The sequence below is a fragment of the Hemitrygon akajei genome, chromosome 12, assembly GCF_048418815.1.
Source record: "Hemitrygon akajei chromosome 12, sHemAka1.3, whole genome shotgun sequence".
Classification (NCBI taxonomy): domain Eukaryota; kingdom Metazoa; phylum Chordata; class Chondrichthyes; order Myliobatiformes; family Dasyatidae; genus Hemitrygon; species Hemitrygon akajei.
The window spans coordinates 43,308,297-43,430,192 of NC_133135.1; the positions used below are offsets into that span (position 1 = coordinate 43,308,297).

Here is a 121,896-nt window from a genome sequence, read left to right on the forward strand (position 1 = left end):
TTAGTGTATTAACTGATCACTGTAAATTGTCCGGAGCGTGTAAGTGAATGGAAGAATCTGAGGGCAGTTCCTGGAAATGTGGAGAGGATAGAATGGCATTAATGTTCTGTAGATGGGTGTTGTTATATTTTAACTCCAAATCAAAAAAATCTAATTGAAAGAAAAAATGTGGGAGCCCAAGAGATACGTGTACACTTTGTTTTTATTTTTAACGAGGTGCTCACTTATGACATGGTGGCATGATGACGTGTATCATTCACCTACATTTACATATAACCCGCAATGAATTATTTAAACAAAGAAAGAATGCTTAGCCAAACCATATATTTACAATATTACTCAAATATTACTGAAATACTAAATACATGACGCTTCTTCCTACTTAGCTATAAACTCCAGCTCAACATAAAATGCATCTCAACTACAGTCTATTTAATACAACTGCTATACAGGCATCCACAGCATTGTAAATTTAAATTGTCCCATTCAGGCCTAAAGATTTAACCACTGTGGAGGATTTCCTACTCTTGTGGGATAAAGTCTTTCATGACGGACGGAGAGTGGGGGCGGTTACCCAGCTTGGCGGTAAGACTTGTGGCTGTGAAAGCATTCTCAGGCTCTGTGTGCTTGTGAAACAATCTCAGATTCTGAGGCCTCCTCCACAGTGGTTGTAGGAGTTGACTCTGGGACTGCAGAAAGTGGTTCTGACAGCTTTGGTTATCTTTCTTCTGGACATGTTGACATTCCAAACAATCCATGACAAACAATTCGATATGCTGATCTATCCCAGGTCACCAGGCAAAGCTTCGAGCCGACGCTTTCATCTAACTATGTACAATGACTGGGAAGTATCTCCTCCAAAGCTTCAGCTCGGGTGGTACAACAACTCTCAATCCCCATATAAGGCAACATCCATTAGACCATAAGACAGAGGAGCAGAATTAGGCTATTCAGCCCATCAAGTCCACTCCACCATTTCATCATGGCGGATCCTGGATCCCATTCAACCCTATACACCTGCCCTCTCACCATATCCCTTGATGCCCTGACCAATCAGGAATCTATCAACTTCTGCTTCTGCTTTGGTCTCTGCCACAGTCTGTGGCAGAACATTCAACAGATTTGCCACGCTTTGGCTAAAAAAATTCCTCCTTACTTCTGTTCTAAAAAGTCGTCCCTCAAATTTGAGGCTTTGCCCTCTGGTTCTGAATACCCCCACCAGAGGAATCATCCTCTCCACATCTACCCTATCTAGTCCTTCCAACATTCGGTAGGTTTCAATGAGATCCCTATGCATTCTTCTACATTCCAGTGAGTACAGGCCCAAAGCTATCAAACACTCCTCATATGTTAACCCCTTCATTCCCAGAATCATCCTCGTGAACCTCCTCTGGACTCTCCCCAATGACAATTCATCCTTTTTGAGATAAGGAGCTCAAAACTGTTGACAGTACTCCAAGTGCACCCTGACTAGTGTCTTATTAAGCTTCACCATTATCTCCTTGTTTTTATATTCTAGTCCCCTTGAAATAAATGCCAACATTGCATTTGCCTTCTTTACCAAAGAATTAGCCTGTAAATTAATCTTCTGGGAGTCTTGCACGAGGACACCTAAGTCCCTTTGCACCTCTGATGTTTGAATATTCTCCCTATTTAGATAATAGACTGCACCACTGTTGCCTTTACCAAAATGCATTATCCTACATTTCCCGACACTGTATTCCATCTGCCACTTTTTTGCCCATTCCTCCAATTTGTGTAAGTCCTGCTGCAATCACACTACCTACCCTTCCACCTATCTTCATATCATCTGCATACTTTGCCACCAAGCCATCAATTCCATTATCCAAATCATTGATAAACAATGTGAAAAGTAGCAGTCCCAATACTGACACCCAAGGAACGCCACTAGTCAGCAGTAGCCAACCAGAAAAGACTCCCTTTATTCCCTCTCACTGCCTCCTGCCTGCCAGTCATTCCTCTATTCATACCACAGTTTTATCTTGTTAAGCAGCCTCATGTGAGGAACCTTATCAACTGCCTTCTGAAATTCTAAGTTAATAACATCCACTACTTTTCCTTTGTCCAGCCTGCTTGTTACTTCCTCAAAGATCTCTAACAGATCTGTCAGGCAAGGTTTTCCTTTACAGAAACCATACCGACTTTGATTTATTTTATCAGTAGTCTCTAATTGGAAACCTCATTCTTGATAATAGACTCCAACACTTCCCCTGCCCCTGAGGTTAGGCTAACTGGCCTATAATTTCATAAACAAGAGAAAATATGCAGATTCTGGCCTATAATTTCCTTTCTTTTTCCTTCCTCCCTTCTTAAAGAGTGGAGTGACATTTGCAATCTTCCAGTCCTCTGGGACCATGCCAGAGTCAAGTGTTTCATGAAAGATCATAACCAATGCATCCATTATCTCTTCAGCAACCCCTCTCAGGACTCCGGGATGTAGTCCATCTGGCCCAGGTGACTTATCCACCTTAAGACCTTTCAGTTTGCCTAGCACTTTTTCCTTTGTAATGGCAATGGTACTCACTACTACTCCCAGACACTCTGGGACCTCTGGCATACAGCTAGTGTCTTCTATCAAGGGCAAGTTCATCCCAGCACTAGTAAAAATGGGGAACTGGAATTTCTGCTGTGCATTCCAGACATTTTGAGTTGCCATGTAGACCTAAAACAGTGTGGGTTCTTTTCTTCTATCTTTTGAACACTGTCCTAAGATTTTGGAGATGTTCCTTGCCATCTTTACTGATAACAATGATATCATACAGGTAATACTGAATACCTGGGCAGCCTAGCAGCACTTGGCCAATAGCTTTTTGCCAGAGTGCAGGTGCAGATGCAACTCCAATGATAAGCCTATTATAGTGATAAAGCCATTTGTGAGCGTTTATGGTGAGAAACACTTTGAACTCTTCTTCCATTTCCATCAGCCAAGTCCACTTTGTTAAAGTGTTTTCCTCCAGAAAGGTTTGCAAAGATATACTCTATCCTGGGCAGAGAGTAGTGATCTGGGATGAAGGTGATCTTAAATTCACCAGAGACCCTGACAGACCCAACCTTCTTGGCTACTGGGACCACTGGGCATTACCCATGGGCTCAACTCAACCTTGGAAAGAATTCCCTCAGCCTCCATATGATCTAGCTGACTGGCTACTTTACTATGGATAGTACCAGGAACCTGAAGACTCTGTAAAACTTGCATGAGGCATTTTTAGTCAACACTATCTTACCCTTGATACGTTTGAGTTTTCCAGTGCCATCCCTGAACACTGCCGTGGCATCATCCAGTACCTTTCATAATTCACCCTCAGTTTACTCTATTGTAAGGGATGTATCATGCCAATGGTGGATAGATCTTCAATCAAGTTGAAGTTGTTTCATCCACTCATGACCCCACAATGCTGGCCTTCCTGTTTTTACCATGTACAAGCCCAATGTGACTTGGTGGTTGTTGCATTTCACTGTAAAAAAAAATGTCATTCCTACAGAAGTTATCTTTTCTCAGGTCTAACTGAGGCTAGATATCTGTAGGCTTCTGTTCAGTATCTTTGAAATGCCATTCAAACTCATTTAGTGGAATGACTGAAACAGCCAAGCCAGTGTCCAATTCCATTTTAAATAATTTGCTGTTCACTTCTGGTGTAAGCCATATAGCACGTCTCATGTCAGTTTTCACATTGTAAATCTCAAGGCTACCCAGCGACACTCTCATCACTATCAGATTCTTCTTCAACAGCATGCACCTTAGTGCTCTTTTTGAAACTGCAACTTGTATTTTTATCTTTTTTCTCTTCCCTGCACACTCCATTTATTTTCTCTGCCCAATATGCTTTTTGTATGTGTCTTACTTAACTACATTTTTGGTAAGATTCATCTTGAAATCTGCGTTGCTCTGGTGTATGTGAGCCCCTGCCACACTGGTAACACAATTTGTCTGCCAAGCTGGTTCCTATTAAGACAATGCACTTTGTTCACGCTCACTTTCACTCCTGACTGCAACTCAATTGTGTTTCTGTCTGCAGTTTCCACTGATTTCAACCACTCTTTTAAATGTGAGCGACACACACAAAATGCTGGAGGAATTCAGCAGGCCAGGCAGCATCTATGGAAAAGAGTACAGTCGATGTTTCAGGCCGAAAACCTTCAACAGGACTGCTGAAGGGTCTCAGCTGGAAACGTCGACTGTACTATTTTCCATTGATGCTGCCTGGCTGCTGAGTTCCTTCAGCATTTTTGTATGTGTTGTTTGGATTTCCAGCATCTGCAGATTTTCTTTAGTTTGTTCTTTTAAATGTGAGTTGTGCTTCATTTAGGAGCCATTTTAGAATGCTGCCGTGTAAGATTGCACAAACTAAACAGTCTATCAGAGCATCAATATTCCATCACTGAACTGGTAATGTTCAGACAATCTCTTCAATTCAGCCACATATGATGAAATGGACTCCTCTTCCTTTTGACCCCACTTGTAAAAACCAACGTGTTCAGCCATCAACAATGGTTTCAATTCGAAATGTTCCTGCATTGCTTTCATGATATCAGAAAAGCTCATTTCGGCTGGTTTGGTTGAACCATTTAAACTTCTAAGCATAGTGTATGCTCTTACACCAAGTACAATGAGCAAAACTGGCATTTGCTTTGCATTAGCTATTTCATTTGCTTCAATATACAGCTCAATTCACTCAGTAGATATATTCCAGATATTTCCTGTGCAATGAAACTTGTCTATCTTTCTAATGTAGCCAACCATTATTGTTTTAATTATTCATAACGATTATAACCCGGTTCTCACTGTTTATGGATCTGAGAATTTGTCCATTTTTGTCTCTTTTTTAACTCAATTATGTCTGCCCCTTTCCAAAGAAGCTCATGCTGTGCTTTTTTTATGAACAATGTCTCGCTGAATGTTTTTAAAAACTTGGATGTCTCACTGTGCTGCAACATGTAGGCAGACTTCTCAGTTTTATTTTAAATGTCCTCATTGCCATAGTTATGTTTTGTAACTAATTGAAAGAAAAACGAGGGAGCCCGAGAGATGTGTACAATTTGTTTTTATTTTTAGCGAGGCACATACTTACGAGATGGTAGCATGATGACATGTGCCAATCCCCTACTTCTACATTAAGCCGTTAATTAATTATTTAAACAATCAAAGAATGCTTAATCAAAGAATACATTTCAGCCCGAAATACCGACTGTACTCCTTTCCATAGATGCTGCTTGGCCTGCTGAGTTCCTCCAGCATTTTGTGTGTGCTACTTGGACTTGCAGCATCTGCAGATTTTCTCTTGTTTGTGAATACATTTTCAATATCACTCAAATACCACTGAAAGATTAAATACTCAACAATTGCATGATGATCAGCCTTGTCTCGGTGGGCCAAAGGGAGTGTTATGTGCTTTATAAGTCTACAATTGTATTTCTTGTTCCTGAACCAATTTTGGATTCATTTTGCTCTTTCGGGAGAGATTTCTTCACTTTTCTAAATAGTATGGGATTGTCGATCCTGTCTTAAACTGATGTCTTAACCTCCGTATTCTTTTACAGTTTATTGGTCGCAGTAAGAATGAGAACTCTGGTGTATATTCTATTTTTACTTACTTTTACAATTCTAATCTAGGAAAAGGTGCAGAAGTATTTACTGTCTATTTGGCTGAGCTTTCGAATGAAGATTTTGGATGAGTCTTGGGGAAATTTTATCAATCCCCTTTCTGGAGCATCAGGTTTTAACTCTTTACTCCAGCTTTACCTTTTACGTCAAAGTAAATGCTTCCCATTTTCAGAGTTATTGCTGGTTCTTCAGGGCAGTGCCCCGGGCAATCCATCTTCAGCTGCTCTGTTTTTGACCTTCTCTATATCACAAGGTTGCTATTGATTGTCCAGTTTTCAGTTCCATTTTCAATTCTTTAGTTAACGAAGCAGTTTGTGATCACTGTAGAAAGTCCTGAGCAACACTCAGACATGAGTGGCACACTGCATATGTGCCAAGCAGTAATCTAAAAATGAGATTCTCTTTGGGAATCAGTGTCATTCCCAATCCTGAATTCCCCACAATAGGCACCTGGGAAAAGGGAGCTGGTGGGAGCAGTGGAGGTTCATTAGGCAATTGCTTTTTATCAGAAACTTAACTGGTCAGGCATATAAACACTGACCGTCTGTACCCTGGCAATTCATTGCTAAGTAATGAATTGCTTTCATTGCTTTCTGACTCCCCAAACCTTCCAAATCCACAAAGCACAAGAGTGCTCGTCATATGTCTGGATGTGTCAGGAACGTGGCTGCATGGACCCAAACGCAGGACGCAGACACTGAAGTACTAGGAGGAGGACAGGATGGGGATGCCATGGCACTTAAGGGTAGAGCTGGGGTTCAGGTAGATAGAGGTTCAGGCAGGCAGAGCGGAGCGGGCTCCCGGGGTTCGGGCAGGCAGAGCGGAGCGGGCTCCCGGGGTTCGGGCAGGCAGAGCGGAGCGGGCTCCCGGGGTTCGGGCAGGCAGAGCGGAGCGGGCTCCCAGAGTTCGAGTTCAGGTAGACAGGCTCCTGGGGTTCAGGCAGGCAGGCAGGTCCCCGGGGTTCAGGTAGACAGGTCCCCGGGGTTCAGGCAGGCAGGCAGGCAGGTCTAGGTGGCTAGATAGGCCGGCGGAGAGCCCTCCATGGGCGGGCCGCATATATCCTGGGAAGGGCCGCCTCCCAGGCAGAAACACCAGAGGCCTGGGCACGACACGAACCCCTAGGTGGGTGCGGGGCACGATCCCAGAGTTCGGGCGGAAGAGGAGGACAGGGCAGAACCCCCACCGGGCAGCAGCAGACCGGCCGGGCCTGCCCGACGGAGGCAAGGGGTAGGAACGGGCAGAACCACCGCCGGGCAGCGGCAGGTCGGCCAGACCTGCCCAACGGAGGCAAGGAGTAGGAATGGGCAGAATCCCCGCTGGGCAGCGGCAGGTCAGCCCAACGGAGGCAAGGGGTAGGAACGGGCATAGGTCCAGGGTGACCAACACAACAGTCATGATAACAGGAAAATCGGGAAAGGCTGGCAGACAGCGTGACCGCGCGAACAAAACAAACGAGCGGAGAAGCGAGTCCAGCGCATGGGAAGAAAGGTGGGGGAGCGGACCAACCTGGCAGTACTGGTAAGGGGCAGAGAAGCATGATGAGGAGTCGATCTGAGCCCGGGCAGGATAACAGAATGCAGAGAAGAGTTTGGAGCCAGCAGAGAACAGGTAACAGAACAAAACGACCACCCGCCTGGTCCCAGTCCCAAAGCCCCTTATAAACACCTGCAGCTCAATGAGTCACAGGTGTGCCTCCTTGAGCCAGGAGGGTCCTAACTAGATCATGGGTGACGGGAGGGACAACTGCAGGACCCAGAGTCCGGAGCCCTCGGACCGGATCAAAACCCGGAACGCAGATTCAGGACCAGACCCTGACAGGATGAAAGCAACTCCAACAAGAATTTCAACATGGGCTGAGTCAAAACAATGTAGTTGACACACAATCCCACATTTTCTCAAGCCAATTAGGAATATGCATTAAAAGCAGGTGTTCCCACCAACACCCTCCACCCAAAAATAGAAACAACTACTTTTCTCCTCAAAAATTTTCCGACTTCAGTGAATCACATAGTACAGCAGGAGTCCATTCAGCATAAGGCATTTGTGTAACTTTTGGGAAGCATAATACAATCGCAACATAGCTCAAGAAATTTCATACTGGTGTGTCCGAGTTAACTCTTCTATTCTTTGAAAATAACTCATAATTTTGAATTCCTCTATTATCCATTCCTGCTCCAAGGAAAAGTTCTGGAGACACACTTGTGTTCAACTCATATGTTCACATTTTTCTCTCTCATTTCCTAATATTACATCTTCCACTTAAGTCAGAGCATTGTGTTAAAATTAATTAACATTCAGAAAGTTCCTGTTTTAATATCATGTGGATATCTGCTTCAAAAAAATTCCTTTTTTGGGATATATTTGTCCTTAATTTAATTTCTGCTGTTTATCACTCCCTCAGAGATCGACATGAATTGCTTTCATTCCATTTCTGAAGAATGGAAGGTCTCTCTGTGTGCTTTATTTTAATATAGGCTGACCTTTGAAGTAACACATAGCAAAGTCGAAGTCCAATGCCAAGGAGGTCTAAAGCTGACAAGTGGACTACATTAACGAAGTTTATACACAAACAGTTGTTTAGAACTTGTTCTTATATTTTATGCAGTTTAGCCACTGCCCTTCATGTCAGTGAATCCACATGAAGCTCAATCTTTAGTTGTCTCTATAATGGGTTTGCACTGTACCTTCTGTAATGTGCACAGCACCATTGTTATAGAGATGATTACCACCAAAACCAGTCACGGATATTGCCAACAATGAAAGAATATTCTCTGGTAAATGTCTGCTGTGTCCCAACATTGATCATTTGCAACTTACTATTCATCCATATTAATCAATGTTGCAAATTATAATGCAACTCTCTTTGGTTATTTTGCAGTTCTGTTCAATTGATTCCTATTTCAGACTTCTTTAACTACTTTTACAAAGTGAATTACAACTAGAGTACATCGTCATGAGTATTAAATGAGAGACAAGACAGCACAGAGATTTTGTCACCAGAGCAGCAACCCACAGGCCTAGCCAAGTGAGTCAATATCAAAATCCAACTACTATTGTTAATTTAAAAGTCTGACAAATTGCTAAATATCAGAAATAACAAAAATACAAACTAGAAGATTGTGATACAAATCTGAATCCTCAATATCATCAATATAACTCCATTCATACAACAATGAAGCCAGCTATAAACTGACCATGTTTCAGCCTTCTAAACTCAATGTCAAGTATTCTGACTGCTGGTAACATGCTTCCACTCTCTGTCAAAACTGAGATTTTCCAATGCAAGTCATCTGCTGTGATATAAGGTTACTTATCTCTCATGCCGACATAACCTGATCTTTTTAGCATATCCTCTAACCCTGCATGTTTCACCCTTTTCCACTTTGTTGCCTATATTTCCACTTTCTATATGTCCTCATCTCATAGCTTTTGTTCCATTTTTTTTCTCTCTAATTCCCCCCCCCCCCCATTAATCTATCACACTGATGATTTCTACAATAATTTCTCTTGTGGCGAGTATGGCTTCACCCAATCAGAAATATTCCCTTTGTCCGATCCATTCCTGCCCCACCTTCTCTGCAACATAAATGACATGTCTTTCTTTCTGTCTCCCAATTCTGAAAAAGGTTCTCCAACATTGAATCATTAACTTGGTTTCTCTTTCCCCAAATGGTGCTCAATCAGCTTAGTGTGTCAAGAATTTTCTGTTTTCATGGCCAGATAGTTTTTAAATAAATTGATTAAATAAATCTGATTTATTTTATTCAATGCAATTGCTTTAACAATCATCATCCCAAATATTGTACAAAAATGATAAATCACAAGAGTATGAGTCCCTTTATTTGATCAGGAAATGGCAGATTGAAATACCCGGGTATTTCCATCAGAAATCCACCTGATGGCATACCATCACCAGTGCTTCCTGCTGGACATAGAGGTAATTACAAAAAGGGAAATGAAAATGAAAACCTGGCTGGAAATGAAAACCAATACGGAACATGCTGGAAACAATCAACAGGTGAATTAGTCTGTGGGAAAATAGTTGGATTAGCACTTCAATTGCAGTTTTCATCATCTATTTTCATACCCAATAAATGAAAAGGGAGTATATTCAAGTCTGAGGTTCATAGCTTTTTTTTAATCTTAGAGGAAACAAGGGATATGTGGTTAGTGCAGGAAAGAGGTGCTGAGGTAAAAGATAATGATGATCTTATTGAATAGTGGAGCAGGTACAATGAGATCAAAGGTTCTTATGCAGAACTGATAAAAACATCAGGAATTTGAAGGCAGAAAATGCAGGAGTTTCAATATAGGCCAGGCCACATCTTTAGGAAGAGAAACAAAATGTTTCAGGTTGAGAACCTTCACCAGAACTGGGAAGGGGAAGACAAAAGAAGCTTGTTAAACTACAGGAAAGGTGATGTCCAGATTAAGGTAAAACCAGGGTAGCCATGGAGATAATCTGTCAATAAGATTGACATGTTCAACAAATGATAATAATTAGATGAATAGATAGATAGGTAAATGAAATGGCACTTTTTATTAGTTAGCTTACAAACCTTTGGTGACAGTTTTGACCATCGTCTCTAAAATTCCCTACCATTTTTTATTCATTAAATAATAAAAATAATTCACAAAGTCAAAATTACCTTCACTATTTTTAAAAGTACTGATTTTCTGTGCTGTAATTTAATGAAGCATAAACTATAATTAAGGAGTATCTGATTGAAATCTATCAGTGCCAACAAAATGCACACTTTTAATCTATTAACCAGCGCAACAAAACCTGCTTTTCCTTCTACTCAATCTGCTCATTCTGAGTCTTGTCACAATGATATATTTCATTTTGGCCTAACCTCTAACGCATAAATCTTTTGTCTCCTGGTTCTTGCTAAACTGCTAAACAGGTTCAGCTCACTGGATAGATGAAAGGAAAAAGTTCTATCAAATATTCCTTCTTCCTTTGAATCTATCCAGTTCATGAATACTGTGCAAGGGAGGAAAGTTGCCATTCTTATCCAATGTGGTTGCTTCTTAAATGCCCAGGAAACAGCCTGGCAAGCCACTCATTTTAAGGGCAATTTGAGAGAGACAATAAATGCTGTCCTTGTCACTGATGCTCTTATTACAAAAGTGGATAGTGCTTCACTCAACACTGCCTCACAGAGCACCAAGTTGTTACAGTGCTTGTGACCTCCAGTTCAAACACTCACAGTCACCCTGCTCCCAGTAATTGAAAAATGACAGCCATGTGGAATGCCTGCTCTTTGCCATTGATCTGCAGTGAATCCTTACCTGTCACCGGTACTCCTGTAGAAGGACTATCTCTACAGACAGAACTGTCTATGAGGGCTGAAGTTGAGTGAGTTGAAGAAAATGTTCCAAGTACTCCGTACAGAGGTGTAGCGCTTAGGACTACACCCTAGCTGAGTGGCGGCTTTGCCTGTACAAGCTCAAAGACTGATAACCACAGAGAGATCTTTGAGAATGTTGAGAGCTGAACCGTCAAAGAAAGATAGCAGCAGCGATCACATCCAACAGGTGGTGTTGAGGGGCAATGTTCTTACCACACCACTCTGAGCTCCACATCTCGGCACAAAGCAGGTGCACTGATCACCCTGACCTGCCTAGCACCAGCCTACACTCATCAAACCACGGGTTCTTCTTTACTGGGTTCACCTCAGGTTCCTGGTTCAGCAGTGATGTCAGTAATTGGCATAGCACTGAGTATACAGGTGGGACTGTATGGTGCAGATTTCTCTTCCACTATTAGACTCCATGAGGAATCTGGCATACAAGTGCAGTCTCCAGTGGAGCCGGACTAACAAGTTTGGATATTTGTCCAAGAGTCCCTGACATTACAAATATTCTGAGAGCAAATGCTTTTCTCAGCAAGTGCTGACAACTTATCTCTTATGCTGTCAAATTTGAGACGATGAGGGGCATAGGTAGGGTAAATGTACGTAGGCCTTTTCCACTGAGGTTGGGTGGGACTAGAACTAGAGGTCATGGGCTAAGGTGAAAAGTAAAAATTTAGAGAGGACCAAGGGGGAGCTCCTTCATTCAGCGGGTAGCGCAAGTGTGAAATGAGCTGTCCACAGACGTGTTAGATGCAGGGACAACTGCAACATTTAAGATAAGTTTAGATAAGTGTATGATGGGAGAGGTTTGGAGGGCTATGGTCCAGGTGTAGGTTGATGGGACTTGGCAGGATAACAGTCCAGTACATACACTATGTACTATGTGTACTATGGTACACAGAAATATGTACCTTGAACTTGATGTCTCCAAAGTAAATACAGGGAGAGAAATGTGGCCTTCTCCAATCAGTTTGTTGACCTAACTAAGTAATTCGACTAGTCAGGAGCTATGTCACCAGAAAATCCTACTAAGTTAAAGTGACCTGAAAAAAATTACTGAAATTGTCAATTAATTGTCCAGTGCTATGATGGTGAGAGTGATAGCTTCAGTGAAAATTGGGACATCTGCATTTCCTTCTCCCACAACAGTATGGATGTTCACATACCAATTTATTCCAGTCTGGAAGCTGCCCATTATGAGATTACACTTCACTAATACTCAGGCAAAATGCAGCAGATACTGATTCTCTAAAATGAAGACAGAAGTACTCATCAATTCAAAAAGTTATCTTTCAGGACTGGAAGAAATTAGCACAAGTAAGCAACTTTAAATATGAACAGAGAATAGGGAAGTTCCACCTAACTATTAATAATAACACTCAATGGATAGAGTGTGGGAAACTTAGTCATTTAACATTCTGCCCACAGAGGTCCCAGTTGATACAAAGGAAACTGGGCTTATCATCAAAGACAAATCTGTTCTCCTCGAATTTTGTGAACCTGGGAGGCATTAGACAGCAGAAAAAGATCAAATGACTGCTTGTTCTGATAAACATCTCAATCTTAGATAATATATTCATGGCAGAATTACCTGAGCTGCCTGCAATGATAATAGTGATCTAAGAGCAACACAAGATCACTGACATGAAATTCTAAAAGAGGCTTCCAAGTTTTGATGCACCCAATCATGAAGTGTTGGCTTTACTGGTTGTATCAGGGTCTGGTACGGCACTTCAAACGTGCAGAGTGTCAGAAGCTGCAGGGATAGTGGACTCTACCTAATACATTCCAAGCACATCCCTCCACACCTTATCAACAGGAGAAGTTGCTTCAAGAAGACAACACCTATCATTAAAGATTCCCACCATCCAAGCTATGCCATCTTTTCACAGCTACCATCGGGAAGGAGGTACAGAAGCCTGAAGTCCCACACCATCAAGTTCCCTTCAACTATTTAGTTCTTGAACCCGAATCACGACAGTTCAGCAACACTATGACTGATTTGACCACCTTGCACTAAAATAGACATTTTTTGTTCTATGTTCTTTCTTGTAAAATTTGTGTATTATTTATGTTTTTCTTATATGATACTGTGCGCCCGTGACACAGGTAGGTTTCTCATTGCACCTGTATATACAGTACATGCTCAACGTTCAACATTCAGACTTCTGCATTTAATAATAAACTCAGCTCTTACTTTGATCATGATGCAAATATCAGACGGACAGATCTCAAAGAAGGTACTCTATGGCCCATTGATAACAGCTAATTGATAGAGTCAGAGTCATGGAGCACTACAACATAGAAACACACATCATGCACATTACATAAACCAAAATATTATACTATAAGTTAATAAAATATAACTCAAAATGCATATAGTAAAGCACAATAAACAGTTTGCTATCCTGGTGACGAGACCCCAGTGATGCTGGAGTATTCGTTAATCTCACAGCCTGACGGAAGAAGCTGTTACCCAGTCTAGCAGTCCTAGTCCTGCTGCTTCTGTACCTCCTTCCTGGAAACTGTTGTCCCTCCTCTGGTAGATTGAATATTTTTAATATTTTGTCAAGCGAAGCAAAAATAATCATTCAAGAATCTTTCTAGCAAAAAAGAGATTCTCTAGTGAATTGAATTGAATTGCCCTTATTTCTTACATTCTTCACAACATGATGAGTAAAAGTCTTTATGCAACATCTCCATCTGCATGTGCAATGTGCAACTTCTAGTAATTTGTAATAAATAGCATGTACAGTAAGATATACAACAGAACAGTCAATATAGCTTCAAAATACAATTGTGTCAGGGTGAATTAATCAGTCTGATAGCCTGGTGGAAGAAGCTGTCCCGGAGCCTGTTGGTCCTGGCTTTTATGATGCGGTACCGCTTCCCGGCTGGTGGCAGCTGGAACAGTTTGTGGTTGGGGTGACTCAGGTGCTCAATGATCTTTCTGGCCCTTTTTACACACCTGTCTTTGTAAATGTCCTGAATAGTGGGAAGTTCACGTCTACAGATGCGCTGGGCTGTCCACACCACTCTTTGCAGAGTCCTGCGATTGAGGGAAGTACAGTCCCCATACCAGGCAGTGATACAGCCAGTCAGGATGCTCTCAGTTGTGCCCCTGTAGAAAGTTCTTGGGATTTGGGGAATCGTGCCAAACTTTTTCAACCATCTGAGGTGAAAGAGGGACTGGTGTGCTTTTTTCACCATACAGCCAGTATGTACAGACCAAGTGAGGTCCTTGGTTATGTGTATACAATGGGACTTAAAGCTGCTCACCCTCTCAACCCCAGATCCGTTGATGCTAATAGGGGTTAGCCTGTCTCCATTCCTCCTGTAGTCCACAACCAGCTCCTTTTTGTGACACTGAGGGAGAAGTTGTTTTCTTGACACCACTGTGTCAGAGTGATAACTTCTTCTCTGCAGCTGCCTCATTATTATTTGAGTTAAGGCCAATCAACATAGTATCATCTGCAGATTTAATTAGCACAAAATGCCTTTTTGCCTTGCTCATAAAGAAGGACAATTGAAAGATTCCTGAACTTCACAGGACCTTTCCAATTTATGTACTACATAATTGGTAAAACATGTCCATTAGGTAGAAACCACCAACTGCAATCAGCTGGAATAATTTCAGAGCCAGATGTCTTTCCTATTAATCATCTTTTGAAAGATTGCTTAAATTTGGAAAGAAAAACTATATAGCTGTAATGATCATAAATTAGTAATAATATATCAGCATTCAAGTTAAATATTAAAGTACAACAGCAAATGTTCTATCTCCAAAAACATATTATTGTCACATTGTTATTGACATTATTACTTTAAAAGCAATTTTAATGAATATGTTTTGTTAGTCAATTACTTAAAACTTTATACTAGTTGATGGAATTTAAATTGAGTTGACAAAGCATTTTCATGAAGTTCTGGAGTCAGTAATCTAATAGAATTATAGCATTAAATAGCTCTGAAGAGTCATTATAATGCCAAAACCAGGATAGACCTTTTGAAAATGGAGCATTCCAGCATGTTCAATATGTTATTAATAAACTTTATAATCAAGTATTGGCTTTCTAACAAATGTGACATGCACACTGTGGAGTGATGAGATTCAAATCTAAATCCCTGACTATTTGTTAGATGATTCCTGATTTCAGTTATATCTCTATGATATCTGCAAAGTTAAAGCCAGACACATACTAGTTTAGGTTTTCACAAATAAATCAAAATGAGGCATTTTATGTTTAATGAAACCCATAACACATTTTATTGAACTCCAAAACCTTTGCACAAAAGCATACTAAAAACTCTTCACATAAAAACACCATCACATCAGACCAGCCTCTTAAAGGGAAACCCCAACTCAATCTCAGTGGCTGTGAATCATATGCGTTTCCCCCAATTATGTTACTCCACCATAATTCACTGAAACCGGCATTGTGAGCCTGTCTGAAGCTCCGACAAGCCGCCCGGCTTAGGTCCAGTATTCCATGGGTGGAGGAACAGCAGGTGCCTCTGGCTCGTCCAGAGGTGTGTTGACACACTCACAGTCATGTTGTGATGCTAGGGGCATGGTAGCAGAATCCTCCAAATTTTGGTGGGCTGGGTTGAGGTGATCTACTGAAATACGTTCAGGTTTACCCCTCTTACCTATGACAGAAGTCCTCTCTCCCCGTTCCAAAATGCGGAACGGACCATTGTAAGGGGGGCTAAGGCGATGTTGGTGTGCTTCATGGAGGACGAAAACAAACAAGGCAGAATGTAGGTCAACAGGAACCCTAGAGTGGTATATCCCATGTTGAGAGGTAGAAACAGGGGAAAAGGAATTGAATTTACTGAGGAGGGTGGAACGCTGTAGAGAGGCCGACCAGGCAGGTGTAGTGTCAGGAATGAAATCACCTGGCACTCATAACGGCTGCCCGTATACCAACTCTGCCGCAGACGACTGCAGGTCCTCTTTTGGAGCTGCTCTGAGCCACAGCAGGGCCCACAGGAGACGATCATGCCAGTAGTCATCTAGCCCTCAGAGCAGCCTTTAGGGAGCGGTGAAACCACTCATATAGGCCATTGGACTACGGGTGATTCATCACGGTGTGATGTAGCCTAATGCCGAGGTCCTGGGCCATCACAGCCCAGAGGTTTATGGTCAATGAATGCTGGGAACTAATGGCTCTCCAGACAAAAACGGAAATGGCAAGCAGCCAGATAGAGACTGAGAAGCTCAGGCTGCTGTACTTCCTTTTAGGAGGTCAGAGCTGCCGGCTGAAGAAGGCCACACGCCTCTGATGAGCTGCTCGTGCACAGACCCACGGCACAGTCTGAAGCATCAGTAGTAATGGCTATGAGACTGCTGGGCAGTGGGTGCACCAGTAGGGTCACGTTAGCAAGAGCTCATTTGGTATCATCAAATGCTCCGGGCAGGCCCAGTGACCAGTCAAGCACTTGTTTAGGGGTATTGCCTTTAAGCGAGCTATACAGGGGGAGCTTAAGTTCAGCAGCTTGCAGAATGAGGAGGTGATAGAAATACACCATACCTAAAAACTCCTGTAGTGTGGAGCGGTGGGAAATCCATAATAGCAGCTACTTTTGATGGGAGGGGCTTTGCACCTTCTGCAGAGATGCAATGGCTGAGAAAGTCAATGATTGACGACCCAAACTGGCACTTAGCCAAATTAATAATCTACCCATTTTGTCTTAAGTGCTCAAAAAGTGTGCAGAGATGAGATACTTGTTTGGATTTGGATGCACTGGTGACAAATATGTCATCCGGGTAAACAAAAAGAAGATCTGAGTCTTTTAATACAGAGTCTATCAGCCGTTGGAAAGTCTGTGTTGCATTTTTCAGTCCAAATTGCATGTGCAGGAACTCAAAAAGGCCAAACAGGGTTATAACAGTTGTTTTGGGAATGTCCTCCGAGCACACAGGCTCCTCACGGTAGCCCCTAAGACTTTGGAAAAAAATAACTTTCTGGCTAAATGTGCCAAAAAGTCTTGTAAGTGTGGGACCGGGTAATGATCGGGGGTGGTGGCCTCATTGAGGCATCGATGATCGCCACATGGGCGGCAACCACCGTCAGACTTGGGGGCCATATGGAGGGGTGAAACCCAGGGGCTATTCAACCAGTGTACAATTCCGAGTCTTTCCACGTTGGCAAACTCAGCCTTCACAGTTGCCAGCTCGGTCCAGTCTACACACACGGGCGTGGACCGGTGAGCCACTTGTGGAAATGTGGTGCTCAACCCCATGTTTTGTGACTGTAGTGGAGAATGTAGGCTTGGTGAGCTCTGGGAATTCGCCCAGCAGTCAAGTAAACTCACATGCTGTGGCGCATGCGTTTGACAGAGTCGTTGTGGGGAGCTTACTAGGGGAGCAGGGTAACAATCCAAAATCCTTGACATCCACGAGCCGGCAGTTCTTAAGATTGACTAACAGTCCTTGGGCACACAGGAAATCTGTTCAAGCAGAGGTCTATCTACTTTAGCCAGATGAAGCCCCATGTGTAACATCACCCACTGAAGCAGGGTGTCACCCGTTGTATCTCATGTCTCTATCCTGCCACCGTTAGTGGTCTCCAGCGAAGTTTTCCCATTCTTTGCCTTCTCATCAATAGGCGATGCCTGCAAAACACTCACTTGTGCACCCATATCATACAGGAAGCGTCTCCCTGAAAGGGTGTCTGTAATGAACAGTAGATGACCCTGGCAGCTGAAACCTACAGTGTTCACAGACCTCTGATGTCCCGATGCGCTGGCACTGTTGAAGCTGCAAGGCAGTCAGCACTTCCTAGTGCTCATACTAAAGCATGCATGGTAAAATCAGGCACCCAGCATCATCTATTTCACAGCCGCAGGTATCCTTATGTTGGAGGCCTTGCTGATCAGGCTTGTTAAGGTAGAGAAAGGAGGGGGAATGATGCACCACTGCCCAGCTGAGTGTAGACCATCAGCCATTTTAGCAAGCTCCCTATAGTCCTTCATGGGTGCATTAGTGAGGGCTATGTGAACTTGATCAGGCTTGAAAAGTTCTGTAAAATCAAACAGTGATGGTGATTTCCCAGGAGAGATAACATGTGATCCATTAGCTCCAAAGGCCTAGCATCGGCAAGACCGGGTAGGGAGAGCAACCATTTGCACACTTAGACTCCAATAGTCTAAAAGTCTGTAGCAGGTGAATTTCAGTGATGGGTATTCATTGTATTCAGTTGGGTGACTCACTACCCTCCCTGCCATGAAGCTGCAGAGCGACACTACCACATGGTAGAATTTGGTGTCATCAGCAGATATTTCTTGCAGCGTAAACTGGGCCTCAGCTTGTAGGAACCAAGCAATGGCATTTTGCTGCCAAAAGCTCTGGCAGTTTCAAAGCAACTGCATTAGCTGACATGTTTAATGACTATGGAATCATTGTAGAGCACCAGCATCACCAAAGTAAACACCAAAACTATACACAAAAGCGTGCTAAAAACTCTGCGTAAAAATGTCATCACATTACAGCAAAACCCCAACTCAATGGAGGTGGTGTGAATTATGTACATTTCTCCCAATTACGTTACCCTACACAAGTACTAGATGAACCAAAATGTCTGCATTTTTATTTAATTTTTTTTCTGTGTATATGCAGTGACTTGTATCTCCATTGTACCACTTCAGACTTAAACAACTGCAGTCTCTTGTGTCTTTGACATTTTCTGTTTTTACTTTCAGCATCTGCAGTTTTTTTTTCCAATTTAAAATAGGAATTTGCCTATTTGAAGTTAGAGTCTTTAACTACCTGCTCAGTTTAACATACTAAAATAAGAGGGTCAGCTTCTGATGACTTTCTGGTATATAACTAAGCTTTAAAACTAGGCAGGTTTAACCTTGAGCTTAGAAGCGTTATTTAAACACCTTATTTAAAGCCTTTTTTAGTGTTACTTAAAGGCTCTATACATGCCTAGCCCACTTCTAGTTACAGATTATCCCACCATTTTTCCTTGTAATATCCTAAAGGCCACCGCAATTGCCTTTTCAAAATTTCCTCTGCCCCACTCTAACCCACATGCTAGGGGAATATTAGGGAGATGATATGAATCCTCAAAACACTTCCAATCATCTCCACAACATTCCTCTAGTATTTCCTGAACTGAACATCTGTTCATCTCAACTGCTTGTAATTATAGCTTCAATGCTGGAGATGTTGCCTGGAAGAGGACTCACTTACCCTTCTAATGAATTTGGAAGATTTTGAAGAGAGGATTGGTAGTATCTTTTAGTGCCTTGACCAAATCTCAAAAGCATATAGACAGGCAGTGACAAATGTATCCAGTAGACCAAGTATCCAAGGGGGAGATCTCAAAGTTCAAAGATCAAAGTACATTCATTTTTAAAGTATGTATATATTATGTAACCCTGAGATTCGTCTCCTTACCGGTAACCACAAAACAGTAAAGCAAAAGAACTCATTAAAAAAAAGATCGTCAAAACACCCAATGTGCAAAGAGAAAATAAAACAAATCGTGCAAACAATAAAAGCAAGCAAATGGCATTCAGAACTGAGTCCAAGGATAAAAGTCCGGCCACAAACCCTCGGTTTAGTGCGGATGCCGGTAAATCTGTTCACTATCAGCAACCCCTCATGCCAGCAATATCTTACAGAATGTCCTTCAATCTGCTTCAGTTCTTTGCAGCATGAATGCAGTTTACGCAGAATTTCTACTGCATATCCAGCAAAGAATAAAAGGCAGATGAAGGGTAGCTCCAAATTCCTGGCAAATGTTTACTAGCATCTTTTTCTTCATTTAATGATGGGAATAAACATCAAATATGCAATGTCTCATTGACTGCTGAGAATTTAAATTTAGATGGTCTTCGGTCAGAGATTGTTTTGTCAAGCATTTATACCTTTCAGACTGGAGCAATGTTGGACACTAATTAGGCTGCTTTGCATTAAATTCAGCTCAATTCAGGAGAAGTAGACTGCTGAAGACCTAGAAACAGTACAGAGAACATAACAAGCCTAATTCTTCAGACTGAATCGCCCACAAAGATTAGTAAAATTTGACATGTGCAAACAAGAAGGAAAATAAAAATGTCAATTAAAAGCAAAATAGTTCATTTCAAATTGAAAACTTAACTTAGTGCTACTTCTCACCAGCAGAAGACATTATTGTCTGCATAAACCTGAATTTCTATAGATGGAAATTTGCACTGTAATTCCCCTACAGCAGCTTAATATTTTAATTTTATCTGTGTTGTGACTTGCTTTTTAATTAGTGTTCAGAATGTGTGACAAACACTCATGGAGATCCTGGGGCTTTAATGTGCAAATATCAAAAATCTAATTATTCACTGAGAATAACTGAAGATGTAAGTTTACCCTGCAGGCTGTAAGTTTTCAGACAGATATAAAGTCAGATTTCCTCAAAGGAAAAAGTTCCAGCAACTTCAATGATGTTGGCTTTGGGAGAATCACTCTGAACTTTCCTTCCTAGGATTTCTCAGTTTTGCCTTTATTTTTAATTCACCAGCAAGGTTTGAACTTGCTTTGGGACCTCAATAGCAAGGGCAGAGTCAGCTTTGATTTTGTTAATATCTGTATTTACTTATTAATGAGTGATTACAATACAGAAAAATAGAAATATTAATTTCTAAATTCCATAACCTTTTAAAAAATAATGGTATGAAAATATATGGATGGAATGTTGTTATAACAATCAGCTGAAGATTGGAATCTATCCCAATGCATCAAGATTCACATGCATGAGGCTTGAGCTCTTTCTGAGTCATGTGAGGAGGTGACAAAGGAAGTGAAAATCTAAAGAAAACCTCAAAGCTGGAAATCTAAAATAATTTTTAAAAATTGCTGGAAGTACTCAGCAGGTCTGACCACATTTGTTAACATCTCACGTTTAAAACCCTTGAGAAGGAGAGGCTGAGTGAGGAGGGATGTCTCTGATGATTTAAAACCAGAGTGACCACATTCTAAACAGGTCATCTAGTCAGTGAGTGAATGGGAACAGTGAGGGAGTGAGACCATAGACAAAAGCATGTGGGAGTTATGAAAGGGAGAACAAGAAAACCAGAACCAGCAGGTCTTACTGGGCATGTCCTCCATTTCCTCCACTCTCAGAAGAATAACAAGAAAAAAGAGCCAATGAAAATAAACAAACTCAGCCAATATCAACTGATACGAACAGAAAACAAAGTACTTGGAGTTGTAAAATTCAACCAAGTTTAGAAAACTGCAATGTGTCCAGATGGAAAATAAGGTTCAAATCCATATTATGTTTCATTGTAAAAGTATCAAATGCCATGGACTGAAATCATAGTGAGAAGTTTAATCCTGTGCAGTGGCCCCTGCATGTCAGACAGTGATGCAACCAGTCAGAATGCTCTCCGCAGTACACCTGCAGAAATTTGCTAGTGTCTTTGGTGACATACCAAATTTCCTCAAACTCCGAATGAAACATAGCTGCCGTCGTGCCTTTCTTTCTAATTGCATCACTATGTTGGACCCAGGATAGGTCTTCAGAGAGCACGATTCCCAGGAACTTGAAACTGCTCATTCTTTCCACTGCTGACCTTTTGATGAGGACTGGTGTGTGTGTGTGTTCTCCTAACTTCCCCTTCATAATTAACTCCTTGGTCTTACAGACTTTGAGTCCAAGGTTGTTGTTGTGTCACCACTCAACGAGCCAATCTATCTCACATCTGAGATTCTGCCAACAACATTTGAGTCATCTGTGAATTTATAGGTGGTGTTTGAGCTGTGCCTAGAGAGAGTAGAACAGCGGGCCGAGCACATGTTTTTGAGGTGTTGATTGTCAGCAAGGAGAAGATGTTTTTTCCTGATCTGCATTCACTGTAGTCCCCAAAGTTTAACTTAAAGATCCAGGTGCAGAGGGAGGTACAGAAGCCCAGGATTTGAAACTTGTTTATTAGTATTGGGGGGTAATGATTTTATACACTGAGCTGTAATCAATAAACATCAGCCTGACATAGGTATTGTTATTGTCCATGTGGTCCAAGGTGGAGTGGATAGTCAGGGAGATTGCATCCATTGTTAACCTATTGTGGTGGTAGGCAAATTGCAGCAGGTCTAGATTCTTGCTTAGGCAAGAGTTAATTCAAGCCCTGATCAACCTCTCAAAGCATTTCATTATAAAGATGTAAATGTTACCGGGTGATTGTATTTGAGGCAGATAGTATTTGATAGTATCTGTTCTTCTTGGGCGTCGGTTTTGAAGCAGATGGGAACCTCTGCCTGCATCAGTGAGAGATTGAAGATCTCTGAGACCAGGAGAAGCCCTCTCCTTTACACAACAATAACAGATAAAGACCTCTCAGAGACTATCCAATGAATCTAATTTAGCGTTAGCTAACAGGCAAGTTCATCCAACTGTGTTTGAGGAAAGTAAGAATCGTGCATTATTATAGCCACAGAGACCTGTGAGAACTTATAAAGAGAATTCTCGTGCTCACTGACGATCACCTCACATAATGTAATTCAAAACTGATTCCCAAGCTGGTTCCCATTATTTCACTGATGATCAGAGACTTGAGGATTCAGATTAACCACATGAAGTGCACTATAAGACTGCATTCCAGTCAGCCTCATAGGCTTGATCATTTAGGAATGAAGCCCTATGCCTCAGATGTAATACTAACAAGCAAAGCTGTGTCTATTTTTGGGCATATGCTGTCCAAAGGAGCTCTGCTACAATGTTTCTTGGAGCAGCATCGTGCTCCGCATTGTGTGCAGATATCTGAAACCACGTCATGCCCGTGCGGCCATGCATTTTGTCTCCTGTCATTGCATCCACGCAGACACAGACTGATAGAGGATGTTGAGTACAAGGCTCATCCTCTAAAATGCTTTGGTGGATAAGTTAACGACATCTTGGATCTCAGCTTCTGAGCAACATCTGCAGAGGTTCAAGATGCCATTCTGTTATAGAGAAGTACAGCACAGAAGCAGACCCTTCGGCCCATACTGAAAACCATTTAAACTGCCTACTCCCAACAACCTACAATGGGACTATAGCCCTCCATGCCCCTGCCATCCATTTACCTATCCAAACCTCTCAAACATTGAAATTGAGCTTGCTAGCAGCTCATTCCACACTCTCACGACCCTCTGAGTGAAGAAGTTTCCCCTCATGTTCCCCTTAAATTTCTCACCTTTCACCCTTAACCCATGACCTCTTGTTTTAGTCCCACCCAACCTCAGTAGAAAAAGCCTGCTTGCATTAACCCTATTTATACTCCTCACAATTCTGCACACCTCTATCAAATCTCCTCTCAATCTTCTACGTTTGAAGGAATAAAGTCCTAACCTATTCAATCTTTCCTTATAACTCAGGTCCTCCAGACCCAGCAACATCTTTGTAAATTTTCTCTGCACCCTTTCAACTTTGTTTACATCTTTCTTGTAGGTAGGTGACCAAAACTGTACACAATACTCCATATTAGGCCTCACCAATATCTTATACAGCTTCCACATAATATCCCATTTCCTGCACTCAATACATTGATTTATTAAGATCAAATATGCCAGACGCTTTATTTACAACTCTATCTACCTGTGACATTGCTTTCAATGAATTATGAATTATCAGTTAATCTCCTGGCTTAGATAAAAAAGAATGAAATAACTTGTTCGTGAGTGGAGTGTTTTATTGGCCTGTGTGATGCTGCAGTGATCAGCAAATAGGGAGGAAGAGTTGTTGCCTGGAACAATCCAATGGCCAGAAAATAGAAAACCGGTTTCTCTTTGAGCTCCATTGTCCAGGAACTTCAGCAATGGCTTCGGGCAAGTGCAAGAGACTGATTTACTCTCACAAATCTTCACGTGTCCACAATGAAAGACTTTGAAAACCTTACCCTGCAAATATATTGAACACTCTCTAACTTCTGCACAGTATTCTGCATTGTGATATTGTTTTCCTTTGTACTACCTCCATGATGAATGATCTGTGTGGATGGTGTGATGTACTCTAGTATGTAACAATAATAAACCAATTTACCATATTGCTCTTTTGACAGCTCCTGATAGAAATTGCATCTCTTAAAGGCTTTCTGGGAATTTGCTCTTTGCAGATGAGCATGTTTTTGCCTCTTACTCTAGAGTTCTCATGGCTTGTTATGCCTATCTCAAGGTTTCCAGAAATAGACTGCTTCTGACGGTCCACCAGCCATCCACTGAAAAGTACCTTAGCAGGTTAGATAGCAAAAACATCCCTGTTACTTTTTACATTGTTATGGAATACAGACCTATGGATTTTGTGCAAGCAAATGAAATTAGTTTAGGTTGGCATCATGATCAGCACAGACATGAAGGGCTGAAGGGCTTTTCTTGGGCTATACTCTTCTATGTTCTATGAATCAATACCATTGGGATCACTGAATCTCTTCTGCCTAGAGAAAACATAATTTATGTTCAGAGTTCAGATGCTGGAAAGAATAAGTACAAGGGACATTAATTGGACAATTTTGAAAATGAAATCTGAACCACTTCTACTAAAAATATTGAGAAATAAGGGGAAGGTCTCAGGAATGACAACAGATTCCAATTTTACATCAACATAATTCTCTTAGAAATGCATAGTTTCAGTGCAATTGAAGGTGAAAGAGCACTTGAGAACAGCGATCAGCAATTTAAATTTGCTTTCCAAACTTAACAATCAAATTTTTCCAGAAGTCATTTTGACAGTTTTAGTTTTCACCTTTTTGACCAGATTACAAAAAGCAATTTGCATTTTGAGAAAGGGCTCTTGTGAAAGCTGTTTCTTTTGCGTCAAATCTCATTCCCACAGTTGAAGGTTTACCAATTATTCTATTCATCTTATATTGACAATGGCTGGATTTTGTGGTGCAGGGAATTGATACAGAAATTAAGTATAGCAGCAAAGTCAACGAAACAAAAATTTGCATTTATTCAGATATTATGCAAATGCAATAAAATATTTTATGTGATCACCTACTGACACAGGTTGATGGACATTTGCTCCATGAGATGCTGAAGACTTTCTACAAAAAAACCCATGTCTCATTTCTTCACTTGAGGTCCTACCAATCCACATATATTTGTATCAGCTGCAAAGGGCCGAAAGTACTAAATCCTGCATCAAAAACATGAAAGCAAAGCAAAATAAGTGAGATGTACCTGAACTTAATATAAATACATTTTCCTATCTAATCTTTAGGACTAAACACCCATTCAGATGAATGAAATCACTGTTCCTCTGCCTGGTACGTATTGAGTCAATCTGGAGTACAGGATGGAGCATAGCAACTGTTGGCACAATTCCTGGACTTACAACTTGATGTCCATGCAACATCAAGAGCTTGGGTGCCATGACCAGCTAGGATGATGAATATTTTTATCCTGAAAAGTGTCAGCATTGTCATGTTCCTCAAAGCCATTGTCAGCCCCTGTGGCAAAGCATAACTGGCCCTAGTAATCTGACAGAGGAGACTTTTAAACTGCTATGACACTTGGTGAATCTCCTTTAACACTGATATCTATAACTCTAATAGTAGCATTATGAGCCTGAAAAGGTAAAAAAATAAATTTGTAGTACAGAAGTCAGAACTTTATCTATTGCAGTACTCAGATGTTGAGTGTCTTATGCTTATTGTCCTACAATAGAACCTGACATCAAGCATCAGGCATATAATCAGAATTCTGTTTCACAAAGCTATCCACCTTTTCTATAATGGAAAGGGTAGGGTCCATAGTCGCAGCAAAACTCTTCTGCCTTACTAATTTTGGAGTCTTCTGTGCACTTTGACAGGGCACACAATCTTATGGCAGGCTCTCCAGTTCACTGTCTGATTATTCATACCCATCTGTCTTCTTCTGTAGCCTGCCTGTCAGTCTACTTCTGAGTTTTCTCCATCAGAACTTATATCCGACATCACTCTCCGGAATGGTGGACCTTTACTATCCTTTTGCTTTGCCCCTGCTGCAAACTATTACTATGTACCAGTCCTGTCTCTAAGCATCTGAGCCGAAGTACCCACGATGTCTCAGAAAGGCAGCGTCCATTATTAAGGACCTCCAGCACCCAGGGCATGCCCTTTTCTCACTGTTACCATAAGGTAGGAGGTACTGAAGCCTGAAGGCACACACTCAGCGATTCAGGAACAGCTTCTTCCCCCTCTGCCATCAGATTCCTAAATGGACATTGAAGCTTTGGACACTACCTCGCTTTTTTAAAAAATATAATATTTCTGTTTTTGCACATTTTAAATAATCTATTCAATATACATAATTAATTTACTTGTTTATTTGTTATGTTTTATTTTATTTATTATATTCTCTCTCTCTCTCTCTCCTCTCTCTCTCTCTCTCTCTCCTCTCTCTCTCTCTCTCTCTCTCTCTCTCTCGTCTTCTCTCTCTCTCTCTCTCTCTCTCTCTCTCTCTCTCTCTCTCTCTCTCTCTCTCTCTCTCTCTCTCTCTCTCTCTCTCTCTCTCTCTCTCTCTCTCTCTCTCTCTCTCTCTCTCTCTCTCTCTCTCTCTCTCTCTCTCTCTCTCTGTGCACATTATACAACATTGAGATTTGTCTCCTAACAGGCAGGAAACAAAGAATCCTTTAAAAAAGACCATTGAATACCCAATGTGCAGAGAGAAAAAACACATCATGCAAACAGTAATCACAAGGTAATAGCGTTCGGAACTGAAGCTTGCAAAGGAAGTCCCATATTGAGCATTCATTGTTCAGCGCAGAGCCAAGTCGTGAAGCAGCATGCTGAACTGGCTCATCCCTCACCTCGGCCCCAACATGCTGACCTTTTCAAACTGGCCTGGCACCATCATATTGATCATCATGTCGATGTCATCTCCCTCAGCGCTTTTTGACCAGACACATGAGCTATGGCCATTCTAATGATGATCATAACTGCCATTCAAGCCTAGCTGAGTCCTGTTGCCTATTTCCTTGTTCTACAAGAGAAAGGGTGTCAAAGAATCGTGCAATATGTTTTCAAGATATTTCATGCACGATTGTAATAACTGATCCTGTGTAAAGGTGGTAAATCAGGCTGTGCGAGTTCCAATAATGAGGTGTCTGTGAGGGTTTATTACTCAAATAAAGTTTCAACATAAAATTTATTATCAATGTACATAAACCATATACAACCTTGAGATTCATCTTCTTGCAGGCAACCACAAAACAAAGAAACACATAAAACCTGGACCAAAGACTGACAAACATCCAATAAGAGAAAAGAAACAAACTGTGCAAACAATAAAGTAAACAAATAAAGCACAGAACGTGAACCTCAGTTGTAAAATAATAGAAAACCAAATTATAAAAAGCAAAGAGATTTGCCTGTAAATACATAAATTATTCATCGATGATAGATACAAATGATTTCCCTTAAAAATGTCAAATTGGAAAACAGAACTAAGGAAGAAATCCTTTATTTTTGTAAGAGCCAGGGTCAGCGTCTACCTGCAATAATCTATGTTTTCCTCTATGTCAATTCAACTGCATTGAAAGGTCACAGTGATAAAAGATAGTATTATAAAGGGAAATTGATTAAACCTTTGCCAACGGTAATGCAGTTAATGAATGCAAAAGGTTCAATGAGTATTCTTCATTCTGAGTACAGTATTCTTCAGTCTGAGGAGAAGTGGGACACTACTCAGATAGTCAAGTGTCAATATGGGCCCACAATAAGCATTCAATAAGGCTGCACAAAGGGGTTTTCATCCAAAATAGATTTGCAGGTAACTTTTGAATTTGAGTTGCAAGTTAACTGGGAGGAAAATGACCAAGAATACAGATTGATAGAATGTGTGATGTTCTACCCACTAAGGATTTGTTATGCAATCTAATGTCCTTACAGGGTTCATATGGAGGGTCTCAAAGCCCTTTGTAAGTCAAGTATAACTCAGCACCTCTTCAACCATTGCTTCCATAGTTGTGATTGGAAAGAATTTATTTTCTATATTATACAATTCTTTTGCAGAGCAAAATTACCTCTATTACAATTTATATTTGTCCCTATTGTATATCTAGACTTTATCTGGAAATGCCTTTAATTAAACTGCTAGCAAGATTTTCCAATTGTTCTATTGGTATGTTTTCTGCAGAGGTAGCAATGGATAATTATTCAAATTGGGGACTGTGGTGAACTACATATACCTGTCTGGACTGCTCCTGTGGCTCCTCCCACAGACCCCTGTATAAAGGCGTTTGAGGCCTGGGTCCGGCCTCATTTCTCCAGGATGTAGTGTTGTTCATTCTTCCAGTCAATAAAAGCCGATATCTCGCTTCTTACGTCTCAGAGTGAGTTATTGATGGTGCATCAGGGACAATCACTGCTATACCATTGACTATCTGCTTCAACATGCAGTATAAATAACTTAATTGTATTGGCAGTGGAAAACACGACTAATCAGTAACCTTACCTGTTACTTGCCAATACCTGGATTTTGTTACTTGCTGTGAAAAAATTGGACACTCTCCTCCCCTGTATTTCTTTTCAAGGACAAATAAACCCATTGCACATTTCATACATCCATCACAGAGTGAGGCACAAAGAGGGAATGACAGGTCGTGAGAAGCTGAGAAACATGGATGACAGGATGTGAGAAGGTGAGAAACACGGTTTTTGATACTGAGTCAGGCATACAAGATGAGGCACTTGGTAAAATACGTTAAGACTGAACATGGGGACTGCAGGGAGAAGAACACAATCATGCAGTGAGTCAAAATGGGGACATTTTACAAATAAGAAAGGTGCAATCATTGCTATGGGCCTTCCAATAGCCAGCAAGAGACAGATGAACAGATATTTAGGCAGGTTATGGAAGGATATATAAGCAACTGGATAGTTGTGGTTAAATTTCTTCAATATTTACTGGGACTCCCTTAGAGCCAAAAGCTTAGATGGGGCAGATTGTAGTGAATCCAAGGTTTCTTGAAACAATATGCTGGTAATCTTACTCGACAAGGGGCTGTTGTATTGGGAAATGAGCCTGGCCAGGTTGAATAGAGATTCAGTGAGAGTATTTTGGAAAGAGTGATCACTTTCATGTGCTCAGACATGTATAACTTTCACAATACTGTGCAATGAAATCCAGAAGAGATTGGATTCGAGGGACAGTTCAGTTCTAAGAGTTGAAGTCATTATGTCACTAACAAAGAATACACAGGACAAACAGATATGAATCCTGCAAGCTTAAATTACAATTTCTAGTCCTATTTCTCTTAATTTATTTAAAAGACAGAAAAGATTTGGAAATGTTAAATAACATTTATTTTCAAACTCCAAACAAACTCTAAAATGAACCGCTTGCTTCAAAAATACAAAAATGGGCCTATGTAGTCATTATCTCCACCATGGACGGCCCCAAGCCCAGCTGTGAAAGGAAGAGAATTGGGCACGGGGCGAGCCACCCCATCTCATAAAAACCCAGAGCTACAGAAATGCCAACAGAAGCTCCAAACACCTCATCCTGCAAGAGGAAGCATCTTTGACATTGGGCTACATCTGTGGACAACTTGAAAGACTGGTCCAGGACAGAGGAATCGGGTGAATTGCTGTTGACAGCCCGTGTCCCAATAGGGGTGATAGGCTTAACAATGACAATAACTTATGTAGTCTTAAAGTATACATTTCTTTATTTTTTTCCTCTAATCTTGAAATAAACACGTTAACTGAATTAAATAGGAGTTGTGCAATTAGGGATCCCTGTATTTGTTTCCAAATAGAAATTCCTGAGGTTGGGGATTTACACCAGTTCATCAAAACATATTACAGTACATCTCTACAGAAACTGTTTGCAATATAAACTTGCCTTGAATTTTCATTAGCTGAGGTTCAGCCTACGTCAATGATTATAAACCAATACGTGGACATCTAACTTCAGATATGTTCAGTGTGCAGTAATTCAGACTGTTACCTTGCATTTTTATACTTATACCTTCATTGCCTAATATGGTGCTTGATGTCATCAAAACAATGGCACATATACTTTTTATTAAATCTTACCTTCATCTTACCAAGAAATCATATTTTGTAATGAAACTAGAAAATAATATTCCTTTTAAATTGCTTATATTATAGACGTATAAGTCAGGAAATCACCACTTCTCTATCCACAATTTGCCTGCCCTTATCCAATTTATGAACCAATGTCAGGAGTAATGTAGATATTGAATGTAACGTATGCACACTTCTGTTATACCCAAGTGAAAGCAGTCTCTGATTTCAGGAATCCTGCCAGACAATTGAATTGGGCAGCATGGAGTGTTACAGATCCTTCTCAATATTGCTTCAGTCAACTGCTTGAGACATCTTGGTTTACAAATTAATATTGCAACGCATCTCTGCTGAAGGGTCTCGGCCTGAAACGTCAACTGTACTCTTTTTCATAGATGCTGCCTGGCCTGCTGAGTTCCTCCAGCATTTTGTGTGTGTTGCTTGCATCTCCATGTTGGTCTGAAATGAAGCAGAAGTATAACTACAAAACAAAATCTATTGTTGGCCCAGAACTATACAGCATTTCCCTATTGGTAAAGGTGCCAGTATTGCATATATTGCTGATGATGATTTTGGCTGATCTACCTGAAATATTTATCTTTATTTTATTTTTTCATTCAAATATAATGTGTCAAAACTATAGCTGCCTTTACTGTTCACTCTAATGAGAGTTCTTCCCAAAACACAGGATCTAGAGGGATGAATGCTAATCTTCTTAATTAGAAACCATAAAGAAATGTGTTCTGTAAGTGTGGACAGTTGTATTCTGAGGAAAGGACCAGCAGCTTTAAAGCAGAAACATATTCTCATCACTACAAAATCAATATTGATGGTAATATTCCCATAGGTAAGAGTTTAATCCTATATTTTGGAAGAAAGGCTATCAAGAAGATGATTATCAAACCTTATCAAAAAATTCCACTGTAGGCTGATCAGAATATTTAAAAATATTTGTTCCTTGCCATTGGTAGGCACTATTGAATTTCATCAACACACCAACACCATAAGGATTGACCCACCAATAACACTAAAATTGATTGGACCAACCACCAACCAGAAATCTCAAGGACCATGCCAGAAAAATAATCAGTTTACTTTTTCCGCTCAGCCTAATTGCAAAAAATAATGAAACAGAGGGGAAGATTTATTATTCAGCTGGGTATAATAGTAACAGGAACAGAAATTGAATCAGCATCTTCTCTGTTTTACTTATCCATTTACCTTGCAGCAAAATACTCTATATCCTGATTTTTAAAGGGAAAATGATAAGTCTAGCATTCATCTCTTCTTCAGTACACACTCAAACAGTATAATCTCACATTAGGCCCTTTTCACCAAGGTGTATATTAGGATGTACTCATTCTTACAGCAAAGTGCCAAGTTCAAAGTGTGATTAATAGAGCAGTTAGTAGTCTTGTTTGCTGCCAGCAAGGCATCACTGTGTTTCACCGGTGCCATCTTCAACCAGAAGCTACTCAGCTAGATGAATCCTTAGACATATTACAATTAGCAGGCATAATTTCTCCTCCATATACTGTATCCAAGTGGATACAGCCTTGTCGCAACAACAACGTCTCACATCAATGTCAGCAAAAGACCTGATTATTGACTACAGGAGGAAGAAACCAACGATCCATGAGCCAGTCTTCATTACAGGTTCGGAAGTGAGGAGGGTCAGAAAGTTTAAATCCCGTGGTGTTATCATATTGGAGGATCTGTCCTGGGACCAGTACATAAGTGCTCTTACAAAAAAGGCACAGCATTACCTTTGCTTTCTTAGAAGTTCCCGCATTCTTGGTATGTAGCCTTGACAAGCTTCTATAGATGCACGATGGAGAATATCCTGACTGGTTCCGTCACTGGCTTGAATGTAATGTTGGGGTCCAGTCCAGACACCGTCTTCCGGGTCTTGCTCCGGTCCGCAGACTCCAGACTCCGGGCCTTGCAGCCAGCCCTCATGTCACCCGGAGCCATTGGATCATCTTGGCTTAAGGAGGTACACCTGTTGCCTATTAGGGGGCCGGTGTTTATAAGGGGCTCGGGGACTGAGCCTGGTTGTGGGATTGTCCTGTACTGAAGCTGGTTTAACCTGCTCTGAATCTGCTTCTGCCCTGGTTGCTGGCCTGTTCTGTATATGTTCTATTTGGTTGGTCTTGTTCCCCTGCTTCTCTCCTGTGTGCTGGTCCTGCTGTTCTGCCTTATTTTCCTTGCCTGTGCTGTTGGTTGCCTTTACCAATGTACCTGGTGTATCATGGTAGTCCTGCTGCTCACCCTGGACCCAGCTTCCTTCTGATCCCTTGCCTCTGTTGGGCAGGTCTGGCCAGACTGCTGCTGCCTGGTGGGGGTTCTGCCCTTTCCACCCATTGCTCCCTAAGGGTTGTGCCCTGCACCTACCCTGGTGTCTGTGCCTTGCCCAGGCCTCTGTTTCTACCTGGGTGGTGGCCCTGCCCAGGATCCTCCTGCCTGCCTCACCTGCCTTACCCCTTGCATGCCATGGCATCCCCTTCCTGTCCTGCCCTAGTACTTCAGTGTCTGTATCCTGCATTTGGGTCCAATCCTGCCCCTGTTCCTGACATGTAAACACCAATGTGCAAGAATGGAACAGCCTACAAGAAGTAATGGATACTGCCCAATCCATCAGAGGACAGCCCTCTCGACCACCGAGTGCAATGCCAAGAAGTGCTGCCACAAGAAAGCAGTGTCCATCAAGGATCCCCACCATCTGGGCCGTGATCCATCAGGAAGGAGGGACAGGAACCTTAAGTCCCACACCACCAGGGTCAGGAATAGTTATTACCCTTCAACCATTAGGCTCCTGAATTGGCATGGATAACTTCACTCACCTCAACGATCTGATTCCACAATCTACAGGCTCACCTTCAAGGACTCTACAACTCCTGTTCTTGGTATTATTTGTTTATGTATTTGTTAGTTTATTCACTCATTTGTTTATTTTGTACTTGCACAGTTTGTCTTTTGCACATTGTTTGTCAGTCTGTCTTTGTGTAGTTTTTCATTGCTTTTATTGCATTTCTTTGTTCTACTGTGAATACCTGCAAGAAAATGAATCTTGTACATGCATATGACAATATTGAGATGCATGTACCTCTTGACAAAAAATTTACTTCATTTTTGAACACATCCTTAATAGTGGACTCTATCACTTCTTGGGACTACTTGTGTCAGGAAATCTGGTCTACCCATCCTTGAATTCTCTCTGCTTTCTTGAATAGTGGGGTTTTACTTCCTTCTAATCTATTGGTTTTTATCAAAAATCTAGTAAATTTGGTAAAATTGGTATCAATGCAACCATCAGCTCTTCATCCACTTGTTTTAGAAATCAAAGACATACTGTAGACAATCAACTCAACAATATTCATTATTTTCTAGTTCTAACACAATTTCCTTACTGATATTAATTTCGTCTGTTCTCTGAAGATTAGATTGTTAACTGCCCACATTTTAATAGAAATTTACTTCAACTCTGAAGAAATATATAAAATATTTGTTTAATAACTTGGCCTTTGCATTATCCCAGTTCCATTTTTCCAATCACTGCCTTTAGAGAGCCAATGTTTAACACTTGCTGCTGTCTCCTTTTCAACGTTTTCTTACAAACTGTTTATTTCATGCTAGCTTACTGTTAAGTATTATTTCCCTGTCCTATCGAGCTTTGGTTTACTTTTGCTGGTTTTGGAAACTCTAAGTCAATCCCAGAAGTCACGTTTAATCGGCAAAATTAATGGCTTTTGGAATTAATTCCTGTTATTACCTATTTAGTGATAAGTAAAGGATGAAGCTATTGATGGATTCGCATTTTGCAATGTGTTTTATATTTATTGAATGTTCAATTATTTTTCTTTTGACGTCAATGATTGTTAATCTACTGTCTACAGTCATGCCATTTAATTTCCCGACCTTTCTTGGCCAATTCACACTCATTTATTGGAGTTTACGTCTGGTGGCTGGAGACAGGAATAACTAACAGAGAAAATGTGGATCTTCCAGAAAAATAACTGACCAGAGCGCTCGATGCAACACATCAATGCAAGTGGCAATAAAAAGATTTATTTTACAATGGAGAGGTGCATGATCCGAAATAACTGTGTCCAGCTGGTTGAAATTACTCTCCTTCTCTGAACGTGACACGGATACAGCTTTTCTAATCTTATTTCACAATTCCAGCAGCTGCACTTTTCCCCCTCAGCGCATTATTCCTCACTTTTCCCACCCTTTATCACTCTTTCCCAAGCATTCCTCCCCATTAGCCTCCGCTGCTCGGTCGCCTTGAACACGATGACTAGCCCGAGTCTGCCATCTACCGGCGGCTTGAAATAATTCATCTTGTGCGCAGCAGTCTAGTGTCCGGTTTGCAACGAACCGACTCTTCAAGAACGTGAAAGAAAGTGTTTCTTTCCCCGGAGTTAAACGGAGAGGGATAGAAAACACAAAATTAGATCATTTTTATCAGTTTCACCCACGATGGGAGATTTAATAGATTGTTAAAGCAAATGCTCGCTGCCTAGAACTAGGAAGGGGGGGGGGGGTCGGTTGACTCCGGACAGTAGTTGCTGGGGGACCGGGAAAAGTGCTTCCGCTTTGTTAACGGTGGTGGCATGGACCGCGGTGTTACGTCCGAGTCGGAATCTGAGTCTCTGTCAGACTTGGAGGGGTCGGATTTGTCCGACTTGGAGGTTAGATGGCTTTTGAAACGGGACTTTCATACATTGTAGTAACGGGGTTGGGCTGGGTGCGTTTGTTTCGTTGGGAACGGTGGACACGTGCCTGGTTGGAGGAGCTCTGAATAGGCTCGCGGTACAGGCTGTAAATGTTCGCTGTTTGAAGCTGCTCTACTTCTCTGAAACATGGTAGAATGTATTAATTACCAGTAACTGAAGTGGTCAAATATATCATTTCTAGATAATTAACAAGGAAAGCAGCGTTTTCAAACGGTAACACACACAACACATTGAAGGAATCCAGCAAAGCAGGCAGCGTCTACGGTGGACGTTTGGGGCTGAGAAGAGGTCGGGCTGACTTCAGTTCTGATGAAGGGTCTTGGCCCGAATAAACGTCGATTATTTATTCTCCTCCATTGATTCTACCTGACTTGCAGAATTCTTCCAGCATTGTGTGTGTGTGTTGCTCAACGTTACAGCGTCTGCAGAATCTCTCGTGTTTGGGGTTAGCGGACGCTATGCTGATAAGAATTGTGTGATTTTTCGTCCAATTTGATCGGTTACTTGTTCCATTTCGGAACAGCTGACTTTCCAGGCATCGTTACAACCGTCCAAAAGAAACCGACGTATTGTTTTCAGGTTCACAGTCGGCAAAGTGCCTGATGTTGGACTGTGTTAAATGTCTGGACACCCTCAGGGAACTTGGGGCTGATGCATTCTCACTCTCTATTGGGGTATCTTGAAAACTGAGGCTTTTCTGTTTGGAGGAGGTAAAATAAGAGGCGATTTGATAGAGGTGTATAAATATGGGTGGCAGATATAGTGGACAGCTAATGCCTTTTTTCCCCAGGCAGGGCAGCAATGGCTAATACCAGAGGTCATCCATTTAAAGTATAGAGGACATGTTAAGAGTTAGGTTTTTTGTACCAGGGTTGGTGGTAATGACTGATACAATTGGGATATTTAAGAGACTCTTAGATAGACATATGGATGTAAGAAAAAGGGAGTGTTATGGGCTGTGTAGGGGGGAAGGATTAGGTGTTTATAGAACGACGCAAGATTATGGGCCAAAGAGCCTGTGCTGTGCTCTATGTTCTATCCACTGCATGCCAGTCAATCTTAAACATCCAATTTCCAGGCATGATGTAATATACCTGTGGAATGGCACAATACGAAGCCCTGTCGTTTCCAGGTCCCAAGTGCATTAGTAGCCTGGAAATACTTTGTGCTTAAGGTTAGCATTCATGCCAGAGACCATCAGAACTATTTTCTACAGTTAATAAAAGTGCATTGCAAATTTTCGGGCTTAAATTCCAGTGGGACTTTCACACCTCATTGATACAATTTGGAATGAACTCTTTTCAGCTTCTTCTTGAAAAACATTTTAAGAATCTGGAATACTTGTTAATGCTCTACCATCAAGCAATCGGACAAGTTTTCTGACTATTGAAATCTATACTTTTCTTGGCACAAACCTGCCAATGTCACATTGCCCTAAGTAAGAAGAGCAACCAAATAGAGTATTACTGTATTTTCAAATAGTTCAAATACTTTCATCAAAAACCTGTTTAAGTTCTTGTGCACAAAAAAGGATATAATATTAAATAATGTGGGTCACAATTAAAAAATATAAATATTTCCTTTTCAACTCAAATTGTTTTAAAATTTGCCTGAAATCCATTGGGTGAATTGCTATGTCAGGAAGGAATGTCAGGAAGTTACGCTAAACCTGTCACAATGAATGTTTACTTTTCCACAGCTTCAAGAAGCTTTTTCCAAGGGTTTACTCAAGCCTGGTTTGAATGTAGTAGAGGAGACAGAGAAGCAATGTGTCAACAATGTGGTGAGTTTTTAACTTCTAATACTAAGCTCCGATTTTCTCAGTGTGCGATGTAAAATTGATGATCTGTCTTTGCTCTAAGGTGACTGAAGCTGGTGCCATGATCTTCTGACATGATGTATGTTGAGCACATTAATGGTCCAAAATGGATTATCTTTTAAAAATTTCTTAATTCAGAATATGCTTGTTGTCAAGGTCGGTATGTATTGTCCATACATACCTGTTCTTAAGAGAATGAAATGTGATGTTGGTAATAGAATTCAAACATTCAGACCGTTCCTACAGTGATGCAGGAAGAGCAATTTATTCTTCATTCAAGGTATCCAGTGGAGTGAAAGGCAGTTGCACATGATTCCCTGCAATTAAAACCCTTGTCTCACTTGGAGGTTGATGTTGCTGATTTGGGAGGTGCTGTCAAAGTAGCTTGAATGGGTAACTGGTAGAAGGTATACAATACAGCCATAGTGCACCACTCACTGGTGGATGAGGTAATAATGAAGCAGGTTGCTTTATCCTGGTTGATATTGAGTTCCTTTGATGCTGTTGAAACTGTAATGAGGTCAGTGACAAGTGTTCCATCCCACACCTGACTGTGCATTGTAGATGGTGGAAAACTTCTGAATGTATCAAAGGGGTGAGAAACCTGCAGCATACCCATCCCTGACCTTTTTATGTACGTAGAACATGGAAAAGTACAACACAGGAACAGGCTCTTCAACCCACAATGTTGAGCCAAACCAATTAAATTAGTAATTTAAATGGCCAACTAAACTAACGTTTTCTGCCTAACAATGCCCATATCCTTCCATTTTCCTCACATTCATGTGCCTATTGAAATGTTTCTTTATAGTCCCTCATGTATCTGCCACCACCGCCACCCCAGGCATCAGATTCCAACCACCCACTACTCTTACCTCCTTTGAATTTACTCCCTCACCTAAAATGCATGCCTTCTGGTATTAGACGTTTCAACCCTGGGAAAAAGATACTATCTGTTTACTCTATCTCTGCCTCCCATAATCTTACAAACCTCTATCAAATCTCCTCTCAGCCTTTGCCCCTCCAGAGAAGACAACCCAAGTTTGTCCAACCTCTTGTAAAAGCACATCCCTTTAATCCAGGTAGCATGCTGGTAAACCTCTTCTACACCATCATAAACGTCTTCAAGGCCATTCAAATGCTATTGACAGTAGTAGGCATTTAAACACTGCGGGCGGCCGGTCCCGACCTGCGCTGGCTCCCGAGGTCCGCTGGGTCCTAAGGACCACAGCACTGATTCCCCAGGTGCTAAACTGCACCGCACTGAGACAGGTTAAATGGGACAAGTGGGGGCTGTGTTTGGGTAATTGATCCTCCACAACATTCCACGTGGGAATTTAAACTGGAGGTGGCAGTGTTCTTTTTACGAGGTTGAGTTGCGAGTTCGATATCAGTTCTGCATGGATGGTACGGGAGTCACTGGATCAATAGTCAACCCGGCACGGGACTGGTCTGTCACTAAATCGAACTCGGGAACCTCCGTTCTCTAGCCCGGTGCTGATCTGACTGCGCCACCAGCTGACTGGAATGGGGGTGGGGGGTCAGGGTGAATCTTACTAAGAAAAATTTAAGCCAAACACTCAACACAGTGACAACGGCAACGACTTAAAATGGTGGACGGCTTTCTCCTTCCTTGGTTCATAAGTACGAGTTGTCTGTAAGTCAGACGTTCGTAACTCCGGGACTGCCTGTATATGGCTTGGGGCAAGTGGTCCTATGGGAAAACCCATCTGAGTGTCACTGATCGGGTTATTGGTAACTAAGTGCTGCTTCAGAGTACATATGTCACCATATACAGCCTTGAGATTCTTTTTCTTGTGGGCATACTCAATAAATCTGTAGAACAATAACCATAACAGAATCAATGAAAGACTGCCCAATTTGGGTGGTCAGCCAGAAAACAGAAGACAACAAACTGCAAATACAAAAAGAAGGAAATAATAAGTAAGCAATGATTATCAAGAGCATGAGATGAAGAGTCCTTGATGGCGCTGTCAACACTTTTTTCCATTATTCTGCTGATGATTGAAAGTAGTCAGTGCCCAATAATTACCCAGGTTGTATTTGTTCTGCTTTTTGTGATGGGGATGTACCTGGGCAATGTTTCTTTGTTAACCAGGTGTCATGCTTGTAACTGTACTGGAACAACTTGGCCAAAGGCACAGCTAATTCTGGAGCAAATGTCTGTAGTACTACAGTTTTCCTTAAATGTCTGATAGCTGAAGTCAGTGTTCTCAGCTGTTTCTTAATGCCACATAGTGTGCATCAAATTGGCTGAAGATGATGGAACTCTCAGGAAGAAGCTAGAATGGATCATCCATTTAGTACTTCAGGCTGAAAGTGGCAGAGTGCTTTACACGGTCTCCAGCATTGTGGGTCCTTCCATAGCTGAGAAAAGGGATATTCATGGAGCTGTGAGAAGTATAGACAGAGTTCATGGAAGGAGAGGCTTGCAAGACAAGTTTTCCATGCCACCGTGATACATGTGACAGTAATACACCGATTTACCAAACAGATTGCCTTCGTACAACTGAGCGTATTTGCTGGTGGCTTAATGGTTTAGAGTCGCACGCAAGTGCGAGCGATCAGGTAGATTTTCTCAGGAAGGTTTTCATGGCAATCCAATCATTTCCTTTTCTCATTATTACTAAACACTTTCTTTAAAAGTTCCTTATGAAATGGATTTCATACATCATTTGTAAGAGGAATGGATTTCATACATCATTTGCTTAACCAGACTGACTCTTGAAGCAGGTTGTGCTATATTTCCCTTCGCATTACTGCTGTTGGATTTCGAAAGATTTATTGTAGTGGTCACATCAGTTTCTGCTAATAGTTCTGTACACTTCCCAAACTGCTTACAACATTCTCCAATAGAATGAAGAAAAAGCACTTTGGCACACTTGAATTTTGTACAAAATTTAAATAATCCCACTACAAAATCCCCTGTAATATATTGAGCCAATTCAGACAGTCCAAGTGGGGTTTTGAAGTTTTAATTGGTGGTTAGCAAACTCTTCTACTTAAATTCTATATAGCCCAACATTTCTACATCTATATGCAGATCCCATATGGAAATATGAGTTAAAAATGATAAAGGGATTTTTAAGCTTGGACGTAATTAAAGTGTATAGTATGTTGTGATCTTTATTTAACATGTTATCCTTTATTAATTGAACTAATGCTAAAATATTTTGTTGGGAGAGTTCTTTAATGTGACTGAATGCTTAGCCACTTTGATCATTACAGCTTAATGCCAGGTATTGGATTCCTTTGAGTCAGAGCCTGGTGGCTGCAGGCATTAAAGATTGGCATGTTCTTCTCAGAGCCCTTTTATTTCAAAGCCAAGTACACTGACAAGTGTGTTTTGTCAGTCAGCAGAGAATGGAATACACAACCTTTTGGGTTGAGATCCTGAATGAGGATTGAGTACAGTGGGAGGATAGTGTGTAGGGGAGAGGCAGGGGCCAATAGGTGTTAAATAAAGTGAGAGATAATGGGCAGGTGGATCCAGGTAGGGAGGACGGAGGGAGGGAGGGATGGAGTTGGGAGACAGGAGGTGTGGGGGGGGGGGGAGGCACTGGGGGCTGGTAAAAAGAGCAGTATGATGGTAAAGACAGAGGCTGGACGGTGATAAATGGATACACAAGAGTTACAAGGGCTAAAATCCAGATCAGGGAGGTGAAAAAAGATAAGGCTGAAGCATAGTTTGAACCAGATGGGGGGGTAGGATAAGCACCAGTTTGTAAAAGTCTAGGGGTGATAGGTGGATGGAACCCTATTGGGGAGGGGAAGAAGTGGGTGATGGTTGGGCTGGAGGTGGTCATCAGGATATTGGTTTATTATTGTTTGAAGTACCAAGATAAAGGGAAAAGCTTTGGTTTACATGCATCCAGTCAGATAATGCCATACATAACTACTTCAGGTTAGTAAAAAGATTGCAGAATATAGTGTTGTAGCCACAGAGTGTAGTTCAGATAAGCAAACCAAGTGCAAGGACCATGAAAAGGTAGATTTGTTGATTGAGTCTTTGGAATATGTGAGGTCCATTCAAGAGCTTGATAACAGTGGGATAAAAGCCATCCGTGAATCTGCTTAACGTGTTTTCAGTCTTCTGCCCGACGGGAGAGGGGAAAGTGAGAGAGTCATTGCGGCAGGAGAAGTTCTTGATTATGTTGGCTGCTTTGCCAAGGCTCCAGCAATTGTAGGCAGAAGGGAGGGTGGATTTCCTTGATAACTGTATTCACTTCAGGTCCTGCCATAGGAGGCCTCATCTTGAAAGCAGATGTGGCAGAGACAGAAGCTAAGAGAAAGTTATGGCATCCTTACAGGGTGCAGGATGGGAGGGGGTGTAATCAGGGTAACTGGGTGTCAGTGTATTTATCGTAAATGTTAGTAAACACTTAGTCTCCTGAGATTTGGACAGAGGTGGAAAAAAGAGATGCATGTCCCTACAAATACTGCCTGATCCACTGAGTTCCTCTTCCATCAGATTTTTTTTCTCCACTCCCAGCAGTTTCTTATGTCTCCAGAGCTTTTTTTTCCCCCAAAAGAAACAGAAACATAGAAAGCCTACAGCACAATACAGGCCCTTCAGCCCACAATGCTGTGCCAAACATGTCCTTGCTTTAGAAATTACCTAGGGTTACCCATAGCCCTCTATTTTCCTAAGCTTCATGTACCTGTCCAGGAGTCTCGTAAAAGACCGTCATTTCTGCCTCCCATCACCAATGCCAGCAACCCATTCCACACACTCAGCATTCACTGTATTAAAAGAAATTGCCCCTGATATCTCCTCTGTACCTACTTCCAAGCACCTTAAAACTGTGCCCTCTCGTGCTAGCCATTTCAGCCCTAGGAAAAAGCCTGTGACGATCCACACAATCAATGCCTCTCGTCATCTTGTACACCTCCATCAGGTCACCTCTCGTCCTCCATCACACCAAGGAGAAAAGGCCCAGTTCACTCAACCTGTTTTCATAAGGCATGCTCCCCAAACCAGGCAACGTCCTTGTAAATCTCCTCTGCACTATTTCTATGGTTTCCACATCCTTCCTATTGTGAGGCGACCAGAACTAAGCACAGTACTCCAAGTGAGGTCTGACCAGGGTTCTATATAGCTGCAACATTACCTCTTGGCTCTTAAACTCAATCCCATGATTGATGAAGGCCAATGCCTTCCTAACCACAGAGTCAACCTGCATAGCTGCTCTGAGTGTCCTATGGACTCGGACCCCAAGATCCCTCTGATCCTCCACACTGCTAAGAGTCTTGCCATTAATACTATATTCTGCCATCATATTTGACCTACCAAAGTGAAGCACCTCACATTTATCTGGGTTGAACTCCATCTGCCACTTCTCAGCCCAGTTTGCATCCTATCGATGTTCCGCTATAACCTCTGACAGACCTCTACAATATCCACAACACCCCAGCCTTTGTATCATCAGCAAATTTACCAACCAATCCCTCCACTTCCTCATCCAGGTCGTTTATAACAATCACGAAAAGTAGGAGTCCCAGAGCAGATCCCTGAGGCACACCACTGGTCACCGACCTCCATGCAGAATATGACCCATCTACAACCACTCTTTGTCTTCTGTAAGCAAGCCAGTTCTGGATCCACAAAGCAAGTTCTCCTTGGGTCCCATGTCTCCTTACTTTCTCAACAAGCCTTGCATGGGGTACCTTACCAAATGTCTTGCTGAAATCCATATACACTACATCTACTGCTCTACCTTCATCAATGTGTTTAGTCACATACTCAAAAAATTCAATCAGGCTCGTAAGGCACAACCTGCCTTTGACAAAGCCATGCTGTGTATTCCTAATCGTATTATGCCTCTCCAAATGTTCATAAATCCTGCCCCTCAGGATCTTTTTTCATCAACTTACCAAAGGCTAGCAGAAAGGGTCTTACTCTGCTATTGCCAAATTCTGGGACATTTGTTTCCACTGATGTGATGTTAAATCCACAGAAAGAGGTAATTTGCTCTGTCCAGAAGCTGATCTCTTTGGAATTTAACACAGTCACGGTAAATTAGATATATTTTTAATAAAGCTGAATGAGCTGAAATGCACATCAGCTTTGACTGATGCAGACCAAAGGATGTTTACTTTGCTTGTGCAAGTGCATATTATGATCCCATAGTTGTTATTGTGCTGGTCATTGCACATATACAAATGTACATATTTGTGAATCTTCAGGTGGGCTTGAAACAATGCTTAGAAGACTTCAAGAAAGACCTGAAGTGGGTGGAGAGACTGGACATGACAAATGGCCCAGCTGCTGACATCATAGCAGAGGCTGAAGGGAAAGCTGTGGGGCAGGAAAACTCAAATATTGACCCAGAAGATGACTTTCAGCGTGAAGTGTTCTTGTAAGTATAATATTTCACACTTAACCTCTATCTTGTGGATGTTTAATCACTTTTAAGAGTGGCTACAGTTACTCAATTCTTCTGTGAAACATGTTGATCATACTTTGCTATACTAAATATTGCTTGAAGTTCTGTTGAGTATTTATAATGTGTATGCATTGCTCCCAATAGTGGCTGCAGTAATGTCAGAGGAGCCATTGCATTATGTTATCACTTACTAAAGCATCTGGAGTGGTAACATATTGTATTGTTTCCTTGATGTTCCTACAGTCTTCATTAAGAGCAATGCAGTTATGAATATTTGAGTTTTTTTTACATGGACTTATATCTTTTATTTAAGTTCCAAGTAAATTTTTTATTATTAAGGTACATATATGTCACCTTATACAACGCTGATATTTATTTTCTCATTGGCATACTCAATAAATCCAATAACCATAATAGAATCAATGAATGACCACGCCCAGCAGGACAGACAGCCAGTGTGAAAAAGACAACAAACTGCAAATACAAAAGAAAAGAAAAATAATAGTGATTAGTAAGTAATGAATATCAAAAACATGAAATGAAGAGTCATTGAAAGTGAGACCATAGGTTGTGGGAACAGTTCTGTGATGGGGCAAGTGAAGTTATCCCCTCTGGTTCAAGAGACTGATGGTTGAGGGGTAATAATTATTCCTGAACCTGGTGGCGTGAGTCCAAAAGCTCCTGTACCACCTTCCTGTTAGCAGCGAGAAGAGATCATGGCCTGGCTGATGGGGTCCTTGATAATGGATGCTGTCCTGCGACAGCGTTCAGTGTAGATGTGCTTAATGGTGGAGAGAGTTTTACCTGTGATTGACTGGGCCACATTCACTACTCTTTGTAGGATTTTCAGTTCAAGGGTATTGGTGTTTCCACACCAGGCTGTGATGCATTTTTAAATGTCATGCCAAATCTTCGCAAACTCCTACAAAAGTAGAGGCGCTGCCATGCTTTCCTCGTAATTACACTTGCATGCTGGGCCCTGGACAAGTCCTTTGAAATGATAATACCAACAAATTTAAAGTTGCTGATCCTCTCCACTTCTGATCCCCCGGGTCATAGACCTCTGGTTTCTCTTCCTGAAGTCAAAAATCAGCTCCTTGGTCTTGCGGTCATTGAGGAAGAGGTTGTCGCAGCACCACTCAGTTTGGCATCATCTAGGTAGTTCTCTGAAATTTATAAGTTTAGGTGACATACTTTATTCAGAATTTTGTTATGATTGCCCCTGAATCCTGATTTGTTTTTAATTATTACTGCATTGCAATATACTATAGACAACCAAAATAGATAGATTGTTGAATGGAAATATTTCTTAAATTTTAAGGATGTTGCTTATTAAAACCTGATGGAAGTTGTGAGATGACATTAAGTTAAAGTTGACATTGTTAAAATATCCCATTAGAAGGAAAAGGACTTCAACTTCAAATTAAATGTGTGATTGCTCTCAAACTGGTATGAATGGAAATTTTTTTGATCTCATGCTTTTTCCTTCCAAATTAATTTTGATAAAATATAATTTATCATGCTGTTGATTTATTTCTTATAGTTTATAACTTCAGACTTGATTCATTTGAACCAATCTTGATAAAACCATCAGCATCTTTGAAGATAGAAAATTTTTGCTTTACAAAACAAACATGCCTTTTCAGTACAATTACCGCACAGCAAAGTGGCAAAGTCCTTTATAATTTTTTGTAATTTCACCTGTTCAGTTATCGACAGGCACAAGCAACTACATTGAGTGCATTGCCTCGATTACAGCGACTGAAAATTGCAACAAAAAGACCAAGTGACTATTTTGCTGAGATGGCCAAGTCAGACCAACAAATGCAGAAGGCAAGTGCTAATGATCTTGGGCTAATAGATCTTTGCTTATTGGAAAGATTTTGTATTAACAGATAATTGAAAGTTAAATGGGTTTTGTATAGGACACTATTTTACAATTTCAGAATAAGCACAGTGTTAACAATAAGTAATGAAGCAATATTTCCTACAATTTGATCTGTTATCTGTGGTTCCAGGCTTTTAAGAAAAAAACATTGATAACGGTGGCAAACTTGCTTAGGGTGTGCTTTTTGTAGTCCTTAAACAATTGAAGCTTGCATTAACCCTGATTGGTTGTGATGAGGATGCTGAGACCTCGAGACAATATAGACCAGTTGAATGAGTGGATAAATACCAAATCCCGGGTAAATGTAAATTTTGTACTTTGGTAGCAAAAAGAAAGTCAGGTAATTAATTGTGAAATGTTGATACATAGGTATTTGTCAATCGATCACAAATCCCATACAAGCATGTATATACTGTAAGTGGGTGATAAGGTGAATGATATGTTGCCCTTCACTGAAAGAGATTTGGGGTGAATAAGCAAGGACAACTTGTTATAATATGCCTTTTGTGCAGCTTTGGCCTCCTTATCCAAAAAAGGTATGCCATACATTTGTATAATGTACCTTAAAACTTTCAGACTGATTCCTTAGGTTAGCAAGAGTGCTGCGGTAGGAGATATTGGATGACTTGTAGCCTCAGAATTACACCAATTAAATATATCCAAGTATTTATTTTATGTCTGATTGTTTCACTGCTTGTAGCAAACAAACATGTTTCAGGAGTCATTCCATTTCCTAAGTACATAGTTTAGTACTGCATTAACAGTTAGTTCATTACCAGAGATGCTTTTTTTCAGCAATTGTAGCTGAAATTTGGTGGTTTTGTGTTTTTTCAAGGAGAATGAGGAGATCTCCTATTTTTGTTTTACTCTTCCATAAAACAATACCAAAAAAAAGCTTATTCAGCTGGTTGCTTGCGGAATGTTCGGCTGCATGTCATTAGGTCAAATTTCAGCTAGTCTACTGTGAGCCCATTGGTCTAAATCTTAAAATGTTACTCTTTTTTTAGATTCGAGAAAAAATGTTATCAAAGCAGACGGCAATAGAGAAGTCTGAAAAGGCTAAGCAGCTCAGAGCATTACGAAAATATGGAAAAAAGGTATTTATTTTTTGTGCGTGAACATCCAAATAATGCAAATACTGTATGGTTAGGGCCTTTTTCTTGAAGTAAATAGACAGGTTCTGTCCAATGATAAAATTCAGCAATCCTTATAACATATTTTCAGAAGTTATGATATAATTTTAAAGTAGTAGGTTTTTAAGCCAGTGAAATTGTAGGGCAAGAAAAGTCATTGTTGATTTCTTTATTTAAGCTTAATTATGGGGGCTATGTGGGGATACCTGTTAGGAGTTTGAAAGGCACTGAAAGAACTTTTCTACTGTTGTGAAAGTGTAAGATTGAAGGAAATAACCCTAAAATCATTGTCAGGCCAATCAATAGAATTAGGTGGGAGGTCTTCAAATAAAGTGCAGAGCTCTCGCCTACATGTTTAAGTAAATGTTAGCTCATCTTTTTTTTGAATCCCAGTATGTTATATTTTGTTAGCATAAGTGAACATATTTTGTTCACATATATATATATATAAAAGGTCATATTTTGTTAGCATAAGCTGTGTGACTGGAGACTAAAGGCACAGATCAACTACGAATGCAAAAGTGGTACCACTTGCATTTAAGTTTCAGCCGAATAATGAGCTCAGGTTGTTACACTTTCTTGTTTAACCTGCAGGGAAAAAATAAATTGTTTCTGTGTCAGAGAAGTGTCAGATTAGAAGGCCACCTCAACGAAATGACTCCTATGAATCTATAATTACTTTGGGAAGAGCCAAGTGAATTTCATTTAGCTATCCATTTCTTAAATTTTGTCAGATGTACCGCTGTGCCGATGGTATAGCGTTTAGTTATTGGTGTGTTCAATGCAGTTAGTCATTTTCCTAGAGATTGGTATCGAGATCTAGAGAGCATAGGTTTAAGGTGAGTGGGGAAAGATTTCAGAGGAACTTGGAAGAGCAACTTTTTTTACACAAAGGATGGCATCTAAATGGAATGAACTGCCAGAGAAAGCAGCTGAAGCAAATTTTAAACAAAAGTTGAATAGGTACTTTAAATAGAAAAGTTTAGGTTATGGGCTCTCTTGGTTGGGCCAGAGGTTCTGTTTCCATGCTGTACGACTGTGTGAACAGGCAAAATGGCTGTTCCAGGCCTGCATAATATCTTGTCATATGACATTCTCCAAACTAAAACTGGCTATCAGTAATTTCTTGAATCAGAGCATTTATCATAGTTCTCCATTTGAAGCACTGGTCTTTGCTTCACCATTGTCGTCCAAATCCATGAAATGCATTTGGTTATATTTCTGTGTTCTAAAGTGGTTAGGCTGACTTTCTCATGTAATGCCACTCGAAAATGAATAAAGCGTAGTGATTTTTTTTCACTTCTAACTTAAATTGCTTCTTTACTGATTCTTTCAGGGAATATTGCAAAAGTAAATCATCAAGGAATTCAGTTAACTTCATTAAGGATTTATTTTGGGTCTCTCTTGATAAAGGCCCACCCACCAAGGAAACAAAATCTGGCCAAATCCTTTTTAAACTTTTTTTTAAGTGTACAAATTGCCCTTTTCTCTAGGCATGGGTAGTTCTGGTGCTTGAAGCTAATGTTTAAGAAGAAATAGTGAAATATCTGGATAGAAGTGGCTCCATCAGGCAGACACAGCATGGATTCAGGAAGGGCAGATCCTGTTTGAACAACCTATTGGAGAATAAAATGAGCTCATTGGATAGAGGGGAGAAGTTGGATGTTGTAAGCTTTGCAGGAGAGGTTCCATAATGTATTAAAAAAACCTATCTATAGGAAAAGGATGCATGGATTGTTGTGTAATGTATTAGCATGAATACAGCATTGGTTAACCAATGCAAGGCAGAGTTGGAATAGACACAAGAGTTACTGCAGATGCTGGAAATCCAGAGCAATGTACGCAATCTGCTGGAGCAGGTCAGTAGGTTGTGTAGCATGGCAATGAACAGTCCATGTTTCGGACCATCATCAGAGACTTGGAATAAATAGGTCTTTCTCTACTTGGCAATCGGTGTTGAGCAGAGTGCGGCAGAGCTCCGTTGCTCTGCCCGTAACTGTTCATGATATACATTAATGATTTAGAAGAGAGAATCGGGTATAGTATATCTTAAGTTTTCTGCTGACATTAAATTGAGTGCAAAAGTAAACTTCAGAGGATGCAGTGAGTCTTAAGAGAGATGGATAGGCTAAGTAAGTGGGCAAGGGTCTGGCAGATGAAGTACAAAGTTGGTAAATGCTGGCTCACCCACTTTGGAAAAATTGAAGGTCAGATTGTTATTTAAATAGTGGAAGATTGTAGCATGTGGTTTTTCAGAGAGACTTGGGAATACTTGTGCATGAATCGCAAAAGGTTGATTTTCAGGTGCAACAGGTTATCAAGTAAGCAAATAGAATGATGGCCTTCATTGCTAGAGGGGTTGAATTCTAGATCAGGGAGGTTATAGTACAAAAAAAAATAAAAACACAGAAAGCTGACAGAACTCAGCAGGCCAGACAGCATCAATGGGAGGAGGTAGTGACGACGTTTCAGGCCGAAACCCTTCATCAGGAGTGAAGTAACATGGGATAGTCGAGGGGGGATAAGAAGTGGGGGGAGGGATGAAGTAGAGAGCTGGGAAGTGATAGGCTGTAGGTAAATGGGCTAGGGGGAAGATGGAAAATTATGGGAAATAAAAGAGAAAGAAAGGTAGGGCTGGGGGGAGATTATAGTGAGGGTTATAGTACAACTTTATCAGGTCATGGTGAGGCCGTGCTTGGAGTACAACCTGCGGTTCTGTCTCCTTACTTGAGAAAGATACACTGGCTTTGGTGGTGGTGCAGAGGAGGGTCATCAGGTTGATTCTGGAGATGAAGGGTCACCTGGGACTATCTTGCTGTGAATTCAGAAGAATAAGGAGGGACCTTAGAGAAATACAGTGGATTCTGGTTAATTGCAGCAGGCACTTGTATAGGCAACTCTAAAAAAAAAAAACAACAACAACAAAATTTACTGGTCCTGATGTGTCCCACTCAACCAGAATCCACTGGTTTTGAAAGGAATGGAGGCGAGAAAGTTGTTTCCACTGGTAGGTGAGACTAGAACTAAAGGACATAGCCTCCAGATTTATGGGAGTAGATTTAGGACGGAGATGAGGAACTGTTTTTCGCAGAGTAGTAAATCTGAGGAATTCTCTGCACAGGGAAACAGTAACGGCTACTTTATTAAATATTTAAGACATAATTAGATTTTTTGGCAATGTAAGGGAATTATGGTGATAGGGAAAAGGCAGGTTGGTAGAACTGAGTCTACAGGCAGATATCCCAGATCTTAGTGAATGACGGAGCAGGCTCCACAAGCCAATGGCCGACTCCTTCTGTTCTTGCTCCATTTCTCATGCTCCTTTTCAACACCGTTAAGGCAGCAGCCTTAGATATTTTTTGGTTCAAGTAACAATTCTTGATAGATGACCAGAAGCAGTATTTTGTGCACACTTGCAGAAAATAGGATGTATCCTGAACTTGACCTTCCCAACATTCATTTAAGTATACTTCATATTTACAGATGAGGGGCCACAAAGGCAATTTGCAACTTGTCAGTGAATTCTGTTCTTTTATCAATAGGTTCAAGTAGAAGTTATACAGAAGCGCCAAAAGGAAAAGAAAGCCATGATGACTGCAGTGAAAAAGTACCAGAAAGGTTGGGGTTGTTTTGTTGCATTTACATGACAGGATAACCAAAGATTTTTTTCCAATTTCAATACTTTTACTCTTTTCAATTGCTTGGATATTAGTGAAAACAAACTAGATATACATTGAGGTGGTTTTTATTTTCTAATTTATTCGCAAATGCATAAGTGCAAGTAAAAAAAAATTTCTCTCTCTGATTTTCTTTGATCTTTAGGACTTTCTGATAAACTAGATTTCCTTGAGGGTGATAAGGCTTCTTCAACATCAAAGAAAGAAGGTGGTGGAGGATCTGCACAGCAGAAAAGGAAGTAAGATTAAATCAATGAGAAAAGTACATTTGTGATCCTAGTTGTATTTCTCAATTACCAATGACATAATCAAAAACGGTAGTTGGTAACCATTAATGTTCAACCGTTTTTTTTTAAAAAGCAGTTTTCTAACAGTTGGAAGTCAAAGTTGGTAATGCAAAAACTAGAAGGCAAAGCTGAAGGTACAAGAACAGGACCTGGGAGAAAACGTTAATAATGTCCAAAACTGTAAAAAGTTGATAGTTCAAATACAAGGCAAAGGAAGTGAAGTGAGGTGGGAGTTGGAACAGAAATGGTGCAAATCCAGAAATATTAATTAGGAACAAAAATGTATGCTAAAATTGTAGAGGACAGCTCACTAAGCCAGCAGCAAAAAGGAAATTAAGTACGTGGAAATGATAATTGAACAGCTGCTGTGTGAAGAAATAAAAGCAGAAGTTATTATCTAACATTGTTCAGCCCAGTGTCAAGACTGCAAGGTTGTATTAATGAGGCTGTTTCCTGAGATCCCATCAGATTTTATTCGAACAAAATAGAAGGCTATAAACATCAACTGTTGAGGGTGTGAGCCAGATGATTAAAATAACAGATAACTGGAAGCTCGAATTCATTCCTGTGGATCATACAGAGCTGCTTGCAAAGCAGTTTAATGCAATGTATAAAACTGAAAGTATGCGGAAAATGCTGTTTCACTGCAAGTTAAACAGGCAGAAGAAAAGTGTCACTGTCAGAGACCAGTCATAAAAGTCTACTTGATTTGAGTTGTTTTCCTTTGTGTATTGTGCTTGGTATGAGGTGTGGTGCAACAATTGGTATCCAATTGAAACAAGCAGTTTCAGCGACAGGTTACTATCGATGCAATGCTCCTCAGACAGGATGAAGAGGTCAATACTCCCCAATGCCATTAGGCTTTACAATTCTACCGCCAGGACTTAAGAACTTTTTAAAAGCTATTATTAATGCTTTTTGAGTTAGTGATTTAGATGCATATCATATTTTTTACTGAGTTAAGTATTGTATGTAATTAGTTTTGCTACAACAAGTGTATGGGACATTGGAAAAAAAGTTGAATTTCCCCATGGGGATGAATAAAGTATCTATCTATCTATCAGTTTGAGATTGTTTTGGCTTCATGGTGCTAGGACCATTTTGTTTCAACTTTTAGAGACATAGAGATTGATTCTTACCAAAGGAAAGCTAAATCTGGTGACTTGTTACCTGAGCATTATGATAATACTTCATACATCTCTGTAAATTTGTTCTGAATTTATCAGAGTAAGATAATGTAAGAAGATTTTTATTGAATAAGATTTTAGGACTTAGAAAAACAGTTGTTAAGGACCATTTGTGCTTTTTTTTTCAATCCAGAATGAATGCAAAAAGGAAATATAAAAATGAAAAGTTTGGTTTTGGAGGAAGGAAAAAGGGTTTAAAGAGGAACACCAAAGAAAGCTACGATGATGTCTCCAGCTTCAAAGCAAAAATTGCACATTCAAAAAATGACCGCTTCGGAAAAGGAGGAAAGAAACATGCTAATGTGAGTTTTTCTTTAGTTATGCAATTCTTTCAGAATGAGTTGACAATTTATGAAACAGCACCATTTTAGTCGCAAAATGCACAGAAACTCATGAATATTCTCCTTGAAAGTCTACTTGCCTCTGCCATTGTGCTTAAATTAATTTTGCTTCAGGCTAATCGGAAGAATATAGAAAAGAAAACTTAGATAGGATTTGCGGATGTGAGAAAGGAATTTAGTGACAATGGTGGAATATGAGGATGGTTAAATGGGTCGTAAGAGGATACTGCTTGAAATCAGACCATAGAAAATCTATTCTTGTAAGGATGGGCTGTAGCAAAGGTACTAAATAATTTATATTTGTCTTTCCAAGGAAGACAATGTTGCAAGAGTATCTGCAAAGGGATATGTTGAAATAACAATTTTTTTTTAAATCGATGAACTTATTAGAAGGCTTGCTATGCTTATTGACTAAGTGAGTCCTAATGGGATCCACCTGGAGTTGCTGAGTGAATTAAGAATGAAAATTGCAGAAGCATTGCCATAAACATCCAAAGGTGTGTCAATGTAAGTGGAGCTCCCTGCAGATTGAAAATGCAATTTTTGTTTTGTGAATAAGGCTCAATAGAATAAACCCAGCTTCAGCAGTTTAACCTCTGCTGAATTATTGCTTTTGAATGGGAAAACATTCAGAAGTAATAATTGAGTTCAGAATTAGCAGTCTCCTGGACAAGTTCTGATGGATGAAAGGTTGTTTAATTAATTTGTTGAAAGTTTTAAAATAATGAGGTTGGGTAGGAATGCAGTTGATATTGTGGGCTTTCAGAAGGTGAAAGAGTGACACATCATACATAGGCTTGTCACTGAGACTGAACCCTGTGGAATTTGTAGAGCAGTATGGATGAAAAGTTGGTTAAGTAGTGAGAACAACCATTTTCATAGAGTCATACAGCACAGAACCAGGCCCTGTGGGACTTTTGACTCCATAGTTATATTAATCCCAGTCTTATTGTCCACGTACTGATCAACACCTTCCCCGTTTTCTCACCCCTACACGCACACGTACATACATGCTTGGACGCACACAAAACATTTGGCAAGTTACAGTGGCCAGTAAACCTACCAACTTTTTAAAAATAAACTGGAAACACCTAAAGGAGACCTCAGCAGTCAGTCAGAGAACGGTCAAACTCTGCAGAGGCTGCATCAGGGTGTTGGAGCTGTAAGGCAGAGCTCTACTGCCTCTGCCATTTTGCCATTCACAATGTAGACTGGGTGCGCAGTATACAGTTTCCAAATTTGCAGATAGCATAAAACTTGGCAGCATGCTGTACTTTTGAGAAGGATTGTGCTCAACCCTTTAGGGAAAGATATAGGCAAGCTCTTGGAATTAGCACACAGAGATATTAAATATCTGCAAAAAGAAAGAATTCACAGAATATAAATTGTAGGGCCTGATTCTTAAAAAAAAAAATAGAGATCTGGGAGTACACGTATATAAGTCATTAAAGTTGTAGAGCAGGTTGACAAAGAATACGAGATCCTGGATTTTATAGGCATAAAGGCATTGGAGTTTGAAATACAATCCCGACATCTTCCAAGGAGTTTGTACTTCCTCCCCGTGGAAAGCGTGCGTTCTTTCTGGGTGCTCCGGTTTTCTCCCACAGTCCAAAGACTTGTCGATTAGTAGGCTAATTGGTCATTGTAAATTGTCCTGTGGTTAGACTAGGGTTAAGATCTGGGGTTGGTTGCAGCACAGCCCAAATGGGCTGGAAGGGCCTATTCTGTGCTTGAAAGTAACAATGAATTGTTAATAAACACAAATTCTGCAGATGCTGGATATCCAAATTGACATACACAAAATGCTGGAGAACTCAGCAGGTCAGGCAGCAACCTTGGGAATAAACAGTTGACACTATGTACCAAAACCCTTTTCAGGACTATTAGTGATTGTTAATACTGATTCAATCACAACTAGGGTATTGTCCAGTTCTAGGCATCACACTAAGAAAGACATGAAGGGCTGAGAGAGCATACAGAAGGGATTTACCAGAATGGTTTCAGGATTATAGGACCGTGCTGATATGGACAAGGTGGAGAAGCTAGGGTTATTTAAAGGCAACACAAGTGAATCTGCAGATGCTGGAAATAAATAAAAGCACAAAATGCTGCCAGAACTCAGCAGGCCAGACAGCATCTATGGGAGGAGGTAGTGACAACGTTTCGGGCCGAAACCCTTCATCAGGAGTGAAGGAACATGGGATGGTGGAGAGAGGATAAGAAGTGGAAGGAGGGATGAAGTAGAGAGCTGGGAAACGATAGGCTGAAGGGAAATGGGCTGGGGAAGGTGGAGAATTATGGGAAATAAAAGAGAAAGAAAGGTAGGGCTGGGGGGAGATTATAGTGAGGGAGGGAAAAAGAGAGAGAAAGAGAACCAGACTAAAATTATAGATGGGGGGGGGGGGTGCAGGGGTATCAACGGAGGACTGTGAGTTGAATGTTCATGCCGGCAGGTAGGATGATACCTAGGCGGGAGATAAGGTGTTGCTCCATCAACCTGCATGTGGCCTCATCTTGATGGTAGAGGAGGCCATGGACAGACATATCGGAGTGGGAGTGGTCTGTGGAATTGAAGTGTGTGGCCACAAGGAGATCCCACCACTGCTGGAGGACTGAGCGCCAGTGTTTGGCGAAATGGTCTCCCAGTCTGCGGCGGGTCTCCCCAATGTATAAATGGCCACATCGGGAGCACCGGATACAGTACTAGGGTTATTTAATTTGGATCAGCGAATTATGAAAGTGGGTGGGAGGGAGATGATAGTTTGGTAAATGTGACAAGAGAAATGAAGTAGACAAAAGGTAAATGGCAGAGGAAATTTTTTTATGCAGCGATGAATGGAATCTGTAATACACTACTAAAGGCAGGTAGGTTGATTCTGCAATGAAAGCAATTTAACAACTGTTGCAATGCTGCAGAGATTTTTTAAGTATTAATATTTTTTCCTGATGAATTTTAAAGAGAAATGTTTGGGGAAGACCACCTGTTGCACTACCATGGACTCCTTTCTTGTTTTTTGAACTATTTTTCTTCACTGACTTATACAATTTATGTGTAATTGTGTTGCTGCCAGAATCTACATGCCTGTGATTCTGCTGCTGTAGGTAGGTTTTTCATTGTACTTGTATCTCACTGCACTTGTGCATATGACAACAAGCTCTGACCTGGATGGTGGAGGAGGAAGAGGCTGTATTTTATGCCTGATTGTTAGCACCATGGAGACAATCGGAAGCCCAAATGATTGCCCTCCAGTGGAGGAACAGAAAAATAATCTACAAAGATGTATTTGTAGGATCTTCATCATCTTCAATGCTTTTGTATAATTTATGTCCTTGTATTTTTTCTCTTTTGGCAGAAAGAGAAGAATGTTCAAAACTTAATGATTTAAAATGCTAATTTCTGCTATTTTTTCACAGAAGCGGCCTGGCAAAAGGAATCGACAGAAGATGAAAAACAGGTCACGAAATTAAACTGAAAATGGATATGTTTTCATGTCTAGTTTTCCCGCAGTGTGGGATTTAATGAACTTGGCTTTCCTCATTTGTATATGTACATTGATGCTTACCTAAGGACATTGATACCAATAGAAATGAATTCTACTTTTGAATAAAAAAACTTTGGATTTGGTTAGAATCAAGGTCCAGAAAATGATTATTAACTGCAAACCAAAATAAATTTATAATAACTATAAATTGTGATTTATAGTTTTTGGCTTTTGGCTTAAAGGTAAATTGCACCATTTAGTTATTGCTAGATATTTGATTAATTTCCAAAATTTAATAAATGAAAGATTAATGATTTACTAATATTTGATCCTGTATATATCTATAACCATGGAGCATTTGAACAATGGAAAATTAAATCAATTCAGTTTATCTTGCATAACAACACATTTCAACTTTATTAGATGTATTTAATGACTGCTTTATGCTTGCATTGTGAAGCACTGTTACTATGACAATTTATATTTGGCAAATTTAAATCTCACTGTCAACACTTGTATAAAATCAAAAACTATTCTGGTTGACTGTAAGGTAACTAGAAAAAATTGCAATAGTATTTTTACTCTATTGCAATTGATGCCATAATTCCACAATTTATGCATCTATTAGATTGAACAAGAACAGTATCCATGATGGTGGTGTCATCTTGAGGTGACTATTCAGGTCATAGGATATTAGTGGTTTTAATTTCTATTCTCAAGACAAAAAGAGGGAACTTTTTTCCTAACTAAGTTCTTGACAGAAAGCTAAGTCTTTATGCTAATTATTAAAAGTTCTGGAAGTGCTATTAGAAAGGTAAGAAATTGCAGTGCAGGAAAAAATAATATTGAAACAATTCTTATGGCACAGAAGGTAATACTCCTAAACAGGAGTGAATGTAAATTATGCTTTGCTGTTCTATTAATTTTTAGAGGGGTTTTTGTGATGCTGTGGCAAAATCAGCTTGCTGGTTTTTAACTTCATTAAAACTCTCCCAACTGTTAACACATGACATTTTCCCCATGTGATTAAGTCAGTTAATCTAAATGGAAAGGAAATTTGGTTTAGCCAATGACTTACTGGTAATTTTAGAGGATCATGTCTTTGTGTCAAGTGTGGTGAATTTGAGAGTTGTGAAAGTACCAAAGTTTATGTTTGAATCTGGATCTCTAAGCAAAGATGTTTTCCCAAAAATAATTTTTCTGAATTTGCAGATATATACAGTATAGCCCCATACTCTAGATGACATTCCACTTATGCTCTTTACATCAGCCTGATACCAATTTTTTTTACATGTGCTCTTATGCTTATTCAGACCCCTGTGTGCAGTGGTGAGGGGTCTTAAACTGGTCTTTCCCCTTAGAGCACTTGTGTTACCTACACAGACTGTGTGTGTAAATTAGCATGAAGCTCTGGACTTTGAAATGTGTCAATCTGTAACAGTGATCAACTCTTTGGTACTGGAAGATCAGAGTGGGTCTGATGGAGCAAATCCCATTGTTCCACAGTTTGAGATGAACCTTGACAAAAACCACTGCATTTCCTACCAGATCCTGGAAAGTGAACATTCCAGTTTGGATGCAAGTCTCAAGCAAAGTTGACCTGAGTGTACCATGTGGTGAAAATACTCTCACAATGCATGAATAATCTGACAAGCAGAGTCCTACTACCACCAATCAAACAAGGTTCTGCTGTTTATTTGCAGTCAGTTTTGACCATCATCTTGCAGGATCATGAAAACATTCAGTATATTTTTAAAAAACTATCGTGGCCTTTCAATAAGGGGAAGGAAGTGTAATATGGTCCAACTGACTGGAAAGTTCCAGCCCCATCCTTAAGAACAGTAATAGTACTAAAGCATCTAGTGATAATTGGACTTGGATTACCCATGATCTTTACATAGTTTGACACAGCCACACGCAAAGGTAGAAGACCATGTTGAGTGGATTTCTCAGTCATTTGCAGGAATTTTATTCATTGCCTCTGTATAAGCACAATCTATCTTCTTTCTCCAAAGAAAAAAAAACTGATTACTGCTGCAGCATGGCAGCCAGAAATGAAGTACAGCTACACAGGATTTAGAAACAGTGCGAGCATCTTATATCCCAACATTCAAGATTGTTTATTGTCATCCTACCCTACCTGATTGTAAAAGAGAATGAAATGATTGTTATTGTGGATGCATGCAGCAATAGAAAACACAATAAGCATAAAGAACACAATAAAAACATGACCAACTGGGAGGGAGTACCGTTCCCACAGTACCATTTTCTGCTTTATCCTGGCCAAACACTCCAACCTTGTATATGCCATAGTCATGTTCCTTGGCACTTTAAATAATTGGACAGAACAGCAGAAAGAGGTGAAACAGAAATTAGACCAGATGGCATAGAACATGGCCTTGCTCTTGCTGCCATTATCTCTGGAACCAGTGACCAGTTTGCAATGGCCATAGTTCCTCAGCAGTTGCAGACCAATTGTGAATCTGACAGAAAGATGACAACAGGGGTTAACTGCCTGGGTTCATCACCCCTTTTATATTCAATATCCTACCTGAGAGTCTAGACAACCAATAGGACATGTGATTTGTTCAGATTTGATTGGGAAGCTTTGTTTCCCATTTAAGTAGAACTGTGCTCCTGATGTCTGTGTAGAGCTGTCATATTCAATTATGAATTTCTTACTAAGCCCATTTTGGAAAGCATATCCATTAGTTTCTTGGACAATATTCTGTCAAAGATCCTCTGATCAAGCTGACCAAGTGTCTACTCCATTGTCCCACATGGAAGCAGATATTTGATCCCAGTGAATCACCAGGGCAGTCTTTGCTTGAGTGGACAGAATCCTGTGATTTATATTAAGTGAGGTGTGTTTCCAGTGGGTAGGGTTTCCTCCCACTCTGTTTACTACATGTAGAGAAAGGTGATGTTGCCCATTAAAAGCAAAGTAGTGTATAGTTTAAGCAACACCCAAAAAGCTGGTGGAACACAGCAGGCCAGGCAGCATCTATGAGAAGAAGCAATGTTGTTTCCACCAACCTAGACAACCTACTGAGTTGCGAGGCAGATTATTCCATTTTTGTTCAACTAAAACCTTGACTCCGAGTAAAGTAAATTCTGAAAGGCTATGTTACAAAATTACCTTGCACTGTCTGAAGGATTTCTGTGAAAACCTTTTGGAAGAAGAAAGATTATGCCTCAATCTGTAGTGGGCACATTTCCTTCTGGATTTCATTTCTAAACGCATTTGTGAGTGAAGAATTGTGATGTTCATCCTAATGCATCTCAGTAATAGATTGGGAAATTAAAGCACTCATCAAATTCCCCAGTTTTACTTGTTTCATGTTCAACTTCCATTTTCTCCTGATGGCCTTTTAATCTTCCTGCAGATAACTTGAGCCATCAATGATCAGAGAACACTGGTGTGATATCAGTGGATTGATCCTGAGTGATTGGATCTGAAAAGGGTAGTTAGTTTATCCTGGAATGAACCTGACCAGGTAATTTTCTGTGGCTTCTGGGTTTGCAGTACATCCAAGGAGAACAGACTTAGATTCTCCAGTAGCCTTCTAAGGAAATGCTTCAACCAAGGCAATATCCTGGTAAATCTCTTCTGTACCCTTGTCAGTGCCATACCTAGTGACCAGAACTGCAGGCAGCTTTCCTGCTGAGGTCCAACCAAGGTTTTATACTATCAGCATTATTTCCTTTATATTGTAGATTATTTTCTGACTAAAGGAGGCCAATATCCCACATGTCGTGGATCTGGGCTACGTTGCACAAGGACACAAGAAAACTGAAGCAGGAGGAAGCCACGGCCCCTCAAGCCAGTCCTTCAGTTTGATATGATCATGACTTACTTGTGCTGGCCTCAGTTCTTCTCTGCTCGATGCTAATTCCCCATAAAGCTCAATTCCTTGATCCTTCAAATATTGTTCTATCTTCACCCTCAACATTTCTAATGATCTCACCAACACCACCTTGGAGGGAGAGATTCACTACCCTCTGTGCACTGAAGATCCATGATATACACATTGCAAGAGTGTTTTCCTCCGTGCAAATCTTCATTAGAGGAGAGATTAGTCCTGTCTATTTGGGGTATCCGGGCACCTGCTACTGCCTTGACACCTTAAATTCAGTTTGCACACACAAAATGTTGGAGGAACTCAGTAGTCCAGGCAGCATCTATGAAAAAGAGTACAGTCAACATTTCATGCTGAGACCCTTCAGTAGGGTCCTACTGAAGGGTCTCAGCCCAAAGCATCAACTGTAATCTTCCACAGGTGCTGCCTGGCCTGCTGAGATCCTCCAGCATTTTGTTGCTTGGATTTCCAACATCTCCAAAATTTCTTTTGTTTGTGATTGAACTCAGATTCCTTTGAATCTGTGAGGTTTTCTCTTTCTTCCGTGTCAACCACCTTGTCCTAGGCACTGTTTTGCTGTACATATTCTAGTGATGCCCGTGGGTAATGTACATTCCTCTGTGCTGTCAGTGTCTCACACTCTCCTGTTCATTGAGATACCTCTCAGCAGGGTAGTGGCAGAGGCTTGAGTTCTGTTTTGGAGTAGCTATGATTGCTGCTCTTCTTTTGTGTTTCCTTTTATCTTGCTGTCTAGGGAGGGTAGCAAATGTGTTTTTGGGAGGCTTTGTAGAAGTAATCCACATACCTATTCAAGTTGCAGCATTTGACTTTCTGGTAATTCGGTGACAGATGGTACTCCATCCTGCGTCTTAGAAGATTACAAAGTTTTGTTTGTGCCTAGATTTTCATAGGTTCAATGCATTTATATTGTCTCTAGTTTACCAAGCCGCATGAAAATTATGAGGTAGATGATATTTCCATCTTCGTGTGCCCTCAGTTTCATCTTGATAATTATTTTATTGTCCCAGATATCATACATGTCTTCAATGCCTGTGATCTTTTCTGTCCTGTATTTGTATCTTCTCAGGAATGTGAGCATAATGACAACTGGGACAAGTAGGCTAAATTATATTAATTTAATAGATTAATTTATCTGCATTTGCTCCTTGGCCCATTGGAATGGGAAGACATATCCTAGAGTGAGGACCAACGTAGACATTCTTTTCCTCTCACTTTGGACCTGGTTCATCAGCTTCAGATATCCTTCAAATTCCCTAAAAGTAGGTACAACACACACAAAATGCTGCCTGGCTTGCTAAGTTCCTCTAGCATTTTGTGTGTGTTGCTCGGATTTCCAGCACTTGCAGATTTTCTCTTGCTTGTGCCCTAAAAGTAGATATCCACTCTGAGGAAAATCTTCAGGTTTGGAACACTTTGTCCAAAACCTCCCTCACTAAAAATTCTTCACTCACATACCACATTCTCTTTGGAGTACTTCATATGTAGCTACATGGTGTACCTTAAGGTGAAGTTCTCTGTGTCTTCGTTAAGGACCCTGCAACTTTGCCAGTATGAGTCATTGCTATTTCACAAGTCAGTTCTTGTCATCTTTCTGGGTAAGCCTGCCAAAGTATGTTGCACTTGTGCTGTGGACTTGTAGTTACTTGGAGAGATAAAAGAGCAAGTTTGCTTATTTTTGTAGAAGTGATGTGTTGTAAAAGAACAACTGTTCTTTTCTAACCCTAGTAGGTCCTGGTTAGTTAAGTTTGGTCTGAGTAATGTTTAACTTTGTACCCCAGGCTATTGTAATTATATAAGATTGGCAGTTGAAATCATTTGGAAGTTTTCAGTGACTTTTAGTTTGAATTAAATATCGGGTGGTATGATGGTGTAGTGGTTAGCATAATGCTGTCAGAACACCAACAATCACCAATCCGGGATCAGTTCCTGACATTGGGGGTTCTCCCCATGACCAGATGGGTTTCCTTCAAGTGCTCTTGATTTCCTCTCAAATTCCAAAGACCTGCGGTCAGGATTAGAGGATTGTGGGCATGCTATGTTGGCACCAGAAGCATATTGATACATGCAGGCTACCCAGCACAATCTTTGCTGATTTGATCTGATGCCAACACACAATTCACTGTATGCTAAGGATGTTCCAATGTACATGGGACAAGCTTTTTCTTGTGAGAGCTAAGTAATATTGAGGAAATACATCAATGCATCACTGTTACCTCATGAATAAAAATGAGGTAATTCATTGTTAATTATAGAGAAATTTTTATATGAATACAAGTGGTTGGCTCAAATTGGGTGATTAATAAATAATAATTTGAAGAATAAGCTGACTGAGCAATAGTTCAATTGCAGAGCAAAATGGGACTTGGAAACCCACACACACATTGAGATGAGGCTCCACACACAGGAAATCTCTGCTTCCACCTTCCTCTCTTCTGTAGGTTTATTAGTAAATGCTCTTGGCATTTGCTAACTTTTCTTTTATCTTGCCATCTACTTTTGTCTGATTATTCTTTTGTGTGGAATCTTTGTATGTTTTCTTTTTAAAGGAGCAATACAAGTGCAATTGGTGCTGTTGAACGATGTGGAATGGAAGAGCAATTCATTGTTAATTAGAAAACCAGTGAGAAAATGGAAAGTTTCAGCATGAAACAAGCTGGTTACAGAAGCATATTGCTAAACATGTATCGCATAGAGAAACCATATTTATACAAGCTATCGAATACTCTCAAAGATGAACTTGAATTGTTGGTTAAATATAATTATAGTATATTTCTATGAGTTATGGAACAGATTTTCTGTTTTCTTCCCATGTTTCCCAAGTAGAAGCATTTGTTTATGTAGCCAGCTGCACAAAGAAAACAGCCCTTTCAGTTCAAAATACATTATAAACAATCTTGCACTTAACTTCAGTAAGACCAAGGAATTGATTGTGTACTTCAGGAAGGGGAAGTGAAAGGAATGTGCACCAGTCCTCATCGAGGGATCAGAACTGGAAAGGGTGAGCAATTTCAAGTTCCTGGGTGTCAACATCTCTGAAAATCGATCCTGGGCCCAACATAGTGATGCAGTTACAAAGAAGGCATAACGGTGGCAATGTTTCACGTGGAGTTTAAGGTAACTTGGTATGTCACCAAGGACTCTCGCAAATATCTACTGTGCAGAGCATTCCAACTGGTTGCATCACTGTCTGCTATGAAAGGGCCACTGCATAGGATCGGAAGAAGCTGCAGAGAGTTGTAAACTCAGCCAGATCCACCACGAGCAAAGACTTCCCAGCATCACGGACACCTTAAAAAGGCAATGCCTGAAAAAGGTGGCATCCATCATTAAGGACCCCCATCAGCCAGGACATGCCCTCTTCTCATTGCTACCATCAAGGGGAGGTACAGAAGCCTTAAAACACATGCTCAACACATCAGGAGCAGCTTCTTCCTCTCCACCATCAGATTTCTGAATGGACATAAACACTACCTCACTATTTTTCCTCTTTTTTGCAGTACTCAGATATTGACACCCAGGAACTTGAAATTGCTCATTCTCACCACTTCTGATCCCTCTATGAGGATTGGTTTGTGCATCCTCATCTTGCCCTTCCTGAAGTTCACAATCAGCTATTTGGACTTGTTGACGTTGAGTGCAAGGTTGTTGCTGCAACACCACAAAACTAACTGGTATATCTCAATCATGTGCACCCTTTCACCACCATCTGAACTTCTGCCAACAATGGCTGTATCATCAGCAAATTTATGGATGGCATTTGAGCTGTGCCTAGTCACACAACCATGGACGCAACTTATTGATGCAGTTATAAAGAAAGGGATTTGAGGAGATTTAGTTTGTCAACTAAAACACTCAAAATCTTCTGCAAGTGTACTGTGGAGAGCATTTTGACTGGCTGCATCACTGTCTGGTATTGGGAGGGGGTGCTGCACAAGATCAAAATAAGTTGCAGAAACTTGTACAATTACTCAGCTCCATCATGGTACTAGCCTCCATAGGTTCCAAGACGTCTTCAAAGAGCGGTATCTAAGGAAGGCAGTATCCATCATTAATCATTCCCACCACCCAAAACACACCCTCTTCACATTGTTACCATCGGGAAAGAAGTACTGAAGCCTGAAGGCACATACTCAGTGATTCGGGAACAGATTCTTGCCCTCAGCCATTCAATTTCTAAATGGACATTGGACACATGAACACTACATCACTACTTGTTTTTATTTCCTTTTTTTTTTGCATTACTTATTTTAACTTCCCTATTTAATAGTCATTTTTTCTGTATATTTATTTATCATGTATTTCATTCTACTGCTGCTGTAAAGTTAATAAATTTCACATGTGCCGGTGATAATAAATCTGATTCTGATTCAGACTTATTTAATGCTTTTAGTATATATACTAATTGTAATTTATATTTTTATTATTATGTACAGCAATGTACTGCTACCACAAAAAAAATCATAACATATGCCAGTGATATTCAAGCTGATTCTGATTCTGAATAGGCCAAGTCACTTATTCAATTGCAGCCTATGTTTTCACAATAAAAACATCGGGGGGGGGGGGGGACGTCACGTGATGATGTAGGATCAAGACGTGGAAATCCAGCTGTCCCGTAAAAAACCAGTGAAATAATGTTTAAGTGAAGAAAAATTAGTAAATACTTTTTAAAAATTACTTATAAACTACTCAGGATTGTCTTAAGATATGTCTCCTAAACAGAAGCAGAAGAAAACTACTACTTTGAAGACAACACAAGTTGGAAAAGAATCAAGGCCGGCCGCCACAAAAGAGCCTCGGGCTCAAGTGCATTTTACCTCCGGCGATACAGAACAGGAAACTGCGGCAACATCAACCGTTTCCAAAAAAAAGAGCAACAGGAATTGCGCATGCGTGAAGGAAGGGGCATGCACAAACACGAGCAACCCAAACTACAAATCTCAGCTATGATCGGAACTGAAAGTGAAAGTGAATATGAGGTGGAATCAGATTCTCTGGATAAATCAGACGAAGATGAAGAGAAATTGAAATTGAAAGGGCTCACAGAGCCTTAAGGTCAAGACTTCAAGTTGATCAAAACCCATGATCAATCTTGATAAAATGCTTAAGATATCAAGATAAAGAAAAGACCCTGAAGACGGCTGCCCAACGTGCCAGAAAGAGAAATGGGCCATTGATGATAGAAGGGAAAACAGTTCTTTTCTATCCTGATATAAGTTATGACCTTTTGAAGAGAAAGAAGGAATTTAACCCAGCGAAAAAAGTTTTATGGGAAAAGGGTTATAAATTTATATTGCGCCACCCGGCAACCCTGATAAGTTTTTTGGATGACGGAAAAAGATCTTTTACTGATTATCAGGATGCGAAAGAATTTGCACAAGAACTCCCAAATATTTGCTAACCACAGCCAAAGATTTAAAAGTGAAACGGATTAAAGATGAAGACGGACAGTGAATGGAGTTGATGGATGTTTAAGGACAGAAGAATATTTAAATATATTCTTAATTATATGATACAGGGGGAGAAAGGTAAAAATTTGAGAAATATTAATCGAGAGTAGTGATACTATTTTTTCTTCTCTTAAAAAAGTATATATATGTTACGGGGGAGCTGGGGGAACTTCGGATCGATTGCTACGGGATTCACGTGTGTAATCATGGCGATTGCCATGTCCCGTACAACGGAGGGGGGTAATGTGTTTTTTTTATTCACAACATTAGTAGGGGGGTATTTTGTTTTTTTTTCTTTATAATCTGTTTTTTTTTAATCTTTCTTTGCCTGGACAATCAAGGGGAGGGAGACACATAGCAACACGGAGAATTTTAAAAAGATTCCCCAAGGTACTATAAAAGTTGAAAAGTTAGGTATTACTATAGACTGGAGTAACCCTGTTAAAAATAATGATTAATTTACTGAATTTTTTAAGTTTTAATGTTAATGGGCTTAATGGACCGGTGAAAAGAAAAAGAATTTTAACATACATTAAGAAAATGAAAATAACTATAGCTTTTAGCTGCATTCCACTTGAAAAAGTTACTTATAATTTAAGAGATAAATATGAAATATTTCTGAAAATTTGACGCCCTTATTTACAAAAGATAGGATTAAATATATAGGTGCTCTGAAGATAAAATTATTGGTTATTTGGGGAAAGAAATAGATATATATACTAAAGCTATTATGAACTCCATGGATCATGTGGGGATCTTCCGATATCCAGGCATTCTTTCTCTCTTTTTTTTCTCTTTCTACAGGGTTATGTTAGGGGGGAGGGGTTGATAATTTTTTTCCTTCTGTAACTATTTGAAAATTCAATTAAAATTTTTTTTAAATAAAACATCGGAGAAAAGTGGGCACCACAGTAGTGTAGTGGTTAGCACAACACTATTGCATTTGGAGTTTGGAGTTCACTTCAGGCGTAATCTGTAAGGAGTTTTTACGTCCTTCCCATGCAAAGCATGGCCTTTCTCTGGCTCTTCCAGTTTTCTCCCACTGACCAGTAACTACCACTTGGTAGGTTAATTGGTCGTTGTAAATTGTCCCATGATTAGGCTAGGATTAAATCGGGGTTGTTGGGCGGTGCAGCTTGAAGGGCCTGTCCCACGTTGTATGTCTAAAAAAATAATAAACTGACTGATCTAACACTCTTTTTGTGAGGACGCACCAAGCCTGTATGTGTGTATACCATTAAGGAAGTAGCTGACATAAGAATAATTTGCAAAGCAGAGTTTTTGGATAGGTGAAGACTGAAGAATGTTGCTAATTTAATGCTGAATTCTAGAACGAATGGTGTTAAACTTTTGGATAAACCCATGGACAATGTCATAGCTTGCAGCAAGGCATACGTGGCTATGTTGGATGGATGAAATTAGGTTACAGATCAGCCACGACTTTATTGAATAACTGAACTGGGTGTATTGGATGAATGGTTTCTTTTACAGTTTTCAATGGAAATAGTCATTAGTGCCTTCATATTGTTGTCAGATTTATTAATAGTTACAAAGTTAGCATGTATTTTATTTAAACTGCTAACTCTATCATAAATTGATTGGAAAGCTGAGCCTACTGGGCCTGAACACCTCCCTCTGCAACTGGATCCTAGACTTCCTGACTGGGAGACCTCAGTCAGTCTGGATCGGGAGCAACATCTCCAACACCATCACACTGAGCACGGGGGCTCCCCAGGGTTGCGTGCTCAGTCCACTGCTGTTCATTCTGCTGACCCACGACTGTGCTGCGACACACAGCTCGAACCATATCATCAAGTTCGCCGATGACACGACCGTGGTGGGTCTCATCAGCAAGAATGACGAGTCAGCTTACAGAGAGGAGGTGCAGCGGCTAACAGACTGGTGCAGAGCCAACAACCTGTCTCTTAATGTGAACAAAACAAAAGAGATGGTTGTTGACTTCAGGAGGGCACGGAGCAACCACTCCCCGCTGAACATCGACGGCTCCTCGGTAGAGATCGTAAAGAGCACCAAATTTCTTGGTGTTCACCTGGCAGAGAATCTCACCTGGTCCCTCAACACCAGCTCCATAGCAAAGAAAGCCCAGCAGCGTCTCTACTTTTTGCAAAGCCTGAGGAAAGTCCATCTCCCACCCCCCATCCTCATCACATTCTACAGGGGTTGTATTGAGAGCATCCTGAGCAGCTGCATCACTGCCTGGTTCAGAAATTGCACCATCTCGGATTGCAAGACCCTGCAGTGGATAGTGAGGTCAGCTGAGAAGATCATCTCTCTTCCTGCCATCACGGACATTTACACTACACGCTGCATCCGCAAAGGAAACAGCATTATGAAGGACCCCACGCATCCCTCATACAATCTCTTCTCCCTCCTGCCGTCTGGGAAAAGGCTGCGAAGCATTCGGGCTCTCACAACCAGACTATGTAACAGTTTCTTCCCCCAAGCTATCAGACTACTCAATGCCCGAAGCCTGGACTGACACCTTGCTCTACTGTCCTGTTTATTATATATTGTAATGCCTGCACTGTTTTTGTGCACTTTATGCAGTCCAGTATAGGTCTGTAGTCTAGTGTAGCTTTCTCTGTGTTGTTTTTTATTACGTAGTTCAGTCTAGTGTTTTGTACTGTGTCATGTAACACCATGGTCCTGAAAAACGTCGTCTCATTTTTACTATGTACTGTACCAGCAGTTATGGTCGAAATGACAATAAAAGTTGACTTGACTTGACTTGATAAATATCTCAGAATGACTTTCAGGGATATTGACTGGTTAATTGTTTTATGGAGTTTCTAAATGTTTTGATTTTAGCTATTTTGGTATCTAATCAGGATTTATGAATATTTTGACACCATGATGAAAGAGAAGTCAGTTATGCCTGTTCTTCTTAATCCAAAGCTGCTCAGTCTGAATATTCTTAAACTTTCTGCATGTTTCTGAAATGCAGCTACTCAGTTCTGATTGATGTCGTTGACATAAATTGCAATGACTGTCAGCTCTGAGTTTCCTGCTTTAGTGTTTATAACATTCTCCGGATGCACTGTCGAATTAACAACTGTCACTGGGTTCAGCATGGACAAGCTACAAGTGAAGATTGAGCATAAAGTGTGTGGGCACTTTCATTTATGCTTCCTACAACTGGAATCAATGTTTGCATTCATCCTTTTGGCATTCAGTAAATGAATTAGCATGGAGCACAACAAGCATCACCAAACTCAGTATATAACCTTCTTATAACTTTGCAGATCAACATTTGTATTTACATTTACATTTGTATAGCATCTTTAAACTAGTGAGTGGTTTCAAGAGCTTAATAGTTATCTCATCAGGACCTGCAGCTGAAGTAAATTAGGGAAAGGGTCAATAACCAGAAATGTTTCATAGTTTCTGTTTCTACATGCTGCTTGACTGGCTGAGTTCTTCCATAATTTCTTGTTTCAAATTTCAGCACCTGCAGTTCTACTTTTCCCTCATCTGTACACCATTCTCCTTCCACTCCCCATCCCAACCCCCTTCCTAACCCCTTCCTCATTTCCCCATCCCAACCCCCTTCCTAACCCCTTCCTCATTTCCCCATCCCAACCCCTCCCTCATTTCCTCATTTAACTCTGCTTCTCAGCTCTTGCCATGTCACTCCTCAATGCCACGCCCTTCTTATCTTTGAACGTTCTTTGCCTTAACCATCTCCCTTCCTCTGCCTTATACTGCCTTTTTCTCTTTCCTCTCACTTCTGCTCAGTGCTCCCTCATCTTCCCTTAGTCCTCTCCCCTTCCTCTTCTCAAGCACCTCTTCCTTTCTCCTAACCTTCCCTGCCTACTCCTTTAACCCATTCTTTATCTTCCCCATCCCTTCACCCATCCACTTCCTTTCTTCCACACCCCTCAATCCAAACCTTTTTACTATTTCCATTCTCCTTTATCATTTTCCTCTTTTCCTTACTCTTTTGCCAATCCTTCTGTTCCCTGCCCATATCTTTCCATGAATCTTCCTTCGCCCCTTCTCATTTCCCATTAATTCTCTTCCTTCTGGTAAAAAGCCCATACTCTCACAATCTTGCTCTTCCTCTGGCCCACTGCCAATACCACTTCACCCATCCTCCACTAAAACCATAGCAATCTCCTTTTCCATTGCCTAGTATATCATTCCACGAATCCAACCAATTGGTTTGTATTATAATACAATTCAGAGATTGTTACCACCATTGAATTGATTTGGCAGATAAAATACAATTACTTATTTCAAATAAAATTATTAAAAAATATTTGAAATTATCTTATTTTCAACAAAAAATATTCAGGATATCCTTACTTGTTTGCAATATTTTAAAACACCTTACAGCCTGTGCAGGATATCATAACGAGAATTACACACAGTTCTTCTGAAATCAAAGATGATCTGATAAGTGTGAAAGTTTAGCTTATTTTCGGACAATTTTGTTTATTGAGAATTCACAAACATCAGAGTTTAGGTGACGTTACATAATTTCTTCTGTTTTCTCGCCTTTAATTGACTGAACTTGCCTCCTTATTCCAAACTACACTACTCGTTATTACCAGCAGGGAGATTAAGCATACCGTTAAGAAACGGTGTGCATTTAAAACGATAAATATATCCTGTAAGTTGGTGCAGGTGATTACAAAAATACATTCATACACAATGGGATATATCTTACTCATAGAGTATTAGTCTGTAATGAAATACAGCACTCCCTTTTATGGTAGCCATTCCCATAGTGCTGTGCACTTTCTTGCCACGGAGCCATATTGAGTAGGGATTCTATATAAACAGGCTGAATGGGACGCGAAGGATTTTTTTTCAGTTCTGTCATCTTGAATGAGGTTATCTGCCACAGATCTCTATAAGCATTCCGCAACGAAGGAGCATATGATTTTGCCAGTACGATGAAAAGGTAATCAAGCCTCGAATGCAGAGAAGTCTTCCGTGACAACTCTGCATCAATAGTAATCGGCGCTTCGGGGCAACAAAAGTCGAGAGACATGATCGAGATTTTTAGCTGCTGAATGTTGATACATTTCGTTGTAATGTTTCCATTATGCTCCCAGAGAATTCGTGTCGGTCATTTTTGAGACAAAACGTTCCAATTTAGAATGTTTTGGATTTTGTTGTGGTGTGAAATTGACACAACTGCTTGGTTACCAGGTTTGTTGCTAGCAGGGCGGCCTTCTCCCACCATGTACTCGAAAATTATACTTGTGATTTTTATTCCCCCAAAACAACTTTAATTAAAACCTCGCAACATATTTGACTTGTAATCGTTTTATTCTCTGGCAAGGTAGACTTGTCTTCGAATCTATTTTCGAATATGTGTGCGTACTTACGGTCCTTTAAATTTGGTGTGTATAGTTAATAGTCGTAACACAACACTTTCCGTGAGTGCTGGGAACTTTTTCGAATGGTTTGGACCGGCTAGCTGAAGACTCGGGAATCATATGTGTGAGCTTTGAGCTAAAAACGAACATCCTTTACCATCGGGTATTTGATTTGCCGGTATTTCAGAAGGAGATATATTTTCTTGGAGTTTAGAAAATAAGATGATTACGTCTCGCGTTTGGGACACCGGCTATCATTTATTGATATTTTCAATTCCATTTATAGCCGGATTTCCGTTCAGTCTTTGACGTCGACTTATTGTATTTCATCTGTTTATATTATTATTCTGTGGGTGTTTAATTGAATTGTGAAATACAGTATTGATGAGTGCTTTTTAGAGTTTTTTTTAACTTTAAGATAACTATACCATTGCACCGTACTGCTGAATACAGGATTAAAATTATGTATTGTTTACCATTGTTTATGATAGAAATTTCCATTTCTATCTTTATAGAAATAGAAATTTTGAATGAAAATAGTATACTGGATATGTTTGCAAATACCTGTAGAGTTTTTTTTAATATTATGGAAGTCCCAATTGTAAAATGTTTTCCATTTTAGACATTTGTTGGAGATGATTGGTGAGAGCTTACACTATTAATTACTCGAATTTCAATAACATAAAAATAGTGAGAATCAGGAAATAAAACTGATAAGAACATGAAGGTGAGATGAGAAAAGGGCAGAATATAGTGAAAGAGTGAGGAGCTGAGAGTTTTCTTTAGACTGGTTAGATTATAGAGACAAGTTGCCCATAGTGGCATGTGAGCCCAGTGAACAGAGCATTTATTTGTCTAATTAGATAGCATTAGACTCGAGCTTTCTTACTGCTTGACTTTATGTTGTTGTGATTACTAGACAGCAGAAGGAAGACTTAATACAACAGTCACAATATTAGAAACCATACAGCTGGCCTTTGCACACAACAAGAGCTGGGTAGGCAAAGCTTGTTTTTGGCTCCTCTGGCATCATTGGAGTGTGGCGTGGGGTTGGGTATGGCCCTGAATTGAACAGTTCTGCCGCCTTTATGGCTCCTAATACATTGCATGAATTGCTGCCTCTGAGCTGAGGCATTTGTAGTGCTGTAGGCTCAGCCAATGGTCTCATTTAGGGGGCAGAGAGGATTGCTAGAAGAAGAATAGAATGTCTTTGATTACTTTAGATAGAACTTTGATGTGATCTTTATCTTCCTCCCCATCCACACCCCTCATTTTGGTGTGGTGTTGCTATTATTAATTCAGTTTAAAACGATCCTTGGTGCTACTCTGCCCTTGTTTACCAGATTTCCTCTTGTGGAGCACGGACACAAGGCCGCTGACCCAACCGACCACCGTACCCGCTCAGCTATTCCTCATCTTCTGTTTTTGGTCCAACTCCCTCCAAGGACCATCCCTGTACGTACCTATCCAAGTGCTTCCTAAGTGATGCTACCTCAAACACTTGCCCTGGCAGCTCATCACCCTCTGCGTGAAAGGGTTGCCTGTCGGATGTCCTTTAAATCTGCCTTCACTCTCCTGCATTCGACAGAATGAAGACCTAGTATGTCAACCCTCTCCCTATAACTCAGGCCCTCTAGTCCTGACAACATACCCAAAACCTTTCTGCACTCATTCCAGTTTAACCATGTCTTTTCTATAACAGAGTGAGCAAAACTGTACACAGTACTCCAAGCGCAGCCTCACTAGTGACATGTACAACTGCAATATGATGTTCAGTCTCCTCTACTCGATGTCCTGACTAATTGTCCAGCATGTTAAATGTCTCTTTCGCCACTCTTTCAACAAACTGCACTTGTACTCTTAGATCTCTCTGTTCCGTACACTCCCTCTTGCCCTACCAGTCATAATACGAGACCTGTATGGTTTGACTTTCCAAAGTGCATCACCTCACAATAACCTGTACGTATTGAAATCCATTTGCCACTTCCCTGGCCCACTTCTGTAATTGATCAAGATCCCCTTGCAATCCACAATTCACTGTCAACACCACCACCTAATTGTGTGTCATCTGCAAATTTACTGATCAAGCCTCATGTCTTTACACCCAAATCATATGAATAAATAACAAATTATTATTTACAATTATTATATAATAACAACTTAAATTATGAATGGAGACCAGTCAGAGTGGAAGTCCAGTGCATCGTCCAAGCTCAACAATTAGTGAGACAATAGAATATTATGTTTGTTGTTACTCTGATTTACAAAGATTTTGTGGGCCCAATTTTAAAATGACAAATGATGCTGACTTTAAAAAGATCCCCCCCCCCCCCCCCCAAATAGCATGGCGGCATAGTGATTAGCAGAACGCTTTACAGTACCAGCGACCCAGGTTCGATACTCACCACTGTCTGTAAAGAATTTGTACGTTCTCCCCTTGATCACATGATTTCCTCCGGGTGCTCCAGTGTCCTCCCGCAGTCCAAAGACCAGATGGTAGGTTAATTGGTCATTGTAAATTGTCGCACGATTAGGCAAGGGTTAAGCTGGGGGTTGCTGGACGGCACAGCTCAGTGGGTCTGAGTGTCTCAATGAATAAATACTAAAATAATGTACCTTATTTGCCTTTTTGTTACATCTGTAAAAATAAATGTAGAATGCAAGTATTTATTTCATCAGACCTGTTTCTTCAATTGACTATGTACAGAAAAAGCAAGATTACTGTCCATTTAGAAATGGTATTGAAGTTTATAGTAAGGTTTTATGGGGAAATCAGTACAAGGTGCTTAATTTTTCAGAGATTTACTATGTAGTAGGTTATAAAATTGGAACACTATCTTGTAATTGCTCATGATTCAATCCTAAAAGTAGAAATATACTGGAGATATACTTATGGTAATGTCAAATTTTTAAAAAAAGATTTAAATTGTATTCATGGCAGAGAATTGGAGTCGAGTATACTGTACGTATGGTGTGGAAGTGGGCCTGGTAATCTAAATGGTTCTTTCCCATTTCTGATTGATGTTTAATTGCTAGATATGAAATATTATAGTAAGACAGTGGAATTTTATCCTTGCCGTATTGATTTGAATTATGCATCCCATTGTATACAATAGATCAGGATTGAGAAGCCAGCTACATACAAGAGGATAGAGGTACCATTGCCTTTTATAGTAAGTAATAATTTTATAATGAGAATATTAGGTATTTCTAGAGTAGGTTTATGACTGTTGTTTTATACATTATTTGCAGATGCTGAATTTGATGTTAATACTCTGGTTAATCTTTATTCTGCAGACAACATTCAAACAAGCCACTTGTACTTCACTCAAGTGTTGATGTTTTAGCAAATTAATCCAAGTAATGTGACAAGAAAAAGATTGGGAATAAAAATTTGAAATTGCTATTGAAAATAGAATTAGATTTTATATTACTTTCTTCTTAACTACATTGTATAATTGGCATTAAAAGTAGGTGTAACTAGTCGTCATCTTCCCTTCATTTAAATTGATTCTGTTCTCCTAAAGATCGAGTAATTCAGTTTTTAGGACACTATTCATGTTATTTTCTTTAGCAATAAAAGCACTTCTGTCCTTTCAATAATCCAGCAATTTGGATTTTTACTAGATTATGAACTTTGTTTGGCCACAGGGTCAATGCCAAACATATTTTAATAAAATTTAATTTACTGATACATCGTATCTTTTACACGTGTGTATCTGGCCTCACGACTGAGTTACCAGTTTCTCATCACTTAACCTACTGCAGGACAGGTGCAAGATTATGTCTGGTACAGATTATGGATTGTTCTCTTCTGACTTGCAATTCATGATCAAAATTGCAGTAAATTTACAATTTGCTGAACGAGAGATTTGTTAATCTACAGTGATTTTGCTCTGACAACAAGATCCAGCTGATTACATTAGTCTATTAATGAGTAAAGCTTGTTTAAATTGTTGTAAGCGCTATTTGTACGGAACAGCACAGCACAATACAGGCCTTCTGGCCTACAATGTCGTGCCAACCTTTTAACATACTCTGAGATGAACCTAAAGCTGTCCTCCATCGTAGCCCTTTCATCCATGTGACTGTCAAGTGTCCCTAATCTGTCTGCCTGTACCACCACTCCCAGCATTGCATTCCATGCCTCTACCACACTCCATATAAAAAGAAAACAACTACTTCTGACTTGCCCCCTCTATACTTTCTTCCAATCACCATAAAATCATGCCTCCTCATATGAGCCATTTCCATTCTGGGTAAAAAATCTCAGGCACCCACTCTATTTATGCCTTTTATCATCTTGTACACCTCTATCAAGTCTCCTCCCATCATCCTTCCTCCAAAGAGAATAGCCCTAGTTTACTCAACCTACCCTTAACATATATAATCTCTAATCCAGGCAGCGTGGTAAATCTCCCCTACACACTCTTTAAAGCTTCTATGCCCTTCCTATGATGAGGTGACCTGAACTGAACACAATACTCCAAATGTGATATAACCACTTTTATAGAGCTGTCACATAACCTCACAGTTTTTAAGCTCAATCCTCCGACTAAAGAAGGGCAACACACCATACGCTTTCTTAACCCCCTAGCAACTTTGTAGGATCTATTGACATGCACCCCAAGATCCCTTTGTTCGTCCACACTGCTAAGAATCCTACTGTTAACCTTGTACACTGCCTTCAGGTCTGACCTTTCAAAGTTTATTACTTCGCCATTTTCCACATTGAGCTCCATCTGCTATTTCTCAGTCCAACTCTGCATCCTATCGATGTCCTGTTGAAACTTGTAGAAAGTTATAACTTCAAAACCATCCACAACATAACCAGTCTTGTCATCTACAAACTTTCTAACCTACCCTTCCGTTTCCTCATCCAAGTCGTTTATAAAATCACAAAGAGCATGGGTCCCAGAACTGATTCATGTGAAACACCACTGGCCATTGATCTCCAGGCAGAAAAAACTCCATCCCTCTGCCTTCCGCAGACAGGGCAATTCTGAATTCCACGCAGCCAGGTATTCCAAAATCCCATGAGTCCTGATTTTCTGAATTAGCTTACCATGGGGAATCTTATCAAACATCTTACTAAAATCCATATACCCCACATCCACTGCTTCACCTTCAATTTGTTTTTTCACTTCCTCAAATAATTCATTCGGGCTCCTGCCCCGCACAATGACATGCAAAACATCCCTCATCAGACTGTGCTTATCCAGATGCTCATAAATGCTAAACAGACGAAATTCTGTACATGCTAGAAATCCAGAGCCACACACACAAAATGCTGGAGGAACTCAGTAGGTCCGACAGAATCTATGGAAATGGATAAACAGTTGACATTTCAGACAGAGACTCTTAATTAGGACTGAAAAGGAAGGGGGAAGATGCTAGAGTAAGGAGGTGGGAGAAGGGGAAGAGGACAAGCTGGAAGGTGGTAGGTGAAGCATGTGGGTGGGAGATGGTGTGGGGGGGGAAATGAAGTAAGAAGCTTGGAAGTGATAGGTGGAAACTGTAAGACTGGATTAGAAGGCATCTGATAGGAGAATGGACCATGGGAGAAAAGGAAAGAGGAGGGGCACCAGAGGGAGGTGATAGGAGAAGAGGTGAAAATGAAGAAGATGGAAGTGGGAAGGGGAAAAAAATGACCAGAAGTTGGAGAAATCAATATTCATGCATCAGGTTGGAGGCTATCTAGACAGAATATGAGGTTTTGCTTCTCCGACCTGAGAGTGGCCTCATTGTGGCAGAAGAGGCCATTGACCAACATGTCAGAACAGAAATGGGGATTGAAATTAAAATGGTTGGCCATTGGGAAATCCCACTTTTTGCAGGAAGTGCTCAACAGAGCAGACCCCAATCTATGTTAGGTCTCAACAATGTAGAGGGGGCTGCATCAGGAGCGCTGGATACGGTAGACGACCCCAGCAGATTTGCAGGTGAAGTGTTGCCTCACCTAAAAAGACTGTTTGGGGCCCTGAATAGAGGTGAGGGAGGACTTGAATGAGTAGTTGTAGCTCTTCTTCCACTTGCAGTGATAAATGCCAAGAAGGATGAAAGGGCAAGGAAATTACAGAGAGAACTCCCCAACCCCACTCTCTGCTTTCTACAGGGATCACACTCTCCTGTTCTGACATGTTAGTCCATGGCCGCCTCTTCTGCCACCATGAGGTCACCTTCAGGTCGGAGGAGCAACACCTCATATTCCATCAAGGTAACCTCCAACTTGATGGCATGAGCATCAATTTCTCCAACTTCCAGTATTTTACCTGCCCCCTTCTAGCTTCTTCACTGTCCCACTCTCACCTGTTACTATTGGAGTATAAAAGTATAAACTTTAACTATGAAGTCAGTTATTTGCTATGCATGTACTCAATTTAGTAGAATGAAATCTTAGGAATGTAGAGGTAACTAAAGAGCTAAAGAAATGTAGATTAGAACATTGCTCAGTTCTGAGTTTATTATTTTCTATGCATGTACTCAATTTACTCAATTTAGTAGAATGAAATCTTAGGAATGTAGAAGACAATGATGTGTTAATGAGAGGTAGCTAAGAGATGTAGATTAAAACATGATTAAGCCAATTGATAGGAACAAAAAGGACATAATATACGTGCAGTACGTGCAGTATGCAACTAGAGATTGCTATAAAAGCTGCAGTGTCCGAGGATCGGTGGGCAATCAGCGACTAGCTCAATGACTGTCTCAGCTTTGATTTGCAAATTAAAGTTTAACCCTTCTTGAAGAATCTTCTGCGTCTCTTGGTCATTTGTAAGGCACAAAAAACCACGACATTACCACTTTCCCCACTTGCTTATCACCTCCCCCTAGTGCTCCTCCTCCTTTCCTTTTTCCCATGGTCCACTCTCCTCTCCTATCAGATTCCTTCTTCTCCAGCCCTTTACCTTTTCCACCTATCACCTCCCAGCTTCTTACTTCATCCCTCCCCCCCCACACTCACCTGGCCTCACCTATCCAGTTCTAGCTTGTCCTCCTCCCCCTCCCCCCAACTTCTTATTCTGATATCTTCCCCCTTCCTTTCCAGTCCAGATGAAGAGTATTGGCCCGAAACGTTGACTGTTTATACATTTCCATAGATACTGCCTGACCTGCTGAGTTCTCCAGCATTTTGTGTGTGTTGCTCGTAAATCCTATCTCTAAGAATCCTCTCCAGTAGTTTGCCCACCACTGATGTAAGACTCACTGGTCTACACTTCCAAGAGTTATGCCTATTACCTTTCTTGCACAAAGAAATAACATTTGCCACCCTCCAGTCTTATTGTGATACTCCCACGGCCAGTTAAGATGCAGAGATCATTGCCAAAGGCACAGCGATCTGTTCCCGTAGTAATTGAGGTATATCCTGTCTGGCCCTAGGGTCTTATCTATCCTAATATTTTTCAAAAGTTCCTGTGCATCGTCATTTTTAACATTGGCATGTTCCAGCGTATTAGCTTGTTCCTGTATTTGTCTTGTCTTCAGGAATTCCCTTTTGTCATTAATGGGACTTCTTTACCAAGGATAGTCAGCTGACCAAATTATTCCATACTCCTGATGGAGCAAGGTTAACCTTGCAGGAAGAAATATGGTGAAAGGAAAGGATATCGATAAGAAAATCTGAAATAGATGCTAAGTATAAATGTTGGTACTTTGGTTAAAAGTCATCTGTAATATTATGCACTCTTTGATGGGACATAGTTTAATTATGGAGAAATGGGCTCAAGGTCATCAGAATAATGTTGAGCAAGTAACATAGGCACAATGAGGCTGTCTTGTTCAAAGAGCTAAAGAGGCAGAAATAAGATGTAATTAGGTAAAATCTTTAACTTTCCAAAGAGAATGTGCAGAATAAAGCACATGATCCTATCTAGTCTTGAGGATCCTAGGATTAGGGAGGCATCCAGAGTGGTGAGGCTTGGAATTGCAACATAGTGAAATTTGTGAATTGAAGTAGAGGCCTTGACTATTATCAGGTCAAATAGGTTGTACAGAAGGGGATAAAGGCAAGTTTATAAGATCATGGGTGTTTCTTATACAGAAGGTAAATACCAACACAGGAGTGGCCTGAACATGAGTCATGATTTCCATCTCGAATGTGAAGATCCACATATACCAGGAAGAAACGCCTTAAACTAAATGAGCTTGAGTACCACAAATTTCTTTTGAATGTAGTTTCATCTGGTATGTATGCATATGTATATGGGACTTGTACGTACCTCATTACAGCAAGACTGAAGCCAGTATTTGCTAAAGAGTGGTGTATTTACCACTCTATTTATGGGCAAAACTTGTAACAAAGTACGAAAATTAACCCTTACAAGCTGCATGCAATCTGTGGCCGTTGTAGTTCTTCACATTGAAACTATGAGCTGGTGTTTGGGCTTTCTCTATGTAGCTGTTCCATGTGTGCTGTTTTCTGAATATATTCAGAAGGGCAGTGTTGAACAAGATGCCCATTCAAGCTAGTCCCTTTTGTCTGCATTTAATCCATGTTTTTAAACTTTGAGTCAGAGAACCTTTCACACAGAACCATGCCCTTTGACCCAACCTGTCCATACCAGCCATTAAGTACTTATTTATGCAAAGCCCATTTACCACCACTTCACCCACAGGCTTCTGTGCTTTAGTGATCAATTGGGAAGTTTAGCTTTGCATTTGTGAAAGACTGGACCTTGAGGTTTGCTGCACTAATACAGAAACCACTTAATTCCCCGAACAGGATCTTGTTGAGTCAAAGGTTAAATCCTCAAGCGACATTGAATGAAGATTGAATATCGATTTTATTTGTCAATGATGCTGTAAAATACATAATTTGTGTCAATGACCAACATAGAGAATGTGCTGGGAATATCCCGCCAGCTGTTGCCTTGCTTCTGGTGCTGACACAGCATCCCTACAACTTACTAACCCTGACCTTTGGAACGTGGGAGGGAAATGTTACACCCAAAGGAAACCCACATGGTCACAGAGAGAACATACAATCCCCCTTACAGACAGTGGCAAAACTGAACCCGGGTCGCTGGCACTGTAAAGCATTACAATAACTACCCTGTCGCACTTGTTGGGTTTGTACCCGGATTCGAGGCCAACATCAGTGGAGCATAGTAGGCAGGTTTCTTAATGATGTCTGCCAGTTGAGATGATGTTCTAGTTTATTGCTGAGGTGGATGTAGAAGATTCCTGGAGTTTCTGTGCCTTGGCAACACTTGCCCTCAATAAATGCCACCACAACAGGCCATCAGGTCATGGATCCATTTGCTTTTCATGGACTCTTGATGTCGTTCATTGGCCATGAAATTATTTTTAGGATTTTCTATGGGTGTAAAGGATGCTAAATAAATAATACATTTAAAGTAAGCAGAAGTTCAGATATTTGGGGATTGAAAGCTGGTTTCCATTGAATAGTCGCCCTCAGTGTAGCACTGAAGAATACACACAAAATGGCAGAACTCGGGCAGCGTCTATGGAAAAGAGTAGTCAACATTTCGGGCCGAGACTCTTCAGCCTCGTTTCCACATACTTCCTATGAAGAGGCAACCAGAACCGAACACAGGGTTTCAAGTGTGGTCTAACCAGAGTTCTATAGATCTGCATCATTATCTTGAGCTTCTTGAACTCAATCTCTTCCACTAACAAAGGCCAACACACCATACACCTTCTCAACAATCCTACCTTTTACCTCTGCCATTGTTGCACAAACAATTCCCTTGAGGCTGAGAAAATTGCTGAAAGTAATGAGCTAAGCAAACTAGGTGAGGCAGAAAAGCATTTTGAGGCACATAATTGTAACTGATTGTACAGAATTACAGGGTAACACCCTTGATACAACCACGTAGTATCATTTGTGTAGCAACTGGAGCTCTACACTAGTCCCACAGCTTTTTGTATCAAAACACACAATGTTGTGTTGAGTATCAATGATAAAGCTTTCTATGTTGTTCTATTACATCACCTTGTTTTCACACACACTACCTCATAAAAGAGCAGGATCTCTGGTTTTCAGACAAGCTGGACATTGGGAGTACATGAAACGTTGTGAAAGGTAACAGTTTTATGTCAGTATCAATGTCTTTGTATTTGAAGATCTTAATATTTTAGATGCATAAATGTTTTTCTTTTCTTCAGGAATGCAAATTAGCAAAGGCAGCGGGGTGAATGGGAGTTTTTATCCTTAACTGGCTTTGGCTGACGGTGTTAACTACTGTGTTGCTACTGCTTCCTTACTCAACTCCTGCTGTCGTGTGTATCCTGGAGAATTATGGACCAAGAATATGAGCGGAGGCTTCTTCGGCAAACACATTTCCAAAATGTCTCTGAAAATATGCTTTCTCCGGTAAGCAAGTGGGCTTTTTCTGCCAGGAGTGGTGAAGTTATAGATAAATATTCCACTGCTTGACTGATGAACCTTGAATGCTCACGGATTGAAAGTTAATAAGTGGGTGTCTGGTACATCACTGAACATGCTAACCGAGCCAGTCAGTCCTAAAGGTTAACTTGCAGGTTGAGTCGGTAATAACGAAGGCAAATGCAATGTTAGCATTCGTTTCGAAAGGACGAGAATATAAAATCAAGAATGTAATGCTGAGACTTTATAAGGCATTGGTTAGACCACATTTGGCATAGTGTGAGCTCTTTTGAGGATGTCCCGGCATTGGAGAGGGTCCACCAGGGAATGTTTATGAGATTGATCCCAGGAATGAAAGGGTTAATGTGTGAGGAGTGTTTGATAGCTCTGTGCCTGTACTTACTGGAGTTTAGAAAAACGGGGGGTGGGGGGTCTCATTGAATCCTCCTGATTATTGAAAGGCCTTGATGGTGTGGATATGGAGAGAATGTTTCCAATAGCAGGATAGTCTAGGACCAGAGGGCACAATGTCAGAATAGAAGAATGTCCCTTTAGAATTGAGATTAGAAGGAATCTCTTTAGCCAGAGTGTGGTAAATTTGTGGAATTCATTACCACAGATGGTTGTGGCATCCAACTCATTGGGTATATTTAAAGCAGAGATAATAGTACTTATTAAGGACAGCAAAGGTTATGCAGAGAAGGCAGGATAATTGAGTTGAGAGGGAAAATAAATCAAGCCATGATCAAATTGCAGAACAGTCACGATGGGTCAAATGCCCAATTCTGCTCCTATATCTTGACCTGTTGTGGTCCAGGAAAATAAAAGTACCATAGGAATGAAAATGGAAGTAATATCTTTTGATAAGCTGGCCTTTATAAATCAGAGCATTGGGTATAGGAGTTGGGATGTAATGTTAAAATTGTACAAGGCATTGGTGAGGCCAAATTTGGAGTATTGTGTACAGTTCTGGTCACCGAATTATAGGAAAGGTGTCAATAAATTAGAGTACAGAGGAGATTTACTAGAATGTTACCTGGATTTCAGCACCTAAGTTACAGAGAAAAATTGAACAAGTTAGGTCTTTATTCTTTGGAGTGTAAAAGGTTGAGGGGGGACTTGATAGAGGTATTTAAAATTATGAGGGGCATAGATAGAGTTGATGTGGATAGGCTTTTTCCATTGAGAGTAGGGGAGATTCAAACAAGAGGACATGAGTTGAGAGTTAAGGGACAAAAGTTTAGGGGTTACATGAGGGGGAACTTCTTTACTCAGAGAGTGGTAGCTGTGTGGAATGAGCTCCCAGTAGAAGGGGTAGAGGCAGGTTTGATTTTTGTCATTTAAAAAAAATGGATAGGTATATGGACAGGAAAGGAATGGAGGGTTATGGGCTGAGTGCAGGTAGGTGGGACTAGGTGAGAGTAAGCAATCAGCACGGACTAGAAGGGCCAAGATGGCCTGTTTCCGTGCTGTAATTGTTATATGGTTATCCTGACAAGTGCTAGGTGTAAATTTGATCGGATTTGTTGTATTTCAGATTTGTTGTTTTAATTTGGAAATATAATTCTGTAACGTCAGTTGAAAAAAGAAAAAAATACTTGAACAATTATTTTCTTTAGAAGAAAGCATAAATGCTTTCTATAATCAATTTATCTTTGAAATGTAGCTTTTGCTTTACTTTAGAAGGTAAATAATTGTCATTTTTTTGTCTTAATCTTTTGCTTCAATATAATCTCTGCACTAATCCCCTCTCAGCTTTGTTCAACATGCCCACTGGCACCCCATCATCTTGTGCTGGCATTGATCAGCACTGCCTCCCCTCTGCTTTGAATGTCCTTGCATTGATCGCTCATTACTCCTTATTGTATTGCCATAGAAACCGCCTCTACGCACTTGAACCACAGCTCCAAAACAGAATGATGGGATATTTCAAGACTGACACTGGAAATACAAATGGGGGAACACTTTGTTTATTTCTGTTTCCAAAATATGGCATCTGTTCCAAGGCTTTTGTGAAAACATAAATACTGATCTCATTTCCTGCTGCTCTGTCACATCTGACTGCTTCGAGCAGTGGCATGTCGTTACATGTCGTCAATAAGTTGTGTTTGTAAATGACGTGAATGAGGATATCTTGTTTCAACTTAGACATTTCTGACAGCACCCATCTTTTCAAGCACTTTGACTCTTAATCTTTCTGTGCACTGGGAGGAGTAGAGGAGGGATTCATAGTTTTCAACTTCTGCCTTTAAAATGATGTTTATTCCCTGTCGATATTGGAAATTTACAGAAGGCTTTTAATTTGGTTGTATGCACTGTACGTTTTCTTGTTCACTGTTATACTAGGACTTGTTTTGGGAATTGTGTGTGCTACCCTCTCTGCTTCTTGGAAATGTCTGTGAGTGTTGCTGCTAATCCCAATGTCTGAGGTAAGGCTGGTTAGCAGATAGAGGCAAGCTTAAGCTTCCATTTGTTACAAGCAAATGCCTAATACCTGCTGTAAACTCAGGGAAGGGTCTAAAAGACTTGTGCACTATAGGTAGACACCAAGCCTTAATTGGTCGTAGGTGGTGAGGGGAGCAAGCCTGGACTTGTGCCACGTGATCAAATTTCTAAAGTTCTGTTTCTGATTAGATGACTGGTGTTGTTTGTCATCTGGACCGACGCAGCATCTGTATAACATCGAAACTAACTAAATAAAGCCATTTCCTGGTTCACTTCCTTAGCTAAAGATAATGTTAAGCCAACAGATTGCACAAATAATTAGCTGATGTGGTTCTTTATCAGTCTGTGCAAGGAGGTACGTTGGAAGGAAGAGCAGGGAAGTGACTCTTTCACTGGGCGGGTGCAAGTCTGGTTGGGACAGAGGAGCAAAGCAGGTCTTGAAATACAAAAGTGGTCGGTGCTTAAAGTTGTGCCTCAGGTTAGTGGCCACTTTCTACCTGTTATATCGCATTTGTGGGGGGGGGGGGGTAAAGGTGCTCCTCTTTACAACTTCCATGGTGGTTATTTTGCTGCTTTATGTAGATGGAGTATCTCATGTAGGCTGTGACCAAGCTTCCTTTCGTGGTTTTAAACCAGGGGTCCCCAACCTTTTTTGCACCGCGGACCTGTTTAATATTGACAATATTCTTGTGGACCAGCCAACGGGGGGTGGTGTTAACCACAACAGGAATATAGCTGATAAGTCAACTATAAGTCACTTACAAATGGCTAATACACTCAATTTCGTTTCTAAAGGGTTTATCTAACAAATTTAATATTAAACACACAGCGCGTATTTTCCTCGCATGAATATAGTGATCAGTCAATTATAATTCACTTATAAGTCAATAGCATCATAATATTTTAAGTAACATTTGGATATTAAACACACAGCACATATTTTCCTCGTATGAACATATAAAATCATTGCAACACACCAATATCGCTGAATCAGTGGAAGCCCTGGGCTTGTTTCCCTGCAACAAGACGATCCCAATGAGGGGTGATGGGAGACAGTGATACTCGAAGGGGGTTCCTTATGTCCAGTCAATTCTGCAATTTAGTTTTCATTGCATTCATTGCGGAAAACCCCGCTTCACAGAGATATGATGCTGGAAATGGAAGCAATGGTTTCAGTGCTTTTGTGGCTATCTCAGGATATTCAGCCTTGACTTTGATCCAGAATGCCAGCAGAGATGTTATGTCAAACATACTTTTCAGCCCACCGTCATTTGCAAGCTTGAGGAGTTGATCTTCTTCCCACGCTGACATAGATAATTCACTGAGGACATTCACAAATGGGTCACAGACTCATTCCTTTGCACGTCCTGGTTCATGGTGATCGCGCACCAGCTGTGAGAAGGAAGATGCAGCCTCAGTCTCTCCCAAAATCCCAGCTAATGTTGGGAACATGTCAAATATGCCCCTGTCCACTCGCCGTCCCCACAGTTCCAGTTTGGCCTTGAAAGCAGATACTTTATCTGCCAACTTGTAGAGGGTTGTCATTCTCCCCTGAAGTGACAAATTGAGATGACTGAGCAGGTTGAAGATGTCACACAGATCAGTGAGTTTTGCTATTCACTCCTTGTCATATGGTGACTTGTTAAGCCGTTTCAACAGCTGTGCTTCAATGTCCTCCGCTATGTCATCAATTTTCCTTGAAACTGGTAGCTGAAAGAGAAACCTGTGCCATCTTGTTAGCTGCAGCTTCTCCCAACAGTTCACAGCACGTGTCCTTGACAGCAGGCAGAATCAGTTCTTCACCAACAGTGAAAGGCTTCTTAGCCTTAGCAATACGGCTAGCCACTGAGTACAACGCTCTCAGAGCAGCAGCATTTGTGGAGGTGGTGGCTCTCAGCACTTGCTTCTTTCCCACTTGCTCACGTTTTTTTCGCTCACAAAACTCAACGGGTTTGTCTTTAAATGCAGGGTGCTTGGACTCAAGGTGCCGAAGCAGTTTTGAGGGCTTCATTGCCTCATTAAACAGCTTGCCTCCACATATGATACACAGGGACCTTGGAGCGTGCGAGTCACCGGTCGCATTAAAGCCATATTTTATGTACGAGTCATCGTATTTGCTGTTGAAGGAAGCTTTCTTTTTAGTCTCGGCCTCAGCTGTCTCTGTGTTATCATCATCGTTAGGCCTTTTATGTCCCTACCATCTCTTCCAAAGAAACTCTCGTGACGTTTGTTTTTTACTCATTGTGTAGTTGTAAGTTAATGACCGACTGATGACCTCGCGTGTGTTCAAGTTCAACAGTGGGTGTGACGAAATGAGGAAAGGTGCAGCTGACTCATATCGTTTGATATCGTTTCCTCGCAGCCTGTTAGCACATGCTTTGCGGCCCAGTGGTTGGGGACCACTGTTTTAAGCATTGTCTCTGTGAACCAAGAAGGTGAGTGATTTAGTGCAGATGGATTTTGGACTTCAGGTAGGGTAAGACAAGGGAGTATAAACCAATCCTCATTGAGAGATCAGGAGTGGAGAGAGTGAGCAATTTCATGTTCTTGGGTGTCAAGGCCTCTGAGGATCTAATCTGATCCCAACATAGCGATGCAGTGGTGAAATTTCATTAGATGTTTGAAGAGATTTGGTTTGTCAACTAAACACTCGAAAACTTCTGTAGATGTACAGTTGAGAGCATTCTGACAGGCTGCATCACTGTCTGGGGAACTACTGCACAGGCCAAAAGAAGATACAGGAAGTTGTAAAATTGGTCAGCTCCATCTTGGGTACTAGCCTCTGTAGTATCCAAGACAACTTCCAGGAAGGGTGCCTTAGAAAGGCGACATCCATCATTAAGGACACCCATCACCCAAGATGTGCCTCTTCTCACTGTTACCATCAGGAAGGAAGTACAGAAGCCTGAAGGCAGACACTCAGTGTTTCAGGAACAGCTTCCAATTTCTGAATGGACATTGAACCCATGAACGCTACCTCACTTTTTTAATATATATATTATTTCTATATTTAATATATGTATATAAACTTACTATATTTGATTTATTTAGGTTTTTTTTCTTTCTACATTATGTATTGCATTGAACTGCAGCTGCTAAGCTAACACATTTCACAGTGCATGCCGGTGTTAATAAACCTGATTCTGATGTTGAGCACGTTGTTCTTTGTGGCAGTCACTTCCTTGCCGCTTTCACCATTGGCAACCATACTAATCTGTCACACAGTTTCTCCACCACTGTTCTGTGATATGCTTTGTTTTCATAATGGGCGGGGTTGTTAGCCCTGCGCCTGGCCCCCAGCCTGGAGGCCCAGTAGGACTGCTGTGTCCAGCCTCCTTCTCGGACCGGTCCATGAACGTCCAGTGCCAATTCTGGAGATCACTGGAGCATGTCAGCTGTCCCACCAGACTCGCAGTGGGTGCTGCACAACAGGAGCCCATTAAGAAAGCAAACCAAGCACCAGTAGAATATAAATGAAAGGTAAAAACATTATGCTAAACTTGATTGGGCCTTGGCTTGTCAGACCTTGCTTAAACCACATTTAGAATATTGTATGCAGTCTGATCTCCATATTGCAAAAAAATAGAGAGGCATTGGACAAAACGCAGAAGATATCCTAGCCTGATACCAGAAATGCAAAATGTGCAAACAGAGCAGGCAAAGTCTTTTCTGAGGTCAGTAGCAAAAACACTGTGGTCAATGCTACCACTACAGTATCTTTTCCATTTGTCACATGAGGAAGATTATATTGATACTATCTCTTGATGGGAAAAGCCTCATTATTATTTGGGGCCAACTCTGCTGTCCCTGGGAGGATCTTAGAGATGACTTCACCATCAGCAGACAGTAGGAAAACCCTCTGTAATTACCCCCATCCAACTTACCTCCTTCGCTGAAAGAGGTCCTGATGTAGTGTGTCTCACATCCAAGTAAGGTTCTGGGAACCCTTTCCCCTCAGTTGACAAACATGGAGGAACCACAAGTTACTGTGGTATGCCGACAGCAGACAGCATCAAGTGGAGAACCAATACTTCTCCTGTGGTTGTCTGGGTGAAAATTTGTGTGATTTACAGTAATTCTGGATGAAAATTTGGGTGGTTGTACAGTAGTCTACAGGCTTCTGCTGTGCTGAGCAGTAGGCTGATTGTGGAATCTGTAGAGGGAAGGTGACTTTCAGTTGACTGGAAGCAGTTTGGGAGAAGGTTGTGAAGTAAAGAGGCACAGTTTTCAGAAACAGAAGGGAATGCTGACTTAGGTTTTGTGGGATACAGCAGCTGAGAGGAGGGTAGGGAACTGAGGTGGAAGAGGATTGGCTACATTACTCTTGCCACTTATAGCATCTGAAAAGCTTGGTTAAGAGCAACATTATCCATGCTGAGTGCTTATTTCTATGTCTTTACTTTCTGGAGATTTTGTTTTTTTTCTCCCTTTAGTTGTGGATTGTATCATTTTGTTCTTCCCACTGACATCAGGCTCTCCTCTAATTTACCTCTTGTGTTTTATCATCTGCCTTAAGTATAGGTGTTAGTTATCTACCACTCATTTGGGCTCCACCATTTGTTTTAAACAAATTGTTGAGTATTTCTGTCTTCTCAATTTCTTTTAAAACAGTTTATCCTCCAAGTTTGATTAGTCTATTTAATATTTTTAAATACCGTATGTTTGTGTGATTTCATGTCCTACTTTCTGAGATTATATCGAGTATTTCAGTCAATATTTTCCTATCCTGCTAATTATATACTGTATGTATAATATTTTGTGTTCCTTAAACATTTAATTTCATTTTTCCTCTTTGTCTTCCTAATTCTGTTTTCAGCCTCTCATCTTGTTGTGTCTATGCTCATTTGCCTTACAGTACTTGCTGTCACTTTGAATTAAATTGAATTGACTTTATTTCTTACATCCTTCACATATATGAGGAGTAAAGATCTGTCTATGTGCAATTTATAGTAAATTGTAATAAATAGTATGTACAACAGGACAGTCAGTATAGCATAAAAATATAATTGTATCAGCGGGAGTTGATCAGTCTGATGGCCCAGTAGAAGAAGCTGTCCCAGAGCCTGTTGGTCCTGGCTTCAATGCTGCAGTACTGTTTTCCTGGTTGGTAGCAGCTGGAACAGTTTGAGGTTGGGGAGACTCGGGCCCCCAATGATCCTTCGGGCCCTTTTTACACACCTGTCACTGTAAATGTCCTGTTGAATAGTGGGAAATTCGCATCTACAGATGCACTTGTCAGTCAGTCCGCACCACTCTCTGCAGAGTCCTCAACATTTTCCTTCTGGGGTCATCTTTGTGTCTCATTAGTTTATTTGTTGGTTCTTGTTTTTCAGCAGGAAATATTTTTTCAGCACATTTCAAAATGGTTTACATTGCTCTTCTGCTGTGTCATTATTTACCAGCTCTGTTCATTGTACTTTCCCCAAGTACCATCTTAACCCTTTCTTGTTAGCATCCTTACCTGCTCGAGTTCATTCATTACTGCTGGATCTAGTTCCTTTATTACCTATCTTGCATAGTTAATTAATTGAAAGAATATACTGCATATAATGGGAGTTTCATTATATTGTCTGTTTCAGTGGTGAATCAGTGAAATTCTCTGCCACAGGCAGCTGTGGAGGGCAAGTCTTTATGTACATTTAAGGCAGAGGTTGATAGACTTGGTTGGTTGGGGTACGGAGAGAAGGCAGGAGATTGGGTTTGAGAGCAAAAATTGGATCAGCCATGATGAAGTGGCAGCACAGGCTTGATGGGCCAAATGGCCTAATTCTGCTCCTATATCTCATGGTCTTATTGCCACTTCTAGCCAGTCAGCTGACCCAGTAGTATGTTTGATCCTGTATATAATTTGCCTGCATCTGTATGAATTTCACTTGTCTTAATGATACAGTTTTATCCAACTGTTGTGTGAACATTTAGCTGTATCACCTCACTTGTCTCTCGTGCTTCTGTTATGCCATGAAACACTTAATTTCCAACACTGTTTTCATTCTGCAGCTGTATCTCAGTAAACCCCACTAAATCTGATTCCTTCCATTGTCCTTTTCTCCAATTTCTCCATTACTGTGGACACTGGTCTGCTGCTCTAGAGTTTAACAAGTTCTTCAATAGATTTACATTATTCTTCTGCAAACTCCTTCCATTCTACTACAATCCCGCACTCATCCCTGCCACTGACACCACTCCTTTAGTTGGGTAGCAACATTTCCCTCAGAGCTGGAAATGTAGGTGGTAAAGGAAGGGAAAAGTTTGTTTGGAGGAGGTAGTGAGCAATTTAATGATTGCAATCGAGAGGGAAGAACTAACATAGGCAATCTTCACATTCTCCGATGCTAACACAGCATCGCAACACCTAAAGGAATTAATTTGAGTTCACCAGTTAGGCTTATGGTGAACCCATGTACATGAAATGTCATACACCAGAGGAGGTGCATTTAAGGTGAGAGAGCAAAGTTTAACAGATATGTGTGGGGCAAGATTTTTTTTACACAGGGAATGATAGGCATAATGGGCTGCTAAGGCTAGTGGTGAAAGCTGAAACAATAGTGGTGTTTAATAATCTTCAAGATGAGCACATGAAGATACAAGAAATAGAGGGATATGGATCATGCGCAGGCATAAGAGATTTAGTTTAATATAAGCATTGTGTTCAGCACAGACGTCATGGAACAAAGGCCCATTTCTCTACTGAACTATTCTAGGTTCTATTTTCTAAGAAATTTGTGTTGCTTTAGTGCCTAAGATGATTACAGGTAAAAGTTCACAAAGCTAACACTAAAGAAACCATAACAAACACTTCTGCCTAAGAGAGATGATAAAGCAAAAGCAATAAATTGGAGATTAGACAGCTTAATGTCAGTAGGAAGAATAATGATACAATTGCAACATTCTTTTGAAATATATATTTATTTTTGAAACTTCTGGTGACCTGCACTATACTGCTGTCGTAAACCAGCAAATTTAGTGATAATAAACCTGATAACTGCTTCAGATTCTGAGGTGATGCCAAGGATAAGAGTATTAAGCTGTGAGAGGATACCATAAACATGAAGTATGTTCATTGGTTATGATTTAATTAATAGCCAAGAGGGGTATTCCTTATAATATCCATTTTATTGGATGTTCAACTTCTCAAGACTTTTTGTACCAAAGTCGTCTCAGTCTCGAACAATGCATTTCAATGGATGCACAACTCAAGACACTACAGACAGCAATATATGGGAACAGTGTGAACACATAGCAGGTCAGGAAGCAATCAGTGGATGAGATGCAAAATTAAATGTTTCACATCAATGATGCTTCATCAGAACAGATCAGTTTATCATTTGGTCCCGAAATGTTAACTTACTTTCTTCCCACTGACCTGTTGAGTATCCCCAGCACTTTGTGTTATTGCAGATGTCCAACAAGAATTCTTTTTATTTTTCTGTTTTGTAACAAAGATTGGAGAGTTGAGCTCTACAAGAAAAATAGAGGTTACAATAATCTAGACAAAAGTATACAAAATAAGTATCCACAATTAATGTTGCCCTAGGGGAAAGCATGTATTATTTCCACAGATGTACCTATGCATGTGTTTTTTTCAATGTGGTATTGAAGTGTGATTTGGAGAATGTTGCACATGTGAAGAGTTTAATGTATCTTTAAGATGATGGTTAATAATTCAATAGTTTCATGATACTGTTATCTGATAATGTACCCTATACATTCATTCTTTATTTCTAAACAGCTTCTGTTTATAATGCCCAAGATTAGATGGATTCTGAGTTTAAGTTATTTATTTTAAATAACTGCTACTGATGTGAACGTTCTTTTGAAACAGTCTGCCTTGAGTACACGACATGTAACGTCAAACTCACCAGCGACCCTTCCTCGCAAGACAGGTGACCGATTTATCCCAACGAGGGCGAGTTCTAACTGGAGCATCAACTTCCATACCATAAATGTAAGATAATATTGACAAGTGATGTGAAAAACTAACATTGGCTGTTGTTAGCTTCTTATAAATCCTTTGCAAAATAATAATGAGGGTTACTGTCAAACAGAGTGATATTTGAGCATTTTGGTGGGGACAAGTGAAACCTGTGGGCACACTAAGCATGGCATTGCTGGAATACAGTCATGGCAGGAGTCCTCAGTGCTCCAACAAGATACTTTAAATTCTTCACTCCACTGGTGTACTGAAAATCTCCTGAGGAACTCAAAGTATCTTGTTGGGACACTGAGAAAAAAATGCCTTTAATGCTACTGAACTGCAAATGTTTGGCTGGAACATTGGGAAGATGGTACTTCCAACACACCCGTAAGAAAATTTCCATTCATTCATAATAATAGTTGGAAAAACAGTCTCAGCACATACAGTATTTGGCAATTAAATGTCTTGTTTCAGAAAACACATCAATTATTCAAGGTCTTGTAAAAATTGCTTAGTAATTTTTTTCAGAAGATTTTACATTTTTTGAGAGTAATAAAGTATCAGGTCCTGCATTGAAAGGAAGCATCACCACCCAATTGTCAAAGCCTTCAGGATTTCTTATCAATGTGATGACAGTTTATTGGAGTTTTACTCTATCACTTCCTTTATAGTTTGTGGCAATTATCCTGCACCCCTTTTTCATACTAAAAAAATTACTTTTTGCTCAGTGAGAGGGAACATATTTCTGGCAAGATGCAGAAATGTTACTCTGATCCCTCAGTGTAATGATGACTGGGAAAGGGAAGAGAAAACGCATTGTCCCCATCTCTCGTTCTAAAGGGTACCAATGAGAAAAGACACTCTCAAGTACATAATTTTTTTCTTAAGTTTATTGTAACCTTGTAACAAATGCTCTAATCAGTAATAACATTATCGTATTAACAGTACTGTGTTATATGTGGAAAGAGAATGTTGCTTTAATAAAGACTTTGTTGTATTTTAACAGGAAAATGGAAAATCCCCAAATCAGAATCGAAAAACGAAAGAAACAAGTTCTGACAGTGGGAAAGGTACAGTTTATGTCTATATTATCTTCAGCATGGTTAAATTAAAAGTCTCTTTGAATTGGGTATCCCTTAATGATCATTGTCAGAAAGTAAGAGTGCTTTGTGATCCTGTGACCTAGAGTACAATACTACTGTTCAAAATCATGGTAGCTGTAACAGCACCAATAGAGAAACCATTACTATTGATCTGAACATATCACATACCATAACTTAATGTCCTGAACTTTGGAAGGTCACTATGTGAAATGGAAAATAAATTCTTGAGATAGAATGACTATGACCCCTTGGATCCACATTCAATCACCTATTTATGAGACTAGGTCTCAATGAGTTTCTTTTGGCATAATAGATTGCAGTGCATTATTTTTGCAATGTGAGTGGTAACTGTGATTAATTTTGTTTATAGCTCATTCTATGCTGTTAACAGCAAGAATAAAATCCAATAATGAACCAGTCTTGAGCTCACAATATTTCCCTTTCTCACTGTGGAATTATACAATTATCATCTTTCTTTTGTAATATAGTAATGAAGACAAGATGTTCTTGTTGTAACAAAATGAGGCAGATCTATCACTGGCCACATGCCTGTGGTCCAGGTGGTATTTTCCAACTTGATGATTGGCATAGTTTTCAATTGGAAGCCTAGCAGCCAGCATTACAGAGTGGGAGGTGCAAGTAGCCAACTGTGTTCACAATGAATTTGGATTCAATGTGAACTGCCATACAAGAAACCAGCTGAGAAGATGCTGGGCAGAACTCAGCCTGCAAGTTCAGAACCACCTCATTCATCTGTCGGTCCTGAACTCCCTGGCATTTACAGTGAGATTAAGAGCCTGTAGTTTGGTTCTGAATTGCCAGCAAGTTCCAACTCATTGCCGTTTTCAGCATAGCTAGTTAACACTTGAGGAAATTTGATATCTGCACAGAATTTCCTCGTGCATTTTCCTTTGGCTTTACATTTATAAATAAATTTAATTATATTTAAATTAACATCCTAATCCCAGACACAAACCCAAGGTTGAATAGAGAAGGGTACTGTTGGTATACTCCTTACGACTTCTCAGTTTGTGTCTAATTTGCTTACTTTAGGAGGTTTAGGGATTGTTATCTATAATGTTGTCATGAGTTTGCATACTGCTCATTTCCCCATAGATCCACCTATGGGTTGGCCTGCACTTGAAGTTGTACAAATGGAATATTTTTTTAAGTTGCGCCCCACTCAGCATTTATAAATCATTGTAGGTAAAGATTCCATTAGATATTCTGTATCTGGCGAGTAGAGCTCTTAAGACATTTGTCACAGTTTCTGGTGTGTGTTACACTGAGTACTTGTGAATTTATGCTTTTGCGTTGGTTTCAGGATGTGGCAGTTGTGATTGTGACACTCTTAATTGTTCCGTTTGTTGGTTTTGCTTCTGATCACAAATGAACCAAAATTATACTGGAAGATGATGCTAGAGAGGTAGCAATTGGGGACAAAGAAATGGCAAATGAATTTAATACATATTTTGGGTCAGTCTTCACTGTGGAATGCATTAGCAGAGTGCCAGAAGTTCAAGAGTGTCGGGGGCAGAAGTGAGGGTAATAGCTATTGCTAAAGAGAAGGTGCTTAGAAAGCTGAAAGGTTGCCATAAGTCACCTGGACCAGATGGTCTTAAGCTCAGAATTCTGAAAGTGGTAGACGAAGAGATTGCAGAGGCTTTAGTAATGATCTTTCAATAATCACTAGATTCTGGACTGGTTCCAGAGGACAGGAAAATTGCAAATGTCACCCTACTCTTTAAGAAGTAAGAGAGGCAGAAGAAAGAACGTTACAAACCAGTTAACTTGACTTCAGTGTTGGGAAGATTTTGGAGTCTGTAACTAAGTATGAGGACTCGGAGTACATGGAGACACATGATCAAATGCACTAGGTCAAAGTCCACATGGTTTCCTTAAGAGGAAATCTTGCCTGACAAATCTGTTGGAATTCCTTGAGGGGAAAAACAAGCAGGATAGACAAAGGAGTTAGTGGATGTTGTTTACTTGGATTTTCAGAAGGCCTTTGACAAGGTGCTGCACATGAGGCTGCTTAACAAGATAAGAGTACATGGTATTACAGGAAAGTTACCAGCATGGATAGAAGACTGGCTGACTGGTGGGCAGGACGCAAAGGATGGAAATAAAAGGGGCCTTTTCTGGTTGACTGCTGGTGACTAGTGGTGTTCCACAGGAGTTGGTGTTACGACCACCTCCTTTCACATTATATATCAGTTATTTGGATGACGGAATTGATGGCTTTGTGGCCAAGTTTGCAGATGATACGGAGACTGCTGGAGGGGCAGGTAATGGTGAGGAAGCAGGGAGTGTGCTGAAGCACTTGCACAGATTGCGAGAATGGACAAAGCAGTGACAAGTGGATTATATTGTTGGGAGGTGTATGGTCATGTACTTTGGTAGAAGGAATAAAGGTGTAGACTATATTCTAAATGGGGAGAAAATTCAAAAAAGGATTCCCTAAAGACTACCTTGTAGATAAGTCAGTATTTAAGAAGGCAAATGTAATGTTACTATTAATTTCAAGAGCACTTGAATATACGAGCAAGGATGTGATGCTCAAGCTTTAAGACAGTGGTCAGGCTGCATTTGGAGAGGGTGCAGAGGAGGTTCACAAGGATGATTCTGGGAAAGGAAGGGTTAATGTGTGAGGAGTGTTTGATGGCTCTGGGCCATACTGGAATTTAGAAGAATGAGGGGGGGTGGGGGAGTCTGACTGAAACCTATCGAATATTGAAAGGTCTGAATAGAATGGATGTGGAGAGGATGTTTACTATAGTGGGGGAGTCTAGGACTGGAAGCAGAGCCTCAGAGTAGAGGGACGTCCACTTAGAACAGAGATGAGGAGGAAATTCTTTAGCCAGGGAGTAGTGAATCTTTGGAGTTGATTGCCACAGATGGGTTTGGAGGCTGTCGTGGTTTCTTGATATAACCAGGAGATGCAGGAGGTTCTTCGAGAAATCTAAGCCTTTATTTGCAAACAAAAGCTGAGACAATTAATGAGCGTGTCACTAATTGTCCGCCAAGCCTAGTTCACAGTATTCTTTATAGTAATTTCTTATCTTAGTCGCATTAGCATACCCTCGTCTCCTATCTCAGTTACATTAGCATACCCGGTCTCCTATCTCAGTTACATTAGCATACCTCGTCTCCTATCTCAGTTACATTAGCATACCCGGTCTCCTATCTCAGTTACATTAGCATACCCGGTCTCCTATCTCAGTTACATTAGCATACCCCGTCTCCTATCTCAGTTACATTAGCATACCCCGTCTCCTATCTCAGTTACATTAGAATACCCCGTCTCCTATCTCAGTTACATTAGCATACCCCGTCTCCTATCTCAGTTACATTAGCATACCCCGTCTCCTATCTCAGTTACATTAGCATACCCCGTCTCCTATCTCAGTTACATTAGCATACCCCGTCTCCTATCTCAGTTACATTAGCATACCCCGTCTCCTATCTCAGTTACATTAGCATACCCCGTCTCCTATCTCAGTTACATTAGCATACCCCGTCTCCTATCTCAGTTACATTAGCATACCCCGTCTCCTATCTCAGTTACATTAGCATACCCCCGTCTCCTATCTCAGTTACATTAGCATACCCCGTCTCCTATCTCAAACCCTATCTTTGTCGTGGTTTCTTGATATAACCAGCATACCCTCTCCGCTTGCAACGCTTATCACGAGCACATTAGCTTCTCGATTCGCCACCAATATTTCTGCTCAGTAGCCCATACTTGCTCTAGTCTACTCCCTGGAACACGTGTTCCCCTTCCCGGCCTTGACTGGTCCCCATACCATCACACCACTCCATAGCCCATACTTGCTCTAGTCTACTCCCTGGAACACGTGTCCCCCTTCCCGGCCTTGACTGGTCCCCATACCATCACACCACTCCATAGCCCATACTTGCTCTAGTCTACTCCCTGGAACACGTGTCCCCCTTCCCGGCCTTGACTGGTCCCCATACCATCACACCACTCCATAGCCCATACTTGCTCTAGTCTACTCTACTCCCTGGAACACGTGTCCCCCTTCCCGGCCTTGACTGGTCCCCATACCATCACACTACTCCACGATCCCGTCTACCACCGTTATCTCTACATGCTTACTTGCACTGTTAGCTACATTCTCAAGGCACTGATGTGTTCAATAGTACAGAGACAATACAGAGATTACATTCTGGCTAATAAGTTGGATACATAGTAAATATAAGGCTGGTTACATCGTTTTGGTTACACAGCAAACAATGCAACTTTATTCTCCAATAAGGCCAAGTCACTGAGTATATTTAACCAGAGGTTGTCAGGTTCTTGATTAATCAGGATGTTCAAAGCTTATGGGGAGAAGGCAGGAGAATGGAGTTGAGAGGTTAATAATTCAGCCATGATGGAAAGGTGTAGCAGACTTGCTGGGCCAGATGGCCTACTTTGTTCTTGTGTAATATATTTTTTAATAATTCATATTTGGGATATTTGCAGAACCAGCATTCTCTGTGAATGAGTGGCATTAGTAGCATGGTAGTGTAGTGGTTAAACTATCACTGTTACAACACCTGTGACCCCAGTTCAATTCCTGCCTCTCTCTTTAAGGAGTTCGTACGTCCTCCCTGTGACTGCGTGAGTTTCCTCCAGGCACTCTTGTTTCCTCCCACATTTCAGAGATGTGTGGGCTAGTAGATTACTTGGTCACATGGGTGTGGTTGGGCGCTGCGAACTGGTTGCGCTGCGAGCTGGTTGGGCTGCGAGCTGGTTGGGCTGCGAGCTTGTTGCGCTGCGAGCTGGTTGGGCGCTATGAGCTTGTTGCGCTGCGAGCTGGTTGCGCTGCGAGCTGGTTACGCTGCGAGCTGGTTGGGCGCTGCGAGCTTGTTACGCTGCGAGCTGGTTGGGCTGCGAGCTTGTTGCACTGCGAGCTGGTTGGGCGCTGCGAGCTGGTTACGCTGCGAGCTGGTTGGGCTGCGAGCTTGTTGCACTGCGAGCTGGTTGGGCGCTATGAGCTTGTTGCGCTGCGAGCTGGTTGGGTACTACGAGCTTGTTGCGCTGCGAGCTGGTTGCGCTGCGAGCTGGTTACGCTGCGAGCTGGTTGGGTACTACGAGCTTGTTGCGCTGCGAGCTGGTTGCGCTGCGAGCTGGTTACGCTGCGAGCTGGTTGGGCGCTATGAGCTTGTTGCGCTGCGAGCTGGTTGGGCGCTATGAGCTTGTTGCGCTGCGAGCTGGTTGCGCTGCGAGCTGGTTACGCTGCGAGCTGGTTGGGCGCTGCGAGCTGGTTGCGCTGCGAGCTGGTTGGGCGCTATGAGCTTGTTGCGCTGCGAGCTGGTTGGGCACTACGAGCTTGTTGCGCTGCGAGCTGGTTGGGCACTACGAGCTTGTTGCACTGCGAGCTGGTTGGGCACTACGAGCTTGTTGCACTGCGAGCTGGTTGGGCGCTGCGAGCTTGTTGCGCTGCGAGCTGGTTGCGCTGCGAGCTTGTTGCGCTGCGAGCTGGTTGGGCGCTATGAGCTTGTTGCGCTGCGAGCTGGTTGCGCTGCGAGCTGGTTACGCTGCGAGCTGGTTGGGCGCTATGAGCTTGTTGCGCTGCGAGCTGGTTGCGCTGCGAGCTGGTTGGGCGCTATGAGCTTGTTGCGCTGCGAGCTGGTTGGGCGCTATGAGCTTGTTGCGCTGCGAGCTGGTTGCGCTGCGAGCTGGTTACGCTGCGAGCTGGTTGGGCGCTGCGAGCTTGTTGCGCTGCGAGCTGGTTGCGCTGCGAGCTGGTTGGGCGCTATGAGCTTGTTGCGCTGTGAGCTGGTTGCGCTGCGAGCTGGTTGCGCTGCGAGCTTGTTGCGCTGCGAGCTGGTTGCGCTGCGAGCTGGTTGGGCGCTACGAGCTTGTTGCGCTGCGAGCTGGTTGCACTGCGAGCTGGTTGGGCACTACGAGCTGGTTGCGCTGCGAGCTGGTTACGCTGCGAGCTGGTTGGGCGCTATGAGCTTGTTGCGCTGCGAGCTGGTTGGGCACTACGAGCTTGTTGCACTGCGAGCTGGTTACGCTGCGAGCTGGTTGGGCGCTATGAGCTTGTTGCGCTGCGAGCTGGTTGCACTGCGAGCTGGTTACGCTGCGAGCTGGTTGGGCGCTATGAGCTTGTTGCGCTGCGAGCTGGTTGCGCTGCGAGCTGGTTACGCTGCGAGCTGGTTGGGCGCTGCGAGCTTGTTGCGCTGCGAGCTGGTTGCGCTGCGAGCTGGTTACGCTGCGAGCTGGTTGGGCGCTATGAGCTTGTTGCGCTGCGAGCTGGTTGGGCACTACGAGCTTGTTGCACTGCGAGCTGGTTGGGCGCTGCGAGCTGGTTACGCTGCGAGCTGGTTGGGCGCTATGAGCTTGTTGCGCTGCGAGCTGGTTGGGCACTACGAGCTTGTTGCACTGCGAGCTGGTTGGGCACTACGAGCTTGTTGCACTGCGAGCTGGTTGGGCGCTGCGAGCTGGTTACGCTGCGAGCTGGTTGGGCGCTGCGAGCTTGTTGCACTGCGAGCTGGTTGGGCTACGAGCTGGTTGCGCCAGAAGGCACGTGACAGTACTGTATCTCTGAATAAGAAGTTAATGGTGGAAAGGCTTAGAAAAGAGTTGGAGGGAGGGCAGAGGAGGATGCGATTTCCATCCAGGACCGTCAGGATCTGGAACTCAGTGTCTCAAAGGTGCTCGAGGCAGAATCCTTCATGCAATTAAAATGGACTTCGATGAGTTCTCAACGAATCATGACTTGCTGTATTAGGGTTCCTGAGCTTGGAGAGTTGCCTCTGTACCATGGTTTAGCAAAAGAAAATACAGGTGTAAGGGTTAAGCAGGTTATCTATTCAAGGAAGGCTAAGAAGTTGGGCACTGCTGTGGGAACCCCACCACTATCGTGGATGCCATCTTTTGGATGAATGTCAATCGAAGGTCCACACTGCCTGTTAAAAGATCCATGGCAAGATCGAGGAATTTTGGGTGACCTAATGGCCTAAACACTGTTGACCCCATCAGTATCTGTGTCTCATACCCCAGGGTGCTGTTTAACGACTTCATCGCGGCACTTTAATAAGTTCATCCCTCAGATGCTTCTGGGTAAACTGTACTCCTTGGGTCTCACACCGCTCTCTGTAACAGGATCTTGGGCTTCGAGACAGAAAGGCCAGTCAGTCCGCGTTGTACCTCCATCACACTGAGCACTGACACCACCCAGGGCTGCATGCTCGGCCTGCTGTTATTCACACTGTTGATGCAGGACTGTACTGTTGGATCCAGTTTAAACCAAATCATCAGGTTAATTTGGTGACATGGCCTCATAAACAATGATGCCAATACATCGTACAGAGAGCAGGCTGAATGGTGCAAGCTCAAGCTGAGAGTCAACACGGACCTTAGGCTGACCACTCCTCACTGAACACAAGCAGCTCCTCCGCGGAGAGAGCTAGAAGCACCACGTTTCTGGGTGTGCACGCAACAGACAATCTCACCTGCTCCCTCATCTCTTTAGTCAAGAAAGCACAACACCACCTCCACTTCCTGAAGAGATGGAGGAGAGTGAGGATTCCCCGCTGCCAGCATTCTGATCCAATTTTTACAGGAGTGCCATTGAGGGTGCCCTGTGTGGTACAGGAATAGCAAGTCATCTGACCGCGAAACCCGACAAAGGATTGCGAGGACTGCTGAGAGGATCTTCGGGGTCTCTCTTCCAGCCATCAAAAGATAGTTATCATGAGTGTTGTATATACAAATCCCTTCCATCTGTACAACAATCTCTTCAACCCCCTACCATTGGGCAGGAAATACTGTAGTATTAGGACAACAACTGTTAGGATGGGAAACAGCTTCTTCCCCCAGACTGTAAGATACTGAACTCTCTGCATCACCACGTATGAAGTGTCAGTAGTGTTAGACCATTTACTTTTAAATGGTGTCATAAATGCACCTTATAATTTGTTGTAATATTAGTGTTGGGTGAGCGTTAGATATACTGTGTTGTATACCTTGGTCCAGAGAAACATTGTTTCATTTGGCAGTACACATTGAATGACAGTAAACTTGAAGTTGATAACCCTTGCTGTTTACTGCTGTTTAGAAACATAGAAAACGTACAACGTAATACAGGCCCTTCGGCCCACAAAGTTATGCCGAACATGTCCCTACCTTAGAAATTACTAGGCTTACCCATGGCCCTCTATTTTTCTAAGCTCCATGTACCTATCTAAAAGTCTATTAAAAGACCCTGTCGTATCCACCTCCACCACCGTTACCGGCAGCCCATACCACGCACTCACCACTCTGAGTACAAAAACTTACCCCTGACATCTCCTCTGTACCTTCTCCCCAGCACCTTAAACCTGTGTCCTCTTGAGGCAACCATTTCAGCCCTGGGAAAAAGCCTCTGACTATCCACACTATCAATGCCTCTCATCATCTTATACACCTCTATCAGGTCACCTCTCATTCTCCATCGCTCCAAAGAGAAAAGCCTGAGTTCACTCAACCTATTCTCATAAGGCACGCTCCCCAATCCAGGCAACATCCTTGTAAATCTCCCGTGCACCCTTTCTATGGCTTCCACATCCTTCCTGTAGTGAGGTGATCAGAATTGAGCACAGTACTCCAAGTGGGGTCTGACCAGTGTCCTATATAGCTGCAACATTACCTCTCAGCTCCTAAATTCAATTCCACGATTGATGAAGGCCAATGCACCGTACGCCTTCTCAACCAGAGAGTCAACCTGTGCAGCTGCTTTGAGCGTCCTATGGACTCGGACCCCAAGATCCCTCTGATCCTCCCCACTGCCAAGAGTCTTACCATTAATACTATATTCTGCCATCGTATTTGACCTACCAAAATGAACCACCTCACCTGGGTTGAACTCTGATCTTCTGCCCTACTGGAGAAGAATGTACTCCTGGTTTTTTCCCAGTCATGGTGTATAGTTGTTGGCAGAAGGGTGCCCCATTGTGTTTGGGTGTGGATTCCAAACGATCTGAAATAAAATAAGTTGCTGTTTTCCGTGGTAATAATGGGATGGTGGCATTGCCGTAATGGGATTTTCTTGTCCATTGGCAGATGGTGTGGCATACGCGGCCTTGCTAAAGAATGAGTTACTGGGAGCAGGCATTGAAAAAGTGAGTGATCCACAGATGGAAGATCGGAGATTCCAGATGCCGATGCAGGAGCGACGCAATCTATTCAGAGTAAGTGATCAATGACGCCATTATTTATAGACTGGCTAAACTAGCGCCTTTTCCTCTGGTCAGCCATATTGTCCTACGCAGTCAGATGGTGTCTCCTGTGTTGTAACACTAAACTTGGCAGCATAATAACTGGAGCTGAGTCAGAAAACTGCCCCTGATTTGTAAAGAGTCACCATGTTGATTAATTCTCTGCCCCACCACCCCAGTCAGTTCTGTTGTGTCTGTAATGCATTCTGAACTGAAAGTGATGTATATTTTGCTTGGATTTCAATGTAACTACCCCTGCTTGATAGTACCACAGTCTAATAATAGATACAGCACCTACAAATAGCTATATTTCACTGCATGTTTCTTTGTTCTGTGACAAAATGTTCCAAATGAATAAATAAACCTACATTATCTAGTTAACATAGTACCGATGAAGGGTCTCAGCCTGAAATGTCAGCTGTTTATTTCTGCCTGACCTGCCAAGTTCCTCCAGCATTTTGTGTGCCTTGCTCCATAATTCATTAATCTCATTGCCCAAGATTTGTCCCATGTCCAGGAAACACCCCCCCCCCATTTTAAGATATTAAAAATGGATTAATCAACTCTTATTGCTTTGTGCACAACAAGATAACATTGATAGCAAAAAGTTCCCATACATCAGTTGACGATGTGTTGTCATAAGGTCTCACTTCACTCCTTGATTTATTCTTCCACCTATGATTACTTAATCTTCCAAAGGAGGCTGATACCCTTAGTAGGCACCATGATGTTAATTTTTTGACCCAGATCAATAACGGTGAGTTCTGTAAGCTCCACGCTGACTTACCCGCATTCTTGTGTACTTTTATTTTGTTTTTGAAAAACTTCAGTATGTTTCTAGCTTGAACTATAATATGGACAATAGGTACCGTTTTTGAACAAAATTTCAGATAAGCATAAGCAAAGAAAAAGTAGTGAAATATTTTAATTAGATGTTATTGAACTTGGATTATTCAGTAACATAGCATAAGTCTAAAAATAACTGAAATTTATTCTGTTTCTAAAGGCTTACTTTCTACAAGGATTTCACTTGGTAGTAACTCTGCTTCACTGTGTGTTGCTCATTGCAATAAAATGAGGTTTTCTTTCAAGCTTTAACTTTTACTTGGTGTGTTGTATCTTTTTTCAGTATGCTTTGAGTACAAAGAGATCTACTACTGAAAGTGGGAATGAGATTTCACCGTATTCGTTATCTCCTGTTAGTAATAAAAGGTGAGTAAAAGAGGTCCATATTCAATTTGTTTCTCTTTATTTGAAAAAGAAGAATGAAAAACCGTAATTGTAGATTGATTTTGAAAATGAGTATTAGACTTGTGTGCTCTTTCACCCAACAGTCTGCCTCCAAACTTCACTGTGTTTTCCACTGCTTTTGTAAAACAAAGTATTAGGTTTTATCAGTTCTCTTCGTTGGTGAAATGTTCTTAGTCAAATTGCTGAGAACTTAAATTCCTTTTTGCTGCTTCCATGAACAATTGAGACAAATATTTGTATCCTATTAATGAAAATTAATATTTTTCAGATTTAATTATTTCTGTTCCATTCTCAAATTGCATCTGAATATGAACAGTTATGATGCAACTTGTATTTTTTGATAATTATACATTCAGTGAAGGATCTCAGTATTAGAATCGAATTATTTTCCTGGCAGCATTTTAAAATGTACATGCTTTAAAGAAAACAGAATAGGATGTAGAACAATGGATTTAAAGTGGCTCCAGGAACGAACCAACGTAGACAGAAGAAACTGATCATGTTCTTGGCATTTACATATCCTGTGGTTCCCTTTCTCCAATATTTCAGTTGGAATTGAATGGTTAGAACACAGGCTTGGCAGAAATGTATTAGAAGTAATTATTCTAAAAAGGGATCAATCAGATATATTTTAAAGAACCATTGGAAAGAAAAGCTATGAGTTTGTCACTTGGAAAAATATTTCTCTTGCTCCGTTTTTTTAGCTCTTATTTCTGAAGTGCTTAATTTCCAGGTTCATTAAACATTTGTATTTGGAAATGGTTCTCTTTGGCTCATTACTGGGGACTAACTCTGGAAAATGTTAGAACATAAGTTGAATATTTTGTGTTACATTTTAAAGCTGAAGGTTTTATCAATGATTTAAAAATTCTTTTCTAGGCAGAATTTGCCCAGGATAGAATAAGCAAGCTATATCTCTAACTGGCCATAAATTTAACCTGCTTTCAACTTATTTTGAACAGTCAAAAGTTGTTGCGGTCACCACGGAAACCAACAAGGAAGATTTCAAAGATTCCATTTAAAGTTCTGGATGCTCCAGAATTGCAAGATGACTTTTACCTCAATCTGGTGGATTGGTCAGCAGTGAATGTGTTAAGTGTTGGTCTTGGTGCGTGTGTTTACCTCTGGAGTGCATGTACCAGTCAGGTAAGGTGCAGCCTGGTTATTATGTTACAGACATGACATGTCAACATGTGTTATTGTTCAGCCAGTGTTACCTTGGTGACAGTGCTGTTCCCAGCTTGCATTGCTCAGCAGGTCAGATGTCAACACTTCAATGCCAGGATGACTGGTGGACTTAGCACAAGACCAGTATTTTTTGTGATCACTGGCATTGATTAAAAAGGAATGTGCAAGTACTATAAATCTGAAATAAAAACAGAGAGTACAGCAAACAGCGGATCAGGCAGATGTATAGAAATGGAAACTTAGTTTTTAATATTCTGATACTGTCCTAAAATAGGTTTATTGCTTTATGTTGCTGATCATTTTAATGATCTAAGTTATTTTGAACTTCCTAAAATGTCTTTGATAATCAGAAGCATTTAGAGGTAGTTCAAATGCCTTCATTAGTGGCAAAGTTGAACATATCATCATATGCATAAGTACAATGGGAAACTTACTTTCAGCAGCATCACCAGGCGCATAACATCAGAGACACAACAATCGCAAGAAGAGCAAATTATATGTGGAAGAACACTCTAAAGTGTGGGGGGGGGAGGAGGGAAGCACAGTATATTGTAATGTAAAATGGACATAATGTTTCCACACTGAGGAAGTGATTAGGGTTGTGCAGGTTTGTTTAAGAACCAAATGGTTGAAGAGAAGTAGTCGTTCTTGACCTGATGATGTGGGACTTGAGGCTTCTGTACCTTCTACCCAGTGGTAGCAGTAAGATGGCATGGCCTAGATGGGGAAGGTCTTTGTTGATAAATGTTGCCTTCTTGAAGCAGTGCATTATGTGGGTGACACTGATGGTTGGAAGAGACATGCCCATGGTGACTCCAGCCCTCTTTGCGCACAGTGGGTCAGGGACAGTTTTGTCTCCTGATGGGCCTTTGTTATTATGGTAATATACATTATCATGCCTTGGTAACATCTAGGCCTTTGTTTTGCTCATGTATAGAGGATTCAATTCTGGCTCACAAGTCGGTAAGAACTTTTGGGAGAAGTGAGGGTAAACTAATGCCAGTTCTTTGGAGTTTGATATTCACAATTTACAAGTGTTTATTAGCAGAGGAACCAGGAGCCTAGGAGAGAACAAAGGCCACTCTGCCCACTGAGCTTTCCAGAGGCAACTGAACTACCGTTTCATCTCCAGAAACTACAGGGGTCCCACTGTGAATACAGCTTTGTTTTAATAGATTTCTCTTTATTTGCTTCCTTTTTCTATTCTTTCAATATTTTCAGTGACTTACTTTCATTTAGAGCTGAATGGACAGTGATCACTTGCAATTTGAGATCAAGGACTTTCTTGCCCCATTTATTGTTAAAAGGGTGGCACAGATAGAACTGCTGTGACCCACATTTGATCTCCCAGGTGCTCCGATGTCCTAAAGACCTGCTTGTTGGGAGGGAAATTAGTCATTATAAATTACTTCTAGTAATGGGGCGGGGAGGGGCTGAGAATCAGGGTGAAGTAAGTGTGCATTTTAGAGGGAATGGGTTATAGTGGAATGATATGTGGGAATTGGTGTGAGAGCCTGCAGAATTAAATGAGTCAAATATCTGCCTCTTTATATTGTAAGGAAATCTGATATAATGAATTTTTTAAATTTTGTTTTATAAGCGCGTTTTATCATTGAATTATTTACAACCACAATCTCTCAGTGCTGGGCAAACAATGAATTGCTTTTGTTCTTGCGACATGAGAGAGAGCTTAATAAGGAACCTTGTGTTTGGCCTGAGTACACGATTGTTTCGATGAATCATGTGGTTTCTCTTTAACAAAGGATTCTGGTCCTTTGGGACAATTATTCTGCAAAGCCACCTGAGTAAGAGTGTTAAATTGGGGGTCGATGAGGGGTGAGCTCTGATTTATCGAGGGATTGGATCTTGTTTTTAAATAGAGAGCTGTGCTAATTGGGCTTGGTCTTTTTGTTTCCTAGGTAACAAGGCTATGTGACCTCTCCATAGATGGGGACTCTGTTACATCAGTTTGTTGGAATGAGAGGGTGCGTGTAATCTGGCTCCCGATCGCTCTTTACTGAATTCAATTCCTGTTTTGTTCATTGATCAAATGTCCAGTCAAATTCGTTAGATTTTATTGTACATTTATTTACAAATATTAATGATTTTTTCTTTGATAAGGCTATTATTCACAGATGAATTAATACTAAAATATTGTGAAATACTGTATTGCTAATTACCTTTTAGTCAATTGGTGTGTCATGGATAATTTCTACTCTGTGCAAAAGGTTAATTGCTACGCAGTTACTTAACTACCGACACTGGGTTAACTGTGCAAATGAATAGATAGAAAATGGCCTATAATCTTTAATTAGAAAATTTGGTATATATTTAAATAGAGCTTTGAGTTTCTATTTTTAAAAAAACAGATCTACAAATTCTATGAAGTTAAAACATGAAAGTATTTGAGAAGCCCTGTAAGCTAGCATTAAAATGAAGATGACATTTTTAGGGAGTGATTTCCCCCTTGCCTTGTGCAACTAGTGGAATTATTTTTGACCAAATTCAGAGGCTGAGGGGTTATTTTCAAGAAAATGAAAAATGATCACACTTCAGGTGTGGTAGATGGGCATGGGAGCACTGAGAGGTTCTACACATTACAGGTATACACCTCTGTCTTTCCCTCCCTCCATTCTGGCAGTGTGCCTGATCCGTTCCTTGGAGGTACGTTTTAGACATTGCTACAGAATTTTCCTTTGTCTCAATGTTCAACCCTTGTTACCAGTGCTACTGTTATTCACTTGGCACGCAAGGTGAACTATGGGAGCAAGTCACCAGTCTGCTGTCTTACAAGCAAAGCCCTCGCTGGTCTTCAGGGCAACATGCTGGCACAGCTGGTAGAGCTGCAGCCTCACGGTTTCTGTGATCTTGGTTCGATTCTGACACCTGGTGCTTTGTGTGTAAAATTTACATGTGCTCCACTTTCCTCTCAAACATCCCAACGTGCCGGTTGGTGGGTGAACTGGCCACTGCAGTTTGCCTCTTGCATGTAGGTAAGTTGTAGAGTTAATGGGAATATGGGAAAATAAATTATGTTCTGTGTGTTGAAAGGACCTCTTTCGTGCTGTATTATTCTGGAGATAATAATACATTTTTAATATGCTCAGGGGAACTTTGTGGCGGTGGGCACCCATAAAGGATACGTGCAGATCTGGGATGCAGCAGCTGGGAAGAAGCTGACCTCTCTCGATGGACATTCCGCTAGGGTTGGTGAGTACTAACTAGTTGCTGGTTGTGATTAAATTGGCAGATGAATGCGTGGGAGTATAGATAATTATCATCTGGTACAGTCAGCATCCAAGGTGAATTACGCTGTCTTCCTGAATATTTGTAATTTTAATGTGTCCTCAATTTGCATTTTTTATTCTGCCATGTATCTTTAAGAGATCTGGAATATTTATTGGTGATGACAGGAAATTCCTCCTCAGAAGGGAAATGAAGATCTGGAGCTTCCTTTCTTTCCTTTCATTCCACTCCCCCAAGGGTCAATTGGAAGTTTCAATGTAAAGTCTGATAGATTTTAGTTAGACAAGGTTTACAAATAACAATCTTTGATTTAGCTAAAGTTATAAAACTGATTTAAGGAACTAAGTGAACTGCTGCTGTTTCTAAGTCCCCAATGTAACTATCCTTGTAGAATTGTAGATAACCCTCCACTGTGGGATTCTGTTTTTTAACTGTATGTATTGTGTAACCTTGGAAGAAAGATGAACAGCTGAGTAACTTTATATTGTACAAATAATGTTAGCTTTGCACCATCTTCTGAAGTCCATTTTGGGTGATTGAGTGGGATTGGACAAATCGGCAGAATCAGAATCAGGTTTATTATCACCAGCTTGTGTCATGAAATTTGTTAACTTAGCAGCAGCATTTCAATGCAATATATAATATAGAAGAGAAAAAAATAAAATAATATAAAAGTAAATAAATCACTTACAGTATACGTATATTGAATAGATTAAAAATCATCAAAAATAGAAATAATAAAAAAGTGAAGTAGTATACAAGGGTTCAATGTCCATTTAGGAATCGGATGGCAGAGGGGAAGAAGCTGTTCCTGAATCACTGAGTGTGTGCCTTCAGGCTTCTGTACCTCCTACCTGATGGTAACTGTGAGAAAAGGGCATGCCCTGGGAATTGAATGTCCTTAATAATGGAAGCTGCTTCTCTGAGACACCGTTCCTTGAAAATGTCCTGGATACTTTGTAGACTAGTACCCAAGATGGAGCCGACTAAATTTACAACCCTCTGCAGCTTCTTTGGGTCCTGTGCAGTAGCCCCCCCCCCCCCCCAACCCCAAACCAGACAGTGATGCAGCCTGTCAGAATGCTCTCCACAGTACCTTTATAGAAGATTTTGAGTGTATTTGTTGGCATGCTAAATCTCTTCAGGCTCCTTGATTATAGTCGCTGTCCTGCCCTCTTTATAACTACATCGATATGTTGGGACCAGGTTAGATCCTCAGAGATCTTGACACCCAGGAACTTGAAACTGCTCACCCTCTCCACTTCTGATCCCTCCATGAGGATTGGTATGTGTTCCTTCGTCTTACCCTTCCTGAAGTCCACAATCAGCTCTTTCTCTTACTGATGTTGAGTGCCAGGTTGTTGCTGCGGCACCATTTCACTAGTTGGCATCTCTCACTCCCGTACGCCCTGAGATTCTACCAACAATGATTGTATTGTCAGCAAATGTTTAGATGGTATTTGAGCTATGCCTAGCCACACAGTCATGTGTATATAGAAAGTAGAGCAGTGGGCTAAGCACACACCCCTGAGGTGCACCAGTGTTGATCATCAGCGAGGAGGATATGTTATCACCAATCCACACAGACTGTGGTCTTCCGGTTAGGAAGTCGAGGATCCAATTGCAGAGGGAGGTACAGAGGCCCAGGTTCTGTAACTTCTCAATCAGGATTAAAGAAATGGAGAGGGGCTTGTGCCTCTACACTATCTGAGTATCTTCAAGCAATTTTAAACCATTGAAGTGCAGTGAAGTGCAAATTTCATGACACATGCCAGTGATATTAAATGTGATTCTGATTCATTGTCATAGGAAGTGGGGCAGGCACTTTGTGATGAGCAGCAGTTGGATTCTGCCCTGATTTGTTTTTTGGTTTTATCGATTGAGGTAAATATTATAAGGAAAGGTGGTATGATGCTACTGCCACTCTCCGCAAAAGTTCCAAGGAATCCTTTGTGTCATCCTGTGATTGTACCAGGGCTTTAAGATGTGTTGTTATAATAGCGTACAGATGTGGAAAGGTGATCTAATGATATTAGGTGTTCATGCGGACTAAACTGGCATTGTTAATCATGGAGATTTAGGAATCCAACAAAATTTATATTGTCCAGGAAGAACAGGGCTGTTTGGTTTTAGTTGCTACACTGTTTTTTATTGAAGGTTTGTGTTTTCAGGAGGACAGGGTTAGCAACAACAGCTTAAAATAGAAATTCTTATGACACGGTTAAATCCATGAACACATTGCAAAGGAGTGTTTAGTGTATTACAGTGCTGATGTATTTTGATCTTCAGTTGTCTGTATTATTACCATCACAGCTTTTAAAAACATGTTGCCTTTGAGTAAATGAGGTTATTATTGCTTAAGTGTTTCACAATGGCTCTGAAATGAAGTATTGGGGGACTGAAGTGGTTAGTTACACAACTGCTGATGTTTTTTTAATGCAGTGTTGCTTGATGTGCAGGGGCTTTAGCCTGGAATGCTGATCAGCTTTCATCAGGTAGTCGGGACCGTCTGATTCTGCAGAGAGACGTACGAACGCCCCCACTTCAGACAGAGCGCCGGTTGCAAGGTCACCGACAGGAAGTTTGTGGGTTAAAGTGGTCCCCCGATCACCAGCACCTGGCTTCTGGTGGCAACGACAACAAGGTACCTCACACTTGCCGTCTAGAGTCGGTACTATTGTGAGAGTTGTAAAACTGAATTTAGTGGCATGGACTTGCACCCACACAATGAAGGAATTAAATGAATGGTTGGCAAATTGCTGAAAGCTGAAATGGTGTACTCTGTTCTATTAGCTAGATGACTACCAGTTTGAGTGAGGTGTGGATGAAAGTTCATTGGGAACTTGTCAAATTGTGTGACGGTGTAAAGCTTTGTGAGGTTAAAGTTGTTGATTATATTTGTATTATGGCTGCAACTTATTTTCTTTGCAGCTGTTTGTGTGGAACAATTCCAGTCTGAGCCCAGTCCAACAGTACACAGAACACTTAGCGGCTGTAAAAGCCATTGCGTGGTCCCCTCATCAACACGGACTCCTGGCTTCGGGAGGGGGCACTGCCGACCGCTGCATCCGTTTCTGGAACACGCTAACCTGTCAGCCACTGCAGTGCGTGGACACCGGCTCCCAGGTCTGCAATCTTGCGTGGTCAAAGCACGCAAATGAACTGGTGAGCTTCTAATATTGAAAGCTATGACAAATTAAATCTTCAGTATATCATTCATAAATCCAGTGAGCGATGTATGTGTATGCACAGATTTGGTTAGCCTGGACAGGAAATGATGGAATAAAGATTTGTTTTCTTCTGCATGTGTCATTCATATTGAAGATAATCTTAGAGTGGATTTATTTATTCTGTTATGTCTTCAGAATACCAAGCACTTTAATTTCTCTGGGAAGCACAGTCTGTGTCCTTTACACTTGTGGTAGGCTTCATATTTTCTTCAAACCAGATGAGGCCGTTCAGCCCATTGAGTCTGTGCCAGCTCTGAATTTTCCAACCAGTCCTTCCCTCTCCCCCCACAGCTTATTCTTTCTCTCGTGCAGAGTAAACAGGGGTAATCCATAGCGAGAATATGCACACAGACAGAATCTGATCTGGACCATACCTGTGTCAGTGGAGCAATGCAGCAGCAATGCTATCTGCCACTCTGATGTGAGATCTGATCATTATGTATGTACCACTCAAAGGAATTTGCTGGGATTTGAGCTATAGGGAAAGGTTGAATAGGTCAGGAGATTGTTCCGCGGAGCATGAGGGGAGATTTGACAGAGGTATACAAAATTATAAGTGGTATAGATAGGGTTAATGCAAGCAGTTGTTTTACATTGAGGTTACGTGAGACTAGAACTAGTGGTCATCCATTAAGGTGGAAGGGAAACTATTTAAGGGGAACCTGAGGGTGAGCTGCCTGTGGAAGTGGTAAGTGTGGCTTTGATTGCGACATTTAAGAGAAATTTGGTTAAGTGCATGGTTGAGAGGGGTATGGAAGGTGATGGATGAGACGAGGCAGGATAAGAGTTCAGCATAGACTAGATGAGCCGAACAGCCTGTTTCTGTGCTGTAGTGTTCTATGACTCGAGATGGCAAAGTTCAAGATATATCACAGTTTATCCTTGGATATCAGACTTGGGATTTTAACAATCTATTTTTCTATTTTCCTTACTCTCTGTGAAATTACATAGAACCTTTGTAGCAGCTGATGACAGTGTCCATAAGGTTAAAAAATTTTAAACTGCAGATGCTGAAAATCTGAAATAAATACAAAAAGTTCAGCAAACTTTCAGCATCTGGGAAGAGAAAAACAGTTAATATTTCAGGTTTAGGACCCTTCATTGGAACTGGGGGGAAAAAAAGAAATGTTCATTTTGGGTAGCAGAGCACGTGGTCCTATTGAAGATATTTCTCTTTCTTCTATCCATCCCTCCTGCACCTTCTCTGCTCGTGATTGTTCGGTTCTAGGTGTAACAATAGCTAAAAGAGTACAAGTGTTCATGATTTCAAGGTGAAACTCGGTCATCTTCAAGCAGTTAGAATGAATCCCAGCTTACTCTGTTCTGAGGCTTATTGCGTTTAGCAAGCAAACTAAAGTAACACCAATATTTTTGAAATTCTGGAGCTTTCTCAAGTATCCTTATAAAAGGCTGCAAAAGCTTTTGTTTAATTCTTGGTTTTGCATGTGGTGCCCATTAAAGGCATGACCTGGGATTGCAAAGCCTGCTTTACAGCAGTGCTACTGTTTAGAAAAGTTTGCATTGTAATGTTTATAGTGAAATAAAAGATAATTGTACAGTCAAGGATAGAGTATTGGAGCCAAATTGTATGGCTTCAAGGAGCTTATGGTTGAAGGACATCAGGTGATGAATATGTTTATATAGCCAATAAAAGTGTTGTGTGGCTTGCCAGCTTTCAGTTGACTTTTACTTGAATCGGTCTCTTTTGGAGCAAGGTTATTTCTAATTAAAGTCTATCATTGTTTCATTTCTGTTCAAGTTTTATTGAGACTCTGCTTTACTTTCCAGGTTAGTACGCACGGCTATTCCCAGAATCAAATCTTAGTATGGAAGTATCCGTCCTTAACACAAGTTGCCAAACTGACAGGACATTCATATAGAGTGCTGTACCTGGTAAGTGCCTTAACGTTCCAAATGATTACAAGCACCAGAGGGTCTCTACTAATCAAGTTTACTGACAAAAAGTATAACAACTGTAAGCACAGTGTGTAAATAAGGGTGACTGTAATATTTCTTATTTAATTATGGTGCAAACAAGTGCAGTATTCGGAGAATATGCAGTAACTTCTCAGTTGAATTTATCACAATCTAAAGAACTGTGTGATCTTCCCCATCCCCTCTGACCTTCCCTCTCTGATGCAGAACATTCTGTCCTCAGTAAAGGTCTCACCATTGTCCCCCTGCGCACACGCCTCAGTGAGTTCCGCAGCCGCCGTGATACTGAGCTCTTCTTTCGCTGGCTCTGCCTCCGGCGAGGACTCTCCACCCCCACAGATGACCTCTTCTCCCGTCTTCAACCCTCCTCCTCTTCCTGGACACCCTGCTCTGGTCTTCTGCCTGCCCTGGATCTTTTTATTGCCAACTGCTGATGGGACATCAACCGTCTCGACTTCACCACTCCTTTCTCCAATTCCAACCTCATTCCTTCCGGATGTTCCGCTCTCTACGCTGTCCACACTAATCCTAACCTCACCGACAAACCCACAGACTGGAAGCTGCTTAGTAATCTGGCAGATTGATCTCTACCTTGCTGAGGTCCAGTGACAACCGTCAGACACCTGCTCTTACTTGCGCCTTGGGAGCATTAGGCCTTTGTCTCCCACACTGTGGGGATCTCCCATCCTCTGCCACCAACCTCATAGTTCCCTCACCCCACACCTTCTGTTTCTACCTCCTACCCAAGATCCACAAACTTGCCTGTCCAGGTAGCCACATTGTCTCAGTTTGCTCCTGCCCCACTGAAATCATATCTGCATGCCTTGACTCAGTTTTGCCACCCTGGTTTGGTCCCTTCCTATCTACATTCTGACACTTCACGTGCCCTTGATCTTTTCAATGATTACCAGTTCCCTGGCCCCAAACATGTTATTTTCACAATGGATGTCCAGTCCCTATACACCACCATCCCCCACCAGGAAGGCCTCAAAGCTCCCCGTTTCTTTCTGGACACCAGACCCAACCAGTTCCCCTTCCCCACCACTCTCCTCCATCTGGCAGAACTTGTCCTCACTCTCAATAATTTCCCCTTCGACTCCTCCCACTTCCTTCAAACAAAAGGTGTAGCCATGGGCACTCGCGTGGGTTTTGTTGGCTACGTGGAACAATCGATGTTCCACACCTACACCAGTATCATTCCCCAACTTTTCCTACACTGCATCCGTGCTGCTTCCTGCACCCATGTGGAGCTCGTCAACTTCATCAACTTTGCCTCCAACTTCCATGCTGCCCTCAGATATACCAGGCCCTTTTCCAACATCTCCCTTCCCTTTCTCAATCTCACTTTCTTTATCTCTGGAGACAGCTTGTTTACCGATGTCTATCATAAACCCATTGACTCTCACAGCTACCTGGACTATACCTCATCCCACCCTGTTACTTGTAAACCTGCCACTCTCTTCTCACAATTCCTCTGTCTCCGCCACATCTGCTCTCAGGATGACGCTTTTCATTCCAGAACGAAGGAGATGTCCTCCTCCAAAGAAAGGGGATTCTCTTCCTCCACCATTAATGCTGCCCTCACCTGCATCTCTTCCATTTCATGCACATTTGCCCTCACCGCATCCTCCCGCCACCCCACCAGGGATAGGGTTCCTCTTGTCCTCACCTACCACCCCACCAGCCTCCGCGTCCAGCATGTAATTCTCCGTAATTTCCGCCTTCTCCAACTGGATCCTACCACCAAGCATATCTTTCCCTTCCCCCCCCCCCCCCCCCCACTTTCTGCTTCCCACAGGGATCGCACCCTATTCGACTCCCTTGTCCATTCATCCCTCCCCACTGATCTCCCTCCTGGCACTTACCCTTGCAAGCTGAACAAGAGCTACACCTGCCCCTACACCTACTCTCTCACTACCATTCAGGGTCCCAAACAGTCCTTCCAGGCGAAGCGACACTTCACCTGTGTGTCTGTTGGGGTCATGTACTCTGTCCAGAGCTCCTGGTGTGGCCTCCTGTATATCAGTGAGACCCAGTGTAGATTGGGAGACCATTTCACCGAGCACCTACGCTCCTGCCCTGTCCACCAGTAAAAGCACAATCTCTTTGTGGCACCCACTTTAATTTTACTTCCCATTCCCATTCCCATTCCCATTCTGATAGGTTCATCCATGGCTGTCTGTACAGTCGCAATGAGGCCACACTCAGGTTGGAGGAACAACACATTGTATTCCATCTGAGTAGCCTACAACCTGATGGCATGAACATTGACGACTTGAATTCTGGTAATGCCCCCCCACCCTTCACCATTCCTCATTCCCATTCCCCTCGCTCTCCTTTTCACCTTACCTGCCCATCACCTCCCTCTGGTGCTCCTCCCCTTTTCTTTCTTCCATGACCTGTTCTCTCCCATCAGATTCCCCCCTCTCCAGCCCTGTATCTCTGTCACCAATCAACTTCCCAGCTCTTTACTTCACCCCCCCTTCCAGGTTTCACCTTTCACTTTGTGTTTCTTCCTCCCCTCCCCCCCACCTTCTTACACCGTTGAAGGGTCTCAGCTTGAAGCACTGACATTTGAAATCTTTTCCATTGATGCGGCCTGGCCTGCTGAGTTCCTCCAGCATTTTGTGTGTTGCTCGGATTTCCAGCATCTGCAGATTTTCTCTTGTTTGTGATCTGAAAGACTGACTCTACTTCACAGTTATGATTATTTTCAATGTAAAAGCCCTAAATTATTTCCAGGCAATCCAAAATGGTATATGGCTTAATTGACTTGTAATAATACATTGTGGTGTTCAATTCTTAAACTTGTGTGCCTATTCGCAAAGTGATTTCTATTCTAAGTTGCTTAACGTTCATTGCTGTGTATTTTGATCGGAAATGTTAGAGATTATATGTGAAATGAATATCTATTGTAGGAGGGATATTGTTTGCTGGCATAAGCTTTCATCTCTTACATGTAGTTTTATGTAAAAGGTTACTTGGCACAAAGGTAAATCATGTCATTGTAAATGTCATTCCTCTCACTCCCTGGCCGTTTGTCTCGCATTTTTTTATAAGACCATAAGACGTAGGAGCAGAATTAGGCCATCTGGCCCATCAAGTCTGCTCTGCTTTCAATCATGGCTGTTAGTTTTATTTCTTCCTCTTGGCCTTCTCCCCGTAACCTTCAATGCCACGTCCAGTCAAGATCCTATCAATCTCTGCCTTAAACACACCCAACGACCCGGCCTCCAGAGCTACCTGTGACAACAAATTCCACAAATTCACCACCCTCTGGCTAAAGAACTTTCTCCACATCTATTTTGAAAGGGCGCCCCTCTATCCTGAGATTGTGCCTGCTTGTCGTAGACTCTCCCACCGTGGAAAACATCCAGTCCACATCTACTCTGTCTCGGCCTTTCAACATTCGAAAGATTTCAATGAGCCCCCCCCCCCCCCCCCCAGTGAAAAGATAAATGAGAAAAATGGTTGACTTCACACTTGTCTTTTCAAACTCCTGTGGTAGCTTTGTTCCCCTGCCTTGTTTTTGGCAGAGAGCAGAGAAATCCATCCCTAAAATTAATTCTGAATGAATGGTTTTCAAAGCAGTTGGTGTCCAGGCGTGGATTCTGAACATAGCCAGCAGAGGGCACTCTATCAGTGAGCAACAGACTAAGTTTGACAGTGAGACTGAGTCACAGTAGCACTTATGTTAATGCTTTTATTTTTAAAATCTTATTTTTTCCCACGTACACTTAACAGATGTTTATTTGTCTCAAGGACTGAAAAGAATATATTTTCCTTTTCACATTCCAGTTGGTAATGTGATGTGAGTTTCTTCCCTCTCTCACAGCCTGAACAATTTTGATTAAACAGTGGGCAAGTGAGCATTGTTTCATTTAGAGAAGTATTGGGAACTGTGTTCTCCCAGAACTCATGCAGACTCCAGTCACATCTATCGGCATGGCAGAAACTTAAAATATTAATTAATTTTATATTTCCAAAATTGACCAACATAAATAAGCAATTCATTCTATATTGAAATTAGAAGAAACGGATAAATAATTTAAGAAAATCTGCCATAAGGTTGGTTTCCTATTGCTATGGAAAGCAGATATTAAAACAGCATCCCTGAGGTATAAACCTGTCTTGCATATCCTTCTGCAGGTATATATCGGTCTTGTATATACCTATCCAACTTTACCAGGCAACTTACAGATCTAAACGTCAGGAGATCAAGTTGTTTTTCTGAGTTAGAGTCCTGGTGGGACATAACGTCTGCCCCACCATGTATGCGCATTTTCCACTTAGTGTTGGTAATGAATTTCCCTTTCATTGGTCTTTAGGCCATATCACCAGATGGCGAGGCTATTGTGACAGGTGCCGGAGATGAAACTTTGCGGTTTTGGAACGTTTTCAGTAAAACCCGTTCTACAAAGGTATCAAGCGTTTTGATGTTATTTGCTAGCAGAGTTGTGTTGTAAACATTTTTTAAATTTTATTTTAATTTAGCTATACAGTGCGGAGCAGGGCTTTATGACCCTTTGAGCCAAGGTGCCCCAGCAAACCCCAACGAACCCGATTAACCCTAACCTATTCACGAGACAATTTACAGTGACCAGTTAACCTACCCGGTACATCTTTGAACTGTGAAAGAAAACCGGAGCACGGGGAAAACCCACCCATTCCACAGGAGACGTACAGAGACTCCGTGCAGAATGGTGCCAGAATTGAACTCTTGAACTCTGAATTCCAGAATGCCCCGAGCTGTAATAGCATCGCGCTAGCCACTATGTTACCGTGGCACCCAATTTGATTGATTTATAAATAAATTTGTGTTTTTAGAGAAAAGCATACACTTTGGTAACTAGTTATTGAAAAGATGTTTTTAATTTCCTGTTGCAAATTCTTCAACTTGTCTTTCATTTTTGCATCAATTTGATTATAACTTACTTCTATAATAGCACTTCAGTCTAATTTGGGATAAGTTACTAAAGGAAAAAAAATAATCCTGGAATTGCCAATATTTTGAAATGAACTAACTTCTCCCCATTTCAAACTAACTCTGTGTACTTGTGATTCCTGCCTTAAGGAGACACTTGTTTCATACGGCTGGTGTTCTTCTCTTCACGCTTCTAATTGGTTTTTGTCAAGCCACTCCTCCAGCTCGTGGAGGAGTGGCAAAGCCGTCTTGGATCTTGGTGAGGGCGTGTTTGGTCCAGGTGGAGGACGCCCTGGGTTGGGGCAACACAGGGGCAAGCTGGGGTTTGTCGAGCACCCCATCGTGTAGTGCTTGTACTGTTCTGGCATTTCAACTTCTGAATCTATTTGCAGCTGTCCAGTTTTTCCTGGTAAATCCCGGGAGGAGCAAGGTGGGGTTATCGATCAGATCTCCGGTGGGGGGGCACGTTGGTGTGCCGGGATTGGTGCCATTCATTGTGTTCATCATAGGAGTTGAGGTTTTTCAAGTTGTAGAAAGGTTTTCAGGATATGAGTCAGAAAGATGGAGCATTTTCAATGAGTGTATGAACTGGAATGTTGGATACGTTTGTAGAATTTTGCTGAAGCTGCTCTCCTACGGATCTCCCAAGGATGCTATTCCGCTCATTGTTGGGAGCTGTTGGACAGATGTGGATTTTAGGGCTCCTGAGATTATTCTCAACTGTGTATTGATGATGTTTGCAGGTGGGTGTGCAATATTCAGCGACTGAGAAACATAGTGCTAGGCTCGAGGTTCGTAAGACTGCCTTTAGTACCCCATTTAATTCCTGCTGTCTTCCTGATCATAACCATTCTGGATTTTAGTTTCTTTGCAACATTTCTTGTGGATCTTTTATGAGAAAGTTCAATCTAGTGTAACTCCGAAGTACTTTGGGTGTGGATCGTTGAGCAGCTGTCATTTAGTTTGATATTTGGTTTAAGTCTGGTAAGTCGGTGGTCCAGATGAAATATAGAAGTTGCTGTTTTGTTGACGTTCATATCCAGGTAGTAGTTTGTGAAGTAGTTGGATAGGGAGTTGTTACCTTGGCTAAGAATTTTCTCAATGGGTTTGACATCATTCAATAGGAAGTCTATAGCCCAGTCATCAGTATATCTAACATTAGCAGATTTGGTTTCATTGAGGTACCGATTGAACAAGGTTAGAGCAAGAACTGACCCTTGGGCGACGCCATTATGGAATTGCATAATACGCCTGGTGTCACTTCCTAGGCAAGTGATGAAAGACCGGGCGCCTGTCATTCAGTGGAGGAGATGTAGGATCTTTTTACATTAAAACTAGTTTTAACATTAACCCTTGGTTCCAAACAGTGTCATATGCAGCAGTTAAATCGATAAAAATTACTCTAGTTTTATTTTTGAGTTCAAAGACTGATTTGATGTACGATGAGAGTGCAAGGCCTTGTTCACTGATATTGTGGTGTTGGCTGAAGCCAGCTTGTTCAATATGTATGTCAGGATCTGTCAGAGATAATATTCTGGATAAAATAACCCACTGAAGAAGTTTGTAAGTACCGCAGAGGAGAGAAGTTGGCTGGTAACTTGCTGGATCATCTGCAGGCTTTCCTGGTGTAGTTGTTGCAGTGACTTTGCATGTTTCCGGGTGTGGGGTATTCCCTTCTGTTATGACAACAGTGAAAGCACAAGTTAGACACTTGTCATTCCCCTCTCCGAGATGTTTCAGCATCTCTGGACAGATACTGTTGATGCTGACGGCTTTTGCTGATTTAGTGTTTTGCAGGGCAGATTTTATGTCAGTTATTGGAAATGTAAGTGTGTCATCACCTGGCGAGCTAATGCAAAGTTTTTGGAATTCGGATCTGACTTGTTTCAAACTTAAGATTAGGAATGTGCGTTCTTCTTGCTCTGATGTGTTTTGCTACTGTGTCTGCACCGACTGGATAATTAGTTTGTTGCTTTGGTGCTGTATTGGGATCTAGTTTTTTTGAGGAGGGGTCATGCAGGTTTGCTGGAGTGAGTGAGGTCCATGTTTTCAACAGTTTCCATCCATCTATTTTGTCTGTCGTGGAGTGATTTGAGGAGCTGTAGTCATATCGCCTGTTGTTTTAAACTCTTGAAATAGTTCTTCACTTTTTTTAGACCAACAAGGAATGTGTGCTTGTCGATGGCCTCTCACTATTGTCTCTTTTCGCACAGTTTAGCATGTGTCTATGAAATGGGTGGAAAGCTTCAGTGGTGGGTGGTATTCTACACAAATTGTCGACTTGCGAGGTGAATTTTTCCCAGTTTGCTTTCCCAAAGATCCATCTGGGTTTTGGGCAAGAGAGTTGAGCGGGTATATAGGATCCATCCATTATGGACAGGAATGGACAGGAGGAAGAGTATAGGAAACTGATACAGGACTTTGTGATATGGTGCAACTCAAACTACCTGCGTCTCAATATCACCAAGACCAAGGAGATGGTGGTGGACTTTAGGAGATCTAGGCCTCATATGGAGCCAGTGATCATTAGTGGAGAATGTGTGGAGCAGGTTAAGACCTACAAGTATCTGGGAGTACAGTTAGACGAGAAGCTAGACTGGACTGCCAACACAGATGCCTTGTGCAGGAAGGCACAGAGTCGACTGTACTTCCTTAGAAGGTTGGCGTCATTCAATGTTTGTAGTGAGATGCTGAAAATGTTCTATAGGTCAGTTGTGGAGAGCGCCCTCTTCTTTGTGGTGGCGTGTTGGGGAGGCAGCATTAAGAAGAGGGACGCCTCACGTCTTAATAAGCTGGTAAGGAAGGCGGGCTCTGTCCTGGGCAAAGTACTGGAGAGTATAACATCGGTAGCTGAGCGAAGGGCGCTGAGTAGGCTACGGTCAATTATGGAAAACCCTGAACATCCTCTACATAGCACCATCCAGAGACAGAGAAGCAGTTTCAGCAACAGGTTGCTATCGATGCAATGCTCCTCAGACAGGATGAAGAGATCAATACTCCCCAATGCCATTCGGCTTTACAATTCAACCGCCAGGAGTAAGATATGTTAAAGTGCCGGGGTTAGGACTCAATGTATTTAAGTAAACTACTTAAGAACTTTTTAAAAGCTATTATTAATGCTTTTTGAGAGAGTGATTTAGATGCATATCATATTTTTACTGAGTTAAGTATTGGATGTAATTAGTTTTGCTACAATAAGTGTATGGGACATTGGAAAAAATGTTGAATTTCCCCATGGGGATGAATAAAGTATCTATCTATCTATTAGCTTTGAGGAAAATCACCAAGGATTTTGTGAGTAGCTGGTACGTGTTCAGGTTGACTGCTTGTTGTTACAAAACAAGTCTGGTGTGTAATTTTGTTGCTGTCTAACTGAGAAGAATGTCTCTTTATCTTTAGGATCATGTGGTAGTTGAAGGTCATTATTAGATGCCCAATGACTGATGGCTTCTCCGGCTGAGCTATTTTCTGAGAGACACTAACATTTATATTGTACCCTTCTGAATGACCATTTGCCACATGGCTTCACACTAAATAGAGCAATTTTTGCAAGTCTGTTTATCTAGTGGAGGAAGCCTTTTTGCAAAACTGCTCATACTAAGGTCTGACATCAGCCATTTCTCAAAATCCAGAATATTCTGAAGCAGTGCTTTTGTTAGTATTCCCTTGTAACCTATTGCATATACTGATTGTCAGTGAGGCCATGTGTACTGCCCACTTGTAAACTGCCCTTGTGCAGCCAAGTACCACTACTTTGTTTATTAACACTCTGTGAAAGCCTAAGGATAGTTTTAGATGAAGCCAAATGCATAAAACCACAACAACTTCACAGAACTGTAGAAATGTTTCAAGAATACGTGGTCAGCCTCTACAGATACAGTATTAGTGTTACATTTTCCCAGTAGGCTAAAAGAAAGATCAGTTGGACATAATATACTTCCTTTGCAATTAGTTAAAGGAATTAGCTTCTTTAAGCATCAACAATTGCATTTCTCCTTGCACTTCCCATTCCCATTGGGCAACACGTGGATTCGATCTACCCAACAGCTTCAACTCTACCCCCGATCCCTTGTTCTTCCCCTGAGATTTATTCCCCTCCCACTAAACTATTGAATACTGAACTACATTCTTTCCCCCGTATGAGTTGATGGTGTAAATGTTTCCTGGCCATTTCAGGCATATTTTCATGACTCCCTTGGTTCTCTGATCTTTAAAGATTAATGGGATTTGTTCAGATGCTGGTATTTATACCCCTAACTCCGGATTCCTGAATACCTGCTAATCCCAGAACTGGTGATCATGCTACCATCATCTTTACACTAAATAGATTCCCCTTCTAACTTTCCGCCTCACTTTCTTCCATTCATCCCTTTTTTTTTGACCAATTGTTAAAATTCCTCTGCTCCACCCGTCTTTTATTTTGCCAATTCTGTAAATTGAGTCTTTTTCATGCTGGCTTAATACAAGTTGTTGAAGTGATACACAGCAAATCAATAAAGTTGATACCCTTGAATTTAATTTTTAATGATGTTAGATTTTCTCTGTAGTTTTATTGAATTGCTGCCTTGTATCCAACCTTGGTATATGAATGTGAAGTTTGTGCATACATTAAATGTTTCTTGAAGCAGTTAATTGTTTGATTTGTCTTTTTTTCCCAGGAATCCAAATCTGTCCTTAACCTTTTTACAAGGATACGGTAAAACTGAAGAACACTGATAAAGCAAACTCCGTCATCCACAGACATAAGCAGTAGTAAACTTTATCAGAGCAAACATTACCCCCTCTTCACTGTTTTTGTTCGATTGGTCAATGCACTTTAACTTGCAGAGATTTGAAGCTGATTGGACAGGAGAATGTTGGGACGTATCTCAACATGGATGGTGAAAGAATTGAGAAGGAGTTTGATATTAAGGGAAAAGGTTCACTTTATATGTATCTATGTACAATGTGTACAGAAACTATTTATTGGACTAAGGATGACATTTTGATGCTGTATTAATGTTTGCATGAAAATGGGAGTGTAGAGATGGATCCAGATTTGTTCAGTTCTTTTGTATAGAGAAAACATGAAAAAACACATACCTGAGGTTTTTCAAAAGATTTTCAAAAAATTGAAAGAAAGGTATATGTTTTTTTATTGCTTTAAATTAATCGCCCCCATTCTATGTGATTATTTAACAGTATCTGCTTCTAGAGCTGAGGAATTTCATTTTCTGTAATTTACATTGCACTTATGAATCTTGTTCTGTTGGAGTAAAGTTGTTATGAATGGGATCCATAATTAAAATATTTAACATGTAAGTTTAAATTGTTTTATTTTATAATGTGTCGTTATTGAAGAGAGCCAGCATTTTGAGACCTATTCTGAGTTGCCACTCTAAATATGCCATCCTAGCATCACTACTCTAGAAAGCTTCAACTCAACCTCGTCATGGGTGACTTTTTACTTTGCATTCCAGATTTAATTGCAGTGTTTAGTGATTTGAGCTAGCCTGTTTAAA

At 41.1% G+C, this 121,896-nt stretch overlaps 2 protein-coding genes across 3 annotated transcripts; both read left to right on the top strand.

Annotated features, from left to right (window-relative positions):
- Positions 1-34,539: 34,539 nt before the first annotated feature.
- ebna1bp2 (EBNA1 binding protein 2) lies at positions 34,540-55,242 on the top strand. Its single transcript, XM_073062983.1, has 9 exons — positions 34,540-34,652; positions 36,397-36,480; positions 42,724-42,896; positions 44,633-44,756; positions 45,819-45,908; positions 49,487-49,562; positions 49,767-49,860; positions 51,229-51,397; positions 54,851-55,242. The coding sequence occupies exons 1-9, from the start codon at positions 34,575-34,577 to the stop codon at positions 54,902-54,904; spliced, it is 942 nt and encodes a 313-aa protein (XP_072919084.1). The 5' UTR covers positions 34,540-34,574; the 3' UTR covers positions 54,905-55,242.
- A 13,757-nt stretch (positions 55,243-68,999) lies between these two features.
- Positions 69,000-121,696, top strand: LOC140736935 (fizzy-related protein homolog). 2 transcript variants are annotated; one of them, XM_073062982.1, is made up of 15 exons: positions 69,000-69,176; positions 72,714-72,770; positions 79,726-79,933; positions 90,213-90,335; positions 91,312-91,375; positions 100,467-100,594; positions 101,751-101,833; positions 102,835-103,018; positions 104,980-105,045; positions 106,168-106,270; positions 108,766-108,950; positions 109,238-109,471; positions 111,325-111,429; positions 115,800-115,892; positions 121,054-121,696. In XM_073062982.1, the coding sequence occupies exons 3-15, from the start codon at positions 79,859-79,861 to the stop codon at positions 121,093-121,095; spliced, it is 1,485 nt and encodes a 494-aa protein (XP_072919083.1). In that variant the 5' UTR covers positions 69,000-69,176; positions 72,714-72,770; positions 79,726-79,858; the 3' UTR covers positions 121,096-121,696. The 2 variants fall into 2 exon arrangements, with proteins under 2 accessions (XP_072919083.1, XP_072919082.1); XM_073062981.1 differs by lacking the exon at positions 72,714-72,770.
- The last annotated feature ends 200 nt before the right edge of the window (positions 121,697-121,896 follow it).

Coding starts and splice junctions, on each gene's coding strand:
- ebna1bp2 (XM_073062983.1), top strand. CDS start 34,575: ATGGACCGCGGTGTTACGTCCGAGTCGGAATCTGAGTCTCTGTCAGAC. Junction 42,897..44,632: donor TTTCAGCGTGAAGTGTTCTT/GTAAGTATAATA, acceptor TCACCTGTTCAG/TTATCGACAGGCACAAGCAA. Junction 44,757..45,818: donor CAGACCAACAAATGCAGAAG/GCAAGTGCTAAT, acceptor CTCTTTTTTTAG/ATTCGAGAAAAAATGTTATC.
- LOC140736935 (XM_073062982.1), top strand. CDS start 79,859: ATGGACCAAGAATATGAGCGGAGGCTTCTTCGGCAAACACATTTCCAA. Junction 105,046..106,167: donor CAGTTTGTTGGAATGAGAGG/GTGCGTGTAATC, acceptor TAATATGCTCAG/GGGAACTTTGTGGCGGTGGG. Junction 109,472..111,324: donor CAAAGCACGCAAATGAACTG/GTGAGCTTCTAA, acceptor TTTACTTTCCAG/GTTAGTACGCACGGCTATTC.